This window comes from Peromyscus californicus, unplaced genomic scaffold (assembly GCF_007827085.1).
Source record: "Peromyscus californicus insignis strain IS unplaced genomic scaffold, ASM782708v3 Scaffold_3__1_contigs__length_106647218, whole genome shotgun sequence".
In the NCBI taxonomy this organism is placed as follows: Eukaryota; Metazoa; Chordata; class Mammalia; order Rodentia; family Cricetidae; genus Peromyscus; species Peromyscus californicus.
Genome location: NW_026294551.1, coordinates 50547372 through 50690327, shown reverse-complemented (window position 1 = coordinate 50690327; position 142956 = coordinate 50547372). Strand labels below are relative to the sequence as shown.

The 142956-nt window shown below is 50.3% G+C and overlaps 3 protein-coding genes and 1 non-coding gene across 7 annotated transcripts; 2 read left to right on the top strand and 2 right to left on the bottom strand.

Moving 5' to 3' along the window:
• Window positions 1-13605: 13605 nt before the first annotated feature.
• Window positions 13606-13730, top strand: LOC128123584 (U6atac minor spliceosomal RNA). The gene has a single exon (XR_008222757.1). It is a non-coding gene; the product is annotated as a U6atac minor spliceosomal RNA (small nuclear RNA).
• An 11649-nt stretch (window positions 13731-25379) lies between these two features.
• On the bottom strand, window positions 25380-35496 carry Aipl1 (aryl hydrocarbon receptor interacting protein like 1). Its single transcript, XM_052759553.1, has 6 exons — window positions 35401-35496; window positions 34621-34800; window positions 27649-27837; window positions 26639-26815; window positions 26424-26565; window positions 25380-25582 (listed from the first exon to the last, which is right to left on the bottom strand). The coding sequence occupies exons 1-6, from the start codon at window positions 35494-35496 to the stop codon at window positions 25380-25382; spliced, it is 987 nt and encodes a 328-aa protein (XP_052615513.1).
• A 4923-nt stretch (window positions 35497-40419) lies between these two features.
• Pimreg (PICALM interacting mitotic regulator) lies at window positions 40420-45171 on the top strand. The gene is made up of 6 exons (XM_052757178.1): window positions 40420-40618; window positions 41096-41413; window positions 42794-43071; window positions 43467-43562; window positions 44136-44189; window positions 44517-45171. The coding sequence occupies exons 2-5, from the start codon at window positions 41129-41131 to the stop codon at window positions 44167-44169; spliced, it is 693 nt and encodes a 230-aa protein (XP_052613138.1). The 5' UTR covers window positions 40420-40618; window positions 41096-41128; the 3' UTR covers window positions 44170-44189; window positions 44517-45171.
• Window positions 45172-45517: 346 nt separating this feature from the next.
• Window positions 45518-138118, bottom strand: Pitpnm3 (PITPNM family member 3). Of its 4 annotated transcripts, XM_052756252.1 has the most exons (21): window positions 138003-138118; window positions 123025-123066; window positions 120477-120572; window positions 110977-111084; window positions 92157-92204; window positions 74034-74110; window positions 73445-73680; window positions 70383-70572; window positions 69859-69981; window positions 69289-69470; window positions 65861-66033; window positions 64163-64333; window positions 62710-62904; window positions 61758-61906; window positions 60127-60243; window positions 57375-57491; window positions 56894-57042; window positions 56521-56670; window positions 54597-54780; window positions 50088-50216; window positions 45518-49537 (listed from the first exon to the last, which is right to left on the bottom strand). In XM_052756252.1, the coding sequence occupies exons 1-21, from the start codon at window positions 138022-138024 to the stop codon at window positions 49232-49234; spliced, it is 2964 nt and encodes a 987-aa protein (XP_052612212.1). In that variant the 5' UTR covers window positions 138025-138118; the 3' UTR covers window positions 45518-49231. The 4 variants fall into 4 exon arrangements, with proteins under 4 accessions (XP_052612212.1, XP_052612215.1, XP_052612214.1 ...); XM_052756255.1 differs by lacking the exon at window positions 92157-92204; XM_052756254.1 differs by lacking the exon at window positions 123025-123066.
• Window positions 138119-142956: the final 4838 nt, after the last annotated feature.

The following is a 142956-nucleotide window of genomic DNA, read 5'->3' as shown; positions in this document are numbered from 1 at the left end:
TTGGAAAGAGAGGGCTGGAGCCAGGAGTCCCTACCCCATCAGGGATGGCAGCTTTAAGATAGCTTCCTTCTAGAACTCTCAAAGCATCCCATTCCACCCCACCCAAGGTTACCTGAATTGTCAGAATGAGGGGCAGTCCTCAAATCATACTGTCAGGGCCTTCATTTCCTACCTCTGGCTGCTGAAGTGTCTCCTCTACCTCAGTCCATCTTGCCATGTGCCTGTCCACCTCAGGAAGATGTGAGGCACACATGCACCCCACCATGAGCATGTGTGGCTGACTAACACCCTCACACACAGCAGCAGCATCTCAGGCTTTCCAGAATCTTGTGCAGAAGTCCTCACACGCAGTTGCTGAAAACACAAATACTCTTTACACTCTCCTGGAAGAGCCAACGCTGAGACACTGGTGGTTATATCAGTGTCCAGTGTCAAATCCACTATGCACCTATCCAGGCATTGATTTGCCAATGTTCTACAGAATCCTTAGAATCTTGGGGCATTGAGATGGGACTGACAAAGGGAGAGGGTAGACAGAGCACCTACCTAGACCACACACACACACACACACACACACACACACACACACACACACACACACTTGGTTCTATCTGTTTGAAAATCTCAAGAGATTGTGGGAAAGGTCCTAGTGGGATGAGGATGTGACTTGATGATTGAGCACTTCGCTAGCACAAAGGGGGTGTGGTTTATGATAGAGTACTTAGCTAGCCTGGAGGGGTGTGGCTTATGATAGAGTACTTAGCTGGCATGTGGGACACCCTAAGTTTGACCCTCCAGGACTACTAAAAGAAAATTCAAGATCCTTAGAAACATAGCCCAGGAGAAAAGTTCTGGTGCCTGGGTTTTGCCACCAGATGCTCAGATGGTCAGGAAAACAGAGAAGCCGGAGAGGACAGGGGAAAGGCTTAGCGGAGGAGTAGCAGTAGCTCCAGCCTCAGCCTGGCCCTTGACGAGCTAAGCTCTGCAGTGTAGATGATACCCAGAGTCAGTCCCACCGAGATACAAGACAGGGGCTTCTTAGATCCCCGCTGTAGTCCTGGGTGTCCTGTGTGTAGTCCCCGCTGTGTGTGGACAGCACAACAGCAAGCTAAGGTGGCTGTCATTTAGCAAGGGAGGACACTCGGGCCAGGCTTTTCCTGTAAGCGGCCAGACCTTTCCAGGTTGTGCTGTGTTGAATCACACAGCCTCTGTTGCAGTGATTTTACTCCACTCTTGTTCCACAAATTCAGTTACAGACAAGGCAGAGGTGAGTGACAGTGGCCATGTCCTAGCGATACTTTCTTTAACAGAGTGCTGTTTGTGTAACACAGTGGTCCTCTCTTGTGGGCCCAGCATTCAGGAGGGTGATCTGGTACAATAGCCTGAACACAGGAATTAGAGACTAGCCTGGGCAGCAGGGTAATACCCTATTTAAAAAAAAAAAAAAAGCAAGTTGAGTGTGGTAGTGCACACCTTACACTTTTAATCCCAGCATGCCAGAGCCAGACACAAGAGGGCCTCTATGAGTTCAAGGTCAGCCTGGTGTACATAGTGAGTTCCAGGTTGGTTGTAGATACATAGTAAGACTTAGTTGAAAAAGGAGGAGGAGGAGGGGAAGAGTGAGTGAGAGTAGGGAGGAAGAAGAAGAAGGGGGAGGGGGAGGGGGGAGAAGGGAGGAAGGAAAAGAAAAGAAAAGAAAAATCAAACAAACAAAAAGCCAGGTTGCTCTGAAGGAGGAAAGTACAAAACACAGAGAGGGCAGAGCTTGCGGCCATCAATGGAAGCTATTGACTCTGCCAGGGAGGGCTGTGAGGCAAGGAAGCATGAACAGGTTTGTATCATCACCCTGGGTTTTGGAAGGGACATCACCCTGGGTTTTGCTGGGATCTGACTCGGTCTGTGTAATATCCAAACATCAAGAGAGGACTTAAACTTTGATCCATCAGGTAGACTCCAGATCTGCCTAGGGAATTCTAGTCCCCTTGAGAGTTGGGAGACCTAATTCTAAGAACCTGTGACAACAGCCACAGGGTAACTGCACGTGATTCTTCATTGCTCTTCAAGTGTGTCTGTGGTCATAAACTCAGGGCAGAGCTCATCAAACCTCGTGGATGATGCAAAGTAAACCAAGCAAGTCCTCTGTGTTCGTTGCTTTCCTGTTGCTGGAACTACGATGCCTGACAGAAACGACTTCAGGTTCACAGTTTCAAAGGAGCCCAAGTTCATCCTTGTGGGGAAAGCATGGTGAAATGAGTGGCGGTGGGAGTGTAGGACTACCGGGCTGGCTCTGTGTCAGCTTGACGCAAGCTAGAGATGTCTGGGAAGAAGGAACTTCCACTTGAGAAAACACCCCCACTAAGTTGGCCTGTGGACAAGTCCATGGTGCATTTTCTTGATTGATGATTGACGTGGGAGTGTCCAGCTCACTGTCAGTTGCCACCCCTGGGTGATGGTCATGGATGCCATAAGAAAGAAGGCTGGTCAAGTTGGTAAACTGTTCCTCCATGGCCTCTGCATCAGTTTCTACCTCCAGGTTCCTTCCTTGAGTTCTTGCCTTGACTTTACTGGATGATGGACTATAAGCTGAGAGATGAAATAAACCCTTTCCTCCCCAAGTTACTTTTGACCATGTTTATTATTATTATTACTATTATCGTTGTTGTTGTTATTACAGAGTAGACATCCTAACTAAGCTGGAGACAGAGACTCATCACGTTGTACAAACCAGGAAGCGGAGAATGCAGAGGTGCACCAGAGGTGAATGTAATCTCCAAAGACCCACCCCTAGAGGTTTACTTCCACCAGGTAGTACCCACATCCCAAAGATTCCACAACCTCCCGCAACAGCGCCACCATCAGGGGAATTAGTGCCCACACACATGAACCTGTGAGGACCCTTCACATTCAAACCAAGGCACCCACTCTCTTCATGTTACAGAACAAGACTGAAGGCCTGAGAAGTGAAGTGACCCCTCAAGATCACACAACTAAAATCTACTCAAACCAGACCTAGAGATCGGGGCTAATTTAGAAACCAGCAAGAGTTCAACTTTCTCCCAGCCTGTGGTTCTAACTTGAGAACATTGCAGCCATTCAGTACGCATTTCTAGAATTTAATGCACATCGGACCAGCTTGTACCTTCTCTAAAGAAACATGATATGAGGCGCGTATGTATTTCAAATAAAAAGTAGCTTCAATTTTTCAAGGTTTATGAAATGAAGCAGCCCGAGGCATGTCTTGCAATGAGGTCGGATTTACACAAAACAAGCTGCTGAGGCCGGGAGACGTTCTCTCATCCCCTGACCTCTGGCAAGTCCCTTCCTCACCCAACAGTTTATTCTCAGCTGCTACACACCGGAGTGGGATCAATGCTCACTGGAGTCTCTCTCTACTCGAAGAAAAATGCTTTAATCAATTAGGTCTGGGCATTAGGCCAACATTTTCACATTCTCACCATAAACTATTCTGTAGGCTGAAAGAGAAGGCAGAGGTATTTGGGGTTCACTGAAAGGAGGCTGAGGTGATCTCCCTCTAGGCCATGGAGCCTCTGGATCTCAAGGCCAGCAGGAGCCAGAAGATGGGCAGGCCACTGCTGTAACTTTGCAGGTGGCCAGCAGTCCCCACACATACAAAAACACGCAGATGTGCACACCCACAAATGCACAAAGTAAATGAATAAATAAAGGCAAAAATGAAAAACTATGAGCTAGAGGAGCTAGAGGAACCCCTTGCATATCCGTCACTCCTTGAGGGAAGCTCAGGAGCCAGTTCCTCACCAGCACTGGGTCCCCAGCTCGCCCGGCATCCATCCTGCCTGGTGATGCTCTGTGTACATGGTAGAGCCACCTGGCTGAAGTGGGGGAAAGAAAGCAGGTCAGAAATGGGGCTAGTGGGAATTTCAGAGCATGTGTGGGGAAGGAAGCATTTGATGGAACTTCCTGGTTCGTTCTGAATAGTAATGAGTGGCGTGCAGAAGTCAAGATTTTTATTTCTTGTTTTTCAAAAGCTACATTGATGGGAGCAGGCTCACAATACAAACAGTGGTGATTGCAATCACTTGCTGTTCCCATGGCAACAGACAAGATTAAAAGGGCAAACAACGGAGCTGGAACTCTCTTCAGATTAAACTCTCCCAATTTTAATTGCCAGGCAGCACGCTGACACATGAAATCCCAGACTCTGTTTAACAAAATCAAAACCTCCCCTCCGCTACTGATGGGACTAATTCAGGCTGACCAGCCTAGTCCTCACTCTCCCCATTCAGGACTTGAAGCACCACAAAAAGTCAAGCCTGAAATACCTCCAGCACTGGAGTGTTCATTACCTGTTGCAGAGAATGTGCTATGTGGCATCCATTGCTAGTCTCCATTTCGGACGCCCCGCTCTCACAGCCACCAGCACCAAGCAGTCTTGTGCTTCCTGCTTTGCAGGGGTGGGGGCTGCAACTTGGAGAGATTAGAGTTAAAGTTATGTGCTAGAAAGGGCAGAACCAAAAAACGGCATTTAGTACCATCCCGTCTGTTCCCAGAATCCAGGTACTTTGCCACCGCTCTGCCCCTGGAGGAAGGAACTGGAGACAGCTGAACAGTCGACACCTGGTCCTGCCCAAACTGTTCCCTGCTAGCCCGCGTCCCACCCCGGAGAACTGCGGTTCTGAGTGAGGGCTCAGCTCTACCTCAGTGCCCCTCAGCAGGGTGGCCTTGTTGCTGTAGTATTCTTGGGTTTTCTTCAGCCCGGTGCCTGCTTTCCCTGGCTCCAGCTTCTTTCTCCCCTGAGTGGTGAGTTTCTGCCTCACACAGCTGCTCCGAGTTTGATCAGCCTGGTTCAAAGCCACCTCCGCAAGCCCAGGGAGGCGCAGCCCTTCAGAAAAACAACACTGAAATAAAACAACAAAGAATTCGCTGGGAAATGATGATGGAACAAGCCACACGGGGCATCTTCTCTCCAGCCCCAGAAAAAAAACAAAGTCTTTCTCGAAGCCATATAGCCAGACATTAGTTGTGGCTCAACTTCTTATTGGGCAAGTCCTGTACTCAAAAGAAAACTGCCCCATCATTCTGCACCAGGCATGCAGCAGGTGCTGCCATCAGTAACCACAGAGCAAGATACAAAGTAGCACATGATGCTGGACCACTGATGCTGAGACAAGATCCTGGAATGCTTAGGAAAGAAGCCTTTCCACCACTCAGAGCAGCGACTTACTAAGTGCCCACAGACACTGCAAGTGTGAGTAGAAGACTGTTTCCTACAGCCTGGAAGCCAGTCTCATGGGGGAAACAGTAAAGAGATACCCCTCATCACCCCAGATTCCTTGGAGGGGCAAGAAGAAGGGAAATAAAACACAGAAACTGATCTTGGGAATAATGCCTTGGAGGAAGGAGTTAGAAAGAGAGAGGGTTATTAAGGTGAGGGGGTCTCCCTTGAAAACAAATGACCCAAGCCAGGCAAGACAACCAGCTGGAGTAGGCTAAAATGATGACCCGTATGAAAGCTCTGATTCCTTACTCCCGTGTGCTACATGGCCTGTGCAGCCCTGCTCACAGCATTGGTTAGTAGGCCGGAACCCTGGAAGAAGGGGAACTTGAACCTGGCAAAGGGTACATTATTGGAGACAGGATGGTGTGTGTATCAATCACTCAGCTACAGCAACACTTGGCATGCTATTCAGCTAAATGCACGTAGAGATGATGCTTGTTCCATGGTCTGAAATCTCCACTGTGCCCACAATGAAGCAATTAAATTGGAATTAATGTTTGAGTATCTGTTTATAGAGCTGCTTCAGGCTTAAACACACTCTTTCTTTTATTACACGCTAATTGCCAGGTAGGATGTTTTAGAAAGAAATATAGTATTTTTTTCTGCAAATCTGCACTTTTTTAAGAACTAAGACTTCTTTTGCCTCTCTGTCTCTGTCTCTGTCTCTCTCTCTGTCTCTGTCTCTGTCTCTGTCTCTCTCTCTCTCTCTCTCTCTCTCTCGTGTGTGTGTGTGTGTGTGTGTGTGTGTGTGTGTGTGTGTGTGTGTGTGTGGTGGGTGTGTGGGTGTGTACGTCAACCATGGGTGTTTTCCTCTATTGATTCCCATCTTATTTTTTGAAGCAGGGTCTCTCACTGAACCTGGAACTTAACAATTCAACTAGATTGGCTTGCCCAAACCCCCAGCAATCCTCCTGTCTCTACCTCCCTGACACCAGGGTTACAGACACATGCTGCCACACATGGCTTTTAAGTGGGTTCCGAAGCTTGAACTCGGGTTCTCACACTTACACAGCAAGTACCTTACATGCTGAGCCGTCTCTCCAGCCCCCAAAGCTACAAGCAATTTTAACAAACAAATTTTATAATTACCTCATACAAAAATGCTGTTCCAACTCAGACCCTCATTCAGACAAGGGGCCCTGTGTGGCTTCAGGTCCCACCATCCTAAAGCATGCATTGCAGGAGACTCAGAACTATGCTCTGCCGAGCTGTAATGAACATCAGGTAACCAGGTTCCTTCCCTCTGTTCCCAGGCTCACATCTCTCTAAATGGTTTGTGCTACACTTAGTCATTTTAGTTTTTCTTCACACAAAACACAAATGCACATTCCTTCCCCAGTGGATTTTTAACACAGCTGCAGCAGACTGAGAGAGAGAGAAAAAAACCCACTGGTGACGGATGCTCCCTTATAGTGAGATTCAAGCTAAAATTGAAAATCAAGGGCTGATCTTTGTGTACTTTTCAAATGGATGTGTTTTTAAATTGGCAATTTGAAAAATAAAATCAGCTTGAACAATACAGTGCAAAGGGGGAACAGGCTGGGGGTGTCATTATAATCCTAATTAGACACTTCCTCCCCCTCTATTCAGACTGACTTATAGAACAATCTTGGTTTTAATGGGAAGATCTCCTTCCTTCTCTAGATTCTCTTCCTGCTGAGCCATCTCTCAGCCTCCAAAGCTACAAACAGTTTCAATAAACAAACTTTAGAACTGCCTAATGCAAAAGTGGCTCCAACCTTCAAACAAGGGGCTGTGCCGGGCGGTGGTGGCGCACGCCTTTAATCCCAGCACTCAGGAGGCAGAGCCAGGTGGATCTCTGTGAATTCGAGGCCAGCCTGGGCTACCAAGCGAGTCCCAGGAAAGGCACCAAAACTACACAGAGAAACCCTGTCTCAGGGGGAAAAAAAAAAAAAAAACAAGGGCCTATGATTACTGCTGTGGAGTTTTGCTTACCTTGGGGTAGGCTGCAAGGTCCTGGAGAACATGAACTCAGAGGGGCTAAGACAGGGTCACTGTCTCTTGCTACTAAGCAGAACTGCTGCCCAAATACAGTAGAATCCCCAGAGAAACACAATGGCTGTTCTTCTGTTTCTTTATTTCAAATGCCCTGAGTGCTCCAAAGACAAATGGGAATTAAGGTTTTACACTATTGGGGGTACCTGGAAGAACATGCGGGGGGAGGGGGTGGGTACAGCAGCCTTCCTGTCACCATGGTACAGGCACATCCCCACCCCGACTGAATGCGTTGCTGTGTCTGGCACTTAAGTGGCTTTGTGGATCTGAATTTTTGGCAGCGTGAGCAGAAATGTAAGGGCTCCCCAGAAAATGTCAGGCTTGGATAGTTTGAGAGTCGGGAAACTCACATTGGGACTGGAAAAGACAGCTGTGAACTGGAAAGACAAGAAGGGAAATACAAAGCTTGGTGTGAGAATGCATGTCTGTCACCCCAACACATGAGAGGCTGAGACAGGGGGATAGGGAGTTTGAGGCCAGCCTGAGCTACACAGTGAGAAGGTGGCTTGAACTCAACCTTGTCTCAAAAGGAAGAAAAGGAAAGGGGAGGGGAGGGAAGGGGAGGAAAGGGAAGGTGGAGGGAAGGAGAGGGAAGGGAAGGGAAGAGAAGGGAAGGGAAGGGGAGGGAAGGAAAGGGGAGGGGAGGGGAGGGGAGGGGAGGGAAGGGAGGGGAGGGAAGGAAGGGGAATGGGAGGGGAGAAGAGGAAAGGGGAAGGGGAGAGAAGGGAAGGGGAAAGGAGGGGAGAACAGGGGAGGGGAGGGGAGGGGAGGGGAGGGGAGGGGAGGGGAGGGTAAAGCAATAAAGGTACAAGGAGAACAAGAAGAAAAGCAGACATGTCAAGTAAATGGAAATATCCTGTTTCAGTGGTCCATGAAGGAAGAGAATCTAGAAAAGCGTCCACCGTGGAGGGAAACTTAGGCCAAACTTTTGCCTTGGCTTGGCTCTGGATGCTACTGTTGCTAAATGCCAGCAAAACTTTGAACCAACATCCTGGAAACTCAGCAATGGACCTCCCTCTCTGAGGTCCATGCTGATTTCTCTCTAGACCGTAACTGCATACACCGCTGAGCCTTGCTGGCTTTCTCTGGCTGGTGTAACAACTGTCCATAACCAATGGCTTAACACAAAACACATTTGTTATCTTACAGTTCTAGGGGTCAGAAGTCCAAGATGGGACCCACTGGGCTGGAGTGAGAGAGCTGAGCTCCTGCTGGAGTGAGTGAACTCTTTCCTTAGCTGCCTAGCATCTGGAGCCTGGCTACACCCTTCTCCAGCTTCAAAGCCAAGTCCTTCCCATGACACCCCGTGGCTATCTCTCCCTTCCCTCTTCCATTTTAGAGACTCTCTGTGCATGGTGGGTACAGACAGAAGATTCAGAGTAATATTCCCTTTCTTAAGTCAGCTCATTAGCAACCCAATACCCTTTTTCCTATGAATATACATATTCATAGGTACTGGGGATTAGGATGTGGACAATGGTTGGGCTCACCTTAGAGCGTGTCTAAGTTAGGGTTTCTATTGCTGTGAAGAGACACCATGACCACAGCAACTCTTATAAAGGAAAACATCTAACTGGGACTGGCTTGCAGTTCAGAGGTTTAGTCCATTGTCATCACGGTGGGAAGCACGGTGGCACACAGGCAGACGAGGTGCTGGAGGAGAAGCCAAGATATTCTACATCTGGATGAGCAGGCAGCAGGAAGAGAGAGTGACACTGGCCTGGCTTGAACATTTGAAACCTCAAAGCCTTCCCCCCAGTGACACACTTCCTCCAGCAAGGCCACAGCTACTCTAACAAGGCCACACCTCCTAATAGTGTCACCCCCCAAGAGCCTATGGGGGCCATTTTCATTCAAACCACCATGGTACCTTTCACTGCTCCTCAATAGTGGGGTCTGGGCCCCCAAAGAAGTGGCTGAGACAGATGCCGAGAAGAGAGGAGAGGGTTTCCAGCAGCAGATACTAGAGGTCCTTCCAGCATGAAAGGCCTGACGAAGGGATTCGCCACTGCACGAGGAAAGTGGAGTCTCAGAAAGTCAGCCAGGGCAGGCCCAGCAGCCCAGTGGGTTAAAGCACTTGCCCCCCCACGCCTGGCAATTCAGAACCCACAGAAACAGCCAGCATGGGAGCACACATCGTAACCTCCCTGCTCATGTGGTGAGATGGGAGTGGAAACAGGAGACTCACCCGGAAGCTCACGAGTGAGCAGCTGCTTCGTGGCCAGTAGGTCCCTTTCATCAATGACGAGTGATCAGATCACTTGGATGTGCTCTTCCCCACCCTCTAGTTCTTCCCTGTTCCCCTGCCCCCCTTTCCTCCCCTCAAAGTAGCTTGTTTCCCTAAGAGCTCCCCTTCCCTGTGGACAGATACCCACAAACCCACAACCTCCACTTCCCCCACTCTCTCCCATGCTTATCGGCATGTGTACTCCATCTCCTGGACTCTCTATCATTCTGACGTTGCTACGGATCGCTCACAGGACCTGTCCAGAGGACCCTGATGGCTCTCACACTCCCTGGCTTTTTGTGTGAGTTCAGTTTGGGTTTTGCTATGTCCCCCAGGTTAACCTCAAGCTTCCAATTGTCATAGCCTTGTCCTCTAATGGCTGAGATACCTGGCTGTCTCACTAACTCTTTCATGTGTTTGACTTCATATAAAGCCACCTTCCCCTCCAAATGAGAACCTGATGGACTGTTTACCCGGACCAGTTCCCCACTGGATCCCACAATCCCACTGAGACCAAGAGACAGCCCCACTCCTTCTCACCTGATACACCCAAAGGCCTCAGCACCTAGACCATAGTAGGTTCTAAATATTACCTTATATAAGGGCTGCATACGTAATTCGGTGGGTAGAGAGCTTACCTAACATGCAAAAAGGTTCAATCCTGCACTACCTTTAGCTACATAACAACAACAACAACAAAAACTAACGATGCATTTATTCATAAATTCATCCCTCCCCAGGGCTCTAGTGACCCACTGCAATCCTTTGGGAGGATAAGTTGTACCACACTCTGGGGAGGAGGGCCAGTCCATCAAGTCCTCTTGACTCAAGTTTCTCCTGTGAGTGCCTCACAAGGTTGAAGGAAGTTGTTAAGTCTCAAATGCAGGGACAAATGACTGAGATCCCTATTTAACATATCAAAGCAGACCTGGCTGCCAGGTTCTCCCAGCATCCCTCAGTCCCTACCTATTACAGGGTATGGCTGGCATACCCCATCCTCTACCCCCCAACTCTCCAACCCAGGGGCTGGGCTGCCCTTCCCCCACAGGCTCTTCTCTATATAATGCAGACATTTTTGGTTACCCACCCTCCTGGCTGCTGCACCTGGTTTCCCTGTCTCCCCTCTCCCTCACCCTCCCCCTCTCCTCACATGGCCCAGCTCAGTCAGGGTCATGTCCACTCTGTACTCTCCCAAATGGCCCTGTCTCTGCCTATACTCTCCCTTTTATCTACAACAAACTTTCTCCTCTACCTTACCTAGGAGTAGTCATCTCCTTTCCTTCTTATTTCTTTTTTTCATTCAGAGGTCACTGTGAAAAGGGGGCTTAAAACATTAGGACACGCTCTTGGCCCCCAAAGAGGTGTCGCACAGACCTGGGAAGGGCCCATCCCCATAGGGACTCCACTTGCCTCTGCAGTTTTCCTAACCGTGGGTATGAATTTGTCACGAGAAACCTCATCTCATCACAGAGCCTGATGCCCTGATGAAGGGATCCAGGAGAGTGTCCTGAGCCCCCATACTGGAGGAGTACCGGGTTTCCAACTTCATCCGTCATGTTCCCTTCTGAGGAATAATAAAGAGAAGGCCTCCCAGCCTTGGGTTCCCACAAGTGAATTTGGATGTTATAAACTGTGTTGAGAGGGTGGCATTCCGGCCTCTGACTCAGCCCCTCCATCAGTTAAATCTGCATCTAATTTTAACCCAAGTTACTCAAGAGCGTCACATCCTTCCATGACTGGGACTCCCGCTCCCCGGAGCTGTCGTGATGTGCATTCTCATGAGGAAGCACAGCTGACGGGTGTGGAGCCTCCAGGACTCTGATTCCAACTGCACAGCGTTGCGAAGTGTTTGTCTGACTCTGGGGGGCCTGTTGTACCTGTGAAAACTCACTGTCCCTGGAGTGGTTGAATGCTCCAGGCATTGACACTGAATAGCAGTATCCCAACACTAAGAGGTGGGACCTTCCACAAGTAAGAGGCTCATGACAGTGGGACTCTCCAGGCTGGGATCAGATGTCCCTACAGAAGAGCTTAACAGGCAATCATCCCTTTTGCCCTTCATCTTCCCCCACATAAGGACAGTGTTCCCTCTGGAGGACACAATGCTCAAGCCACCATTTTGAAAGAGGAGACAGGATCCTCACCAGACAGCCAACACCTTGACTTCAGACCTTCCAGCCTCCAGAATTGAGAAAGAAAAAATTTCACCTCTTCATTAAGTTACCCAGTCTATGATATTTTTTATAGCAGCATACACAGATGTGCTGGCTAGTTTTGTGTCAACTTGACACAGGCTGGGGTCATCTGAGAGGAGGGAACCTGGATTGAGAAAATGCCTCCATAGGATCCGGCTGTAGGCAAGACTGTAGGGCATTTTCTTAATTAGTGATTGATGGAGAAGGTCCAGTTGATTGTGAGTGTTGCCATTCCTGGGCTGGCGGTCCTGGATAAGAAAGCAGGCTGAGCAAGCTATGAGGAGCAAGTCAGTAAGGAGTACCTCTACATGGTCTCTGCATCAGCCCCTGCCTCCAGGTTCCTGCCCTGTGTGAGTTCCTGCCCTCACTGCTTTTGATGATGAACTGTTATATGGAACTATGGGTGAAATAAACCCTTACCTCCCCACATTGCTTTTGGTTGTGGTGTTTCACCAAGGCAATAGAAACTCTTACTAAGAGAACAACAGGAGGTCCTCAAATAAAAGACTTGGAGGAGGTCTGGAACCGCTGGGAAGATGGCAGAGGATTGTCCGGGACAAAGGTATCACTGGTTTGCACCTATTCATGTGACAGTTGCATGAATCACCTTTCAATCCAGGTTCCCTATGTACCTAGGCTCTACCACCTCCACAGGAGCCTTTCAGACACTGCCTCCTCTTCTGGGAGCAGAGAGAAAGGAACAGCATAAGGGTTCTCTGGGCCAAGGCTGGAAGTCATCTGCATGCCTCTGCCCTGTTCCATCAGCTGGGAGGAAGGCAATGGGAGGCAGAAGCACAGGATGGCTGCCAGGGGTCAGGGGAACAGCTTTAAGGCCATCCACTCAGCCTGCCACAGGTTTCTCTCCCCCGGAGTTCTAGGTTCTCAATTTGCTTTGAACTCTCCCAGAATAACCAAGTTCATTTACTCATCCTTGATAATGGAGACCCTCACCAAGGAAAGAAAATGTCTTTGTAACATAGACTAAGGATTCCCTACCTTCCTGTACCATCTACCTACCCCACAGTCAGACTCGGGTTCCCATTAAGGGCAAGGCTGGATGGGATGGGAGAAGCAATTGCAGGGACAGCTGCAGCTTCGGTGGATATGAGGAAACCCCCTGCTGCTACCACCACCCTCCACCAAGCCTCCTTCGCCTGCAGGGCCGAAGGATGTCTTTCATGATCTTCCCTCTGAACTTCGGGCCATTTGCACATCCCAGGACAGCAGCCTAGGAGCTCGTGTGCAGCCAGGAGGGGTCAGCCAGAGCTACGACTTCCCAGAAGCTCTGCTGAAACAGCAGCATTTCTAAGAGACAGATGTGAGGTTACTAACGGAATGAATACCAAGCTGGGGGTCCCTGTCACTTGTCTTGCTTTGAATTCCCCAAAGCGGGTCCTTAAAAGAAGCTGTGAAAGGACTGAAGACTCTGTGCTGGCCACTTGGAATATTCATCCCAGAAAAGGGGCAAGAGTGAAGGGTTGCCCACTGACAGAGTAGGCAGCCATTTGTTTCCCAGGCCATGACGCTGGATAGCCCTCTCTCTGGAGTTGGCAGAGCAGGGAAGCTGCAATATTCACTCTCACCTCAAGCTAGGGAATGTGGAACACAGAAGCCACCTGAGAAAATAGAGGGAGAGGGATGCTAGGGGTGGCAGGGTGAGCTCTCAGGTGAATCCAGGGTGCTGCGCATAAAAGTCACTGTAACAGAAGCAGATGCTGGGTACCACAATGGTCAGCCTATCAAGGTACCTCAGTGAGATAGGAAAAATTGTGGGCTCCAGTGTACAAAGGAAGAAACAGTAGCTCAGAGACATTAAGCAAATTGTATAAAATCGCACAGTTGATTGTAATGTAAACTTGTATAACCATTATGGAAGTCAATATGGAAGTTTGGGGTGGGACTAAAAATATGTGTTGTATGAAAGGAGAGAAGGTCAGCACACCCCTTGACAAGGATGAAAGAGGCCCTTGGCCTAATAATCTGCATATGGTTAAGGCATTGCTAACTGCTTTGTGGCATGTAACCACTGCCTTTTGGAAGGAGAGAAGCAATTCCTGCAAGTTGTCCTGACTGCCACGTGGGCTGTGGCAAATCCCCTGTCCCACTTTAAATAAATACATGTTTTTAAAAAAGCAAAAAAAAAAAAAATAGAACTATCATATGACCCAGCTATGACACTGGGTAAACACATACCACAGCACACAACAGTGATACCTGCTCATTCATATTCAGGGCTGCTCTATTCAATAAACGGGACCAGCCTAGATGTGCATCAACAGATGACTGGATAAAGATAATGTGGCCCATACGCATGGTGGAATTTTATTCAGATGTTAAGAAAGATGAAATCATGACATTTGTAAGAAAATGGATGGAACTAGAGGTCATTGTGTTAAGCAAAATAAGCCAGACTTGGAAAGACAAACATCACCTGTCATATTTTTTCATCTGCAGAATCTAGATTTAATTTGTGTGTGTGTGTGTGTGTGTGTGTGTGTGTGTGTGTGTGTGTGTGAACAGTCATGCAGCTAGTAAATGTTCATACCAGGTAAGGAACCCAGGTTTGTTTGACTATTCCTTGGTCTTAGTCTCCATTCTATCCTGGCCCCAGATGTGGAGACAGAAGGACAGTCTCTGAGACTGTCTCTGAGGGGACCCCTGGCTGGTCAATGTATCACAGACTGGCAACAGTGACCCTATATCAGAGGAAGGGGACATCTGGGGGAACCAAAGAGGAACAGTTCCATGTAGTTTTTTAAAATCACCATGCAGAGGGGAAATGTTTGGGAGGGGAAGGCTGCAGGTCAAGCTGTAAGAGGTGGACACACCCAGAATGGCAGCTGTCTGGAGCCAGAGAGTCGATCTGCTGTAAACCCTGGCTCTGGACATGTTACCCTCAAATTCTCTAACCATAAAGTGGAAGATAAACTATAAAAATTGCTGAAAAGATTAAATCAACTGAGCCTTGACAGGCCAGGATTCTTAGAGGTCCAAAACTCCAACATGCAACAGTGCCCTCTGCAGGCAACTTGAGGAATGTCGTGGGGGGGGCACCCGACAAAAGGTCAATCTACAGAAACACAATCATCCCATCAACAAACAAGCTGATGACAAGAACACATCTTCTCCAACAAGGAGACCTGAATGGCCCATAACTACTAAAAATGTGCTTATCATCCTCAGCCATTAGGAAAACCATGGTTAAAACTGCCTTGAGAATTCTTCTTGCCCCAGTCAGGATGACTGTCATCAAAAAAACAGTGACATCAAATGCTGGAAAGGGTGTGGAGAAAGGGGAGCCCTAACTCACTGTCGTGAGAGTTTAAACCTGTGCCCACACCTCAGAAATCAGTATGAAGGTTTGTTTAAAAGGATCTAGAAAGAAACTTCCACAAGACTCAACCGTGCCATTCCTGGGCACATTCCCAAAGGACTCTAAGTCAACACACCACAGAGATACTTGCCCATCCACAGTGATTGCTGCACTGTTCGTAATAACTCAAAAATGGAGTCAGCCTATTATGTCCTTCGACAGATGAATAAAGACCGTCGTGTATGAGACAGACAGACAGGCACAGACATGATGATTGGTAGATAGATGACATAGGTAGATAAATAAGTAGACAGACAGACAGACAGACGAGATAAAGAAATTGTATTAAATCATAAAGAAAATTAAATCTTGACATTTTCAGGAAAGTGGATGAATCCAGAAATCGTTACATTAAGCCAAATAAGCCTGATTAGAAAGACAAAACAGCACACATTTTCCCTCACACGCAGAACTTGGATTTAAATGTGCATGATTGACATGAAAGTAGAAAGGGAACCATGCGAGGGAAGGAAGAGATCATAAGAGAAGGTACGAGAACACATGGAGCATGAAAGAATGGGACACCATCTAGAGGAAGGAAGAAGATGGAGGGTGCCATGGGACATGTGTGAATGTGGCATAAGGAAACTCATCACTTTGTATGCTAACTCAAAACAAATTAATTAAGAACTAAAAATCAGAAAGAAGATATGCTGGAGTGGGGAGGGCCAGATGTGAGAAGTCACAGAAAACAAGTGAGCACCCTGAGGCTAACAACAGCCAGGGGCCGTTGACACCCCAGGAAGGAGGGGAGAGATGTCTCCCAGACAACAAGTGTGCATTACAGTATGTGACAAAGAGACATGCTGATGTCACCAAGTTAAGAATCTTAAAATGGAGGATTTGACCCTGGATTCTCCAGATAGACCACAGTCATGCTAATGGTCCCTACAAGAGGGAGACATGGAGAGGAGAGAAAGAGGGATAATAACGAAAACAAAGGCTGGAAGTGACCTGGAGCCAAGAAATTTGGGCGGCTTATAGAAGCCAAGAAGTTTCCCTATGAGCCTCAGAGGGAACAAGGTCCTGCCCAGACTTTGACTGCAGCCCACAAAGCCCCTTGCAGACTTCTGAACTCAAGACAGCTCATTTGTAAAGCCAACAGATTGTTGGTACCTTGTTACAGCAGCAGTAAGAAGCCAGCCCAGCACTAGCTGCATGCAAAGGGCCTTGCAGGCGCAGGCAAGGGACTGTCCACCCCTGCCCAGAAAGCAAGCTGACCTTGGCTTCTCCACTGGGGCACCCATTGAAGAAGAAACCAGCTGGAAGCCAGGGAGAAGCATGAAGTGTGCACATAGCAGAGCCGTTCGGAAAGAGCGGAGGGTTGACTAAGAGGCAGGCAAGGGACAGTCAGCACGTGGGTAGCTGGGCCAGACTCTGCAGGTTCCGGCGTTCCATGAGAGTACAAGACTAGGAGTGGTGATGAACACCTGGAGCCTCAGAAGTTCAAGGCCAGCCTCTGCTACATAACAGGAGAGAGAGAGAGAGAGAGAGAGAGAGAGAGAGAGAGAGAGAGAGAGAGAGAGAGAGAGAGAACAATCCTGAGTCCTCAGAGGAGCAGGAAGCTTGCGTTCCGGCTGAGAGGTGAGACTCAGCTTTGCCTTCAAGACAGAACCCAGGAAGCCTTGACAGCCTTCTTCTGTCTAAAATGCCAAGAATGAAAATCCCTCCAAACCGTTAGAGTAACCGCCCCTCATTCTACCTTAACCAGAGACCCCTAGCCCCAGGCTAGGTTGGCTGGAGAGAAAAATTCAGAGTTCCAGCATGAGCTGGCTGTCATGTCTAGTTTGGGAGCTGCCCCCCCGGTACTGTCTAGAGTCAGAGCTGGATGTCTTCAAGCCCTACCCTTCACCCTTCAAAACTAAAATCCATGGGCCAAATGAGCTGTCACACAGATTCTGACCTAGCCAGTGTGGGAACTATGCAAATTAGACAGCCGCTCCTTCTTCAATCTCTCTCCTGCCATCTGCTGGGAACATAAGCACTGCACATGTCTAAGGTAGATGCAGTGAGGTTACGGGTAGGTAGGGAGGTTGGAATTCCGCAGTATGTACAACCACAATCGCCCTTTCCAAGCCTCTCTACCAGGTTAGCTGCACCCACAGCACCAATGTCTTCCAGGAGGCCCCTCCTCTCCTCCAACGCTGTTTCTTCCAACACTGTTTCTTGCCGAAACCACTGCAGGACTCTCCAAGCTGGCCTCCTCGTTTCCATACAACCTCAAGCTTGCCACAAAAAGATCTTTCTAGAAAGCTAGTTTGATCATGTCCCCTTCCTGTGGGTGCTTCTTAGAGACTCCTCACTGGATATGGCCCTGTCTGACCTCCTTCACCCTCCCCTGGCTTTTTCCCTAAGATATCCTGGTATATATAGGTTTCCCCAGTCCTCACCTAGACAGCCCGTAGACCAGCCCCATGTCCAATCTAATCTGTCCTGTCACATACCAGACAGAATAAAAAGCAACTGCCTGGTCTGGTGACGATAATACCCTCCCTAGTGAGGGCCTTGAGAATGCCATAAGAAGGAAGTATGGAGACAGAGCTGTCTCTACAACCCAAGGCAACTTCAGAGTGTAAGCAAACATTGGTCATCTGGAGACAGGCCCAAGACAAGCTTCTCCCTCCAAGCCTCAGAAGGAACCACCCACTGACGCCTTGATATGTAGCATCTGGCCTCCAGAAATGACAGGGGACATTCTTGTATCAACTTAAGTGGGCCCTCGGGTGCCCAGAAGTTTGGTGGACATTACCCCTGGCATGCACATGAGGGCATTTGGGATGGGTTGGAATTTGAATCAGCCAACTGAAAACAGCAGGTTGTCTTTCTCCTGTGGGTGGGTCACACCCAATCAGCGGAAGGTCTGACTAGACCAAGAAAGCCAACCTTCACTCTTGCAGGAGGTCTTCCTGCCTGGATGCCTCAGGTGTGGAGCTTAAAACTTACATATCAGCCGTCCTGGCTCCCAGACCTTCAAACTTGGAACAGACCTATACACCTGGCTCTCCTGAGTCCCAAGCTTGCCCATTTCATCATGAGGAGGGCCCTTGAACATTGCCAAGACAACTCTCTCTTCTTGGGTAACAAAAAAAAAAAAGGCTGGGGAGAGGGTACACTAAACATAGATGCTTAGAAAAGAAGCATGGCCACATCTCAACCTCTGCCTCAAACTGTCGGCATGCTGCTGGCCTATGAGAAACTGGAGTGAAGGACATCTCCAACTCTGTAGCTCAGAACCCAGCTTTAACACAGATCAAGGCAGAGCAAGCAAAGCTCCTGACTGTCTGCTCCTACGTCCTCCCGAGGACGGTGGGGAGACGTTTAAGTCCACATCATTTTTTTTTTCCATAACAAACATGAACACATCTGTGAAGAGCAACAGCTCACAGACAGGCTGAGCAGCTGCAGAAACTGTATTTGCAATCATCTGCCGCAAGAGGGTGCTAGCAGGCTCCTCCACCACCAAATTTTGTGTATCTCACTTACCCAAACCTCCCTCTTCCCTTCCAAAGGCTAGATAGAGTTTGCATGCCCCTTCAGCTATATGAGAAGGAGCTGGCAGGCCTGGAGTCACAACCCCAGCCAGGTAGAAGCTGTGTCTCCTTTTCCCTTCCCAAGGGAGGCTGGGAACCGGGGAGCTGACTGCCAAGCAACCTGTCCTGGGAGGCTACAAGCCAGAGGCTCATAAGAAATGAGAGGGAGGGGCTGGAGAAATGGCTCAGTAGTTAAGAGCACTGGCTGCTCTTGTAGAGGACCTGGGTTCAGTTCCAGCTGACAACCGTCTGTAAACTCCAGTTCCAGGTGACCCAATGCCCTCTTCTGGTCTCTGTTAGTACCAGGCATAAATATGGTACACAAACATATATATATATATATATATATATATATATATATGCACAAAGATAAATCATGGGTGGGTTAACAGAAATGACAGCGCCAAACCGGAATCCGGCAAATACCCCAGGCTGTCCTAGCAGACTTTCTGCTTCCCTTAGCCTGGACTCCTGTTGCTAGCCTTCAGTCTCCCTCTCTGCACAGCAGGGTGTTGGACTAGTATGTTTCTGAGAGTCTTTGCACCAGGCAGTAGCATGGGCCTGAGTTTTTCAAGGGGTGCCCATGGTTCTCACCAGGAGGAGACATTTCAATCACACAGACACACACACACACACACACACACACACACACACACACACACACAGCACCTCTGCCCCGAGGAAGCGCTGACGGTGGGGCCACCAGCCCTGACACAAGCACTCAGGCTCGTCCTCAGAAGGTATTTTTATTGGTGGCGAGAGGGAAAGTGAGACTCCTTGCTCATCACAGTCTCTCACTGATGAGAACGGCAGACTGAACGGAGCAGTCGAAATTAGGCCAGGAGCCTCGCAGACTCGGGCCATGGGAAACGAGCGTGAGGGCTTGCCTTCAAGGAAGAGGTGGGAGAAAGCAGAACCCCGAATGGCCTCCCTGCCAAGCAGTATGATGCCACCACTCACAGGCCAGTGGATCAAGGTGAAGTTCAACATGGCGCCTCCAGCTACAAAACCTGGCAAGTCCAGGGACAGGGAGTCCAGATGCTGGCTGTCAGAGGAAGTAATATCGGACACCAGGCCCCTGAAGACGGTCGTGAGCTGGGGTGATGCCAGGGTTCCCTAACTGTGCACTGGAAGGTTCTAGTGCTCAGAGGAAAGCCCAAGCATGCCACATGAATGCTCCAGGTCTGTGCCCCTGTGAGTGTGTGTGTGTGGGTGTGGGTGTGGGTGTGGGTGTGTGTGGGTGTGTGTGGTGGCTTCCCCCAGGTTGGATGGGACCAGAGCATCCTGGGCGAAAAGGAGCGCACAAGCTTCCTGAAATCATGGGCCCCTCCCTTCCCTGAGGTAAGCAGTTGGATGGGGCGAAACTCTTCAGTGGCATAACTGCCCAGGAGTTGCCCAGGGAACTTCCCCACAGAGTAGCTGCCCTTTGAGTGCCCTGTAAGTAACCCCAGCATGCTCCTCAGTCTACCAAGTTGGAATTGAACAGAATCATCTCTTGGTCCACCAGTGCTCTCTCTATTGGGGGGTAAATAGACATTTCTTTCTAGCACCCCAAGAAATCATGTGGCTATAGTTACTATAGGTAAGACACACCTGGCCCCTGACTCTCAAGCTCCTCCCATCCTAAACGATTGCCAAGAAGGAAATTAAAGAAATGTCAGCCAGGCACGATGGTGCACACACCTGCAATCCCAGCACTTGGTAGAGGCAGAAGGATCCACAGTTCAAGGATAACTTTGGCCACATGAGACTATGTCTCAAGAAAGAAAAAAAAAAAGAGCCAAGCTCTATTCACCGCACAGCCATTTGATGACCATCAGACACAGAGGTGAAAGCACTCTAAGGCTTGGCTCTAAGCACTGTATATCACTTCTGGCCTCTGCCGCTTACAGCTGTGTGATCAACCCAGGTGGGCCGGCTGCCTCCCAGAATGGCTGTTCTTCTGTCAAGTGGAGCTATGAGGCCCACCTTGAGATGGGGAGAAGTTGGGGAGAGGGGCTGTGGTTGCTACATTCCACTGCTAAACAAACACCCTGCAGAGCACAGAGCTGTTCGGCTATTATGTCCATTCAACATGACTGAGGCTGCCCAGCCATTTCCCACAGACAGGTGCCTTGGCCTTGTGACAAGTAAGCACTGGCCATGAACTTGTCCAGCTGCCAAGTCCCACCTGCAATGACTGGACCCTAGGACTGTGTTCCTGGCAAATAGTTCTTCACTTGATGCCATCAGATGATGTCACCTGAGAGAAGTAAGTCCCTGTAAGGGGTGAGGATAGGATAAGCTAGGAAAATGTCACCTCTGGTCCCCTTTGTGATGTCTGGGGCTGAACTCCAATCCCGGCTCTGCCCTACCTATGTCCCCTGAGCATATTGCTGGCTCACTCTCAGCCCTGCCACTGCCCTCCAGCCTGAAGGACACTTGACAGAAGATCGGGGGCCATTTGGAGAATCTGTGAGTGCCCAATGGAGGGAGGAAGAAAACTTGGAAGAAACACAGAATGGTGGACAGCAGGAACCCAGAGAGAAGGATCCATGGCCACAGGCACACCTGAAGGGCCCATTACTGCTACTCTAGGGACATCAAGAGCTGAGGCCAGGCATCCAGCCCTTGGGACCACACACAGGTCAAATGTTACAACAGCTGCCTAGCTATGTCCAGAAGGAGGAACTTGAAGAAACAGGTGTCCACAGATCTTTCTTCCACCTGGGGTTCCTGGAACCACCTGTTGGCCAAATCAAGAATGCAGGTGAAGGAGCCACAGTGTATGTGCACAGCCTTCAGGACACAGAGCATGGTAGATGGTGACCATAGAGACTATCTGACTGTGGAGAGATGAGTGAAGTCCCCCAGTGATGCCCATGTCCCCATCTCCAGAGCCTGCATATGGCTTGTGTGGTACCACGAAGACTGGGCAGGTATGGTCAAGGCAAGAGTCCCAAGGTGGAGACAGTCTTCTGAGCTATCCAAGGGAGGCCTAGCATCATCCCAAGGGTCCCATAAGAGGGAGACAGAAAGGTCAGAGACACAGAGATGGTGACTGACCAGGGGACACAGAGACTGGAAGATGGTCCCCAACTGGCTTGGAAGGGGAAAAGGGGCCAGGAGCTGAGGAACACAGGGGGTCTCTAGAAACTAGAAAAGGCAAGATGGATTCTCCTACGAGAGTCTAGAGAGGAAACCACAGGCTAGCCCATTCCAGAACTTCTACCCTCAGACCCAGGAGGGGTGCTATGTCATTTTCAGCCACTGTTTGTAATACCTTGCTATAGGAGCTATAGGGCCTAACGTGCCTGCAAAGGATGGGAGAAATCCTCATGATTCCCACAATTTTTACCCTCTGGTCTCTGGATCTTTGTTCACTTCAGTTAGGACACAGTTCAGACAGCGGCTCATGCCTGGCCCAAATGCCCCGACTCACCTATACTGACTCTAAGAGGGAGCGAGCATGGCTGAGGAACCCTCAAGGGCCCTGTCTTGGCCTCTCTGTTCCTACACAAAGGCCACTGGTAGGCAGGCTTGCTTCGTTATGTGAGTCTAACATTTTTCTCCTTCCCTTTTGTAATGCATCATTCCCAGCATGGATCAGCTGCCGAGCAGCCCAGAGTAGCACAAAAAGTTCCAGCCAGAAGTCTGAAACCTGAGTGCTCATCTAGGAGCTGCCTTCGGTATGATTCTGGCCACTCTCTGAGCCTCCGTTTCCCAGACTGTACAAAGCTGGTGGGAACTAGGTTGTCCCTGAGTCCTTCATCTTCCAGTGATCTCGTTCTAAGATTCCAAGTGTCCCTTGACCGTGACCACTCTGCAGGCATCAAGGGCGGTCACAGGAGGTAGAGAACAGCATCAGACCCCCAGGGACTTCAGGCTGCTTGTTGTCTGCTGCCCCCTGCTGGCCAGATTCTGGGTAAGGCACCTTCTGAAGGCTACCTGTGAGACCAGCCCACCTCCCAAATTCCTCAGCCAGGACCTCACAGGAGACTACTTCCAGAACACAGAAGGAGGCCCAGGCAAGCACCAGAGCCCTGGATGGATAGCTGACTGCGTCCCTGTAACTGCCACATCAAACCCTCTGCCCCAGTGAGTTAGGTGTAAGATGCAGTGGCTTCTGAACAGGACTTCTACTGTCCCTTCAGCATCTTTGGGTGCCACTAACAATGGGACTCTCTCTCTTCAGTGTGCCTCCCACTGTCATCCACAGGTGTCCTGGGCCACAGCTCTCTTGATTTTTGGACTTGTAAATGTCCTGGGGCATCAGAAAGGAAGATCCCCACGTAGGAGGGCCAGACAGGACCCATCAGGGCCCTGAGATGCCTTGGGGCATTGCTCACGCTGGGGAACTGGGAGCGGTACACTGACAAGTAAGGTGGGTTCTCTCTGTCTGCAGAAGGAAAGGCAATGGAGCCAGGTGGTAGTGGCGTACGCCTTTAATCGCAGCACTCGGGAGGCAGAGCAGGCGGATCTCTGTGAGTTTGAGGCCAGCCTGGGCAACCAAGTGAGTTCCAGGAAAGGCACAAAGCTACACAAGAAACCCTGTCTCGGAAAAAAAAAAAAAAAAAAAAAAAAGGCAATGGAGGGACATGGTGCACAAAAAGGATAGCATGCGGGGCAATCACACACACACACACACACACACACACACACACACACACACACACACACAATCCCAGCACTTGGAAAGCAGAAGCAGAAGGATTGCAAAGTTCCAGGCCAGCCTGAGCTACACAGTGAGACCTTGTCTCAAAACAACACCAGGAAGTGGAGAGAGAGGATAGAAGAAAGGGGGAGGGAAGAGAGGAGAGAAAGGGGGAGAGATGTGAGGTGAGGAGAGGAAAGGGGAAGTCTGGAGCCATCATCCCTGGCCCTTCAATAATGCCTCTTGCCAGGCTCCTCATCTGCTCGGAACCTCGCAGGTGCTTTGGCAGTGTGCACCCTCCAGGGGTCTCCTGGGGCAGCACCGCTGGAGCAGGTGGTGAAGGTCCTTCTGCCCTCCCTCCCTGCTGCACAGCTCAGGACTCTGTGACCTCAGGACGCTCCTTCCTGTGCTTCAGCAGGTCACGCTGTCCCTTCCTCTGTCCTCTCCCGCCTCCTGCTCCGTCCTCACCACAGACACAGGTGGTCTAGTAGACTCAGACCCGAGTCCATTCAAAACGAGCCACCTTTTCTCCTAGGCTAGGAGGGCTGACACTGGAACCCCTAGATGCCAGGAGCGTCCTCTTTCTGGTGGCCTAGGGACCAGAGAATTGGGAGAGCTGCGGTGGAAGCCCGGCAGGGAACGCACTGGCACAGCCACGGTCATGTCAATCTTGTTTATTGACTTTCAGATTTTCAGGCAACCTGAGCACCAAGCACAGACCTCATTTGTTTGCTGAGCTCAAGGTGGATGTTAACCACAGGCATGAGGGAAAAGAAAGCACACCCCACCCTTGTGGAGAAAGGAGCCGAGTGGATGCTGGCCCTATCCCTCTTCCAGGAGTCCCCAGAGCCACCAAAGCCAATGACAGTCTGAGGGGTTCTGTGTCTAGTGACGATAACGGGCAAAAAAAGAACCAAAAGAATAATAAGAAATCACAAAATGCAGCTACCCAAACTCGGGAAAAGTTAGGGGGAGCCCTTTGTAATCAGCATTGATACATGATACAGCAAGAGGCTGCAGTGGGCACTAATATGGGGACAGAGGGGGAAAAAACTACCAGAAAAATAAAGCTGGGCATAACGGAAAGGGTGACGGGAGAATCGACAAAAACTAATTTTGCTTGAAAACTAATACTGCGAGTGCTAACTGAGAATATTTTTTAACTTGGGACTGGAGAGAAGGCTCAGCAGTTAAGAGCGCTTGCTGCTCTTCCAGAGGTCCTGAGTTTGGTTCCCAGCACTCAGGCAGGGCAGCTCACACCCACCTGTAACTTTCACTTTACAGGATCACAAGCCCTCTTCTGGCCCCCTTGGGTACCCGTACACATGTGGCACACACACACACACACACACACACACACACACACACACACACACACGTACACACACACACACGGACACACACACACACATATACACACAAATTAAAATTAATAAATCTTTTTTAAAATATTTTAATTTAAAGTAAGGTTGATTACTACACCCGAGCTAAGGAATGGAGGCTAGCCTGTGCCATTTGTTAACTTGGAGTGGGGGGTGGGGGAGGTGCTTTTGATTTTCATGGGCATCTATGACTTTGATCCCACAAAATACATGTATTTGTGTGTGTGTGTCTATTTACTTATCACTGGAGATCAAACCCAGGGCTCCAGGGTTGCTAAACAAGCTCTCTGCCACTGAGCTATATCCCCAGCCTTCAGAAATTAGTCTTAATATGATTTAATCTGAGTATGTGCTAAAAACTGGCATCATAGTCCTGGTTAATTGAACCGGGGATACTCAGGTCATATATGCTTGTGGCACATAGCCCACAGGCTGTGGGGCCACAGAGGAGTCACTGGGAGCCTCATGGCAGCCAACGACACCGCACCCTGGGGCACCCTGCAGCAAGTGGAGCAATATGAGTGCAGTGCCCAGTCCCAAGCCCCAGTGCTCAGCCCAGAGCTTCAGCCTGTAGCTCCTACCCAGCCTAACGCAGCTCAGCCCAGCCCAGCCCAGCCCAGCCCAGCCCAGCCCAGCCCAGGCCAGGACAGCCCAGCCCAGGCCAGTACAGCCCAGCCCAGGCCAGTACAGCCCAGCCCAGCCCAGGACAGCCCAGCCTAGCCCAGGCCAGGACAGCCCAGCCCAGGCCAGGACAGCCCAGCCCAACCTAGGCCAGCATGCTCCGGCAACGCTGCCGCTCCTCCTCCTGCTTGTCTGCCAGGCGGCTCTCCAGCTGCTGCAGTTCCCTGAGCACCGCCTTGCGCATGGAAGGATCCAGCTCCAGCACTTTCTCGAGGTCCGCCTTGGCCTCCTCAGCGTTCCACACCTCTGCATGAGCGCGTGCACGCACATAGTAGGCCTTCACGATCCCTGCGGGGATGAGCAAGCTGCACCCACCCAGCCAGCCCCAGAAAGCCCTGGTGTCAGACTTCCTGACCTCGCTTTCTTCCAAGTCCTCTAACCAATTTCACTTTCAGAATTCTTGTGTTATTCCCTCTGAGGACCCAAGCTTTGTCCCATCAGACTCTGTCCTCATAACTGACAATCTGGGTGTCTGTGAGGCTCAGTGAAATAATAAGGGTGGAGTACTTAACACCTGGAGCAGGTGTGTGCTGTTATGCTTAGAGTTAGTCAATCGCCTTCTCAAATACTGCCAGAGACAATTTCATATTTTTCTTTCAGTGTCGATTTCATATTTTTCTCTAGACTGCTGGCCTCCTTTCAAAGCCTGGCTACTACTCCCAAATTCATGGACTACACAGCCACATGCACATTTGAAAAGCATAAAAATAAATAAGATTTAAAAACCACCTCCCTAAAGTCAATGGTGGTGCACACCTGTAAAGCCCAGAGCTCTGAAGGCAGAGGCCGGAGGATCACAAGTTCCAAGTGAACCTTGACTAGGTAGCCAGTCCTCACTCTGAAACAAACACCTCCCACAATAAATATCACCCACCCAGATGCACCTATAACGCAGTGTCAGGCTTAGGGGAGTCAACTGGGTGAAGACAAACGTCCAAGCCTCACAGGGTGGGAAAGGTCTTCTGAGGCTGTGGCAAGTGGCTGTGGCCTGGCTCCCTGTGTCTCCCCCACCCCCACCCCACCTCCACCCCCATCTCCACCACCCCTACTCCTCCACCCTCACCCCCACTCCCCCATCCCCACTCCCCCACCCCCAGCTCCCACTCCCTCACCCCTGCCAGGGCCGCACCTGGGTGGTGTCGTAGGATGTCACTGGTATGCTCCAACACCTCATAATACTCCTCCTTCTTCAGCAGGCACTGGCAGTAGTTGAGGATCAGAGTGTTGGTCATCTTCTCCAACTTCAGCCACTCAACCTCCCAGGGCTTCTCCTGCGGGCCAGAAGCTCAGCCACCAGCTGGTTAAGGCTCATCCCAGCCCACCCAGCCAGAGATAGCTCCCAACCTTGGTCTGAAGGTTCCTCAGGCACACGATGGCCTCCTGGTACTTGGTGGCAGCCTGATCATAGCGGCCCAGCTTGAAGAGCCTGTTGCCTTCCCCATGGAGGAGAGGCACGGCCTGCATCTTCTCCTCATTATTCAGATTCCACGTCTCCCTCTGGTACTCACTCGGAGCCTCCACCTAGCCCAGGAGCTACAGGTTAGCCAGGTGAGGAGGACCCAGCAAGATGGCCCCAGCATCCTTCTGAAGTGGTTTGCCATGTGCTCCAGTGAGGCACCACACCAGAGTCAGGCATGCTGGTCAAGACCTTGAGAACAGAGCAAGGAAGCAACAAGGCGCAGCCCTGCCCTAAGCAAGCCGGTGCCTTTGGGTGAACTATAAAAAGGCTCCTTTCTTTAGGAAAGCTTGCTTCCAATAGTTGGAAAATTGTCATGAGTACTCACTGTGTCAGAACGAGACACTTTTATTGCCATCTGGTGGGAATTTGTCATTATAATAACACAAGTATGTAGTATCTACAAAGAGCGTCTTTGCAGGGATGCTCTTGCACAGCGCACAGACCACACAACTGTTCTTTTCAGTTTTACTTCCCCGTCCAGTCCTCAGGGTTAGCCTCAACCTCAGCCTTGTTCATAAGCTGAATCCCGACCTGGCCTCCACCTGGAGCCTGGCTCTTCCAGCTCCACACAGGCTCTTTAACTGCGCTAGACCCAAGTCCAAACCCACAAGTGACAGAAACCAAGGAAGAGGCTGCAACTCTAAATCTTGCAGAACTGGAAGCAGGTGACCAATTAAATAAAAGTGCTTCAAAAATGAAATTAAATCCTAGTTTTCAAACATTTGGTTTTCAATGAGCCTTTTCCTTAGGGGAGGGTGGGAGTTGCAACTTCAGTTCTGCTGGGGTCCCTGGCCAGCCTCTTGTTTTCTAGAGAAGCAAGTGAAGTGGGCATGGGGTCAGGGGTCTACAGGATCCCTCCTGGCCTGGGCCAGCCCCTCCCACACCTGGCTCCCACCTGCAGTAGCTCAATCAGGAAGATGAGAGGCTGGGGCTCTTTCTGTAGCTCATCCAGGTCCTCGTAGCCCAGAGTATGGTACGCGAACATGTTGGCCAACCCGCACGTGTGCACATGCCAGCCGGTGGGGTCCTTGCCCTCAGCCACCTGCCGCAGACTGCGGGACAGCATAGGGTAGACCCCTGTGTGCTGTAGGAGAGATGAAGGGGTGGTGTCTTTGTAGCCTGAATCTTAAAAGGTCTTATTAATGAAAACAAACCTGAAGCCAGGTATTGGGGGCGAATGCTGGAAGATCAGAGAAGCAGAACAAGCCACAGACACCTCACCTTGCCAGTTCCTCAGCTGATCCTGTTTCCTCGGACTGGAAGCCTCTGAGTCCTCATCCAGAATGAATCTCAGCTGAACTGTTGCTCAAAAGCCTAAAAGCTTTACCCGCTCTATTTCCTGGTTTTCACGCCTTATAGACCTTTCTGCTTTCTGCCATCACTTCCTGGGATTAAAGGCGTGAGTCACCATGCCTGGCTGTTTCCAGTGTGACTTTGAACTCACAGAGATCTGGATGGATCTCTGCCTCCCAAGTGATAGGATTAAAGGCGTGTGTGCCACCATTTCCTGGCCTCTATGTCTATCTAGTGGCTGTTCTGTCCTCTGACCCCAGATTAGTTTATTAGGATGCTGTGGGATGGTCTGTATGTCAAGTGTGTTGCTAATTGGTCAATAAATACATCACTGATTGGCCAGTGGCCAGGCAGGAAGTATAGGCAGGACAAGGAGGAGAATAAGGCTGGGAAGTGGAAGACTGAGTCAGAGAGACACTGCCAGCCACCACGATGAGAAACAGCATGTGAAGATGCTGGTAAGACACGAGCCATGTGGCAAGGTATAGATTAATGGAAATGGATTAATTTAAGCTGTAAGAACAGTTAGCAAGAAGCCTGCCACGGTCATACAGTTTGTAACCAATATAAGTCTCTGTGTTTACTTGGTCAGGTCTGAGCGGCTGTGGGACTGGTGGGTGACAGAGATTTGTCCTGACTATGGGCCAGGCAGGAAATCTCTAGCTACATTAGGATGCACAATATATTGGGGGACACGATATATCACCACATGTCTTAGCTGTCTGTTCAGAGCATGCCAGGCTACACCCGGCCCACACTGCACCCTTCTCAACAGTACTGCCATCCCAGGACACCCAAGAACAACTGTAGCTCACAGGGTGCCACCAACTGCTCTAGACCTATTGGCACCTCTAGTCCTTATGACCACCCAGCAAAAGAGCCACCGTGAATATCCCTGTGCTACAGATGAAGAAATAGGAGCCCAGAGAGGTTAAGCAACTTGCTCAAGGCTACACAGCCAGACATGACACAGACAGGATTTGAACCTGCCTCCCCAAGCTGTGCTTTTAGCCACGTGTTGCCCTTTATAGCCCTTGAGTCCCACAAGCCCAGGGCTCCCAGAATGCAACAGTGGAGGGAGCAGGGCCCCAGATCTGAGAGAGCCATCAAATGCCACAGTGCAAACGCATGTCTGGTCTGATCCAGCGGCATCCAGCATGGAGTTGGCCCTTGGGATCCAGCGAGGCCTGCTCCACACGAGGCCTCAGCTTTCTAGCAGAGCCGCAGAGCCTGTCTCCACGGAAGTGAAGATGCCCAGTTCAGACCCCTACAAAGCCATTCCAGTCTCTCCACTGGTGGAAAGGACAGATGCTGAAGACCGAAGGTCACTCTCCCCACCCCCACCGGCCTGGATTAGCCCAAGATGTCCTGGGCTGACTTCTGAGAGGCACAGCCAGATGGCAGGTGTCTGAAGGATTAAGGCTAGAATAAGGGAGGGAGCACACACCTCCCACCAACTTGCTTTGGGGAGGAACCCACTGAGGCCAGTTAAGCAGGACCTCAGACAAAGGCTGTATTCTGCTAGATCCTGCCAACCTGGCCGGCCTGGTGTTCCAGCCTATGTCCAGGGTTATGGGATAACATCAGGAGTAGGATAGAACCTAAAAGAAGGAACCAAGGTTGGGGACAAGACAGTTCTTCACTCTCCTAGCACCAACTTTGAGAAAGGGAAGGATCCTGGAGCCCTCCTACCAGGTTACAGCCTGCAGGAACAGCCATTGGCACTCATGGGCTCTAGACATCTGAGGACTCAAGCAATCAGGGGAGCCCATCACCATGGTTCCCTCTTGGCTCTGGAGCCAGAGCCTGGTGCAGGCCAAAGCCCTGTCTGGACTGAAGGCTGCCACCTGCAGTGAATGTCACAGACCACATCCACTGACTCCCAGCCTGAGTCCACCCATCCTTCACAACATGTTGGACTTGGGGTGGGGGTCCGGCCTGGTTTTTAAACGTAATGCCAGTGTTTAAATCCAGAGTATTAACAGGCTAATGAAGAGCTGTGCTGGAATCCAGAGCCCAAGTGTGCTGCCACTGCTAGCCCATCTCCTCCTGTGGACTTGGAACAGCTGCCTCTGCCCCCTGGGCAGCTGGGGACCCAGCTCCTGTGGAATCAGAGTTTGTTTCTCTGGCCTCACAGGACTGAGCACCAACAACAGTTCCTCGGTGGAGACAAGCCCTTGGAGGTAGATAAAGGGCCAGAAGCTCTGGTCCACCCTGTGCCTTTGTATTGGGAGAGAGAGGGCGGCAGCCCTTGTTCCTGCAAAGATCTAACTTCAAGGTGACCGAGCAAGGACAGTCCAGGCAGATTATAGGACAGGGAGCAACACACAACAACTGCTTACTCAGCCCTTCCTTGGGCCTGGGATTGCCCTGCTGGTGGCTGAGTCTGTCTAGAACTCTGGTTCTTGAGTAGAGCCGGCCCACAGAGAAGGGGCTAACTAAATGTACTTACACATACACTTTCCAGGTCAGGTGTTTTAGTTAGCTTTCTATTGCTGTGATAAAACACCATAACCAAAAGCAACTTGAGGCAGAAAGGATTTATTTCAGCTTATAGGTCCACATCACAGTCCATCATCAAAGTAATCAGGGCAGGAACCTGGAGGCGGGCGCTGGTGCAGAAGCCACGGGAGGGGTCTGCTTACTGGCTTGATCCTCATGGCTTCCCCAACCTGCTTTCTTATAACACCCAGGATCACCGGTCACAATGGTCTGGGTCCTCCTGAAACAATCATCAGTCATGAAAATGCCCCCACAGGCTTGCTCACTGGACAATCTAGTGGGAGCGTTTTCACAATTGAGACTCCCTCTTCTAAAATGACTCCAGCTTGTGTCAAGTTGGCACTCCATGTGAACTGTTACTCGTCCTTCAAGACCCAACTCATTGTCGCCTTGAAGAAGTCCCCCCAAGACTCTGAAGAAGTTAGCTTTCCCCCTTTTGTGACCCCAGAGTGCTCTGCCTTTGTTCTCTATACCAAGCCCTGGTTGTCTAACACCCTGCAAAGGGCTGAGTGTCTCCTCCAGAATTCAGTTCCTCCAGGGCTAGAGACCACCTGTATCATTCCTAACACAGAAAAATAGGTGCCCAGCAAAGGCATGATGATGTGAAGAAGAGAGAGGATGAAGAAAGCATAGGTATATAAGAGTAAATAAGGTGAGACATACCATATACATATATATGTATATGGTATAGATGTAGTGGTGAAAAACTGGATTATGGGTATTGGGGAAAGTGCTTGCCACATAAGTGTGAGGACCTAAGTTCAGATCTCTGGAACTCACATAAAGCAGGTGTGGTAGGTGGTGCATCTATAGTCCCAGTAGTCCTACAGGCAGATGAGAAGCAGAGACAGAAGGATCCCTGTAAGTTCACAGGCCAGTTAACCTAATATACTCAGCAGTGAGCAGCAAAAGACTCTGTCTCAAACAAATAGGAAGGTGAGGATGACCATCCAAGACTGATCATGACCGCTGACCTCTACACATGAACAGACACACAGACAAAAACAAAACAAAAAGCCTTGATTGTGAATGAACAGTGATTGAATTGAAACTTGAGTAGGAGAACTGGTGGATGGATGGATGGATGGATGGATGGATGGATGGATGGATGATTGAGTAGATGGATAAATTCATGGAGATGTGGGAGGTTTAATAACAAAAGACTAAATTGTGACTGAACCCTGGTTGAAGAGAAGTATGAATAAACTGATGCCTGGGTAGGTGGGTGGGTGGATGGATATATAGATGGATAAAGTATGGCTGTATAGGTGGACAAGTGACTCATATGCACATCCATGAAAGCCATGAGCCTTGGGAAAACCAACAGTCCCTATGTTCTAAAACTTACCCACCTATGAGACGGACATCATATGACTGCTGAGGTGGCCAGAAGACCACAGAGTCACAAGGCACAGCTCCTGGAAGGAGCAGCAGCAACTTGTGGTTTTGCACAACAAATCAATCCATGAATCAAGTTTGTATTGACAGCCTTCAGTACATGCAGCCTACCATGTTAACAAATATGCACCCTGAGGAGGTGGGAGGGGGCGGGTCTTACTGGTGACAAAGCCTTGTAGACATAAAGCAGGTACACAGTGTTCTCGAAAGCTCAGGGATGCCTCCCTGAGAGCAAAGGCAAAAGGGGTGGTTCTAAACTAACATATCACAGAAGAATAAGCCAACTGGATGAAGTCCTTCACTGACAGAAACACATTATTTATTTAGAAGTGTTCTGCCTGCATGTATACCTGCAGGCCAGAAGAGGGCGCCAGATCTCATCACAGACGGTTGTGAGCCACCACGCGGTTGCCAGGAATTGAACGCAGGACCTCTGGAAGAGCAGTCAGTGCTCTTAACTACTGAGCCATCCCTCCAGCCTCCAGAAACACATTTTTTTTTTAGTTAAATGACATTAATATTAAAATAATAACAACGGGACTGTTGCAAAGAAAAGATACGCTAGGCTCCAGTATGCTGAGGAACACAGGGGAGTAATAATGTGTTGCGTGGCATCGCCTAATGGTAGACAGTGGCGCAGCAGTCTGGCTCTATTAAAAGGTGCATGTACCCAACAGGAAGGCTAAGGATCCCAGTTGGAACCTACCCCTCAACTGGTTGGACCAAAGCAGATTACTTCCTCTCTCAGAGTCTTACTCAGGGGGTCTATGACTCCTCAGTAAAATGAAGGGGTTAATCGTCAACATCCTTCAAAATAGTAGCTTCTACCTTTTAATCGCCTTATGCACACTATGACTTCTACTCATTTTTATCATATCCTACGACTCCCAAAATAGCCCTGAACCTGGCCATTTGTTCATTTACAGATGAGGAGACAGAGTGGCAAGAGAAGAAAGACTCTCCCCAGGTCACTCCACACTAATAGAATACATCTCAAATGCAATCTCTCTCTCTAGCAAACTGCTCTTTCCAAAAGGTCATTAGCTCCCCATGAAATAAAGAGTATCTATCCACCATCCGCTGTGAAGATCCATGGGGAGCTTTGTGATGGACAGCTCAGCTTGTCAACACTTGAACCCACCCATCAATCTCAGTCTTGCATGAGACAGGCAGACACAGTCCGGCCCTCAGTGGGAAGTTCATAGAGCTGTCCCTGACTTCCAAACAAAGGCCAGGGGTGGCAGAGTACTTGCTGGCCATGCACAAATGCCCGAGTACTACATAAACCAGACTTGGTGGTACACACCTGTAATCCTCACACCTGGGTGGCAGAGGCAGGAGGATGAGAAGTTCAAGGTCATCCTCAGCTACAGGGAGTTTGAGGCCAGTCCGGGCTACATGAAAGCCTGCACAAAAATAAATCAGTGAGGAGAGGAGAAAGAATTAGAGCTTTTCAGGCTTTTAGGCAAAAAAGCTCATTTGTCAAAAATACAAGAAATAAAGGAACATACTAGACGATTACATTCAGAAGCAACCCACTGAATCCAAATGTGCATCTCTCTAGGACCACTAACTCAGTTCCCTCCATGACCCAAAAGGGGCAGGAGACCCCGAGGAGAAAGAAGACACAGAGCCACGCCAGTTCAGCCTAACACATCGGCTTTGTTTGGATCCTGCATGGACACACAAATGAAGAATAAACGAGAGAGCTGGAGGGGCGAGTCAACAGTTATGAGCACTCGCTGTTCTTTCAGAGGTTGTGGAACTCAGTTCCCAGGACCCATGACAGGCAGCTCACAACCATCTGCAACTCCAGCTCCAGGAGATCCAACACCCTCTTCTGTACTCTATGGGCCCCTGCACTCATGTGAAGGGATCCACATAGATACGCATGCATCAGCACACTTAAAAGTAAAACATGAACTTTTTAAAAGAGAATAAATGAGATGGCCAGAGAATCCTAACTGTGAAAGGCAGTTAGAGAACATGAGGGGAGTGTTTGGGTTTTCTGAAGATTTAATAATGGTTGTGCTGTGGTTGTGCTTTTCAACTACTTTGTCCAGTAGTTTTAGAGTCACAAAATCTGGTGTTCCCGGATGAATTGCCACGCTGTCTGGAATCTGCCCACACACAGTGTGGGTTGAGGAAAGGAAGTGTCCTGGGGGGACAAGGATCCAGGTGTGGTGGGCTGACAATGGCAGCTTAGGGGGCAGGAACGTGATGATTTTTTTTCTTGACTTTTGCATGTTTGCAAGTTTCTCTAAGAAACACTTGTCTCTCCAAATCACAGACCAAGAAGTCATAAAGATGGCTTATGAGTGACGGAAATGTGAGCTGAGTCATAGCGTTGGTAGGAATCGGGGGAGGGCGAAAGGAGCCCAGTGGCCACAAGCCTCCAGGATCTACGATGCGGAGCAAAAAGGGAAGGACAGGGGAGGCCCTCTCCTACCCTGCAAGGCCACATGCTCCCCCAGCCCCCCAGCCAACCATACACTCCATGCCACTTCAAGGCCTGCTCTGTCTGAAGGGCTGGGCACCATGTTTGTGATGGCAGAGAATGGAGGATCAGGCTGCACCTACAGAGGCTTATTTTGCCCCAATACTCCTGAACCTTGACAGTTCCGGGAAGAGTCTGGGGGAACTGAACGGGGAAAGAGCCATGCGGCTTACTCACGATGGTATCGCACCGGAACTCAGCCACTTCACCGAGCCGCATGGACGTCAGCAGCGTCTCCCACACCTCCAGCTTGAACATGTTGCCGATGATGATGCTCATGGGTTGGCCCACCTGCCTGCTGTCATCAATCACTGTGTGCTCCTCATCACACTTCATGGTTCGGAAATGGAAGGTCACCTAGTCCCCAGAACAGAGGCCCCTGGTGTCGATATACCTCCCGATTTCCAGCGGCGGCCACCCAACCACCACAGGCTCCTAAAGCTGTCCTCACTGTCAGCTCACCCACACCTGATAAACTAAGGTACCTCAGACACACACCCCCATACCTGCAAGTCTGCACAAGGAACCCATTCCTTTCCAGCATACCCCGTGCCCATTTCTCACAGCCAAGCGTCAAGAATTCCTTCCCCAACAAGCTCAAATGTCCAGGGATGTGTCCATCCACCCCAGGAGACCCATCAAACACAAGGGGGATAGACATCGTCACTCCTGAGAGTCTTTCCTATTCACTTGACATTTGGAGCTCTGGAAAATTCCCCCAAACCTCTCCTCTTAGCCTACACTGAAGTTACCTTGAAAACTACTTTAAAAAAAAAAAAAAAAAGCCTATTTATAAACTCCAAAGCAGGGCAGCCTAGGTGTGTAGGGTGGACAATTCCAGAAAAAGTTCTGCCTGGCTGGATTAGGGCAAAGCCAAAAAGCTATTTTCAATGCCCAGGGCACAGCTGGAACTCAGAAAGGGACCACGGGGACCCTATCTGGGGGAAGGATACTCACTCGGGAGCCAGTGATGAAGTTAGGGAGTTCTCCCGTTCCCCCATGCAGAATGGTCTTTTTGACGCCCTCCACATTGAGGAGTAGAGAGACGTCCATGCTGCAGGTATGGAAGAGGGCTGCGCAGACCTAGATAATCCTACCAAAGCAGGGAACAGTCATGTGGCTGATTACCCAGTTAGAGGCCCGTGCCGGCCTGGATAATCCCACCAGAGGGGAGGACAGTTTAGCAGCTGACACCCAGAGGATTTCCCGGCAGGGAGGGGAGACAGAAGGAGGGTGGGGCGTCTGACCACTACAGACTCCCCTCGACTTCCACTTTACTCAGGATCAGTGGACGCAACACCCCTGTCGGACACCCACAGTGACTACATCAGGCTTTGCTCTTGTTCCTCCTCAACAAAAGAGGTCGGCGGATGTTTCTGCGAGGAGGGAGTGGAGACGGAAGGCAGCAGGAGAGACCTGGGGCCATCCGAGGGGAGGAGTGGAGACCCCACGCCACCATTGCCCCTCCTGTGCCTGCAGTGCTGGCCTTGCCCAGTCTCTGTCTCTTAGCACTTCCGTTTCTCTCCGGGGAGTTGGGAGAAGCGGCCAGAGGGCAGTAGCGGGGTTCTGGCCTTGGGGTAACTAAAAAGATTGGAACAGTTCTGGGGGACATTGAGGCATTTCTAGTATTGAGCTTCTTCCTCCGCTCTAAAGTCTGGCTGGGTCTCAATACTGAGTCCAGTGAGACAGAGTTTATTATACGAGCCTCAGGGACCCCCGTGGGGGACTAGAAGAAAGAACTGTAATGTGAAGACTAGGTGTTTGGCGCCACCTTGTGGCCAGCTCAAATTCTCATGCCTCTCTCCAGTGTCTTAAGGCGTTGACTTGTGGCCAAGAGAGAGAACACTGGCCTTGCCACAGGGAGGCATTATAACCAGGCTAAAAGACAACCAGAACTTCCTGCATCAAAGTTAATGGCCTCATGGCCTTGGGTGCCTCTAATCTACTTTTCCTCAATTCCCTTCTCCAGGAAGGCCAGGGTCCTGGGGCTCCCTATATCCAGCAACCTCAAAAGCCTTGATTTCTATGAGGAGCCTTTGCCCTAAAGGACCACAAACCTAGGCCAACTGGTCAGATACAGAGGATGAAACCTGGGATTCGAGAAAGCCCTCCCCGAGCGCCAGCTCCCCAACTCATCAGTACTTGCTTCCATCCCGGTGTTGGAGAGGAGGTAAGACTCTTCTCTCCCATCTTTCTCCAGCCACATGGCAGCCTAGAGGAGCATGTGTGCTGAGGAGGTAGAATGGATAGTCCAAGTGACTGTCATGACCATGTCGTGGGGGAAGTCTCTAGGCCAGGGCCAGGCGCTGACTCTGGGTTCCCTGTGGTATTCTCCCCTGGCAAGGAGGAGGGTCTTGTCAGTTGCCTTATAATGACTCTTTATAATACAGTTTCTCCTTGGAACATTTCTCTCTCCTGCTCAGGTACACAGTGGGAGGAAAGGACCCAGCTGTGCTCCTTTTCACAATGCCTGACACTTTGCTACTGTTCCCACATTGTCCTTTGCAGAGAGTCAAAAGGCACAGAGCAAAGGGAAGGGGCAGAGGGATCCTGGGGCACAGGCTTCACGGCTGAGGGGGGTGGTCCATTGCCTGTTCAGGCCACAGCCTCCAATCTTTCCAAAGCCTTTACTGAACTACAGTCCCGGTCACCTGCTCCTCTCTTCAAAGCCAGCTGACTTCCCACCCCAGATCTATTCTAAGTTCCTGCCCTAACCTGGGCCTCTGCTCCTGCCCCCACCCCACCCGGCCATGCCCTCCGCTTCTCTCAGCCTTAGTCCAGTCAGTCCTGGAATGTGCCAAGGTTCCTGACATCACTCTCCACCCAGTGCCTCAGCTAGAATGTCACATATTTGGGAAAGCCACCCAATCTCCAACCCCAGTAAAGTCCCTGTGTTCTTTTCACTTCCCACGGCCCCTGGCTCTTCATGTCCATGGCATTCTGCACATAGTAACTGTTGGGTGTCAGTTTTTTCTCTGAGATGTGATCACCCCAGGGGTAGGGATAACTAGTGAAAGCTTTGTGGCTGGAGAGGAAGCTGGGAGGGAGGGGGCTGCTGGAGCATCCTTCCTCTACCTCCCTCCTCAGCAGAGGAAAGGGTGGAGCTGAGCCCCACTTGTGACACCGGCTACATTGTCCTTCTCCGGTGGAGCAGGAGACCCTGCACCCACCACCCATCAAAGAGCTATGCCTGTGTGGAGCCCCCCTCCAGCCACTCTCCACGCAAGGCTGAAGGGAGCAGCTTCCCATTCAGAAGAAAATACTTCTTCTGCCTTCTTTCGTTGCCATGGAGACTTCCCTTCATTAACCTGATCTGCCAGTTGTGTCTCTGAGTGGCGAAAGAGGAGAGAGGTGCAAGCATTGAGAATACTCTCTACACACATGCACACACACACACACACACACACACACACACACACACACACACACAAACACACACACACACCAGATGCTTAGCACGGATGTGTGACCCAAAGAGAGGAACACAGAGCTCAGAGTCAGAGACCCAGGGTCTCGCCTGTCTGAATCTCCAGTTTCGTCATCAGTAATGAGAATAAAAACAGATCCGACTTCCTAGAGCCGCAGGGAGAACTGAAGAGGAAACATGTCGATGCACTTAGCTGAGTGTCTGACACGTGGTAAAGGCTCAGAAAATATAAGCTATTATTGTGAATGCCGTGACACACCAGGCCCTGTGGCAGGTGCCGAGGAGATGAATGTGGCGAAACACTGTTTGAGAGCTCCATTTCCCAGGGTTTCATCTTCATTGAGACATTCCCTCACTTTGAACTCCTTCTTCGTAGAAACCGCTCTCTCTTCCTCCGTCTGACTCATTACATGTATTTCCTGATTATGGTCACAAATCAAGTGGCATAAGCAGATTGAGAGCCCTGTAAACAGTCCCATGGAGGAGAGGCTGGAGGACAAAGTCGACAAGCACATGAGAGCCGTGGCTTGCAAACCGCAGCCTACACCCACGGCTCGCCAGAGTGCAATAAAGCCTCTCAGAGCACACCACACAGTCACAAGCCGTTCTCTGAAGACTTACTTGGGATTGCATATGCATGTGTGTCAGGTTTCTTACAGAGAGTGCCCTTGAACATGATATGCCCTGTGCAAAAACCACAGACACACACTCACAAAGACACGTGCCTACAAACACATAAATGCAAGCTCTGCCTGGCCGGCTCATTCCCTGGGTCTCAGGTTTAGATAGCATGTGGTTCTCTGCCTGATGATTGGAGATTTGATCTGGAAGTACTCATCTCACCAGGCACGCTGAACTTGAGTCCCATGGAAGTAAGAAATGGACGTTTTCAGTCTATTTTTAGCCGAGTTTAATAAATCACAAGTTCCCACTTGTAAGATTAGGGAGACCTTTGGTGGATGTCGGGAAATCCAGGGTGGCTCCAACTTGGGGTTTGTTGGCTTTAAGTAGCCAGCAGGAGGTGATAGGACCCAGGAGACTACTGGCTTCAGGAGTCAGAGGAGAGATCCAGGCTGGGGAAGCCTCAGCAGTGAGGGAGTCAACCCTGGTCCACATAGACCCTGCTCCTGCAGAGACGGCATTTGGATCCTTCACCCTGCTGTACATTCACACTGAGGGAAATGTGCCAGCTTAAACTCGCTACACCTCAGCTACCTCATAGAGCTCTGTGGCATTGGGGGTAAAATGGGTTCATGGATACACAAGGGGTGCTTGAAAGTGCTATATACAAATCGATCATCATCACAGGGGGTTTGAGAGGTGAACACAGAGGCTCGGGGAGAAGGTCAGACAATCCGGACACCAGGAAGAGGCCTGAAGAGTCTCTAGGAGTCCTACCCCAGGCTTAGGCAAGGGATGAGAAGGGAGAGGCGTGATGATGCTTCCTGGAGAAGCAGGTAAGAGGGCTCCATTGTGCTGGCACACCTGGGCCCCTTGATTTCAGTACTGGGGAGGCTGAGCCAGGGATGTGGCCAGTAAGAGCCCATCAGGAAAAAAAAAGAGAGAAGAGGGAGAGAGAGAGAGAGAGAAAGAGAGAGAGAGGGAGGGAGGGAGGGAGGGAGGGAGGGAGGGAGCTAGCAAGCTAGCGAGCAACAGAGACAGAGAGGCAGAGAGAAAGAGAGAAAGCAAGGAATAGCTCAGCCCTTAAACGCGCTACTGCTCTTGCAGAAGGACCTGAGTTTGGTTGTAAGCATCCACACGAGGTTCCTCATAACCACCTCTAACTCCAGCTCCAGAGGATCGGACTTCCTCTTCTGCCTCACACCCCCACCCCGACCCTGCAAGCATTCACATGCACAAATCCACACAGAGACACATAATTAAGAACAAAAATAAAATCTTAAAAATTAAAAAAAAAAGTCAAAATAACAAAAATAAAAGCACAGGAGAAAGCAAGCCAGGCTGTTGTTGTTGTTGTTGTTGTTGTTGTTGTTGTTGTTGTTGTTTTAAGCTTGCTGGGAGATTAAGGGAAAGAAAGATGGAAAGATGTCGAGACCAGGCAGAGGAACTGACCTAACGGGTGGAGAGGGTGGTCTACGGCTGTCCCTTCCTCTGAGATGTGCTTTCTTGGGCGCCAGCGGGGTGGTGAGTTTGAGGAACTGACAGGGGCCGGGCCATCTCTCAGGAAGGAAGAGGATCAGGCGGGGAATTTGAAACAAAACTTCCCAAGGAACGCAGAGCTCGGCGGTCCCAGGCTAACGCTCTGACAAAACTACTGGATGCCAGAGAAAAGTTGGGTGGGGTGAAGGGCTGGAAGGAGTGCCCTAGGTGGCGGTGGCCCGCGCCCCCGCAGCATCCCGCAGAGCAGCCTGACCGCAGGCTCTGGGGACGGCCTGGGCGTGCGACGGACGAGGCGCGGCCACCCCAAACCGAGCAGCCGGGAGGTGGCAAGGGGACTGGGCGGTGACAGCGGTCAGAGGGCGCCCGCCCGAGCCTGGGGGACCCTTTGCGCGTTCCAGGCGGGGGTCCCTGAGCGATGTATGGGCGTGGCCCCGCCAATCCCAAAGCACGATTTATGGTCGCGAGAGAAACAGACCAATCGGAATCCAGGGGCGGTGGCGGCGGAGGGCTGATAGGACCAATGGGCTGCGAGCACCGGGCCGGGGCGGGGCCGCGCGGAGTTTCAAATCTGCTGTGGTGGGCGAAGAGCGGGTGTCGATCTTCAGGTCTCGGGTATCAGGCAGGAAGGTGAGCGCGTGGGGACATCAGGGGCTTGGGGACGGGGTCTCATGGGCAGCTCCGAGAGGGGAGTGGGCCAGGGACTCTGGATAGGACCCGCAACGCAAAGGGAGTGTCTGGAGATTTAAAGCATCCCCATCGGATCCGAGGCCTTGGAGGGGTGGCCAGGGTCTGCTCCGGAGTGGAGCGCGAATTTGTGAAAGAGCCGCTTGCTAATGTTGCCCTGCATAAGCGCCGAGGCTCGGTGACCTCTCTGCCTCTCCGCTGAGCCTCCGTGAAGGAGGCTGGAATAGAAAGACAGACAGTTTGCCGCCTTGCAATCGAGGCAGCTGCTGACCATGACGCCATGGTCATCTTTCTGGCATCCAAAATTGTGCATCAGGTCTACCCCAAGAGGTTCCACTTCACCTCTCCCCCAGTTCCCAGAGTCTCTGGCGCCTGGGAATAGAGCCAGGGAGTACTCTCATGACCTTTTGACCTCCCCAGGATCTAGCGGGCAGAGGAGACTGGACCAAGCACATGGCATCTCAGTGGCAGGGCATGACGGCCTCCATGCGCAGACGATCACTCCTAAAGGAGGAACATCTAGAGAAGGTGGTGACCCGGTCTGCTGAGGTCCATCTGGAGACGGGTCCCCTGGGCTCCCTGTGCAGACAGTTCCAAAGGAGGCTGCCACTGAGAGCCGTCAGCCTCAACCTTGGGACTGGCCCCTCCTGGAAACGCCTGGAAACTCCAGAGCCAGAGCAGCAGCATCTTAAGGCTTCAGCTCGCTCAGCCAAAAGCGCCTTGGGTGCTATGTCCCAGGTAACAATGACACCACTAGCTGTCTGTTTACAAAAGTGTCCTATCCTCAGGGAGGCTCCAAGAATATAGAGTCGGTGGGGTCTTAGAATTTGATTAGGTTCTTGCAGTCCCCGTCCCCTCCCCCACCCCCTGCAGCACCCCCCAGTAATTCTGGCACATAATAGTTTCCCAACAAATCAGTGAGAGTGAGTGAGTGGAGTGAGTGAGTGAGTGAGTGAGTGAGTAAGGTCATAGAAGAAGTTGATGTTCTCCATGCAAGGTAACCTGCTGCACCCTATGATAGGAAATTTCAAGAAATGGCTAACTATAAAGAGATATCAGTCTCAAGCTTAGTGGATAAAGAATAGAAAATTCCCTAGAATAGGTCACTCTTCCAAGGATAACTGAGGAAGGGGAAGGTATATGGAGGCACAGGACCAGTAGGATGGTGTGAGTCCAGCCTGGATGCTGAAGGGGCCTCAGTGTGAGGACTAAGTCACAGTGAGGGAGGAGATCCTGTAGACTCCCATCTCAATTCTCCCAGTCATACTATTTATTCCATCTTGGCTGTCAGCTACTTGGTAGGAAAAGGCAGAGGAGCTGGGCTTGCAGAAGGGTGCAACTTCTCGAGCAGTTCAGAAGGCAGATTTGAGGGGTGGTGTGTGGGTGCAGTGTGCCCAGGAGCCTTCCAGGCAGATATCTTTTTTTTTAATATTGATTTAAATGTTTATGTTTATTTATGGGAGGAGCGTGCATATGGTGGTATTCATCTGGAGGTCAGAGGACCATGTGCAGGAATAGGTTCTCCACTTCCACCATGTGGATTCTGGAGATCAGACTTGTCAGGTTTGGTGGCAGGAACCTCGACCTGCTGAGCTATCTCACTGACCGCACGTAGGTCTTTAAACCCGGAGCGGCAGATGTAGGCAGGTGTCCCCTGGAAAAGACAGAAGCTGTGAAAATCAACAGACCTCCAAGGAGAGAGGGGGGTGGGCATCTTGCTGGGCGTGCTGATGGTGTGAGGGGAGAGCAGAGGCTCCTGGCAACTCTACAGAGAGGCCTCCTAAGCCAAAGTCTAGCTCTGACTTGGAAGAGTCCTAAAATTGCTTTCAACAACTATAGCTCGGAACAATGAAATGTGACATCTTGTCTAAGGCCACCTAACTCATCAGACTTACCTTGGGCCTTGCTCCAACTTCTGGGCTCCGGTTTGCCAAGACAAAGGCAGTCTCAGCAGAGCTGTTGGATGCAGCCACATGTAAAAAGATCCAAGGGTTGGAACTCAGCCCTGTCGACTAGGGCTGTGTTTGTGGGACAGATCCGAGGCTGGAGGGATGGCCGAAGGCTGGCTGCCCACCTTGCTCCTACCTGGGCTAACCTCCCTACGTGAACCCATCACAGAGAATCCAGGAGTCCTGCCAAAGTGGCACCAGGTGGCTGATGGGAACACAGGTGAAAGTGAGGAAAAAACGAGGAGTCCAGAAGGACAGAGGGTCCTCACCACCCAGTCTGAGCCAGAAGAACACTCGGCTGTACAGGGCCAACCGGGATGCCAGAGTCGGGGCACATCCGCGCCTCTCTGGCCAGATGAGTCTACATGCCCATCGACGTCAGCGGCTAAGGAGGGAGGCTGCCCTCCGGAGCCCCTGTTCCTCCACAGAACCTCTCTGCTCTCCCAGGCAAGTAGTCTCTCAGCCCACCATAATTTCCTTTCTGTCCCACAAGTCTCAGTACTACCTGGGGCAGGAAACCCTTGTTCTGGCCCAAGTCTGCCCCAGAGCTAATGAGGACCTGAAGGGAAAAAAATAAATCTCTCCAGGCCTGTTTCCCTACCTGTAAAGGGGATAGGAGATGAGTCCCACTCCATTCTAGATGGGAGACATCTAGAAGACTAGGGCACAGGTACAAGGCAGCCCTCATCTGACTGCAGAATAATTTCCCATGGCTCAGCCTCACAGGCTTGCATGTCACATGCCACAGTGAGGCTCTAGTGAGGCTTTCCCAGTCATTCAGGGTTGCCTGGGCTCTGCTCGGGGCTCTGCTAACCCCTGCTTTGGCGTTTCCTTGTGTTCAGTGAGTCTGACAGTGACCTAGAGCCCGTGGGGGCTGGAATCCAGCATCTCCAGAAGCTGCCACAAAAACTGGGCAAAGCCATCAAGGCCGAAGAGAGGTGAGCTGCATCCTGGGGTCAAGGGGAAATGGCCATGGGCCCCTCGAGCCATACTGTATTTCTAGAGAGGGTGCTGCTGATTCCAGCACCAATCTGCCACATGACCAAGACAAGTCCCTGTCCCTCTGTGCTTCAAGTGTCCTGGGATGATGGTGAAGGTTGCACTATGAGTCCTCCAGGCCTTGGACTCTCACCTTTGCCCATCACCTTGAACCTCACATGTGACTGGGTACCTGCTTCCTGAGAGACCTTCCCTTCCTCCAGTCCCTTTCAAGGCTCCTCTGTACCCTGTCTACCCATGGACTTTGGCAAAAGCAACATGGTTGCTATGGAGTCCCTGGTCCATCTGCTCAGGATTCCAACCTGGAGGCAGAGTCTTTGCTCTGGATCTGCCCTGACTTGGAAACTGTTTTCCCATTTGTAGAATGGCCGCAAAGTGTTCTGAGGCCATATGTCCCCTGTGGCCATGTTGCCACCATGCCTCCAGGTTCTAGTCTTGTCTAGTCTGGGCTGGGATGCCTTCAGAACATGAAGCATCCCAGGTCATCAGTCCCTCCCCTTCTCTATCCCTAGTGGTGACATGACTGTCTCCCTTATTCGTGAATGAGGACAGCAGGCATCCTACAGGTAATGCCCCCTCCCTCTGTCTCTCCTCCTCCTCTTCCACCTCCTCCTTCTCTACATATAAATATGCAGGCACTCTTGCAGGAGGGCTAAAGAAGTGAATGGACCGAGAAAAGCCACAGGGTGGGTAAAAAGCAGAGTAGGAAGCGTCTGGGTCGTCAACCTCCCTCAGCCAAAGCTGCTGTCCTTACTGATCCCATCAGAACCCTGTGATTTCAAAGGACTGGAAGCCACCTTCCAGCCTTTGGATTTGGAGAGGAGGGGCTACAGCTTCCTACATCCCTTGTCTTGAGAATAGGGAGAAGCACAGCGGAAGTTCTGTCTTTACAGGAAACAGGCCCTGTCCAGCCACCAAGCCATCAGGATGTCAGTGCCACCCACCCCATGAACTTCCAGAGGAGGCACTGGGCTCATCAGCATCCCCAGGCCACTGCTAACAAGGACTTGACTAACAGGGGATCCAGAAGCCTTCTATTTCAGCCATATCTGGGCCCATTGATAACCACTGGCCATAGCCCAAGAGTGATTTAGGAAGACCTCGAAGAGGTGATGGGAACTGCCCATGCTCTCCAGGAGGACTCATACAGCACCCTGTTCTCCAGCCTCACAGAGGCCCACACATATTAGGAATGTACCTGAAGATGCTAGACAGTTCTGAACCTTGTAACTAGGACCAAGGCCCCGCAGGAGTCATCCCATGAAACCACCCCCTTTATTCCAGGTGCAGAGATTCTTGGGGAACCACTTTTACCCCTGATCCCACAGGGCCCCATAGGAAGAGAGGAGATACTTGTAGACTGCAAGCCTGGGCTCTTGGGGCCTACTTATCAGCTCAGTGTGGGGAACTGGGGTGTACAGGGAGGGGAACACTGTTCAAGACCAGTTTCTGCTCTTTGTAAATTATTTAGGAAATCTACTATGTCATTTTGTTAGAAAGATACCAGTGTGTCAGTTTCTAGATCACATTGCTTTTTCATAACTTAAAACTCGCTTTCAACACTTGGCTTGTTTTGTTTTGTTTTTAAGTGCACATACTCTGACACCACATTGAGTGACCCAGTCATGGGTCTGGAGCTCAGCTTTGTGTCCCCCATCCCCTCTGCTCCTGTTCTTCTCTCGGAGAGAATCAGAGTGAAAGAAAATGGCTCAGTGATTAAGAGCACTGGCTGCTCTTCCAGAGAACCCGGGTTCAATTCCCAGCACACACGTGGCAGCTCCCAACTGTCTGTAACTCCAGTTCCAGGAGACCCAACACCCATGACAAAACACCAATGCACATAAAATAAAAATAAAAGCTTTTTCAATGTCGTAGCCCAAAACAAAGCACATCCTAAAGGCAAATAAGGTTTTTATTTAAGTGACAACGTTTCAGAGTTAAAAACAGCTCACATCAAAATCAAGACCAATTGTAAAAATCTTTTAATTCCATAATGCTGTTTTTGTCTGGTTAGAAATTGGATATTTTACATGTTCTTTTCTAACGGATTTTGTACAAGGCAGCCATGAGGACTATAATAAGCCTTTTCTATCAAGAACCAGCCATCACAGAGAGTACTGGAAGTTACACACAGGGACAGGCAGACCGCAGACAGGGTCAGACTGGCTGCCACCACTGAGTAAACAGAGAAGAGGACAGTGGGTCTGGGTCTGAGGGGGGCATGTCCCACGCTGGCCACTGTGTCTACCGCTCCTTGTTGTCCCCCACCTCGTCTGAGCCACCGCAGGGTAGAGTCAAATTCTGACTTCCTTCCAACGTCCATTAGTTTCCAGCAAGATCAGACCTCAGCCAGGCTTTGCTACTTGTACTAAACACTTAACTTGGGTGTATAAGAAATTCCTCCCTAGCCCAGAAGGGAAAGAAAAAGGGATTTTTTTTTTTTAATTTCCAGAGCACTTGGAATGGAACCCCAGGGATTCCGCTGGAAAGTTGTTGTTTAAGGCGGGGTCAACTGCAAGGCTCCTACAGTCAGGGTGCCCTCCCTGGTGGGGCTTCACCTGAGCTGGGTGCAGAGTATGCCTGCAAAAGTGGCACTTCTTCCAGACCCGGGTGCACCGGTCTGGCGGGGCCCACTCTTCAATTAAAGATAGGTGCCATGTTTCGTCTGCAGGATACTTCTGGGGCGCAGCTCTGGGCTGCAAAGTGCCCAAAGTACAGTTTAAAAACCATTAGATACAGCCTTCCCTCCTTCAGAGAACCACCCCAATCTCAGGAATACTGGGGTTCAGATACATTTGTTGTAGCCCAGCACCCAGGCAGGAAGGCTGTTTGTCTGAATGCATGAAAATAATTTATTTTTTAAAAAATATCTTGTGGTGCTTCCGAGAAGGGTCAGTCTTTGGGGGTGAGGGGCATGAGGCTGAAAGAGCAGACTCCAGCAACCCACAACAGGACAGGGGATAAAGGAAGGTGTCCGGCATCCCTCAGCCAGGTCAGGACAGCCACCACACAGGAAGAACAAACATGCCACTCAGATACGAGAACTTTGGTCAAGCAGGAACATGTTTCCAGCAGCTGGAGAGCAGGCACACCAGGAGCTAGAGGTCGCTAGAAAACAGCTAGATGGGGTGTCACACAGAACTACTAGAGGGGGCGACCACACTCCCCTCCGAAGAGCACTAGGAATCGGCTCCTTTTGTCTCTGACCTAACTCAACAGAGCACGAGCAGAAAGCACGCAGGCGGAGTACGGTTGCCAGGAAGCAATACCGAGCTGTTCACTCAACAGAGCGGCGAGTGCATACTTCACACACACCACGGGCCACAGCTCCTAGGGTGGTGTGCGCAACACCTGTACACCAGCGGCACCTCACAAAAGGGGTCACCCAAGCCCCAATGTGGGGCTCTAGCAAAAGGGGGATGGGGCCTCTGGCTGGCTCTGAGCCACAGAGCCCTGTCACTGGCTCCAATCTCCCTGGGGGTTCCCCCACTTGCACATTGACTCGGACTGGGGTTCTCATTTGAAAGTTAGACTTGGTGGCTCCCGCTGAGAGGAGATGAAGGGCTGGGAAAGAATCAGAATCGGGTCTAGCCAAGCTCCAACCACAGTGTTTAGGGGGAAGGACTGCAATTAAGGTGGCTATGCCATATGAGCTGGTGCCAAAAGATAGGCAAGAATGAGGCGGGGAGGTATGAACCTCTAAGAGGAATGGTGGGAAGCAGGGCAGGTATGAACTTCTAGGAGGGGGGACAGAAAGAGGAAGCTGAAGCTGGTCCCATACCTCCTTGCCCTCTCGGCAACCGCCTTGGCAGTGATGGGTTTGGTTTGCCAGATACAGTGCTGATGGTGCAGTGGAAGAGCTGGCAGATAGGATGGGATGGGATGGGCAGAGGGAACGGGAGCTGGCTGGCAGGCTGAGGTGGGCAGAGGGGACAGGAGCTGGCTGGCAGGCTGGGGTGGGCAGAGGGAACGGGAGCTGGCTGGCAGGCTGGAGAAGACATTTAAGTGGAAAAAGCAGGGTGGGTCCTGGGAGCCCACACCCCCTCTAGCCCAAGTGAGTTGCTGGGCAACTCACAACACGGTGCCAGCCACCCCCATCAGCAGCCACCACAGGCTGCATGGGAGCTGCAAGAGGTAGACATTGAACAGAAGCGACACTGAGCTGACAAGTGCCTGCTGTGTACACAGATGTTTGGCTCTGGCCTCAGGGGCCCCTAAGACACCCAGGAGGCCATACAACAGGTATCAGCCCGGGCCAGGGAGCAAGGGGAGACTGTGCCAAGGCCAAGGACTTGGCAGCAAAGAAACACCCCCTGTCACCACCCAAGGGGTCTGACTACCATAGAGGAGGTTCTAGGCTCAAACCAAACGTAGTGGCCAGAGAGGGGAAGAGAATACAACGGCTTGAGCCAATATTCCATGAACCTCCAAGAGCCCAAGCTCTCAGCCCCATGCATTCCAGAAACCCAAAGAAAAAAGTCAGTCTGAGCAGAGCTACGGGAGGGGCAGCCATGTGGTCCCCTTTGTTGGTGGAAGGAAGTGGGTTTTTGTTTGTTTGTTTTTCCCCTCAGTGTACACAAACCAGTTTGTTCTCCATGAAATAGTAGCTTCCTTCCTCTGAGGTACTAGGCTCCCTTTCAGCCCCACCCTAGAATCCCTCTCCCAGGGTGGGGAGGGATGGGAGGAGGAGGAGGAGGCCCACTGGGCATTCTGCAAAGCCCCCAGAGAGCAGAAATGCTGGACAGCCTAGGAGTCAAACCCAGTACCCATCTCAGCCAGGAGGCCCCTTCTAGTTACAGAAAACGGCAGGGCCCAAAGAGGATATGCTATAGGACTCAGGGCACACAGCCGGACCAACTCAGGCCAGAGTCGGTGGCCTGCTGCCTCTCAGGGAAGTGCACAAGGAAGAGGAACATCTGTCTTCAAGGGCCACAGGAGAATAAAGATACAGAGAACAAGAAGGGGAACGAAGTACAGCTGCAAGACAGTCAGCACCAGACCCGGTCCCCAGGGCTGTGGACAGACTCCACATACATAGATTGGACCCAGGGAATATCCGCTCCCACAAAGTGATCTCACTGTGTCGTAAGACAGCCAGTCCCCAAGTGGTGCCCCGGATGTCACAAGGAAGGCAGGCACAAACGCCACTCACTCTTCTACATACAGTCTAGTTGCTGTGCCTGCAAGCGGCCTGCCGGAGGCAAACACCTGTCTGGCCGTCTACCCAGCGCTGGGGGCTTCCCTAGTGTGAGCCTGCCTAGCGCGGCTACAGAAACCTCAGGACTCGAAAAGATGGTCGTCGACTTTACCCAAACACTGGGCACAGGCAGGCTTGGCCCAAGGGTCACATTCACACATCACCCCTGACTCTGGCTTGTGGGCACAGGCATGTCACAGGCGGCTGCACTGAGACACCCTGGATTTCACCCCATTGCAGCCCAGAGAGCTCCCCAATGTCAGGGCAAGGTCCCTCCCTGCTCTGGTCGGACACTGCTGGACAGACACGGGAGGGAAAAAGCAGGAAAACGCCTGTGTCAGGGAGAAGGCAACCCTTCCCTTCCCTGCAGGCCGCCTAGCTGCCCCTACTGTTCTGAGCACCGCCCACCCCTCAGGGCACCGACTCGAACTTGGGGGGCCCACGCGCCCAGCTGAGCACAGGTAGCGGCCGCTCGTGGTCCTTGTCGGACTCGGGCTGGCTCTGTGCCCGCTCGGGCTTGGGGTTGGGGGCAGGTGGGTCCGGCTGCTGCACAGACATGGTCCTGCGCAGGTGGTTGCGCTTGCGCAGAAACTCCGGCTGCGCGTGCAATCCAAAGCTGCCCTTGCGCAGGATCATGCGCGAGTTGTTCTTCTTGGGGCGCGAGCGGTGGCTGGCCTCCAGTGTCGCCAGGTGTGCGGCATAGCCTTCACTCAGGAACTGTGGAGGGGACAAGCATCAGGCTAGCATCTGACCCTGTCCCCCAACATCGCCACTTCCCTGGGGCATCCTCCAAGAGAGTCTGCAGCTTCTCCGAGCCCCAAAAGCAGTAACAGGGAGGCTTACTACAGTTCTAGGGTTCCCGTGGGCCACTGAGCACCTCTGTCTGTACCCTGCATTCTGGCACAACCCCAGAACGGCACAACAGCTCTTTCTGACTGCCCTTGGTCGTCCGCCCCCCACCCCCACCCCCTTCCTGGAGGCCAGCTTTGTCCTGGAGTCTAGGTTTGCAGCTCATCTCCAGGGCCCCATCATTCTGTCATTCAGAATGGCACTTGCTTTGCTATAAACAGTCATTGCCATTTCCCCTTCCCCCAGATGCCATTACACTCGGATTCGCCCCTGCGTTCAGCAGGGGGCCTGGCCCAAGGCATTGCTCAATAGAGATAAATGAATGAGCAAAAGAAGGAATGAGCGGAGTAATTGAATGATTAGGAAGTAACTGAATGATTAGGAGCTGCCCCCGACTCCTTCCCTGGCCCTCACACACCTGGCACTGGGTTTGGTACTTCTTGGTGGGCCGGCCCACAATGAAGATCTGGGATGCAGGGAGGCCCAGCACACTGTAGACGGAGATGTCTTTCGTGGAGCCGTAGGCCGCAGTGATTTTGATGAAGCACTGAAACCCAAAACAAGCAGGTGAAGAGGGAGGAAGACCTAGGGAGACCCTGCTGGGGGAACCCTTCATCTGCACTCAGACACCAAGCCATCAGTCCCCCTTTGCTAAGAGTCACCCCCGCAGATGACTGCCCCTTCCTGCCCCAGTACCTCACATTAGATCTCAGGTGGAGCTCTGTGGCTCTACCAGGTTATGACTACATTACTTGCTGACACCATTACCCAGTCGCAACCCCCCTACCCCCACACATCTACCTGCCCACCCCACACACCTCCCACGGTGGGGCCAAGTGTCCCTTTGTGGATAAGGAAGTTAAGTTCCAGGTTTATTCATTATGGACCCCAAACTGGAGACAAGCTCTGGGCTAGCCATGTGCCCCTGCCTCCAGAGAGGTGGTCTGTTGAGCTCCCCAAAAGTCCAGACCCAATTTAGAGATTTGCCCTCCTTGTCCTAGGGGTGCTTTCTTTCAGCTAATTGCCTTAATCTCCCACCTACCCACAGGTGGTGTTCACTACCCACCTGCTCTCACTGTGTGTCCCCTATCAATGTCACCCTTTGTCCCACCAAGTTCACTGGGGGTGTGCTGGCTAGTTTTATGTCAACTTGACACAAGCGAGAGTTATTTGAAAGGACGGAACCTCCATTGAGAAGGTGTCCCCATAAGATCCAGCTGTAGCACATTTTCTTAATTAGTGATTGATGGGGGAGGGCCCAGCCCATGGTGGGTGGTGCCATCCCTAGGCTGGTAGGTTCTATAAGAAAAGAGGCTGAGCAAGACATGAGGGGCAAGCCAGTAAGCAGCATGCCCCGATGGCCTTTGCATCAACTCCTGCCTCCAGGTTCCTGCCCTGTTTGAATTTGTCCTGACTTCCATCAGTGATGAACTGTGATGTGGAAGTGTAAGCTGAATAAACCCTTTCCTCCCCAAGTTGCTTCTGGTCATGGTGTTTCATCACAGCACTAGTTACCTTAACTAGGACAGGGGACTTAAGTCTGAGCTGCAGTTTCCCTCCTTTCAAATGCACGGTCATCATTAGGACGGCACTATCAGCTACGATTCGAATAGGAAGTGTACCCTATAGGCACATGTGCGGTAAGCCTGGCCCCCAGTTGGTGATGCCATGGAGAGGTGACTAGTTAATGCGTGCTAACTTCATCGATGGGGCTGATCCACTGATGAGTTCGTAGTGGGATGGACTTAGGTAAAGTTTAGTCCGAGGAAGCTTGGCCCTGGCTTGCTCTGTTTCCCGGCCACCACTGGGCAAGCAGCTTTCTTCTGCTACCCACTCCCACCACTGTATTTTACCTCCACCTCAGGCCAACAGCAATAGAGCTGGCGACCACAGACTGACACTTCTGAAACCATGAGCCAAAAAGCCTTTCCTCCCTCAGGTCGATTTCTCAGGTTTCTGTCACAGGACAGAAAGAAAGGTGATGAACGTATTGTACCCATGGAGAGCCTGCTGCCTCCCACCCTTACAACCTGTTCCAGGTTGAGACCCACCTTCACGCTCTATCCTATCTCTCTATCCCCTTGGCCTTCAGAGGTGTCCTTTTCACCCCAAGGTTATCCACTGGCCAGGCTTCAGCTAGAAGACAGCTGTCACTTTCACAAGAAAGGGCCTGCTGCTTGAAACTCTCCTGTCCTGGCCCTCTTCCTCTCCGCCTGTCCTCCCTGTTTTCAGTCGGCCTTTCACCCTGCTCTCAGAAGCACGGCATGGCTTCACCTGGCTCCAACCACTCCTGGGTGGTGCCTGCCTCCCCACACAGCTCCACTGATTCATCTCCAGGCCTACAGTCCAGGCTACTGCCCTGATCCATGTGCTGGGACTCACATGACTCATGATCCATGGACCCATCAGCCACCTCATGTCCACATCTGACCTCATCTTCTCCCTGTCTGATCCTCCTCCTGTATCCCTTCTCATTTCATCCCTTTATTCATTTACATACTCATGCTACTAGCACTTATTGAGCACCTACTGTGTGTCATCATTACCCCAGACCCTGGAGAGACATCTTGAACAACACAAATAAACCCAATGGCACCCTGATCTCTCTTGGTCATGCAACAGGACAACTGAGAGCTCCTTGACCATAATCAACCATTCCCAAGTCCTGACAATGCTACCTGCTGAGTCTCCTGACTGTGAATGCCTTTCTCTCCATCTATTGTTACTGTCTGGATCCTAGTCTTCTGTTCTTGCTGCAGTAACAGCCTCCTGACTACCCTTCCTCCTTCACTTTGCCAGTGTGTTCTCCAGTGAGCTGCCAGAGGGATCTTTCTAAAACCCAAATTAGATGCTGCCACTGCCTATTCCAAACCTCCCCATTGCTCCACACTGCCCTCAGCAGAGAGCCCAAGATCTTGATCTAGTTTCCAGGGTTTCTAAAACCTACCAAGCTTGGGTCCCTCATGATCTCTATGGTCTCAGCTCCCACCTGTCCTTGATCTGACCCTGCCTACACATACCCCCATCCTGTATTCCTTCAGCTCTGAGAACATCCCAGGCTATTTCTCACCCCTGCACCTTAGCATCTGGTGAAAGTTGTGAAAATCATAATGGAATTACTCAGGTCAACCCCATGAAAAACACCAAGCCAAGAGATTATGAAGGAGGTATTCACATTCATGATGGCCTGATAATCTCTCTCTCTCTCTCTCTCTCTCTCTCTCTCTCTCTCTCTCTCTCTCTCTCACACACACACACACACACACACACACACACACACACACACTGACATACACACACACAATCTGTCAGGAACACAACCCTACACAAAAGCCTGCAGTGGCCAGGCATGGTGGCACACGTCCCTAATCCCAGCACGTGGGAAGTAGAAGCAGATGAATCTCTGTGAGTTTGAGGCCAGCCTGGTTTACATTGGGAGTCCCAGGCAAGCCAGGGTTACACAGTGAAGTCTGGTCTAAAATATAAAAATTAAGTTTTAAGAAGTCGACAGCAATCTCCCACAAGCAGTACTTCTCCAAGAATATTCGCTCAGCAACTGTCCGTTCACCCTCAGACTGAGGTCGTCGTATTTATTACTTGTTACAGCCAAACGGTATTGCCTTAGGATATATTTTGTCATCCTCCTCCATTATTGCCTTTAAAAATCCCCCTCGCCTCAACCTCTTTGATTGGTCCCATAAACCACCATGGCACATGCATCCTCCCATAGAGCTATTCCCAAATAAAGCTTGATTTCACGTCCATCTTAACCTCTTTGTATTTCCCTGGGTCCAGCACATTGTCTACCTGACAGCGCGTACTCATATGTCAAGACTAAGCCCAGAAGTTATTACCTACTAGAATCCGCTCAGGCTTTCCCAGGCGAACCTAAGTCCTTTCTCCTCTGTTTGCCAATATTGCCCTTTTTCTGCCACACACCAGTAATTGTCAATTTACATGCCTTTCTTTCTCTAGATCAGCGATTGGCAGACTTTTTCTTTGAAAAGCCAAATAGTAAATATTTTAGGCTTTGAGCTCTGCCACAGCAACTTGACTCGGCTCTTTCACTGCATCATAAAGGCAGCCACAGACAATACATAAACAGATGAGCTTGGCTGTGTGCCAATAAAACTTTATTTATGGACACTGAAATTTGAACTCGTATAATTTTCATTTGTCTATTCCTGCTTTCCATCTGTGAGTCAGCCTCTCTCTCTCTCTCTCTCTCTCTCTCTCTCTCTCTCTCTCTCTCTCTCTCTCTCTCTCTCTCTCCCTCCCTCTGTCTCTCTCTCTCCCTCTGTCTCTGTCTCTCTGTCTCTGTCTCTCTCTCCCCCTCTGTCTCTCTCTCCCCCTCTGTCTCTCTCTCTCTCTCTGTCTCTCTCTCCCCCCATTCACTGCCCCCCACTCCCAACCCCACAGGGTAGGACTTCATGGAGGGCTTTGCACAAAGATGCCCCAGCCTCCTCCCAGGGTTTCTGCTGTCTGGCTAAGCCTAGGAATCTGACTTTTTAACTGATTCCTAGGTGCGGCTGGAGAATCACAGCTCTAGGCGACAGATTCAGGAAGGCAGGCTAGAAATGCCAGCACGAGGCAGGGAGGAACACAACAAAGCCTGAAATGTCTCAATAGGCACTGGGATATCTATTGAAGGAATAACCAGATATAGAGACAAGAATTTAAGTCTTGGAGTCAGGAGAAGATAAAGCATGAATATTTGTCAATGAAGATTAACACCTGCCTCCTAGGTCTGTTAAGACGGCCTAGTGAGAGCTACGCACTCTGCCAACAAAATGTGCTTCCCTACACTAGCAGAGGATCCTGATGCCCAGCCCCCTGGGATTGGAAAGAGGGTGGAGAGGGTCAGAGCTAACTCCTCCCTGGGCTTCTAGTGGGTGTGGCTGCAGTCCCGCCCCAGTCCCACACTCACCTCCTGCATGAGGTTGCGAAGGAAGATGGCCTTCTGCCTCAGCGGGTCGTGCACGAGTCCATCCGAGAAGAAGATCATGCCCTGTGGGAAGTTGTGCTGGGACAGCCACGACACTACCCGCTGCTTCTGCATGTCCGGCCGCCCCGTGATGTAAAGGATCATGTAGCCCAGGTCCTGCCAGTGCCTGGCGAGATGGCATTCCTGGGTCCAGCTCGGCCCCCTGCAGGCCGCCCGCTGCCCCTGTCCTGACTGCTGCTGCCCTCTGGAGAATCCAGCAGTAATGGTAAGGGGGCTCTCAAGTCCTTGCTCCCGGTGGGTGAGTGGTGTACATTTCCTCAAGATGGCCCGTGAGAACTGACCCGACTTGGTTCCTCACTGTTACCTCCCCTGCTTCTGCCTTCTCCACTAACAAGAAAACTTCCAATACGCCCAGGCCAGAGGCTTTGAGCCCACCTTCAGTGCCTGGTACTTAGTTCTGTCCCGTCTTTCCCATGGACTACAAAAGTTGTTGGTGGCCACTTTCCCTCTGGAAACCTTGAACTAATCTCTCTCTGTGTCTCTGTCTCTGTCTGTCTCTGTCTCTCTCTCTCTCTCTCTCTCTCTCTCTCTCTCTCTCTCTCTCTCTCTCTCTCTCTCACGCGCTTAGTTTCCCCATCTATAGGATGGGTTATTCCAAGGATAAAGGCATTAGTCCTAAACCCAGAGTTGGCTTCATTATCATCCTTGACAGTTTCATGGCAATTTCTACAAACCACAAATCCAACCAACCCTGCTGCTCCTTTTCCTGAAACCATGCCTGGCTCCCTAGTGCTGAAGTAATATTTCAAGGCTTCCCTCTACCCTTGGGCTCTGCCCTGATGAGTAGAATCTCCCTATCCACATAGGGCTGCTCTGCCACCCCTGTGCTCCTGGCTCTGGACCCTCCGCTGCCTGTCTATATCTTCATCCTTCAGGATCCCCCTTCCAGGAGGAAATTCTCCTCATTTCCCAGGTACAATCAGTTCTTTACTCTGTTTTCCATGGATGGCCCAAGATACAGATGAACCCAGACCTGGGGGGCACTAGCTAGCCCCCAACTGGCTGCCACAGATTGGGCTTTCTAAAGACCATCTGGGAAGATGCGAAGATGCGCAATGCAGGTGTTACAGAGATGTTGGAAGTTCCCAGGGGGACCCCCAGGCAGATGGGATCTGTGCAGGCAGGCAGGCAGGCGGGCCCTCTGTGAGACTAATAGAAAGCAGCTTCTGGCAACTAACTAGGTGAGGCAGCACTGTGTGGAAGGAAGGAGGAGTCACAGAGGGAGAGAGCACAGCTCCCATCTCCGCTGTGGGATATACCAGCCAACCCTCCCAGTGGGCTGTGCAGGATCTCTCCTCCAGAGCCATAAAGCAGCTGAAGACAACTGTCTCTCCAGAACCCCAAAGTCTGCCCAGCTTCTCTCCCTGAGCAAGGCAGGGTAGTCCCTACTACCCCAGTTGCCACAAACTCCCAGTGCCCGCCCCCCAATTTCTGTCCATTCTTGGGCTCTAAGCCTCTAATGCCACTAATGACTATTTCTCATCCCTGGTTTATTCTCCTCCGCTGGTCTCAGATTCTCCCACCAGCAGCAACCTTTACAGCAGACCCCAAGCCAGCGCCTGGTCTGGAGCTGACCCCAGAGAAAAGGTGAAAGGATGCCCAGGAGAAGAGAAGAAGAGGAGGTAGGAACAAATGAATGAGCTCAAGTCTACAAATGGGATTGATCTCCCCGAGATTCCCAGTGAATGACTCCTAGAGATAAAGCCAGAACTTTGCAGTGCCTAGGCCCAGAGATCTACAGACGTCCTAAAGAAAGCTGTGGGGGGAGGGGAGACTAATGCACTTCCCCCAAAGCTGCAGGCTCCTGCCCTGGGGAGACACCTTCCTTAAGAGAGGTAACACTCACCGAACAACATCCACTGCCCCTGGCCGGACCTTGGGGTCACTTCCCATGATAGACACACTGGCCGCAAAGGAGCCGTCAATGCTGAACACAACACACTCCATGCCTCGGGGCAGCACCGTGAGGTAGCTCATCGCACAGGTCTGGTCACCCCTGAAAAGCATCAGCCTGAGGTCAGCCTGCCGCTGAAATCAGTCAGTCTTGGTTGGGCCCAGGTTCTGGGTAGTGTCTCCTGATACTATGGCTGGTGGTCTCTTCCCTTTTCCTCTCTCCATGTAAACAGAAAAAAAAACTCTGTCTTCCAGCCTGGATGGGAGAGGCCCCCTCAAAAGCCCACCATGAGAACCTCACACACACACACACACCCTGGTCCTACCTTACCACCATCTTTACAGGGTAGACACCAACCCCCAGGCGCCGGGGCCGGGGCACATTGTATGTGATCCTGCCACTGTTGTTGGTGATCTCTGTGTCCAGGTGGACCCAGCGGCCTGACGATGGCTCTGTCATCACCAAGATGTCCACCTGCAGCCAGTGAAGGAAGTGAGGGACCTGCTGAAGGCTGAAGGACCACATGCTTGACAGCCCAAACAACAGACATAGCTTCCTGTCTGCTATATCCTAGAGTTTCCTACAACCCTCCCTTCCAAGTGGTGGCCACACAGGCTTCCCCACCTCTTTTGGGGATGCCAAGTTCCCCTTACCCCTCGTTGATCTGCTGGGCAGGGAAAGGGCTGCCTGCTTTGTGCTCCAGCACTGTTCCTACTATTATCCTTTCTGCCCTGGGGTGCTATGAGTCGGGGGGGGGGGGAAGGGGGCGGCACAGGTGAGCCAAGGAGATGCTCAACCCTGGGTACCTTCTCTCCAGTTAGAGCCACCATGTCAAGAGGGCCATACATGAAGCGCCCCACCAGGACCTGGGGGCCATCTTCAGCAGCAATTACATCATTGGCACGGTGGTTTGCAGTAACATTCTGCAAGGACAGAAAGAAACAACCCGGCTCAGCCTTTGCAGACAAGGCTCACTCTTGCTTGATCCTTAGAGCCTTGTAAGGACGGCTTCTGGACTATGGACCCACTGAGTCAGGTGTCCCATGAGCTGCCTGCATGACGATTCCAGAAACAGCCCATGAGTTACCAAAACCGTGTCTTAGGCTGCCCACCGAGGTGCGCCCCATGCTCTTGAGTCTGCACACCTCCTGAAGTGACAACTGGCCTTTACAGCTGTCATTTGTTTTTAGATTCCCGGGCTGGAAACTACCCAGTCACCTTTGGGTCTTTCTTCTGCATAAACAGCCATTTACCATGTGTCCTTTTTTAGTGGAAATTTTCAAATACACAAGAACAGAAAGAGTAACACAGGCAAGCTTGTGAGCCTGACCAGAGCATACGCACTGATCGGCTGACTGCCACCCAGGTCTCCTTTCCCTGAAGCCTGAGCCCCACACAGGATAGTCAGGATAGTCAGGGCAATGTCCTGGATGGTGAGTCATTTCCTCCTTTGCTGCCTCGGTATCCTTGTCTTTCAGTTCTGCCCCACTCATTCTGCAGCTCCAAGTCCTGTGTCAGCTCCCAACTATCCACCACCCCCAGGCTAACCTTGGGGACCCTAGCCCCTCAATCTGGTGACCTTTTCACTTCATACCGGTCAAGTCTCTGTGTGTGCCACACCCACAACTGTTGCATTTGGACTCTGAGAGAAGATTCCTAATGGATCTCTGTATTTCAGAGCTGCCTCCTGATAGATCTTCTGCCTTTACAAGGCACAGATCTGATCCTACCTAGGCAGCATCCCACACCTTCCACTGAAGTCCAAACCCTGAGTGCAGCACACCGAGCCAAGCCTGGCAGAAGCGCCTCTGCTTTCTGTTTTCCTGGGGCTCTTCCTCCACCCTCTTGTCCTGACATTCCCCTTGTTTCTAAACTTCAGCCCATCCCCTAGCAGCAGACTCACCTCCATCCTACTATATCTATTGGCTCCCCAAAGACGTGATTTCCACCTCCTCTCAGCTTGCAAAGCCATGTGATTCAGCACACACACACACACACACACACACACACACACACACACACACACACAAAAAAAAAACTCAGCAGAACTCATTGACACGAATCCTTGAGAGAAACCCATCACAGGACCTGCTCTAGCATGGGATTGGAGGTTCCTTTATGGGGGTCACTGAAGAGGATAGATGGGTTCTTGGAAATAAGCATGTGCAATGGGCAATCAGCCACAGTGGGGATCCTCACCCACGAAGATACCCAGAGTCAAAGACACAGACAACAGTGGACGCTGTGCTGAGGATGTGCCAGAATCAGAACCCTCAGACACTGCTGGTGGGAATAAAATGGGGCATCCACTGTGGAAAGCAGTAGGGTAGTTCCTCAAGAGATTAAGGATAGAATCGCCACTCCCCATCTGTACCCAAAGAAAATGAAAATATATGCCCACACAAACTGCGTGGACGAATACGTAAAGCAATATTATTCAAAACAGCCAACAGGTAGAAATAACCCAAATGCCTTTCAACTGACAACTGGATGAACAGAACATATGGATACAGTTGAATAGCATCCAGTCAGGAAAAGGAGACGAGTTGCTATACATGGACACAACATGGGTGAACCTTGGAAACATGCTAAGTGAAAGAAGGAAGACAGAAACACATATGTGACTTCATTTACATGAAATGTCGAGAATAGCTGAGTCTCGACACCAGAGACCACCATGAGATGACTGGTTGGCCACTCAGGGAAGAGCCAGGGACAGTGGAGAAGGGAACAGAGTTGCGGGGAAAGGGGTTTCCTTTATGTGATGATGAAAATGTTCTAAAACTGACTGTGGGGGGAGGTGGAGCTGGTCGCATACAACTGTGGATACGCTAAAATCCACGAATTTGACACTGTAAATGGCTGGATTATGGGATAGGTGAATCATATCACAACGAGTGTGCTCATGCACAAAACCGTTGATTCATGAAGCATTAGTCACTCTGCCTTTTAGGACTGTTTTTAGGATCCATGCTCGATGTTTTCTCACCAGAGTGGAACTGCTCACCAGAGCACCGCTGTGCTGATATACTCTCAGCCTGCACATCATCCCCACAGGCAGACTGAAGCAGAGTAGGCAGCGATGGCAGTTGGCTGAGAGAATAAGCGAATGAATGCCTCCAGACTCCCCTTTGTCCCCCAAGACCATACAGGGGAGCCCCGTCTTTAGAGAAGCCTCGTGTGATCTGCCCTGGCAATCCTTGCCATCTTCATCCTGACGTGTATATCCTGTTGTGGCAAGGATCACCCCCATCCCTACTCAATGGCTCAGGGACCTGGGGCGCAGGAAAGATTATCTATGTCAAGTCCACGTCTTCAGAAGCCTGGCATGGAGCAATCATTCCACAACTGACCTGCTTTTACCATCCCCAGAGCCCTGGACCTCCAGGTGGAGCCAGACCCTGGGAGACCAACTCACACCTGCTCCCTGATAGAAGCACTCAGCCCAGCTGGAGTAGAGAAGAGCCCTACCAGGAAACCAAAGTTCCTGTCTGGTACATGGCTGCCCAGACTCCCAAGGTCACCTCTCCAACAGACACAACTGTAGCAAGATCTTACCCGCAACTTGACCTGGGTCCGCTTGCGCAGCCACTTCTCACGGGGGTTAGTGGGGCTCAGAGCCGTGGGGTCCAGGCCAGTGCTCTCCTTCACACTTGCGCTCTCATAACGCATCACCTAGCCAAAAGCGAGGAGGGGCTTGGTAGCATGTTCTCGACCCTCGGCCTCCCAGGACAGTAGTCAGCCAAGCCCTGCTTCTGGCCTCCCTACAACATCACCTGGACCCTGCTGGGGCCCTGGGAGCTGTCTCCCTTCCTACCTGTCTGGACAGCTGGAGCCAGAGAACTGTCCACTTGGTGGCTCTGCTCTGGGGGCAGCCTCTGACCTTCATGCCTGAATCTTGCGGCTACCTAACTAGCATTTGTTTGCTCTCTGCCTTCCCTCCTATATTGCAGGTGACCTTTACCTAAGGTCAGCTGGAGCCCTGACTCAGCCCTATCACCTTCTCAAGGCCATTGCTTCAGCAGCCCTCCCTTCTCTGGTCTAGACCTTTTCTGCTGGGTCATTCTCTTTAACATCCCCAAACGCCTACCACAGCTCATCTCATATAAAAATGCCCTCTCATTGGAGACCCTCATGCCTTTTCCATGGCACCAAGTTCTCCATGAGACTTCTGCACTCCATCTCTACTTCCCCACCTACCTCCTCTCCTCTGTCCACCCCAACAGTTCTGTGCCCAGCACGCCACTGAAGCCACTTCGCTATGTCCCTGGAACTTCCATCACACCTGTCTACTTGTTCAAGATTCTCTTCCAACCTATGGGGATGACCTCTTCCACCCCTTCAGATGGGTCTTCCCTGGGTCTCTGGGGAGCTCCAGACTTGTCTCTGAACTGCTTTCTCTGGTGACCATGTAAGCATCCTTATGAGTTTTCAAGACCAACCAAGGTCTGATGACAGCTACTTGTTCATCTCCAGTCCTGATCATTTCTCCAAGCTCCAAACTCACTACCCCCAGCACCTACCATGTGTCTCACTCCTCAGAAGCACAGCCTTGACTGCCCCAGCCCAGCTCCACTCTGCCAAAGTCCTAGGAAATGGCTCTCATGGTTACTCAGTGGGAAGACATGGCTACTTAGCTGGTCGTTTCCCTCAGCTCAGACCTCAGTAAGTACTGCCACTAGAACCCACATGTCACCACCCCTTGGCACCAGGTGGGGCTCTTATACTATGTCTGCTTCCCGGGGACTCCGAAGCTCCTCTCTTGGACCCCCTAACAATAGCCCCAAAGCTTCCTTCTCAGAGCATGGGTCAGTTGATAGATAGCTCCTCCTTACTCACATCCCTGTCATACCCAGGTGATACCACACCAGACCTTCAGGACTGCTCCCAACTCTATGTCTTCCTACCTCCAGGTTCTGGCTTTCCTGCCATTCCTTTTTAAAGACAAAGTCACTGAGACTCCGAGATACCAGGCATGCCTTTCTCCAGCCTCCATGTTGACACATAGGCATGGCTCCCTCTGTGGGTTTCAATTAATTATCTAGAGAGTTGGTGTTCTTGAAGCATCAGTGGCCCCAGTGCTTTCTCAGCATGTCAAATAGAGGCCAACTGCTCCATGTGACCCCAGGAGAATGCTGGGATTCCCTAGAGAGGCCAATAGGCTGGGCCCAATAAGGGAGAAACAGTACCTGTCTCAAGATGAAGGCGACCACATCGGTAGACTCCCAGTAGCTGGCGTGGAAGAGGTGGGGAAGGGCCACAGTGGGGAAGGCGGTGAGGACATCAGGACAGTACAGGGCGTAGTCAATCCTCTTGGCTCCCCACCACTTGGCTGTGACTGTGGGGCCAAGAAGGAGGTGAGGACAGAATGGCCAAAAGCCAGCTGGCACAGACTCAGCGGAGATGCACCAACAAACTTGGGGCCATAGCACCAGCCCTGAATGTACTGGTTGGGGAGGGGACTCCTGCCCTTTCACCAGCCCTTCTAATCACCCTCCACTAAGACACGGGGCTCCCAGCTAGTCTCAAGAAGGAGCACCAGGCCCTCAGAGACAGAGTGGTACCCCACGGTGCAGCTCCACAGTAATTTCCCAGGAGCTCTCTCCAAGGCTAGGAATCAGTCTGCGCCTGCAGGGGTCAGGGCTTAGCGCATGATCAAAAGATCAGAGGCCTGTATAGGGTCAAAGGTCAAGACTACGAGGTCAAAATTCAATGGGCCGTGGTCAGAGGTCAAAGTTCCGTTCAAAATCAGAACTCAGACTCAAAGGCTGGAAATGAGGCTTCGCTGTTAGTGTTGGCCTAGCGTGTGGCTTAGGCTTAATACCTAGTACTGAGTTTGGGGATGTGGAGGGGTGGGGGAGGAGAGCATAGCTCTAGCTATGGTATATTTGGGGCTCTATCCTGGGTCAGAGCTTAGTCTAGGAAATCAGTGAGGACTCAGTGGGAAACCCAATCAGCCCTCCCTCCAGCCCCTCATACCCCCATCACCACCCCTTTTCCCAAAGACAGGAATGTCACCACGACTTCTTCCACAGATCCTCCCAACCCAAGAGCCTGCCCACAGTAGCCCTGCTGTGAACCCATCACCACCCAGGGAAGGTCCCTCAAATGCAGGCCGGGCCCCAAAAGGACCTCACTCACTGCGGGAGGCTCCCATAGGTGCCAGGCTGTCCGAGGACTCTGAGCTGTCGCTATGGGAGCTGTCTTCGCTTAGCCTCCGTCCTGAGTGCTGGAATCTTGGGGCCTGAAGGGGTGAGGCAGGGGCATCCAGAAGCGGGGGACTTCCCCAGGAGCTGCTCTCCAGGAATAGGGGGCTGTGGGTGTGCAGGGCATCAGCTGGAGGGGGAATTGCAAGGTCAGGGCAAGCATTGAGTCTCCAACAGAGTGGCTTACTTAGTGCCAGCCCTAAGCTGGGCAAGAGACTGGAAATGCAGAGAAGCCAGCCTAGGTTTAGCAGGTCACCAGAACCCACTACCACCACCACCACCACCACACACACACACCAGCATAGTACATTGTTAAGTTTCACCTCTTATTAAACTGTGAGTAATATAGATGTGAGTAGGGATCTCAGCATCACCCTATCACCCAAAAGCTACAGAGAATTCTGGAAGTTGGGCCTTAAGGCCTAGCTGAAGTCATGATGTGATGCCTAACAATACCCTCTCTCACCAAATTCCTCCCATGACCCACAGAGGCATAGGTGAAAATAGATGGAAATCACTCCAGCCTGCAAGCTGGAGGATGGGGGTAGGGGAAGAAACCTCTAAGTTGGGGGATCCCCTTTTTGGAGGGAGCATTCAAGGTAACAGAACGGAGCTTTGGCGCCTTACTTCCTCATGGAAGTCCTAGACAAATATATCCCTTTGAGATGAAGGACAAGGAAGGGTAAGTTTTAACCCTGAAATGAATCACGGGTATAGTATCGTCTCATCTCCAGCCCAAACCTCTGAAAAGGATTAGGCTGGATTTCCTCAATGGCGATATGGAGCTATGGAGCCGAGACTCTGATTGCCAAGTGCCTGGCTGTCCATTCCAGACCTGCCTTTGGCCATATCCCCAGTCACATACATACTCCTTTTGAACCTAGAAGCCACTGTCTTTCTCTAAACTCACCTGACCTGCTCTTATTGTCCCTACAATGCCTCTCTACCTATCCAAACACACCCCTCCTCCAGGCCCTTGGCCAAAGGCCACCCCTTCCATGAATCCTACCAGGATGACACACTCTCTGATGTGTCCTTGCAGGATATGAGATGGGTACTGGGAAACAGCACTAGGAATGTACCTTTCACTTGCCCTTCAGGGTCAACAACCCCACTGTTATTCCAGCCTTAGCCATAGAAGCTCAAATGGGAGCCTGCTGGGGTATGAGGTGAGCAAAGCCCTGGCACCAAGATGCCTGGCACAGAGCCGGTCCCTGGCATAAGCAGCTACTCCAGAGCCAGCTGGCTTCCTGCCCAGTCCTCTAACAGCATAGCCCTGTCCCCATGATCCACTTCATAGCTGACAGCTTGAGAGGCTGAGCCAGAAAGAACATTCCCAGAACCTACCATCCTCCAACTCAGCACACTCTCACAGCCCCAGGACCTACCGAGCAGGAGAGACTGTCCATCGCCGAGGGGGAACCTCTGGTAGCGAGGCACACTGACAGGAGGCACCAGGTGGAACTTGGGCTCCAGCAGTGGCTCAAGCCGTGAGGCTGAGGGATCCGCACAGTGGAAGAAGCTGTAGACCTGGCTACAGGCAGGACGCATCTGGAAACCTGGGTGAGCAGGAAGAAGACACATGTAGAAGCCCCCTTCTAATGGCTCTAAAGGGCTCCCTGGAATGCAGCCTTGAGTAGCCTTCTCTCCTGCTCAAGAACCTCCCCTGGGTCTTTGCTACCAATCTTAGCTAGGGTTTCTATTGCTTTGATAAAACACCATGACCAAAAGCAACTTGGGGAGGAAAGGGTTTATTTCATCTTACTCTCAGGTCACACTCCATCACTGGGGGGAGTCAGGGCAGGAACTCAAGGCAAGAACCTGGAGACAGGAACTGAAGCAGAAGCCATGGAGGAATGCTGCTTACTGACTTACTCAGCTTGCTTTCTTATACACCCAGGACCACCTTGCCCAGGGACAGGACCACCCCCAATGAGCTGGGCCCTTCCACATCAATCATCGGTTATAAAAATGCTCCACAGTCTTGCCTACAGGCCAATCTTATGGAGTCACTCTCTCAATTGTGGTTCCCTCCTCTCAGATGAATCTAGCTTGTGTCAATTTGACAGAAAACTAGCCATCACAGTACCCAGAAACAAAATGCCCAGTTTGGCATTGAAGGCCTCACCAATCTGCCCCACCTAGGGGCACCATTGTAGACACCCAGCACTGCCACCCTGGTGAACATCTGTAAGCTTGCTGCTTTCCTTCCTCTGTGTTCAAAGAGTCCTTTCTTCAGAATACCAGGCCTTCCTTTTACTATTTGAATATTTCCTTTTAATAGTCACAATATTACTCCTTTTAATATTTACAGTCTTCACACTGGGAGACTTCTTTCAGTTCCTCTAACCACACTCAGTCACGAGCGGATCTATGAAGCCAATCCAAGCCCCTTCAGACAGGTCAGTGGCCCCCTGATTCGGTGCTCTCAATGTTAGTTAGTCAGAGCAGGTGGAACACTTCCTTCACTGGCCAGCAGGCGTCTCCTTGCCAGCCAACTGTCCGGGGTCAAGGGCTTGAGTCTGCTGCACTTAAGGAAGCCCCGCAGCTCCTCTGCAACACTGAGAGTGGCCATAAGTTCTGCCTTGCCTCAGTACAACTCCTCACTTCAGAGCCTCAGCAGCGAGCAATGAATGACAGCCTGAACTCCCGGCCTCAGACTGTCTGTCTGTACGGCCCAGGCTGGTCAGACGGCATCATGATCTGCTTTGTAGGAGCTGAAAAGAGCTTTAGGCTTCAGACGCTACATGGGCAAAGGCACCAGTGCCAGTTTGGATAGAGAGGTTCTGAGACCTATCTGGCTGCAGGAGGTCTGCTGGGGACAGGGAGGGAGGGTTTGCTGGGATAGGGTAAATGTGTGTGGCCTATGTTCTCATGGGACATGACAGAGGAGCAAGTAACCTCAGGGCACATGGAAGGGAGAGTGAAGTTTGTCAAGCCGCCTCACCGCCGCCCCACCTAGGGAAGCTGCCTGTCCTCTCGCCCAGCTGCAATCATTTCTCTGCATCTACCCCGCCTCCATCACTCTGTCCATCCTCCCACTCCACCAGTTTGATCCCCCGAGCCATTGGCCTGACCATACCCACCATCTATCCCAGGCAGCACTGTCCTCCGCATGGCCAGGACCAGGCCCAGGGGTGAGCCAAAGAGGAAGAAGTCAGACACATCAAAGTCAAAGCGACCCAGGCTGACCTCAGAGAGCTGGGGCGTGCCAGCTGCAGGAACCTCGGCCTCATCCTTCAGCACACTGGAGTGGATGCTGACAGAGAGAGGAATGGCAGATCAGAGGTAAGGCCAGAACCATGGGAGTGTCTGTCTACTCTGCAGCACCGCTACATTCTGAGAGCAAGGTTCCCAGCCCTCTATCACTGGAATGGGACTCAGAACCAGAAATCATGTTGACATCATCCACACAGGCTGGAGACGCTCAAGCATTAGCCACCCAGGCCTGGCCAACATTTGCCTGGAGCAGAGTTCAGCAAACATTTTCTGCACAGGGCCAGGTGGTGAGTCTGAAAGACTTTGTGGGCCACCTGCATCCACCGCTTGGACTTGTTCTGCTCTGTCAGACAGCCACACATCATGTGTAAGCGATCTTACACACCAATCTATGTAGCTGGGGTCTGCCACAACTTTTCTTCTGAACCCTGGCTGACCACCTGAGAGCACCTGAGTGTCCTGCACAGACAGGCCTGGCTCTTCATGCTGTTTGTTAACAGCCACCCTGAAAGCCCCTGTACTTTCCACAGGAAGAACCTATCCTGGCCAGCACAGGGATCAGCTGTCTGCTGCTGGGCATGGTCAGCACCAGTTTTTATCATAACTCATGTTCCAGGCAACAGGCAGACACGGGTGCAAACAGCCTGGCCTCCCCACTCCCCTAGACAGATGCCTGAGAGCAGGATCCCACATTCTCATCCCAAGAGCCCAGCAGACCCTGAAGAATCTAGGTTGTGTTTAGCCACAGATGCAGAGTTGGGCACTGAAGGTTAACGGAAGCCAAAGCTGCCTCTCTGGCCTTCCAACAAGCACCAGGAAACAGCACAGAGGTTAAACCACGGCAGGGGAATGACATGATGTATCAGCCAACTTCTGAAAGCAAATCCATCTAAAACACTCAACCTTTCAAAGTAACAGTCAAAAGGCTACAGGCGAGGGGTCCACCCTCAGGAGTGAGCCAGCATGCAGACAGGGCACCCAGGCTTCACGCTGCTTTCTGCTCTCTCAGTCAACGATGACAACGTTTAACCATGTATATTTCATGTACAGCATGGTCCCTAAACCTGTGCCAACTATTTAGTTACCAGAGAAACAGCCATCTGTTCCTGCATCACAACCCAACAACCTGGCTGTGTTGGGCTCGCTACTGAAAGTGGCAGATGTTTGGCACTCTTTGGATTTGGGCTTTCCTAAAGGATGTTTGAAGGATGAACCAGAAATGTTAAGGTTTTTCACCTCACAACCCTCCCTCCAGAGGATGATCTGATAGAGGAGCCTTAACATTCAAAGCTTAACCCACGGAAACCTTAGGCTTCCTATCCCGCCTCCTGGAATCCAGGAAGTACAGAGGTCCCCACTCATCCACAGGAACGTATCACAAGACTTCATTGGAAAGTACCAAACTCTTTGCATATGGTGCTTTTTCCTATACTTAAAGTACCTGGGATAAAGTTTAATTTATATGTTAGGCAATTAAGAGAATGGTTAATAATAAAATGTAACAATTATAACAATATATTGTAATAAAACTTATATAGGTGTCTCTTGCAAAATGTTGTGCTTTCACATCTTCCCTTAGAGAGGACATCCACAGCTTCTCTTTGTCACATCTGAATCGCCAGCATCATTATCTACTCTTAAACCTTGGAACCATTACAAAATAAAGCAAGGGTCATGTGAACACAAGCACTGTGGTACCATGACAGTGATACCTGAGATGGCAGCCAAGTGATCAACAGGGAAGCAGCACACACAGAGTGGACACGCTGAACAAAGAATTAATTCGTGCCCAGAGTAGGAGGACAGCATGAGACTTTATCATGCTACTCTGTAGAGCATACAACTTAACAATTTGAACTGGTTTACTTCTGGAACTTTCTAGGTAACGTTTTCAGACCATGGTTGGTCCTAAGTGAGTGCAACAGTATTATGCAAAGCCATGGTCAAGGCAAGACTACTTTAAGTCTAGCACATACATTAATGTTTATCCCCAAAGATCTCCAGCCTAAAGGCTGGAGAGACGGTTCAGTGGTCAAAAGCATTGTGCTCTTGCAGACAACTAGACCCCGGCATCCACCATCAGGTAGCTCACAATCGCCTCTAACTCCAGCTCCAGGGGATCCAAAGCTCTCTTCTGGCCTCTGCAGGTACTTGCACATACATACACAGACACACATATACATGAGTAAAACTAAACGTAATCCTTTTTTTAAAGATGTCCAGTGCAGTGCTTTTTACAACTGCAAAGAACTGGAAAAAAAAAACACAACATATCCCATTAGTGAGATTAAGGAAGTAGTTATTCACCCAAATTTAGTGCATTAAGAATCTTTACCAGCCAGGCAGTGGTGGGCACATGTCTTTAATCCCAGCACTCAGGAGGCAGAGGCAAGCAGATCTCTGTGAGTTCGAGGCCAGCCTGATCTACAGAGTGAGTTCCAGGACAGCCAAAGCTGTTACACAGAGACACCCTGTCCCGAAAAAAAACACAGACAAACAAACAAAAGGAATCTTTATCAAGTATTTTTAATTATATGAGGGAGAGGTCACAGTATGAGGCTTTGGGTTCTTTGTTTTTAAGTAAAACTATATATAAATTACGTTTTTTAAAAAACACTCTTCTGATGACCCATGATATTTATAACTTAGGGAGCAAGTGAGGGAAGGTGGAGAGGAGAGGAAAGGGGAGAAATGGAGAGGAAAAGTGCCAGTTTGGGTTCATATTCAATGCTCATTTCCCTCAATCGGAATCAATGTGCAGGCGGTTCATTTAGCTGCTCATCAACCATTTCCTCTAGAAAGTGAAAGGACAGTGTATGGAGTTTGTCATGTCCAAGACACCAATGTGAGGACAGGGAAAGCAGGGTGCTGGCCCCAGATCTTTGGGACCCAGTGATGTGACACTCCCTCCTCCGAGAAACAACAAATGTGAACCCCTGGGGTAATCCACCAAGTACACTATCTGTGACCTCTCTAGGTTCTCTAAGCTATGCCAAGAAGCGGCTGGACAGCCCTATCCTTTCACAGAAGAGGAAACCAAAGCCCAGAGAGGTGGAACAGATCATGCCCAGTGTCTGCAGGGTCGAACAGAGCAGAGACAAACAGGAAATTCTCTGGTGTGGATACAGAGCCAAGGACAAGTGGCCCTGGTTCCAGAATTTCCACTATCTATGGGCCCCTGTGGAAGGGTCTGGGATGACTGCCTGGTCACAGGCTCTCTTGGTGACTCTGAGCCAAGGTCCTTACTCTCATGGATACTGTTACACTGTGAAGGCAGCAGCTGGAGAAGGGTTACCTTGAGAGGAAGGCGTGATGCTGGGTGATCGCCTCGCAGTCATAGGTGGAGGAGTCACTCTGTTTCCGTGGCAATGGCCTCTTGGGCTCCTCATCCTCCACTCCACTGGATACATCGATGTTACTCTTGCTGAGACGCTTGCTGCTGGCCAGATCGCAGTCCTCCTCCACCACAGAGGTGTCCTTGAGCAGAAAGCAAAGCGATCATATGTGCCCTGGGGCCCTGCCTCCTCCCCTGGGCCTAAGTGAACCCCTTCCCCTAAACATGTGGAAACTATGCTTCCAAAAGGCTCATGGCGGTAGCGGGGAGGGTAGCTTAGGCACAGGGCATTTCCTATGGCCACAGGGATAGACCACTTAGGGAGACAAACTCTACTAGGCCTCCTCCCGGCCTGTTTCTTGGTCTGTGCTAACATGCTCTTGCTATTTCCATATAACCCTTTGTACCATAGACATCATAATGACAACATGAAAGCCCAGCACTACCTTCCCTGGGGGAGCCACCTGCTTCTCTGTTCTTATGAGAGACACCCAGAGACACATCCTCTCCCATCCCCCAGCCTGACCACACCTGGGTACTGCTGATGCTCCCCTTCCGGCTGCTGCTGCCAGGGCTGTCCCCTGAGGGTCCCGCACTGTAGCAGATGGCATCGAAAGCCAGGAGGCCGCCCACACAGTCCCCGATGAGACACACCTGCAGAGGTACAGCTGGGCTGCAGGCTTGCCTGCCACAACCCTCTCACCCCAAGTCCAGTCGGAGCAGGGGCGTGTTCCCATGAGAGAATAAGGAATTTACCCTAATGAGTTGCTTAGAGCCCAAATGGAGGGTGTAGGCTCATCCTGACAAGAGATTTCCTCTGGGGCCAGTCTGAGTTCAGTGGTCAGGCCATGCTTAGGAGCCAAACCAGCTAAGGGTCAGCATGGACTCCAAATCAGGGCAGTTTTTCTGTCTGTAAAATGGGGATCTTCCCCGCATCAAAAGCCTCCTTCAAACTCAGATGCTACAATTCTAACCTGCCTTCATCCCTGCAGCAGACCCCAGCCCGTCTTTCAGGTGGTGGCTGACACAGGGTGGGAGAAAGCAGGCTGTCCTACCTGCCCACTGAAGCCAATCCCATCAGAGGACTTGAGAAACTCTCCATAGATGTGGTTGGCTCGCTCGATGACAGTGGCAACAGCATTCTGGTACTGTGGAGAGGAGATGGCCAGCAGGGGCAGGGCAGCCAGGGGAATGTGGTCCTGGCTGGTGCTGAGGCAGCCCTCGTCGTGGCTATAGGGGTTCAGGCTGCAGACATGGGGACCCAAAGTCAGCCTAGCCAGGACCAAGAAGTGGGTGGTGTGGGGCTGTGGGCTCTTTGGAAGAACACCCATGCTGCCGGGGCACCAGGCCCAGCTCCGGAAAGATGTCAAGGCCCCAGGATAGGTCCCACGAGGCAAAGCACAAGCATGGGGCAGGGGGGGAAAAGGATGAGGACTCGAGGCTGCGCTGACTCCATCTATGCCAGTCCACGCCAGCCTGTGGTGTGGAACAGCCATGCTGTCTGGCAGGAGCCTAGAAACACCCCAATTCTGAAAGAACCTAGAGAATCAGCTAACATAGAACAGTATGGGAAAGTGGCATCGTGGCAGACCTCCTGGAGGAGGAAGGGGCTGAATTAGACTCCCAAGAGAGACTTTGGGGAAGCTGAGAATGGAGCAGTGAGGGCACATCAATCGTGGAGCTAGGACAATGGCTCCAGTGTGAAGGTGGCACCTAGCCGCCTGTATGATGGTATGTTCCATGTGCAGGGGACTGATCCTCTGCTTCAGTGGTTTTGCAGAGAGGGCTGGGAGCCTGCCCTACAGAACTCCACTCCCAGAGGACACTTCATCCCTGTATCTCCCTACTAGGAAGTCCCGCCCCCTCTGGACAGCTCAGACCCACCTGTCTTCCCAACCCTACCTGGATTGCCTCTGTCCTCTGGCACACCCACCCCTGATGCCTTGTTGGGCTTGGCTTTTTAGAACAGACACAAAGGAGTCTGAGAACGTCCTACCCAGGCCAACAGCCTGTCCTTACCCTACATGCCTAGCTCCAGAGTGCCTAAAGCCTAGAGCAGATGGGGCTAAGGACCAGCAGAATCTAGGGTAGGTGATAGGACTCAGGCACCCTCAGCAGGTGGCAGAGTCCTAGCAGTGTGCGAGGCAGGCCCCACCAACCATTTCTCATCTCCAAAGAACACAAATTAGAGGAAACAGGCCTCAATTGCAGCCGGAGAGATTTTAATTAGCCGAGAAGGAGCTCCCTCCCAGCAGTGATTACGGGTGATTAATGGCCCTGGCAAGAGCTGCCTGGGGGAGAGGTAAGCTCCCTCCTGCTGTCCCCTCAAATGGCCTGGACATCCGTCTTCCTGGAGATAGGGATGACCCAGCTCTGGAGGTCAGCCATCCTGGGGGTGGGTCTTGACATGGATTGTGGACCAGCAAGATTAACTCTGGGACTGCTGTGAGTGTGAGGGACCAGAGCCTGGCCACCTGCTCAGCTGCTCCTAAATCCTACAACAGAAGAGCAGCAGCGAGCCCTTGTCTAGGAAGCAGATTCCAGGGCTCCACTCGCTCAGCTGATCCATAGGCGCCTGCACATCTTGTGTTTGGCATGGGTCACACCAGATCCTGAGACAATTGGCTAAGCTAGAAAGCCATAGGCCTAACCTGCTTCCTGATCTGTATCTCTAATGGAGAGCCACCTGAGGGTAACCTGGGAACCCAGGAAAACCAGCCTCTGAGCACCATTCAGGGAGTGAGCAGGAAGGGGAATGATCCAGCCCTTCCTAGATCCTGAGCCACTGGAAGTGAAAAGCAGAGCTCTTAGGCCCATCCCACACTGGAGCCCCTGGGCTCAGAGCTCCATCTGGCTGAAGCTAAGCACACAGCTCCCCTTCTCATGGGACTTTGAGTATGCTCCACACAAAGAAGAAAGCCTGGAGGAGGGGCTTGAAGGAGGGGCTTTCTAAGGTCACAGGGCAGGTGATATGGTGTGAGGCAGGGATGCCAACAGCTCCCCTTTCACTCCACCTGCAGGAAAGTCTGGCCTCCCTGCTTCAGTCTCAAGAACTTACTCGGTGTCTGGGCCATGTGGGCTCTACAGGTGCACAAAGACTATTTTGCAGACAACTGGAAAGAAAGCAGGTGTCCAGCTGGCTCCAGGGACCCAGTACCTTCAGCTACTTCAACAGTGACACCTAGGGCACTGGAAGCCTCAGGTCCCAGCATGGTGGGTGGAATTTCCCCCACAGAACCCAGTTTCCATAGAGCCACTGGTCTCTCAGTCTGCCCCTCACTGGTACCTGGGTCCACAATGCGAGGGATGTACTGGCACTTGCAGGAAGTGGCCTTGTGTTCAGCCTGTGCTTCTGTCATACCGTCCTTGCCCTCCCTGCTCCTACGAGCTGAGTCTCTACTGTGAGCTAGGACAGGACCATATCAGTATCATCTCACTCTCCACCAACAGGAAACAGGCTGAGTGTGTCCCCTGGCCCCAGGAGGATGGATGCTAGTATGGCAGCCAGTGGCAGCCCAGCCCTGTGTGGGTAGACACCTCCCATGTGCTGCGATGGGTTTAGACCCACGTGCATTCCAACACTAGCATCACCTCCATCTTACAGATGGGGGACTCAAGGTAGGAAGAGGTGACACAATTCCCCAAGGTCACACAGCCAAGATTCAAGTCCAGGCTGACCAAAGAGAACAGACACTTAGCCCACACTATGACATTCAAATCAACTCTCCTCCAGGAAGTTTTCCCTGACTGAGTACTAGCCATATCTTGGGCTACCTCCATTAGAGTACCTATCCCTACAGGGCTGCTCTCGGGAGTGAGGCTGCCTTGGTGTGACTCCCGACTCCATTCTCTGGATAGCTGGGGGGAAATGGATAAATCTCCCAAGGTCTGTTTCTTCTTTCATTCAAACTGAAGCACAGGAAGTGAATCTGGGCTAGTATGGGGACCCTGGCACTCCCAGGTCCCTGACAGAGGACTCTTAATGACCATATCCCACTAAGGATGCTCTCAGCAATTCTGACTTGACACCAGACAGGCCTCCCAAGGCACGGGTATCCCCTCCACTTACACCTCCCACACCAAACCCAGACTATACAAACAAGCCGAAATGACTCACTTCGAGACGAGCGAGAAAGCCTCCGAGCAGATGGCAGGACAAGGGACAAATTTGATGAGGATGTGGCCCAGGGCAGCAGGGAAGTGGGCGCGCGTGACCTTCTCCAGCACAGAACTGAAGGTGTGAATGTCGGCCGCCTTGCAGGAAGGGTCACTAGAGCCGGAGTCTAGGACGTTGCCCCCATGCAGCACCAGCAGGAGAACGTGTGTCTTACAGGAACGCTGTGAGCAGCCTTCCTGAGAGGGACATGGCAGAGATAGAGACAGGCAGGCAGCAGGACCCCAGGATGCACAAGGACAGAGACATGGGGACTATGGCCGACACTCCACGACCCCTGTGGGACTCTGGGGCATCCAGAAGGCTCCCAGGAGGGCGAGACCCTCAATGGACAGGACAGCAAAATGAGTCTACAGTGACTCTTCTTGTGCCTACAGGAGCCTGAAGCCCAGAGAAGAACAGGGAGCTACCCAAGGGTCATCCAGCGAGGAAGAACTGGATGGAGGCTAAGCCGCCTGTCTACCCTCCTAGGGCTCTTCCTAAGAGGCTGGCTACATACAGATGGACCGGATGCCTCTGAAACCCAGCACACCTCGCCATCTTCATGGATCTCGATGCTTCCTTGAGCTGGGAATCTCTGTCTTCTAAGGGACACCCGATACAGTTCTCCTGCAGAGGGGACAGAAAGAATGCAGAAGGCTCTCAACTGCCCTAGCGCTCCCTAGGTGTGGCTGGCCACATAGGGGAGGCCCTGATTTATTGGAAAGCTGGAGTGATAGTCCGGAGCTAGGGAGGGGCACCCAGTCCGGGACCCTGTCTCTGGAGTATATACCACACAAAATGGCTTTGCCCTTCTAAAGAAAAGAAGCCCAGCTGAGGCCAGTCATCACAGACAAGACAGGATGTCCTAAGAAAGAGCTGCCCTGCTTACTTCTTCAGGGCAGAATGGCGGCTGTGCTAGAGTCCTATGACATCCAGGAACTTGACACGAAAGACCCTTGAGAACAGCTGGAGAGCCACTGTGTCATCTAAGTGTTACCAGGCTAAGAGACGCCCTGTGCCTCCCAGGTGTGCCTGTGGGGGGCTTCCAGGAGGGTTAGCTCTAACCACAGAGGCTGAGTTGAGAAGATCCAGCCCCTGGGGTGGGCAGGCACCATCCCTTCTGCTAAGGTCTGAACAAAACAAAAGGGTTAGGATAATCACAGTGTCAGCCTTGGGATATCGTGTTTCTGGGTCTCCACCATCTGGCTGGAGTTGGGGACTTATATCCCTGGCTCCCCTGGAGCTCAGGCCTTTGGCCTTAGACAGAAATGATGCCACTATATTTCATGGGCATTGGACAGAGGGCGGATTACAGGACTTCTCAGTCTTTACTGTTGTACCAGGACAGCACTCATTAGAAAATTTTCATTTTTATTTTTGTTTTCCTTCTTTTTTTGGGGGGGGGGGGTTGTTGTTTATTTTTCTTTTGTTACATTGTTTATTTATTTTGTTTGTCTGTACATGCAGAGCATGCAGAGGACAACCCACAGAGTCAATTCTCTCCTTTGATCATGTGGGTCCTAGGGACCGAGCTCAGGTTATCAGGTTTAGCGGCAAGCGCCTTTATCTGCCGAACCATTTTACCAGCCTGTTTTTGTTGTTGTTGTTGTTGTTGTTGTTGTTGTTGTTGTTGTTGTTGTTTTGGTGTTCTTTAAGTCTATGAATGTTTTGCCTTAAGGTATATCTGTGTCACACATGTGTCCTGTTGTCCACAAAGGTGAGAAGAGCCCGGAACATCAGATCCCCTGGGACTAGAGTTACAAAAGGTTGTGCACCACCATGTGGAGGCTAATAATTGAACCCATTTGTCCTGCTCTTAATCACTGGGTCAACTCGCCTGTCTCAGCCTGCTTAAAAAAAAAAAAAACAAAACAGTATTTTTAAAAAATATCTGCTTGGGACTGGGAGTGTACCTCTGAGGTAGAGCACACTTGCCTACATCCTGGGTTCCATTTCCACCACAAATAATAATAATAATAATAATAATAATAATAATAAAACCTGGTTGAAGCTCTTAGTGAAACAGCAAGACTTTGAACTATAGGACCACGGTCCTGGGGAAGGTGACCACTCAGAAAGGGAAGGCCACCACCTGGTATGACACGTGGCATCAAGCAGGCACTTTGGCGTCACTCAGAAGTACTCTTCCCACTCCTGCTAGCTGCCTAAGCCAACACCCCCCCCCCAGGAAGGGCTTCTCGGGGGACCCCTGAGCTCCCACTGTTCTAACACAGGGTCTACAGCCAAGGATAGACTCTGCCACCTGTTTTTGTAAATGAAGTTTTCTTGGCACACAGACAGTCCATCCCTTTATGTGTCGTCTATGGCTGCTTTCACACCACAGGCCTGACTTCAGGAGTGGCAACAGACTCATAGCCCTCAAACCGTAAGATGTTTATCTGGACTTCTCCAGAGTGATGTGCCAGTGCTTGACCTAAGACCCATGCTCTGCACGACATCATATGGAAAGAGATCTCAGATATCCCACAGCTACCCTTTACATCAACAATGTCTGCCACCCCAAGAGTCCTTGCTTCATCCAGCCCACCATGCCCCCTCTCCCACTACTGCCTGTGTGTGGCTGAAACTTACAACTCTCTATGAAGCACTTGTTTGCCTCTGTTGATGGGGAACTCCATTCTAGATAAGGATAATCCTCCCCAACGCCCCTTTCACCCCGGAAGGGTTAATGGAGGTCCTTCCCACGACTGTAGCCAACCTAGATCTAGATCAACATTCCCCAGCCTGATCCAGAGAGAACAACCTGCAAAGAATTCTAGACAAGTTGTTCTCAACTGGGAAGAGCAGTTCTGAACTGTCCAGTCCTTAAGACACAACCCTGGGCTAGAGGAGACTGCTCTGTGAGCTCTGAACTGCTGCTGTATGGATGGAAATTGTTTCCTGGGTAATGGGGCAGTTTGGGTCTTATGAGGAGGAGGCCAAGACAAGCGTTCCCGAGGCTTGGCTCCGCCTGCCACTTTTTCTAATTCTCCTGTCTGTTTTTGTCAGTTTATATAGAGAGTGTGTGTGTGTGTGTGTGTGTGTGTGTGTGTGTGTGTGTGTGTGTGTGAGAGAGAGAGAGAGAGAGAGAGAGAGAGAGAGAGAGAGAGAGAGAGAGAGGTGTATACATATACACAAGAGCCACAGCCTACATGTGGCAGTCAGAAGACAGGCATTGGTCCTCACCTTTCACCTTCTTTGATACAGGGTCGCTTGCAAGCCTCTGAGAATTCTGTCTCAATTCCCATCTTGCAGTAAGAACACTGAAGCTACAAACACGTGGTCTATTTATGTCCAGCTTTATGTGAGTTCTGGGGATTCCAATTCCAGCACTCACACTTGCATGGCGAGTGCTTTAATCACCCCTGCTTCTGGTTTTTGTTTTGTGTTTCTTATCGAGACAAGGTCTCTCTTCCTAAGTAGCCTAGGCTGACATGGAATTCACCCTCCTCCTTGCCCCTGCCTCCTGGGTGCTGAGATTGAAGGGCAGCACAGTGCCTCCCTTCCCCCAGCCCTCTGTCTTTTTCTAACTACAAAAGACCTGGCCCTGAGCCTGAATGGGGGAAGCCTAAATTCTGCACTCAGGACAGGGTGACCATAAAAGCCAATAGCAACGGGCCCACTTCAATGAGCCCTCATTAAGGGTTGGCTTATGTCATCTCACCTATCTCCCCATATGTCTTCTCAGTTTAGATGGCTCTTGTCCTTAGCCCCATTCTACAGATGAGTAAACTCTAAAATGTGTGGTTTACACATCCCAGGTCCTTTGGGCCAGCCATATAACAAATAAGGCCACGGAATCCCCGCTAGAGGGCCCCACCTCCATAGAAGAGGGCACTCAGCCAGGCGGTGCCCCGCCCTTCCAAGCTGCAAGCTGCAGGCTGTCCCTCTCTGCAGAAGCAAAATGCAGAGAGCATCTGATGAATTGAGTCCGGGTCTTCTGCCCAAGTCCTCTTTCTACAACCATTTGTCACTGGGGAAAGCATGTCTGGGAAAGAAGCCAACGCCAACACAAAGTAAAAAGTAGTCTTGTGGTGGTGTATGTGGTCTCTGGAGCACGTATGCGTCTCCGGAGCAGGTGCATGGAGGAAACCAGAGTGTCCGCAGGGCCAAGGCTAATAGTAGAGGTGGGGTAGAGGTAGATGGGGCATCTCTACCTCTGAGACTATAGTCTCCAAAACCCTGGGCTTTGAAACCGAAAGGCCTGAGTTCAAGACATGGCTCTTATCAGCTGTGTGACCTAAGCCTGTTTCCTCGCCTGGAGTCAGGAATGACACAGTGATAATATAACTGCCTTATGGAGTGGCAATGGAAATAAGGGAGTTCCTATGGGCGAGGAGCTTTAGAACAAGGCATAGAATATGACACCTGTGAAATGTGTTAGCTGCTATTGTTATTCGTATTATCCAGGGTGCAGGGGGTGGGGCATGGCTGACAAGATGGGGTGGAAGCTGATAAGGACATCACCGCCTCCACACTCCCTGTCCTGCCGCCAAGTCCCTCCCCGAACCCTGGCAGGCTCACCGACCTCACTGGGCTGGGTGCCTGCTTGCAGTGTGATTACAGGATTAAATGCTGTGATTGCCACAAATTACCATTGCGAGGCTATAAATAACTTGCAGGGAAGACATGAGGGTCCTGCTGTCTTCCGGGCACCATGCCCTCTGCTAGGTGGGGGCTGAAGCCTGCATCTTCACTGGTGACACAGACCTAGGAGCTCCCACAGCCTCCATCTGCCTGGTGTCAGCTCCCTGGGGCCCACACAATACTCATGGCACTGGTGGATGCACAGGGCATCTTGGCCATAGATGACGCTGAAACAGTTCCCCAACCAGTAGGGATGAGAGCTGAGGGCTAGAGACTGGGTAGAGGTAACTGCAGCGTGGCCTCTCCCTGCCTCACCCCCCAGCAGAAAGGAAGCATCTCATTCCCTCTGCAGTCTGGGGACAGAACCTTGCTTCCTTGGATGCACAGAGGCATAGATGTTGTGCTCTCCGTCAGTGAGGCCAGGAAACCTTGCCTGGTAGATGCAGACTCTGGTCCCTTGAGCACTTCCTGCCAAGACCAGAGTCACCCACAGAATAGTAGAGGTCTCTGTGAACAAGCAAGAGAGTAGCCTTACGTTGCCCTGTCTGTCTGTCTGTCTGTCTGTCCCCTTCCCATAAGGCTTTGTATTGTTGCTACTGTTGCTGCTGTTGCTGCCACTGCTGTTTCAAAACTAGATCTTACTATGTATCCCAGGCTGGCTTCCAATCCTTGGCAATCCTCCTGCCTCAGCCTTCTGCATACTAGGGTTGTAGGCAGCTACCCCCACACCCAGCAAAGCCTAGTTCTTTTAAGAACCTCGCACAATGATCAAGATCACTGGGTTTGATTCTCCCAAAAGACAGAACTCTTCCGCGCCTCGTCACCTTTGCTTACACAAGCTTTGTGCCTATGAGCCTTTCTTCCCTCTGCAAACTAGAAAACCCGTGTGTGTTCCACAAAACCCTACTCAGTAGCTACTCCTTCTGGAAAGTCTGCTCGGATCTACCAAGACCAGGATGTTACCTCACATGCTGAATGGGGCGTGGCCTGTAACTACACAGTTGCTTTATTTTCCTTAAAACTAGAAGCCTCGTCAAAACAGAACTTATCAGCTTTCGGGGTCTGGCATTTTTGTAAAAACTGTTTAGAAGCGATGATTTCAGGTGTTCACAGTTACACAGCCTCTCCAAGCCCCCAGAGACTCCAGGTTCAGGGAACAACCCCTCTTCCTCGGTGAGGCAGAATTCCCTGAGCAAATTCTGGGAAGAGCTAGAACCTAAGGTACTCTGGGAATGCTAGCGCCTCCTGACCTGCGCATTGTTCCACATCTGGAGGATTCCCCAGGTTTCCTGGTGCTGAGAGGCTAGCAAAGGATCCTGGGTAGTGGAAAGCCACCTGCAAGGGGCCCCGAGACCTGGTCATTAAGCCACCTGCTTCTCTCCACTAGCTGTTCGTTTCTGTTTGCATGGCCCTGTTCAGGCTGGGTCCCTATTGGGCTCATACTTAGGGTAGGTAAACCAGTTTTGTGACAGTATTTTATGAGGGGCTTTGAGGCAGGCCAGCTACCACAGTGCCTGCTCCCAGCACCCTGCCAGCCCCAGCTCTGGATTGGTGACCCACCCAGCTCACCATGGTTCTTTCTGCCGGCTGAAGAATAGAGGCTATTTTTGCTTAATCACAGCCTTGGGAAAGCACAAATCCTGATCATCCCTTCTAATTACCATGCACACCATACTGCTACAGAGACAAAAGCCAAGGTCAGCACCCATGTGTTTGGTTCTCTAAGCAAAACATCACCCTAGCCTAGTAGGGGAACCCAACTGTCACCAGTCACTTGCCACCCATTGCCAGGACCCAGCAGGAGCAAACGCTCACTTTTCAGTTTCATTCTCCATTCTACCAGTCCCCTGGAAGTGGCTGTCATCTCCACCAGCTACCCAGGGGCTGAACTGAGTGGAGCTGGCCCAGCCTAGAACCATGTAGCTTGTCCTGAAACGGACCTAAATGTCTGAAAGACAGAATCACGAATATAGGCAGAAGCATCGTGTTTGTTTGTTTGTTTGTTTGTTTGTTTGTTGTTTTCAGCAACCTGGTGACTCTGCTCTCTTGCTCCGAACTAGATCGTCAATGTCCCACCAGTGCCCATGTGTTGAAGGCTTGGTCCCCAAGCTGCAGTTCTACTGGAAAATGGGGCCTGGTGTGAGGAAGGGGTGTGGACTTGAAGTGTCTCTAGGGCCCCCAGACCCTTCCTGTCTCTCCTCTTGCTTCCTGGCCAGCAGGAGGTGAACAGCTTCCTCCAAGACATGTTCTCAACATGGTACACTGTGCCAGCCAGACACAAAACAACCATCGACTGACACCTCTGAGACTCCGAGCCAAAATAATAGGTGGGGATTGATCTCCGATAGCGGGATGAAGACAGGACAGCAGGAAACAGGAAAAACAACAGGCCTTTTCCAGAAGGTTCCTGGGCTCTCATCAAATCGAGAAATTTCCTAATCCAATGAACCTTTCCCTGGGGCTACTTGAAAAACTGAAAATGAACCAGCTGAATTCCATTGAGTGCTCGACCTCTTTTTCTTTGCAGTTAATTCTATCAAGTGTTTGAGTTTTGTTTTTTGTTTTTTGAAACAGAAAGTTGACTAACATGGGCCTCCTTCCTTACTCTGGCCCAGTCTTGCTGCTAGGCAGTCCCCGAAGGCTCCTCAGAGCTGGACTTGAAAGCCCCTGGCTTCAATTACCAGTCAGACACCAGGTCACCCTCCCCTGAAGGTGCCCAGCATTCAGCCTTGGGAAAACAGCATTCTAGGTAAGTGGAAGGAATTGGACAGGGGTCTTGAACCTTGTAGTCAAAGGAAATCATCTAAATGTTGTAAATTTTTCTTCACACTGGGACAGTAGTTGATTTTCCCCCATTCTCCACTTTTCTTTATGTTCTACTATTTCTTTAGTTAGTCCATATTTGTTTCAGTCTCAAAGTATTTATGAATATGGACACTGAATAGACATTATAAGCGTGTGTTGTCACATTTACACCAAGAACATTTATAAACTGGTCACAAACTTACGTCTTATATCTGTTTTTAACACATAACTCAGTATCTCTTTCTGATTTCTGCTCTGCTGGTTATCTATCACCCAACTTGGGGCAGAGCTGAAAACACTCAAAAATCCAACACCAGGCTACAAGGATCTCAAGCTTGGAGGATCATGTGAACAAAGCAGTCATATGACCAAGTCCATGTCACATGCCTAAAACTTATCTAGGTCATATTACCAAATCTACTCATATGATCCGGGGCTGCAAAATGAGATCACCCAAACCAGAATTACAGTTCAAAATGAGGACTTTAGGCCACATTGAGGACGTATAATTGAGCCTGATAATTTGGCAGGAACACTGTACAAAGTCTAGGGCCAACCTGGAGAAGAGTCAACCAAGTAGATCTGCAGATCCACACTGCATCCCCAGGCTGCAGATCCATGCTGCAGATCCACACTGCATCCCCAGGCTGCAGAATCCACACTACAGATCCATTCTGAAGATCCATGCTGAAGAATCCATGCTGATTCCCACAGCAGATTTACAACACTAATTAATGCTGCAGATGCACACAGCAGATCCATGCCATGGATTCCCTACCATAGACCTACTTACTCTGGGGATACACACTGAAGATCCACACCATAGATCTAAACCACAGACTCATTCCACAGACCCATACTACAGATTACTTAGTAAATATACACTGTAGTTATACAGTGAAGATCCACACCACAGATCTACACTGCAGATCCAGTTATAGATGCATGCTGAGTCATGCCTGAGCCAAGTAAAGGGCAGGACAACAACATGTCATGGTGGGGTGAGTATCTCCTGGTTGAGCACGCTTTGGAAGTGTTCACAGCTGTCCACAGTGGCCTGTGTCGGCCTGCAGGCAGGGAGTTCTCTTTTATTGAGGTTATGCAAGCAAGTTATGCAATATCCACTTGGTAGGGATGCTGGGATGGAATTTTCACTCAGGATCTGGAAACTGAGATCCCTCATGTGCCTCCTTAACCCTCTCAAGGTCAAAATCCAATCATATCCACCTGGCTTTGCCTAGCTAAAAGGCAGAGGTGCTGTGTGTAGGCCTTCAGTAAGCCAGAGGCTTTAAAGAGATACTAGCCAGATGAAAACTTGCCCCTTGCCCCTTGCCCCTTGCCCCTTGCCCACTGCTAGGGTCTGGGTCCTGGACCCTACCTCTTAAGAACATACTGTTGGGTACCCTAAATGTGCGTGGGAATAGCTTGGAGAAATAACTCAGCTAAAGAAACCCATTTTAGGGCTAGAAAGCCACCATCTTGAATTAGGCCTGGTGAGATGGCCAGAAGGGTGTGGCATCCCCAACCCTGGTGTCCCCACTGAGCCCTCTGTACTGAACACAGGTCCCTTCATCTGTGTCTCCAGTGTGCAGTCCTCACCCCATGTCTCAGGCAGCCTTCACGTTCTCCTGAGATGCCAGGATATCCTAACCATCTCACAGAGAAAACTAAGACTCAGAGGGGTCAAGGGACTTCTCTCTGGATAGAAGTGGAAGGCTCGAGTGTAGAATGTCCCCATGGGCTTAAGTTTCTGAACAACCAGTCCTCAGCTGGTGGTATTGGTTTGGGGATGTTGTGGACATGGTGTCCAAGCAGCAGACATTGACCTCTAAGAGCAAGGCTTTGAAAGTTACAGTCACCCCTGCTTCCTGATCCTCCAAGGTATGAATGAGCCACTCCACAGGCTCTCATGGACAGGCCTTCCCCACATGATGAACTTAAGCTGTGAGTCAAAAAACAACAAAACAAAACAAAAACCACCTTTTCTCCTTTAAATTGCTAACAGATATTTTGTCGCAGTCCGGGAAAAGCTAACACACACACACACACACACACACACACACACACACACACACACACACACGAGAGGATTTGAACTCAGGTCACGGGTCAGGCTTCTTACTTCCTAAAGTTAGAGAGTGAGTAAGAAAGGGTGATCTCCTCAGTCTTCACAGCCCTGTCCCCTCACAAAGAGCCAGGGCTGTCAGGGAGAGCAGGCAGCCCCTGTCACTGGGCCTGACTGGTAAGACTCCCTGTCTCGGACTTGTCTGCCTGGAAGTCCACGCTCTCACAGTGGAATGTAGCAGCGTCATCCAGCCCAAACCCCTTTTAGTCATCCCTTCCAAACTCAGTGGCTCCCAGCCAAGGAACAGGAAATGGCTTTTACACACAAAAAGGTGCTGAGAACCCTGAAGTTTACCGTAAGCACCCATAATTCCTCACCTTTGTTTCTCAGATCAGTCACTGTCAACACTCTGTGAGAAAACAGGTTTTCTTCATTCCTTGCTGGTGAGAGTAAAAAACAATACAACTTCTCTAGAGGGCCATCTGGCAACGTCATTTGAAAAACAAAACACCTATGACCCAGCAACACAAAGTCCATGTGAGAAACATGTTACATGTACCCCGTTAACCACTGCTACGTTGTTTACAATACTGAATGATGAGAGGCAACCTATAGGGAACACGCTAAATAAAATAAGCCACAGACATCTAGCACACACTCAAGGCCAAGATCAGTGAACCCGAGCATTGTAGATGTTCTGAGACAGAAAGAGAATCGTGGTATATTATCCACAGAAGGCAAGGAGGGAAACAGAGCACACAGAGTGCTCCCATCTGTGTGGGGTATATATAAAAATATATATGGAAGTGAATATTTATGGATATGTTCATGTTTGCAGAGTCTGGAGTGGGACATGAAATACTTCTCATCGTCTTCACTTCTGGGAAGAAGGGCTGGGTGAGCTGAGCTGGGCACAGAGAAGGAGAGAGGGAGGTACGTGCGTCATCCTTCATGGCTTTTGAGTTTTTTACTTTGTTCACGCACGGCCTACTCAAAAAAACAGATCAAAACTAAGAATATTTTCAAAGTGCATGTAACAAGGTGATTTTTTTTTCCCTTTCTGAGATTTGACTTTATATTTTCTGCCGGCTCCAACTCCTTTGCCTGGAGGTTTGTGGCAAAGTTCCTCAGCTCGTTTTCCCTTTGTTACCAGGAAAAGTGGATGTGAAGACACAAGAGATTCCTCCAAATTAAAAATAAAAGGTTCTCACCTCACCCACCCCAGCTGAGGGAAGGACAAGACCTGGCCTGGGCCCTTCACAATCCCATGAAGGAGGGAACTCAAAGTCCTGGCCATCTTGAGACCCAGGAATCCCAGGAGCTACAGATAGAGACAAGTAGGAGACTGGTTAAAGGGTACGGGGACTGGGTTAAAGGTCCCTGGACCTTCCAGTGTGGGCACAGGGATCCTGCCCATGTGTGCATGGCACAGGGCTGCAGACACCAAGTAATGCTGGGGAAGAGTCTCAGGGATACTGACAGGAAAATTAGGGAAGGAGATGCCTGTGACCTCACCAGAGGGATCCTTCATCTGCTCAACCAGATGGGACCCAAGGCCAAGGCCACACTGGCTTTCAGAGAAACAGAGGACAGTGTGGTTCTTCCACATCAAGTCAGTGGCCTACACTGAGTGGCCTCCAATGCCCCCACCACCACCACCACCACCGGCCTCACATCCTAAGCCCTGCCCCTGAAGTGGAGACGCCGTAGCTGCTGGTAAGGTTGAGCCATGGGAGGTACTGTAGGAGAACTGGGAAGAAGCACATTCCCTCTGTGTCGGGCACTCTCCAGAAAGCTGCCCCCATGAATGCGAACTGGGTCATCTGTGAATTGGGTCCCTCTGCAAGGCTGTCTTCCTGCCATGTGGTTTATAAGCCTCCGCTCTGCTGGACCTCTGCCAGAGACCCAGGTGACATTCTACAGCTCTGTGGATCACCAAATCCTCTAGTCCCACCTTGCCTCTTGCTTCACACTTCTTTGCCAACCGTAGTCTTCCCACAGGCCCCACTCTGCCTACCTCTGTTCCTCCAAACTCAGCCATTCCTGCCTTTCAGACAGTTGGCAAACATCCCCTTTTCCCTCTCACCACAGGGCCCTTGAAACCTCTGTTTCTAATGCCTGGACTTTTGAATACTGCTCATGTGCCCAAATTTCTTACAGAAACATCCATGTTCCTTCCTCCTTGAGAGAGGGTGTTCCTCCCACTCCCAAAGCATCATGGATCTCTTTCCTGGGACAAATATTTACAGTTGTCTTTAATCTTTTTTAATTTTTATTTTATGTGTGTAGGTATTCCGCCTGCATGTGTGTCTGTGTACCACTGCATGCCTGGAGCCCATGGAGGCCAGAAGAGGATGTTGGATCCCCTGGAACTGGAGTTAGAGATGGTTGTTAGCTTCCATGTGGGTGCTGGGAATTGAACCTGGGTCCTCTGGAAGAACAGCCAGTCCTCTTAACTGCTGAGCCAACTCTCTAGCCCAGAAATCCTTACAATTGTGTGTGTGTGTGTGTGTGTGTGTGTGTGTGTGTGTGTGTGTGTGTGTATGCACATGCACAAGCAGGCAAATATCACCACTCATGTGCCATGGCACACACGTGGAGAACAGAAGACAACTGGTGGGAACTGATTCTCTCCTAGCATGCTGGTTCCAGGGACAAAATTTAGGTTGCCAGCCTTGGCAGCAAGCGCCATTATCTGCTGAGCCATCTCTTCAGCCCACAATTATAATTTTATCGTTATTTGAGGACTCTTTCCTCCAGCTCCCAGACTATAAAACCCTTAAAAGATAGGCTGTGTTCATTTGGCTCTGCTCTGTTTTATCCCCAGAGACTGTCACGGCCCCGGCTAATAAAGGTGTCCATTAAATATTTTTTCAACAAACAAGCGAATGGACTAATCATTTGTTCCCTTCCTGCACCAAAAGCATCAGAACTGTGTACAAGCCCAACACGAGAGATGCTGTGCAGAGAGGCTTGCATCTGTGCACACAGCACACGCCAGCCCCAGGTAAATGAACACACCAGGGCATTGCCACGTATTAGTGGACAACCCCAGGTGTAGGGGCACGCATTCGTGCACGCGCACAAAGGAAGGAAGCATGCCAGGCCCAAACGTACGCACACATGCAAGAAAAAGTGCTCCCAAGGCGGACGTCTGCCACCCTGAGCTCATTAAAGCTGGCTAAATATAGCCTGTCTGCAGCTGTGCTCAGCAAGCTGCCCACACAGGCCAGGAAAAGATACCAGTTACCAGGCGGAGGAGGGGAGGCCAGCTGTGGGCAAGGGGCTTTGTACACCGTGCCTGGGGGTCATCCCAGGTGGACTATGATTGGTAGGGAAGGAAACTGTCCTCTGGTTTTGGAGCCTAGGCAATGGGATACCACATCAGCCTTGTCCGGTGGGGAGGAGGGTGATGCTGAGCCCTCGTCGTCTCCATCTGAGTTGAGGATCCAAGCTCAGACTAGAGCCAGGGGCTGGAGTCCGGACTCAGCCCCTGGATACATCTGGCTCTTATAGAGGCTCGGGTAAGGATGAAGATGCAGAGTCAGTCTGGGGCCAGAAAACTGAAGCTGAGTATTGGTCACTGCCAGGTTCTGGTCTGGGAACTGGGAGGAGTGAGACTTCCAGTGAGCACCCCCACTCTGATCTACAAACGTGGCTGTGGTTAGCCGTCCCATACCTGGGACAGATGTAGCTGATGCCCTTGGGAAGATGTAGCACTGGCCCTTGGGAAAGCCAGTTGACAGCCAGCATGTGTCCAGTTCTTGTTGTATGCCATGTGGGCCAGGTCCAGCCCTGAGGGCCCCAGTAGGCAAACTTTTTCCATGCAGAGGAAGCTTCAGGTGTCTTTACATGTCCCTGTCCTATGTACAGTCTGGATCCAAAGAGATTGGGGTTGTGGGGGGGCGTTTGATGAGTAGTAATGAAGCTGGTCCTTCAGAAAGTGCCTGTGTGATAGAATGGACAGAGTACCTCCCCAGGTACCTGGGGCAACTGGGAATAAAAAAATTAATTAATTAATTAAAAAAAAAAACCTGCCGGGTGGTGGTGGTGCACGCCTTTAATCCCAGCACTCGGGAGGCAGAGGCAGCAGATCTTTGTGAGTTCAAGGCCAGCCTGGTCTACAGAGCGAGATCCAGGAAAGATGCAAAGCTACACAGAGAAACCGTGTCTCGAAAAACCAAAAACAAACAAACAAACAAAAAACCTGCAGGAAAGGAGGGAACTTAGATCTAAATTGGCCAGGCCTGGTCAAGCTCTGAGGTTGGTGATGTGGGGAGAGAAGAATGACTGCCTTCCTTAGAAGTCATCTGCTCCTGACCATCTTTGTTTTCACATCATGACCCTGAAATCACAGTTTCAGCCCTTCCAAGCTCCAGGGTTCATGGGTATCAGAGGGGAAAGCCTGGGCAGTCCCCAGCACACCAAGCTCCTACTGAGCCAGTGTGGCAGGGACAGTCTTTGGGGAGTAAGTCTCATATCCTCCCATGACACCTGTGTGGGATGTGAGGAGAGGCCGTGGACTTCCATCCCATAGACAATGCAGAAAGCTCACAGCGGGGACAGGACAGCTCTCTCCACATAGCATGCCATCCAGCGTCTGCAGCCAGGAAGCGGGAAGTGAGGGGGTCCCCTGGGACCTGCTTCTTTCCTGCCATCTGACAGGCAGGAGGATGTCTCTGTCCCTCCCCTGGGATGCTGGAGTGGGGTGGGTTGGCTCTCAGGCTTCCCCACTATCCTATGAGAAGTGTGTACCCCAGATCGTTCTCTAGAAAGGACAGGGGATTGCACAGACACACACAATTAACATCCTAACTACAACAAAAGAGAAACACCGAAGGAAGGAGGTGGGTAGATGGGATAGGGAGCACTGGGCATAGGGAGCACTAGGCATGGGAAGCACTAGGCATAGGGAGCACTGGACATGGAGAGCACTAGGCATAGGGAGCACTGGGCATGGGGAGCACTACACATAGGGACTACTGAGATTAGGAAGCACTAGGCAGTGAGTGAGTGAGGTAAGCAGGGCTAGAAGACCTAGATTTCCTACAAAGACCTCGCCGCCACTCTTAAAGACAAGAATGGGAGACACTGGAGGCATAGAGGCCAGTGTAGGAAGTCAGGGCAGTTGGCAAGAGAAGGCTAGGCTTCCTATAAATGAGAGATGGTGGCCAAGGGAAGGAGGGGAGCCTGAGTTCTGCTGGAGGCAGTGTGCTGTCCTGGGGTCCAGTTTGGCAAGGTGGTGGTGAAGATGGTGGGGGTGTTGTCTAGAAGGAGCCCAGGTTTGAAATTTGGATTTGCGGAGAATGGTGCTTTTCTCTCTAAAGGGAAGAACAGAACTGTGAGCTTCGGTCCCTCGGGACCCACATCCAAGGGAAATCTCACTCGGGCACAAGGGAAGGATCTGAAAATGTCCCTGTGATCAGTAGGCAGTGACAGGCAGAAACACAAAGAGATATGGACAAAGGAAAGCAGGAGACAAAGAGGCAGCAGCCAAGACACCTAGAATAACAGACCCAGAGGGACTCCATGTGCCGACAGAACAGAGGACTGGGCCCCAGTCCTGGCCATGATGGCAAGGCAAGCTGGAAGGAATGGCCCAGGCCCCCTGCTCCCCAGGCCAAGCCCCCATGCTGTCCCCAAACCCAAGCACTCCCCGGTTTCTTCCCACCTGGTTCTAAATAACACAAGCGGTCGTGGGTTTCCAGGTCATCTGTCCAATAGCAGACGAATATAGGACTGTGAGGAAGCCACCAAGGAGCAGGGAGTCCAAGGAACACACATGTCCCAGAGCTGCTAAACATAGGGCCAGGCAACCTCCCACCAGTTAGCTTTTTACCATTGTGACCAAATGCCACAGGGAAACAATGCAAAGGTGTAAGTGTTTATTGGGGCTCAGGTATGTCTGTGATGTGCCAAGACAGAACATCACGGCAGAAAAATGTGAAGTTGCACAATTCTCCGCCAGGAAGCACAGAGAGAGGTGGGGCAAGGAGCTAGGGACAAGATATGGTTTCAGTAATTTCTGTCATCTCCCAGTAACAATATCAAATTATGAATCCATCACTTCTCAGTGATTGTACTCTCCAGCTGGACACCAATGGTCAGGGGGGTGGTACTTCATCTCTGAACCACAACGAAGGAGAAACGCTATTTACATGACATTACAAAGCCAGGTACCCATAGGATGAGCTCCACAAGATACACCTTCACATATGGCCCAGGGGTTCCAGCTGTGAAGGCTTATGCAAATACAAGGTATAATTGAGGATGGTAAGACCCTTCCTGAGCATCTGTTCCACAGCCTCTGATACCCTCCGTTGACCTAGGAAGCAGAGAGTTCAGCCATCTTTCCACATATAATGAGACTCAGAGATGCTAAGTCACTTTGCCAAAGAGTCACAGTAACTAAATAGAAACACCAAGCTTCAAGTCATAGACCTTCTTCCCTTTAAACACCAGACATCACAGCAACAGTCCCAGGTGATGGGGAATCTGATTCCTCACCCAGAGTAACATCTTATTTTCAGAGAGTGTTCAAATACCCAGTGGAAAAAGTCAACGAGGTAAAATGTACACATGTGTGCTATCAGTGGGAAAACACATTCTAAACATAAGCCGTGGATACAGCCCTTTCAAATTCAGGTCACAAACTTTTATTTTGCCTATTTCAGATTTGAAATAAACAAACACATTACCATCAATTACCACCATCACCTCATAAAAGGAAAATTATTTTAATGTCTGAAATTGTAGGCAGGACACAATCGTAGAGTTATGTGAAAAGCTTTGCTCTCAGCTAAAGACTTTTGCCGTCACAGGAAAGCATGTTACAGCATATGTTTCCTCCCTGCCAAACATACTTGTTTTAGGCTTGAGTCGCATCAGCCAGGAAAGCCTCCAAGACAAAGATTTGATGGTTCTAAAATTCTTCGGCACATCAACTGCCATTCTTTCCTTCATAAAAATATCCTCAAGAAGCAGGATACAATGACAGCTTTCAGCAATATAATTTTGACCAAACTCTATAATCATGAAATAAAAAAGACTTCACTGCTGCTAAGATGCAATTCCCCCCCAGGGAGTCACAGGAGATAAGACACATCCTGTCAGTTCAATTGTGTATGTGGGAACATGTGGAAGGGAGCTGTGACCAGCCTCCTGGTAACAAAGCCTTAGGTGGCTAGATCTCACCTCCAAGCTACTGCTTAAAGGCCCGGAAGCAGCAAGTCATAACGGTACATGACTGTGCTCTCAGCACTTGGGAGGCTGAGGCAGGAGGATTGCCAAAAGTTTGAGGCCAGCTTGGGCTATACAGGTAGACTCTTGGCTCTAAAATAAATATAAACAAACAAGAAGGAAGTCCCGCATAGATGATCTGGACTCTTCCTGCCTTGTGTATTTGTATTGGTTGGTTGGTTGGTTGGTTGGTTTTCTACTTCTTGATGGTTCAACATGTTGGGGATTTCCTGACCAGTGAGACACTGGCAATCCTACACTGGCTAATTCAGACAGAAGCCAAACTTGCCCATGAATGTGCCTTTCAAAGCCAGCCAACCACACCCCAATCCGCACCCAGCCTATTGTACCTAACACTCACCCACCACACCTGTCTTCCTCTGCCCTGAGGCAATCAGGGCCAGGTGCCAGGTAACTAGGGACTAGCAGAGTGAAAACCCTCAGTCATTATTCAAACCAGTCCCAAGCTGTTTCCCCCGCCCTCCCCCTTTCAAGTGTGTCCACTCACCCACCCAACACACACACACACACACACACACACACACACAAGCTGCAGCCAGGGCCAGGGCCTCGCTCACTCCCTGCCTCCTACTGTAATGGCTCAGCTCATACAAATTCTGTAACCATTCCTTTCTATTAATGGCTTTAGTCTCCATGTCACCACTGTCACCTCCATGATATAAGACCCTGCAGGCACAATTTTAACTGCCCGTCTTTCCTGGCACCCTGTCCTTTCTCTGTGCCATTATGCTGCTCCTGACGGAGGCACTCATGACCACCAGCCCTTTGTCTGTGGCTCTGTGCATTGTGTAGCTGCTTGGGCCGGACCTCGCATTATGGATGCTGATGTTGACGCACCCTCCACAGAAGATCACCCGAGGAGGGGAGAGCTTGAAGGAAGGCCTCAGGTTGGGGCCTGGGGAGCTAGGAAGCAAAATGCATTGGACCTCCCCAAAGCTCTAGCCACAAGCAGAATAGCAGGCAGGAAAGTGAGGGGAGTTCTGAGCCCTTGCCCCAAACCCAGCCTCATATGGAAGTCAATATTACCCGTGGGGAAGACAAGATTTGCCACGGGTGCTGCCCACCAAGTCCACCTGGTGTGTCCATGGGACATGTGACCAGTGTGTTGGCATGACCTTAGCACACCCAATCCCATAGTCGTCTTCCTAAGAAGACTGGCAGAAGGAATCAGGAAAGCCTGTTGTCACACACACACACACACACACACACACACACACACACACACACACACACACCCCAAGAGCAGGAAACCCCAGAACTCAGTCCCAGGACTCCTGACTGAAGAGGTAGCCATTCTTTCTGTGCAGGGGTTTTAAGGAGCAGCTGTCCAGGGCCAGCGAGATAACTCAGTGACAGAAGCACTTGCTGTATAAGCCTGAACCTGAGTTTGATCCCCAGAACCCATGATGGAAGGACAAAACCAACTCCAGAAAGACGTCCTCTGGCCTCACACATGCTCACACTCACACACACAAGGACAATATCTGGAAAGTAAAACGTGTTTAAAAGGGACCATGCTCTGGAGCTCAGCCTTGAACGACCTCATGCACTCTTGGTCACCACAGGACCAACTATGACTGCTGGAAGGTGGCATCCAAATGTTGATGGTCACAAAGGCTCAAAAAGGCTGCCTCTCCAGTCCCTCCCAGTCTCCATCCCTTGGTGAAGAGGACAGTCACCAGACTTTCAGTGATCCCCTATCAGGGCCATCAGCCTCGGGCCCTAGCTCTATCTCTGACACCAGAACAGCCCAGCATGGACGGCTTAGAAACCCCAGGGTCTCAGGAGAGCTGCCTAAACCCAGGCTGAGTGGCCCGAGGCTCTCTACTCTTGCCCAGGACCTAGATGGGAGAGATCCTTCCAACCATGGAGCTTTAAGTCTGAGAGGGTACCAGGCCCAGGGGATACCCCACTTCTAATGGAAGGAAAGGCTCTGTGGGGCCAGGTGTAACTCACGCTGCTTCTCCTGCAAGATGCTGGACGTGCACGCTGTGGCCCCTTCTCCTGTGAAAACAAGAAGGACATGAGCAGCTGGGTCCCTGCTCTGATGCTCCGATGCTGTACTCTACAGAAGAGCTGCTAACAGTTGCCACTACCGCTCCAGAGCCAGGGGCGGCAGAGGCATCACCCAAGTTTCCCACCCACCTCAGAGTCATCCCTTGGCCTTTGTGTGTGACCCAGCCCTGAGCCCCCACATGACACCATTGCTGAGTGTGGTTGGCTCCCTGGTGATGCCCTGACCTTAGCCTTCCTAGGATTATCTTTGCTGGCTCCTCCCTTCTCCTACTTTATGAAGCAGCTGCTGATAGGTGCCCTCTCTCCCCTTCACCCTGTCCTATGAGGGTCTGAGCTGGGCACTGTGTTGAAGCAACAGTAATTAAACCTCTCCTTAGCCCAGACCTCCGTCCTCAGTTTTGATCTGTGCATCCTGCTGCCTCTGGCTTCTGTGGACACTTCCCAGACACCTCACATTCTCCGTGACTAGGACTTCCTGAGTAACTCTGAGTTGCTTCCCCCCCAAAAAAAAATGTGTCTGAAAAAAAAAAAAACCTCAGTTCTCTAAGGAAGGGCTCAGGGCACTTAGGGACATCACATCTAGGATCTCCTAGACCTTGTGAGGCTGCCCTGCCCCCCACCCCAACAGGACTCCAGGGCAGTGTCATCCAGGAAATGCCTCTGTCTTCCCAGCCAGTCCTCCAGGGCCTGCTGTGATTCTTTCTCCAAATGTGTCTGACTCTGCATTTGTGATCCAAGACACCATCCTCAGAGCCCCTGCTTCCACAGCCCTCTGCCTGCCCAAACTGCCTTCATGGCTCATGTCACCTGGATCCATGTCTCTCTGGTTCTCTCCTGCTCAGAATCGAGGTCTGTGAGTGGAGAGAGCATACAGCCGGGGTTTGAAGGCTAGAATTCGGTTCACACCAACCCACCGCATGACCTGATGCACCTTCCTCTTCCTCTCCGGGATTCATTGCTACAAAACACTGAGGACCCAATGCTCTCTAGAGATCCTCTGGGTACTAAAAGCCTAATGGTTAGACATCTGCTGTCCTTCACTTACTGTGTCTATTGGGGCCAGTTACATAGCCTCTATGCCAGTCTTCTGGAATTGAGGGTCCCACTGGTACCTTACTCAGAGGGTCCTTGTGTAGTGAGTTATCAGAGCTCTTAGAACACAGGCAGGAAGCTAACAACTGCTTCATGAGGAGTGCCCGTTTTTGTTGTTGTTGTTGTTTATTTTTGAGACAAGGTCTCATTGTGTAGCCCTGTCTGGCCTGGAACTCAGCCCCAGGCTGGCCTTGAACTCAGAGATCTGCCTGCTCTTATCCTCCCTCGTGCTGAGATCAAAGGTGTGCACCTCCATGCCCAGTTTGCCCTTACTGTTTTATTTACCGATTTACATGTGACAACTGGCTCATGACTTTGTCTTTTGTCCTCATCATGACACAAGGTGGAGCCAGATGGACATAGCCAATGGCTAATGTGGGCATGGCTCAGAGTGCTCCCCAGGCCCAGTGGCAGGATAGAGCCTGCAGCAAGAAGGATCCAACTGGAGAAGAGAAGCCTGGGCCTTCATGGAGTGGTCCCCACCCAGCATGATGAGGTGGCCACAGACTGGGTCCCAGGAATGAGAGTAACCCAGATGCAGACAGAAACCAGGGAAGACCCAGCACGAGAGAGCAATAGCAGGTATCCCTCTTGGGTACCATCTGAGGCCACAGAGCATGGGTGCATCTGGGCAAAGTCACTTCCCCTAACACAGAAACGAGGTCACAATTCGAAGCACACATTCTGTTTCCCTGCTCACGGTGCCAAGTGCTGTGGGTGATACAGAGATGAAGAGCAAAATGTGTACAAGGCAGGAAGAAAATCTCTGCGTGGAGCGCGGTGCTGAATGCGGTCAGCCATGATGGATGGGGGAAGAAGGGGGCGGGGGGTTGCGGGGGGTGGGGGGGCACTTCTCCTACTGAAGCCCCCAGCAGAGCCATGATTTGAGCTTCCAAGAAGAGAGAAAAGGGCAGGGTGTTGCAAGCGGTCAACAAGCACCATACTCAAGGCATTGCCAAGTCCAGGGGAGGCAGGATGCGGGGGCTGGTGACCCTGGGCAGGAAGCCCAGTTACATGAATATAATAGGCAAGACAGCCAAGCTTTGGTGCAGAAACAACTGACAATATCTCCCACACCCCAAGCTCCTGCTGCTGTCTATGGCACCCAGAAGCAGCTGCATAATTAGCTGGGTTCGAGGCAAAAGGAGCAGCAGTGGCTCTGCCCAGAAAGCCAGAAGAACAGCAAAGGTGCCGACTTTGTTCTGAAGATTCTCCACCCGGCTCTGCCGAATGCCAGCGTGTGCTCCCTCATGCTCAGGGTTCCTTGCAAGCAGAGCAGTGATGCTCGGTGGCCTGGGACCCCCACTCCCTGGCTTAGAAAACACACGCTGGGAGCCCACCATCTCCCAAGTCCTCCCCTGCTCTGCCTCTGCCAGTTACTATGCATAATGGCCAGCTGGCGAGTGGAAGGATACGCCTGCCCTCCCGTGCACCTGCTGTCCCCAGCTAGGACTGACAAGAGTCCTCACCCTCTAGGAAGGGAGCACTTGCTTCCTGGATAGGATGGGCAATAGTTTGCTCCCTCTGAGTTACGTTCGGGATACACTGTGATGCTGCCAGCCTAGGGAGACACAGCAGATGGAAGCACCGGTCCCCTACCCTGCCTGTGCCCAGGCTCCTGTTGGAGGGAGGGGAGAGGTGGGACAGGACAGCCAGATAGGACTGAGAAAGGCCAAGCACCCATCTCGGGAGGCCTCAAGGTGCTGCAGCACAGGACCACATCCAACAAAGCCTCAGCCTGGGGCACGTGACCTGCAGACTTCACTCACAAACCGCAACATTGGAAACAAAATAATTCAGAACCGGGAACAGTAAAGCCCAAACAAAGGGCTCTTTGGAGCATTGGCACAGCCCTGACCATAATAAAAAAAAAATGCCTTGGCATTTCTTACACACCCACCAGATAAGGGAGACCATTCTGGTTCACCACCTCTGGGTTCTCCCACTAGATGACAGAAGTTCCACACCTAGACTTTATGAGCTGCTCTTCCCATTTGGTGCTTTCGTGGCCACAAAGCAAGTACAGTTTGAGCTGGGGCAGGATTTTCACCAACAAGATTATCTGATGAAGAAGTGGCTCAAGGCCCTGAGAGTCTCGCTGCTGGGGAAGCTGGAGTGTAGAGAGTGGGAGAAGCCAGGAGGCCCATGACCTTGAGATACTGGATGCTAATAGATTTGGAGAAGGGAGTGTTAGGGAAGGAGATCAGAGACAAGCTCAGAGATCTCACAGTCAGCCAGGAACATGGCTACTGCTATGTAAACTCAGCAGGCTATCCCTGGCAGCACAGGGAGTATATGTCCTGCCCTGTGCTTTCCAGACCTAAATAACGGTGCCTTCCACCTATGTAAAAGAGGCCCCCTTCATAGATAAGGAGATGGAGACCCAGGGGAGCTCCATCACTTGGCCATGATGAGGACTTCTCCTTCCCATTACCCTGCCTCTCCCTCTTGTAATCTCTAGGCTGTAGCTTCTTCTTTATTTTTTTTTATTTATTTATTTTTTTAATTTTTGCCTGCATGTATGTCTATGCAACACTTGTATGCCTGGTACCCATAGTGGCCAGAAGAGGGTGTCGGATCCACTTGGACTGAAGTTCCAGACAGTTGTGAGCCACCATGTAAGTACTGGGAATTGAACCCAGGTCCTCTGGAAGAGCAGCGAACATTCTTAACCTCTGAGCCATCTCCTCAGGCCTGGCTGTAGCTTCTTGAGAGGGCTCAGGTGGTGGGGGGGGGGGGGGGGGGGGGTGGGGAGCATGTCTTTGAGGCAGAGAGGCTGAGAGTGGGTAGAAAGAGAGCAGAAAGGGGACTCTCAGCAAAGGGTGTTGAGGCCGGCCAGTGTTTCCTGGAGACAATGATGCTGGATTCAGGTACCCAGTAAGACTAATGAGGACACTGGGGAAGGAGGCCAGAACGAGTCTGCTTTTTGTTGTTGACATTTTGTTTTCTCTTTATCAATTTTGTTCTTTGATATTTTACAGACATATACAATGCGTTCTGATTATCCTCGCCACCTACCCTACCTTGTCTCCCTCCGACCCCTTGTTTTTTGATAGAGGGGCTCACTATGTTGCCCAGGCTGGCTCAGAATTCAAATCCTCCTGTCTCAGCCACACCATCCCCATCACCACCCAGTGTACTAGGATTACAGAACTGTCACCACAGTGGGCCTACCATCCACACTATAAATGATGTATATGGGGGGGGGGCAGGGGAGGGCTGCAACAGCGGCAGGCTGGCCTTTTGCCTGCTCATCCCAGACTGGCTTTATCTCTCCTCAGAGCCGCCACCGGTGGCAGAGGAATCATCTAAGCTGCGGAAACCTGGTTTCCTGATTAGCAGGCTCCCAGGACGTGGGCCATTAACCAAATGTGCAGCTGGCTCAGTGTTGCCTAAATGAGACCCCACTTGGCCTGGAACTTTCCAGGGCCCCTGGGCCCAACCACTTTGTCTCAGCTTAAGCTTGCTCCTGTCACAGGAGCTGCAGGAAACATTCACAAGCCGAATAGTTTATGCAGAGAGGGCTTGGGGCTGGGGTTGGAGGTTGAGGGCTCAGGGCAGGGATTGGAGGCTAAGGACTGAGACAGGAGCTGGAGTCCCATAAATCTTGCCTTTCTCAAGTTCACACAGTCTGGGGAGTTTGGCCACAGCATCTCCCCAGAGGAGACACTTCCAACCCTTGCTAATGACTTCCCAAGTGATCTCTTTCCTCTTCCCACCCGTCTTCCAGAAAACCACCAGCTCCCTCCAAGAGACAAAATGTGTAACTGTGAACCGATCTCTTTCAACAAACACACATAACAAGAGAAACCATCCCCTGCACTCAAAGGGAGGTTGTGTGGCTGCTGGGGAGGATTTCAGACCCTAGAGAAGGATCTGGGAATTTTCGATCTGTTCTTCCAGGGCACGGGATGCTAAAACTCCTATTTACCCTATACCCTCCTGTTCCTGGGCCTTCGAAGCCCTAACAGGCTCCGGCCAGCTGTTAGTTCAGTTCACCAAGGAGGCTGGTGAGAAAAGACCGACCTGCCCCTCCTAAACAAGCTATTCCCCAAATGCTGAGCACTGCTCAGCTGCAGGTCGTAGTTCATTACCCCCAATCCCTAGCTCCCAGTGACTAGGTCCTGGGGTGTGCCTTTGGTCCTCCACATTGCTTTTCAGAATTAGCTCATCACTACCCTGCTTAAAACATTTCACAGAACCAGGGACATTCTCAAGGAAGCCCCTATTCCTCAGCCTACCTACAGGACCTTCGGCTTCAGCTTTCTTTCCCTGCCTCCTCCCCAAGACTCTCCCATTCCTTTTTATTCCCCATCTAATGTCTAACACCTCAACTTCAGTGAGAATGAACTTTGTAGGCCAGGCATGGTGGTACACCACTGTAATCTCAGCAAGCAAGACACCCAGGCAGAAGTGTCTCCAGCTCACAACTAGGCTGCACTACCTAGGGAGACCCTATCACCCCTCCAAAAAAAAAAAGTAGGAAAGAAAAATAAGATGAACTCCACATACTTCCCAAACCCCTCTGCATCTCAGACCTTTCTCCTCGCTTTACACTTGTTCCCTTTGCCTGTTCTGCCCTCCTTGGTCTATCCTGGCCCCAGAACAGCTCCTTAGCCCCTGGACTCTCAGCTCCGTGTCCTTTTAGCTCTCTCTTTATTTCACCCCATCTTATTAGAGCAACTGGTTCTCTAATAAGTGACCTGTAACAGCTCCAAGTGGGCTGGCAGATGGGAAATCAATCAAACCTGAGGCCCTTCCCAAATGATCTACACTGATCAGCACAGAGTCTGCCGTACAGTAACGTGTGACTGAGTGAGGGCATGTGTGGCTGTGTGAGGACACATGGCTTACTCTGCTTTGGGGTCAAGAGGGACTTCTAAGTCAGACTGTGGAAGGAAAGTGTAAACCCAGAGAGACACAAATGTGCTTAGATGGGCAAGGGAAGGGCAGGTAAGCTGTACTGGGCAGGGCAGACAGGGCAAGGCTGGGATCTCAGGGCAGCTTCCTGGAGGAAAAGCCCAGGACAGTACGAACTAGAGATGAAGTGGGGAAGGATGACGGTGGAGGTGCTCCAAGGGGATCTGAGCTTCAACAAGCTTACGCCAACCTTCTCCACTGAACTAGAAACACAGAGTGATTGGAGGAGGAAGGGAGGAATGCCTAGACCATCAGAGGTGATCCTGATATCTCAGGCCTTAGCAACAGTTTGATGCCCCTCTTTTAATGTCTTTTACAATAGCTGCTCAAGGATGCTTAATTCCTGTAGTAACAGAGAACTCACTAGCCCTGGGAGATGACAATTGTGGGGAACAGGGATGGTCATGCATGCCAGGATGGGGGCTTTCTGTTTCATTCTGCAGGTAGCAATGACTCAGTTCCCACTACCACCTCAGCACAATGGTCCTGCTCTCCTATTTTAGGAACATCACAGAGGTCGAGAGTGAAGACAGTAAGTTGATTGCACGACCCAGACTTTTTCCTCTGCCCAAACCTCTACAAAGAACACAAATTATTTCCATCTGACTCTCCAGCAGCAAAGGAAAATAAGAAGGAATGTCTTCTTAAAACCAAAAATGTGCATAAGCACCCCCAAATAAATAAATAAATAAATAAATAAATAAAGAAGGCAGAGAGTACTGAAGGACAGATCTTGGAATGGCTACAGAATTGGCAGGACCCAGGGCAAAATGGAAGCTTAAATCCCCTTATTCAAAACCATTAAGGACAGGAGAGCATAACATGGACTGTGGACCCTTCTCAGTATGGAGCCAAATGCCCAGAAAGCCAGCTCAGCAGAGAGACAGGCCTAAGCTCAGCTCTGCAGGGGAAGGTCTGGGGCATGTGGAGGAAGCTCAGAGAACACAGCAAGCTCAGGAGGAAGCGCCAGAGCCCCTAAATTCTGCAAGAAGTTGGGCATCCACAGTGGATGAGGCAGTGCAACGAGCCTGCCCTGAGCCCTGCGTGTGCCAAGCAAAGACACCTGTCCCTCTATGTGAGAAAAGGTGGACATGTGAGGGAGAGGACACCTGAGAAGATGGAAATACGCAGGAGGGATAAATCGGGAGCCGTTCTACTCACCCCGTAGAGATTCCTAGCCCTCCCTAATAATCACACGGCAGCAGGTTGTGCTAAACAGACAGTTCCCATCACTCAGAGCTCTGCTAACAGGCAGCTACAAACAAAGTGGAACACAAAGCCAAATGTTGCTAAACATGAAAGGAAAGCCAAAGCTGTGCAAAAAAGATAGCAAACTCAACAACTGGAACACGGCGAGTAGAGGGAAACGGGACTGTGCAGCCCCAGAACCAGCTCAGCATCATAATCCTTAATCACTCTTAAGTTTGAATATGCAGCAGAGTCCCTTAGAGGACTAGTTAAATCAGCGCCTAAACGCTTCTAGAATTGGACTGGCTCTGTACTGTCGGGTGGGACTCCCTCCCTCACATTTCTGACAAGTCCCCGAGTGATGGTAATGCCATTGGCCCAGAGACAACTCTTTGGAAACCATGTGTCTAGATGCAGGGACATAAACCAAAGTTGTGAGTGAACAGCTGGGGAGCAGTGCTCTTTGCAGAGATGGGGGCAGGGAAATTTATCAGGGATACCTAAACACTGACTGCTTCTTTCCCAGCAGTGATGATGTGATTGTTTAGAAATGAAAAGAACCCTGATCATAGATGGCTCTTAAGGGATAGCTCATGGACTATTAGTGTAAATGATTCTGGAAGATATGAACCCTGAGCATAAAAGGATAGCAATATGGCAGAACCGGTCAAGAGCCTCAAAAGGTTACTCAATGTATAAAAATCAAATATACCAAAGAGACAGAACAAAGGACAAAAAACACATAAGCATCTCAACAGATGAGCATAAACAAGCATTTGGCAAGACTCGATACCTTCAAATACTAATAATCCCCAACAAGCTAGGAATGTGAGGGAACTTTCTCAGCCAGATGAGGAGGGGCACATTCAAAAACCCCAAAGAGATGGCTCATCAGTTAAGAGCACATGTTGCTCTTGCAGAGGACCTGGGTTCAATGCCCAGAACCCACACAAAGATTCAAAATGATTCATAACTCCAGTTCCAGGTGATCTAGCCCCCTCTTCTGACCTCTGCAGGCACCAGACATGAATGTGGTACAAAGACATACATGCCACAAAACACCCATTCACATAAAAATCAATCAATCAATCGCTGCAATGAATATATGTCATGGTAAGAGATTGTAAACACCCCCAAGTGGTCAGGAATAAGACAAGACTCTGTTCTTCCCACTTCTATCCAACATTATTCTCTAGAGAATAATAATTATTCTCATTATTCTCTTGACTACCTCTATTTGTAGGTGACATGATCTCATATATAGGAAATCCTAAGGACTCCTTCAGCTCTTACACACACACACACACACACACACACACACACACACACACACACACACACATAAAAGAATCTATCAGGTTTCAGGATACAGGATCAACATACAGGGTCAGTTGCATTGCCACATATTTGCAATGAACGGTCTGAAAATGAAATTGAGGAACAATTCCAGTTACAATAAAAGAAAATATTGAGGAGTGAATTTAATAAAGCCAAGTGCTCAGACTTGCTCATTGAAAACTATAAAACATTGCTGAAAGAAATTAAAGAGGTGGAGCTGGAGAGATGGCTCAGGAGGTAAGAGCCTTTGCTGTGCAAGTGCAAGGATCAGATTTTGAATCCTAGCGCACGTGTGAAAAGCAGAGTGTGGCCATGTGTGCTGCAGGAGGCAAAGATAAAAGGAATGCTGGGTTTGCAGGCAACCAGCTTAGCTCCAGGTTTAGAGAGAGACTCTGTCTCAAGGGAATAGGACCCCTGACATCCTCTGCTAGCCTCTGTGCATATACATGGGCATATACCACACTCTCACAGACACACATGCACATGCACACATTAGTTTTAAAGAAATAAATAAGTTGAAGAAGACCTAGGTAAATGTAAAGACATTCCATACTGATGTGTTAGGACTGATAATGCCATGAAGGTAAGACCTCCAGCGCCAGCACAGTCCCAGCTGGTCCCTTTGCAGAAATGAGCAATCTGACCCTAAATTTCATATAGGAATACAGAGTAGCCAGAGATAACTTGCAACAGAAAAACAAGGTTGTTGGTGTTCCACATCTGATTTCAAACTTACTGTAAAGATACAGGACTCCCTGGCACACACCTATAAGCACAGTAAGATGGAACACCTAGAAATAAATCCATATGCCTATGACCAGCTGACATTGACAAAGATGCCCATGCAAGTCAATAAGGACAAAAATCTTTTCAGCACATGGTGCTGGGACAACTGGTTACCTATGTGCAAAAAGAATATAGCTGAGGGGCTGGAGAGATGGCTCAGTGGTTAAGAGAGCTTGCTGCTCTTGCAGAGGACCTGAGTTTGGGTGCCAACACCCGTCCCAGACAGCTCACAAGCACCTGCAATTTCACCTCCAGGGGATCTGACGCCTTAGGCTCCTTCACCCAGAGCCATGCACAGATACACATAAAACTTTAAAAATGAAAAACAGTTAAGAATAAAGTTGAATCCCTACCCCATATCATACACAAAACAAACTCCAAGTACATTAATTTTTTAAAACCCTAAATATAAGAGCTAAAACTATAAAATCCTTAAAACATATAAATCTTTGGGCTCTTGGGTTAGGTAATAGTTTCTTGGGTATGGTACCAAAAGCACAGACAATGAAAGAGGGTTATTTGGGCTTCAAGAACATTGTAAGTCTTTGTGCTTCCAAAGACACTGTGGAGGAAATGAAACAACAACTAGCAAGACAGGGAAAGTATTTGTAACTCTTGTATCAGGCAACATGCCAGTGTTGGGGGTACATCAGAAGCGCTTACAGCTCAACAGAATAAAGGCAAAGGGTTTGAGAAGAAAGTTAAAAAAAAAAAAAAAAAGCAAATGACCATTAACCACATGAAAAATGCTAACATAAGTAGTCATGAGGGAAATGAAAATTCAAAGCACTCACTAGGAGGCAATAACCTAAAAAGCAGAGGATATGAGCATGGAGCATCAATGACGATCTGGAGACCCAGGGCCCTTTCATGTCACCAGAGGGAATGTGAAATGGGCGGCCACTTCGGAAGACTCTGGCAGTTCTTCAAAAAGTTAAACAAAATTGCCATGTTGTACAAAAAGTCTAACTCTTCGGTATGTATCAGGAGAGTTGATTGCACGTGGACACACACACACACACACACACACACACACACACACACACAAAGACAGAGACAGAGAGACTGTGATTCACAATAGCCAAAAAGTGAAAAAAATGCCTATCAACTGATAAATGGATAAGCAGAATGTGGCATGCCTGCACCACGGAGTAACATGGAACCATAAGATGCAATGGAGTACTGATATGTGCTACAATATAGGAGAGGCTCAGAAAGTGATGACGAAGGACAGAAGTCAGACACAAAGAGCCGCATCTGCTCGATTCCACTGACAAGGATAGGTGTGATTGCTGAGCGGAATGGGGTTTCTTTGGGGGGAACAATGAATGTTCTGGAACTAGGTAACAGTGATGGCTATGCACAGACATACAAAAACCACCATGGTGAACACTTTGAAAGAGTGAATTCTATGGCATATGAATTATACCCTGGCTTAAAAATAGAATTTGGCAAGAGGTATTTCACTTGGACAGTGTTCACAGCAGCTGCATGGTCCTGAGATAATGGAATCAGATAGCCACTACCCTGTGCAGTAATCTCACTTTTAATCCGTGGCTAATTAATCATGCCTCAAGTGTGTGGTTTGTTCTCACCCATCCCCAATCAACAGAAAAATCTGAAATTTAATAGAGCAGGCAAAGGGAACTTCAGAAAACATAGAATGAGCCTGTGGTCTCGATGACTCAATGCCAGGTTGTTAGGCAAAAACCAAAAACGGATGAGAACATAAGAAAGTGGAAAGATGATTGCTGGGAGCAAAACCAGCTCCACAGATGCCGACAGAAAGCGCTGAGGAGGAGAAAATGGACAAGCTGCTGTTGAGAGCTGAGGAAAACCATCCAGAACTCAAACAGAACCAAGAAATGAGAATACAGACAAGTTAGCCAGATGTAGTGGCATATCCATTTAATCCCAGCACTTGGGAGGCACAGGCAGGCATATCTGTGATTTTGAGACCAGCCTGGTCTACAGAGTGAGTTACAGGACAGTCAGAGCTACATAGTGAGACTCCGTCAAAAAAAAAAAAAAAAAAAAAAAAAAAAAAAAAAAAAAAATTGTCATGGTGCAGGGGATAAGGACAAGTTGAAGCGCAACTACAAAAATTCCTGCATCGGTCTAGCATAAGCATTGGAAGGACAAAGAGGAAAAAATGTACTTGAATTGAAGGAACAATGAAAAGGAAACTTCCCAGCAATGATCCACGTGCCATCGCACAAACAATGCCAGTGAAATCTCTCTCAGAAAGTACAAGCAGAATGCAAAGAGGGAAACCCTGGAGCGTTGACAGCTTCAGGGACAGAAACGCCAGGTTATCCACACAGGGATGAGGATTACATTTACCTCCAACTGCTCACCAGAGATACTACATGCAAGAAAGCCACTGACAAAGATCGCCTGGATGTAAGTGACATTGCATTCAAAGGCAAAACAAAGGCATGTTTAGAAACACCAGGATTGTGGGACAGGCCAGTTGGCTCAGTGGGTAAAGCTGCTTGCTACCAAGCCTGACCTGTGTTTGATCCCCAGAACCGATATGGTAGAAGAAAAGACCAGACTCTCAGAAACTGTCTCCTGGTCTGCACACATGCACACATACAAACAAATGTTTAAAAATGTAAGTTTTTAGAAATACAGAAAAAGGATGTGTAAGAAATTTGGTTATGCCAATCAAAGGCATTTAAAACGTTAAAGGGAGAAAGCTTTACTGGTTAATATGTTTAACCTAATAGGTGGAGAGAAAATACAACCTACAAGCAGAGGAATTTACTTTTAAAAACATGGATGGAAGCCTTGCATGGTGAACACATCTTTAATCCCAGCACTAGGGAAGCAGAGGCAGATGGGTCTCTGTGAGATCAGCATGGTCTACAGAGCAAGTTCCAGAACAGCTAGAGCTACACAGAGAAACTCTGCCTCAAAAAACAAAAACAACACAAAAATTGTATGGAATATTCAGAAAGGGGGGGAAACATGTATTAAACGAGACAGGACTTCAAAGGAATAATACTTAAAAAAACAAACATTTTAATCACAAGGTACTGAAAATTGCAAATTAACAATAAAAAATAATCTATACACCAAGATTTTGGATACTCATTGGATCAAAAAAAAATGGAGGTTTTGAACTCCTTGGGCATGACTGAGTGGGAAGATTCCTTATTCAGATCCTGTGAGATGGATCAGTGGGCAGGATATATGTTTTGTGGTGATTGAAACTTGAACAATTGGGGAGTCCCCTTTAAGGAAAAAAAATCATCAAAAGTTTGGTGTTTGCAAAATTAATCTCCCACTGGAAAAGTAATCTCCCCAATGCCTCAGAAAGGACTAGTGAGTGTCTTCTGTTCTCTCTAAATTGCATCACATGGAGAATAGGAGGGGAAGTCATGAAATAAAAGCAATATCAACTTATATAAATTAAATAGAAAAAAACAGAATTGGCAGTAGAGCTGATTAAAAATAAAACTAAGAAAATACTTTTGTTTTTAATCAAAATTGTTAAGTCTTTGACAAAAGAGAATTAAGAATGATGCAGAGGGCTAGAGAGATAGCTCAGAGGTTAAGAGCACTAGAAGCTCTTCCAGAGGTCCTGAGTTCAATTCCCAGCACCCACATGGAGGCTCACAACCATCTATAATGAGATCTGATGCCCTCTTCTAGCATGCAGGAATATATGCAGACAGAACTCTATTCTGTATTTGTAATAAATAAATAAATCTTTTAAAAATGATGAGGAAGAGTAGATACCTAACAGGAGAAACTGGAAAAGACAAATTTTTTAGCAAGTTTTTTTTTTTCAACCTGATAGTGGGCATTTCTGAAACAATAAGGTAAAGGCTATGGTTACTTGTAAAATGGGTAACATCACTGCAATCAGAATCAGAAAAAAAACCTGCCATCATTTTTTCTGCTAGGTACTGGCCTAGGGATGCCAAACACTTCAGGCACCTATTGTACATATATACGATATTTTTATTGTGAATTGTGGTTTTGGCATTAAAAGTGGAACACTGGGGCTGGAGAGATGGCTCAGTGATTAAGAGCACTTGCTGCTCTTCCAAAGGACCCGAGTTCAGTTCCCAGCAACCACATATCAGTTTACAGCAACCTGTAACTTCAGTTCTAGATAATCAGATGCCCTCTTCTGACCTCCATAGGCACCTGCATGCACATGGTGCACATAAATTCATGTATATAGGCACTTATACACATAAATAAAAATAAACAAATTGCTTTTTAAAGTGGATTACCCTGTTACAGAGATGGGAGTAAATATGGAGGCAAAATTCTAAGATAGCTATACGATGCAATTTAAAAAGAAAAATAAGTAGTATAAATATTGGCAAGAATATAACTGCTAAGATTTTTAAATGATATGGCACATTGAAAAACCCAAAAGAATCAGCTGACAAACTGTTAGTGCTGGTACAAGATTGCGAAGAAGCAAAATTTCAAATACACAGCTGTGATGGCTCATTTTGATTGTCAATTTTAGTGCACTACAAAAAGTCTAGGACATTAATGATGCACAATTTTGGATCTGTAAGGGTCTCTATGAAGACTTCCAGAGAGGATTAACTGGAGGAGGAAGACCCACGCCGAATGTGGGCAACACTATCCCACGGGCTGGGGCTGAATGAACAGGAACAAAGGGGAGGCTGGGGTGATGGCTCAAAGCACTCATTAGCTACACAAGTGTGAGCACCTGAGTTCAGATCCTCAGCACTCACATAAATGTGGGTGGGTGTGGCAGCCTGCCTGTGATATCAGCCCCTAGCAAGCTAGCTAGCCAGACTAACCAGATGAGTAAACAAACTCCAAGAAACCCTGCCTCAATATATAAGGTAGAAAACAATTGAGAAAGGAACCTAATGTCCAACTCTGGGCACACACACACACACACACACACACACACACATATAAACATGCAGACACACAGGCACACATACCACACACATAGACACCTGTTTAACAAAAAGAAAAAAGGAAAGGAGAGGGAAAAGCCAGCTGAGTTCAGGCATGTTCCTTTCTCTTGTTTCTTGATCCAGGAAGACCGGGTCCCTTCTCAGACATGATAGATTGTATCCCTTGAGACAAAATAACTCTTTCCTCCTTGAAGTTCTTCCTGTCAGGCCTTGAGTCACAGTCACGAGAAAAGTAACTAATTCAATAATAGAAAATAAGTTACATCCAGAATATGTAAAGACTTCCTTATAAATATAAGCAAAAGACAAATATTCCAATAGAAGATGGACAAAAAATGTGTTTAAGAAAACCAGGTACTCTGGAGGCAGAGGCAGGCCAATCTATGTGAATTCAAGGCCAACCTAGTCTATATAATGAGTTCCAGGATAACCAGGCGCTGTTTTAACATTAATAATAATAATAATAATAATAATAATAATAATAATAATAAAGAGGGGCTCGTGAGAGAGCTCAGCAGCTGAGAGTGCACACTGCTCTTGCAGGGGACCTAAGGTTGGTTCCCAGCACCCATGTCAGGCAGCTCACAACCACCTGTAGCTCCAGGAGACCTGATGCCCTCTTCTGGTCTCTGTGGGCACTTACACTCATGTGCCTCTAACCACACACAGACATACACAAGTATACATAATTTTAAAAAATAAAAGAAATTTTTAAGTATTCTTTTAATAACAAAAAAAATGTCTGTCACTGCAGAATGTTTATGTAAATGATGGTGCCTCTGTTGTGCAAGAGTGCAGGTAAAAAGAATGGGATGAATCTGTTTCCCATATAAAAAGCTCTTCAAGGCCACTGCTAAGTTTTTTTAAAAGGTGATTTGCAACACAAAAGACTAATTTGAGCCACTGAACTATGCACGCTGGAAAGATGTACAAGGAGGTCTGCGGTGGAAGGGACCAGGAAGGAAGACTGGTTTGTTTTTAATGTTTGATTTTCTTCCAACCAGAATATATTCAAAAAGAAGGTGGATATTTGTACACTAATGTTCACAGCTGCATTAGTCACAATAGGTAAAAATGGAAACAACCTGAATACCATCAACAGATGAATGGATAAACACAATGGGTATATACAACAGCAAATTGTTCGGCCACAAAATGGAATAAAGTCCTGACTCATGCTACAACATGCATGAAGCTCAAAAACATTATGCTAATGAAAAAAAGCCAGACACAAAAGGACAAACACTGTATGATCTTACTTCTGAGTGACCTGCAGAAGAGATGGAAAGCAGCCTGCTATTAGGGGCTGAGGGGTAAGGATTGGTGCTCAATACAATGTGTCAGTCTGGAATGATAACAGAGTTCTAAAGATGCATGATGACAGCCTGACAGCAATGTGCCTTAAGCTATATTTTATGTTATGTGGATTTTACTACAATAAAAAATGCTAAGTAGGGCTGGAGAGATGGCTCAGAGGTTAAGAACACTGGCTGTTCTTCCAGAGGTCCTGAGTTCAATTCCCAGCAACCCCATGATGGTTCACAGCCATCTATAATGAGATCTGGTGCCCTCTCCTGGCGTGCAGGCATACATGGAGGCAGAATGTTGTATACATAATAAATAAATAAATCTCTTAGAAAAAAAATGCTAAGTAAAAGTAGGACAAACAATGGTCAGATAATAATAACTAAAGTAAGTGCGCAGGGCTAGCACTGAAGGGTCTCCTTTTAGGGAAATGCACATCCCCTAAAGCGTGACTATGCAGCCAGGCCCACAACAAAGAGTGATGACAGCAGAGGACAGAAGCAAAAGCAGAAGTGCGCTAGAGAGGAAGACACAGCTGCTCAGAGAAGACCCGGGATCCTGGAATCCCATGCATGGAGGCTACCGGGCTCACGGCTGAGGACAAACTGCCAACTCCAGAACTGACCCCAGTCTGTGGATGATGAGGAGCTAAAGTGGATCCTTTAAGGGATATGACATCCATAAAGGAACGCTCACACATATCCACGCACACCCACATACACACACATACATACAAACACACACACATATACACATACAAACACATATATACATAAATGCACATATACACACAAATACTTAAACACACATATACATATATATATACAATACACACATACAAATATATGTACAAACACTTAAACATACACATATGCAAATGTACACAACATAAGCATACACATAAACACAAACATGTACGCATAAAACATACATATACACAAACTCACATACACATACACACATGCTCAGACACCATTCCTTTGGGGCAGCAGCAAAAAAACCATTCACAGACAGTGAGAAAGAAAAAGTCACACATGAGTAATTAACACCCTATGCCTGTGCCACTTATGGGTGTGGGGTCTAAATTTATATCACCCATGGGGAATAGAAACCATGAACTGTAAATTTAGCATAAAAATATTCAAGGTGAGTGAAACCCTCCAGTTCAGAGAAAGAAAAACAAGACCAGCTAGATATGGTGGCACACGCCTTTAATCCCAGCACTCAGGAGGCAGAGGCAGGCAGATATCTGTGAGTTTGAGACAACCTGGTCTACAGAATGAGTCCCAGGAGAGCAAGGACCACATAGAGAAACCCTGTCTTAAAAAAAAAAAGAAAAAGAGAGAAAGCATGAAAAACCAGTCTCTCTGGGGACATGTGCATGATCTAGGACATAAAGAAATCCACAGAACAGACAACCGGCTGACCAAGACGTATTTAAAAAAACAAAAAAGAAGAAGTGTAACCCAGGAGCACAGGTACACTCTCCCCAGAGTCAGCACCCTCAAAGTCTGGACATTAGGACGGCCAAGAAGTGCCTGCATGGCATGATAGAAATGGTGATGGACAGAAGAGATGGAATGCAAAAGATCATTCAAGGGGCGGAGGAAGGTCAGCGGCATTCAGAAGTTGCAGAGCATGAGGGGTCTTTTAGTCATGCAGACAGGATGCTACCAACAAGCAGGAGTCTGGAGCTCCTAGGAGGTCTTGATGGAGGTAGGGTGATCAGCCAGGCTCTACCATGTAAGGGGTCCCTGGGATGACATGTGAGTGGAAGGATAGAAAGCTTGGAGCAGGCAGCAAGATACTGGTGAAGTACAAGATTGCTCACTCCATCATCATGACCTGCGTGCATTTTTGCAAGTATTATCTCATAATTCTCACACCCTTATTACTCATTCCCCCCACACTGCAGCTGAAGAAACCCGGACTGGGAGAGGTACTGGGATGTGGCAGGCCTGAGGCTCCTGTGAAGACCTTACACTTCAGAGGCTCTGCCTGACCCATGAACCTCCCTTCTGCTTCCTTCTCCCATCCACTTCTCCCTCCACCACCCTCCCACCCTCACAGTTCACACTGCCTCTCCCTCACCCCCTGCTGAGCTCACACTGGGTCTGAGTCACACAAGCCTTAGCAGACAGGTGGGGGTGGAAGTGGGGAGGGAAGGCCAACTGAGTGATGAGCACAAACCTGGGTTTGTCTCTTTTGTGGCTACCACGCAGGGCTGGAGAGGGGGATCCAGAATAGGTGACCCATTCTGGATTCCTTCTGAGCTCCTGGGGCAAAGCAAAGAGCAGACTGAGGACCCATCTGAAAATACATGGCTGGAGCACTGTCTCCCACACCAGTAGGAGCAAGTCCCTAGACTACTTTCACATTCAAGGAAGGATCCAGTCTTCATCTGGCCCCTAAGGCCAATTTAGAGACGGTGTCCCAGCCTAGAAGGACCTTAAATAAGGCAGGGACCGAGCTTCTCATAGCTTCTTCATTCATTCATGAAAACAGTAGCTTGAGCCTGCTCATCTTTCAGGATAGGTACTTCTACATGGAAAAAGCTCTGACCCAAAGTAGAAGAGATGTGGGATAAGAAAAGGAGTGAGTACTGGGGCAAGATGGCCATTTTCTTGGGCTGGGCCAACACCACCTTCTCTGGACAGCTCCTGATAGGATGGCTATGGCTACTTAGCAACTCTGGCTTGCCCAGTCTAAAACTGTCTAGTGTCAAGGCCAAGAAAGGATTGGGAAAATGATATGAATGTTAGCGATTGGATGTGTCTGTTCCCAAAGGTTCATATGATGGGAGCATAGTCCCAAGTGTAATAGCATGGAGACAGTGGAGCCTCTTAAAGATGGAGTCTGGTAGGAAGTGATTGAGCTGTGACCACCTTGGGAAGGGATTCATGAAGATCTTGTGAGTGGGTTAGTTCTTGGGAGCCTATCTTATCTAAAAGATCTCAACCTCATAGACCTAAAACTCTAACAGTTTGACCTAGTTTGCCCTTAATCACCCATGGCCCCTGAGTGCCACTCTATGAAAAAAAAAAGAAGTATCCTGTTGAAATGCCCTGGAGTTGTTTTGTCCCAGGCAGCCCCACAGATGGCCCCTCAGAGAGTCCTATAGTTCCCAGGCACAATGGGCAGCCGCCACCCCCACCCTGTAACACACACACATGCACAGCCAGGCTTTGGGAGAGGCAGAGGCTCACCTTGATGTTCATCCAGCTTCCCCATGGTCTCAATCTGCTCCACCAGGTCGTTGGAGCTCCACTGGCTCATTCCAATAAGGATGGCATTCTTCCCTTCAGCCACCTCCTCTGAGGGAAGGGGAGAGATGGATGTTAGCAGACAGGGTTGGGTATAGGAGGTCCTCATCAGAACTGGTGTCTGGGGGAGTTCTCATTTCACCCATAAGTTGAAATGGACTTGAACATTTTTTTTTTTGCAGTGCTAGAGATGGAACCCAGGGCCTTGCACATGCCAGACAAGTGTTCTACCATTGAGCTTCATCCTCCACCCAAGACTTCAGCTACTGAAAGTATCTTCTCTAGCAGGACTAAACTATTGAAGAATTTGTCACTGCGACCATGCCTGACGCTGTGACTCACCAGGGTCCTATGTGCTATAGCCAATGAAAGTGACAATGAGGCAGTCATCCACTCCTAGCACTGAGACTGGCATTTCTTGGAAAGAAAGGACCAAAAAACTCATTATTTGTCCGTAGTTTTTCTTCAGGAATGTGACTGGACTTCTACGAACCTCCATTTTCCCATGAGTAAAATGAGACAGGCAATGTCCAACTCACAGAGTTCTGGGGAGGACCAGATGAGGTGAAGGGTTTCAGAGCCTTGGCGCACAGAGGGGGCCCAGAGATAAGAGCCATTATGCTCATTTCTTCTCCTGACAAGTCATTCATCAGCAGGGCTTAGGCTGGTTGGAGGTGGAGGGGTGCTGGAGCGGCTCTGAGGTAAGAGTATGGAAAGTCTCCTGGTTCTAAGCCGCATGAGCTGTATGGAGACCTTGGCTCCCATCTCAACTGCAGGAACCTTTTAATGTTTCCATTCCCCTGCTCAACTCTCCCTAGTCCTGCCTCTGTCCTTAATGATTATTCTGGGAAGAATCAGTGGTGCCATATACCCTGTCCACACCATACACAAGCTTCTGGGCCCCCCATCTCCAACACTACACATGTGACACAGTCCCTCATGAGAAGGAATGCTTCTATAAGAGCACACCTGTGGGAACACACACACACTTCTCACTGCCACCACCCACCCCAAGAGCCCTCGTGGTGAAGGGCTCTGTGGCTTCCTTCACATCACAGACAGCAAGGGTGTTGAGGAGAAGCCCCGGGTTCAGGATAATGAAGACTAAAAGCTGATATCTGTGTTTCTGGCAGAGGGTTTCTCCAGCAACCAATATGGTGAACTGAAAGGTTTGGGAGCTGTCCAGCGTTCTGACTCGCGCTAGCACTCAGTGATCCAGCTCTCATCTCTGAAAAACGCCTCCTGCCTTATTGTGTTATTTATTTGATTGACTTAACAGTCCTTATGAAACTTTTACTAGTGATATTGGTATCCATGATTTACAAATATTAATACATAAGCTAGAATGTGGTGGTGCATGTCTGCAATCCTAGCATTCAGAAGTTCAAGGCAGCTTTGGTTACATAGTGAATTCAAGACCAGCCTGGACTCCATAAGACCCTATCTCAAACCACGTAAAGCAAAAGCAAAAAGACAACTAATTCAATTCTCATAAAAATGGGACTAATAATGGGGCTAGGAATGGCTCTGTCAGTAAAGTCCTGCTACACAAGCATGCAGACTTGAGTTCAGATTACCATAACCTACAGGAAGGAGGAGGAGGAGGAGGAGGAGGAGGAGGAAGAGAGAAGAGAAGAAGAGGAAGAAGAAGAGGAAGAGGAGGAAGATGAAGAAGAAGAGAAGAAGAGGAGGAGGACTTGGGAGGCAGAGGCAGGAGGATCTCTGTGAGTTCAAGGCCAGCCTGGGCTACAGAGTGAGCTCCAGGAAAGGTGCAACACTATACAGAGAAACTCTGTCTCGAAAAACCAAAAAAAAAAAAAAAAAAGAAGAAGAAGAAGAAGAACAGGAAGAGGAAGAAGGAGAGCATCACATGCCTGTAACCCCAGTGCTGGAAGTTACGGGACAGAGACAGTGGGTCCTGAATCTGCTGAACGAGACAGCCTTGCCAAATCGAGTTTCAGGTATAGCGACAGACCCTGTCTCAAAAAGTAAAGATGGGGAGTCATCAAATAAGATACCTAACATCAGCCTCTGGTCTCCACATGCACATACACATGAACAAACCCACAATAACAAGTATATGCACCTCACAAACACAGCACAACATCCACACACACACAACAACAACAACAAGAAACAATGATTACTATCTTTATTTTGTAGACAAGGAAACCGAAGCAAACAGAATTTGAATAATCCTTCCTCAAGAGTTCTGCCTAGCACCTGGATTCAAAACCAGATACACTGGGCATTGGGGTAAACACAGATGTCCCTAAGCCTGCCATTGTGGCATGCATCTGTAATTCCAGCACTTGGGAGGCTGTGGCCGGAGGATCATTAAGTTTGAGGCCAACCTAGGCTACATAGTGAGAACCTGACTCACAAAAAAGGGTAAAGAAAGCCCTGCCCTGACATTCTACCCTCCCAAAACCCTGTCCTGTATATCCTACACTGATTGGCCCCTCACACCTGGACAGCTTCCTCAGTCAGGTGTGCTCCTTCTGGGGACAAGTTCATACCTGTAAGTGGCATCTAATTCTGGGCAGAGCTCTGATACAGCTTCTGGTGCAGATTGTACAAGCTTCTGGTGCAGATTGTTTCTGCACACACACACACACACACACACACACACACACACACACACACACACACACACACACACTGGTGTTTCTGTTTTCTTGTCCCTCAAATGGCAATAAAACCTGTAGCTCTCCAACTCAGGGATAAATAATAAACTTGAAAGAACTACACAAGCTAAAACCCTGTGCAAAAATGTAAGGTGGCATTATCCTTGAGAAGGCCAAACCACAAAGAGGTTAAAGCCAGGCAGAGTGGCACATGCCTTAATTCCGTCTCTTGGCTCAGTTCGTTACCCAAGTAAGCAGGTATTCCTTTGCCCACTGCAACAACCATCCCACAGCAAACAGACTCCTAAGCATACACTGTGTGTGTAGGATGTGACCTCTGTCCCACAGGAAGCCAGTGATGTGAAGGACACCACCATAAAGAACTCCGATGTGGGAAGACCAGAGAGCAGAGTGCCAGGTCCAGTGCCAGGTAGGTGCTCAGTACATGCTAGTTAGTGTTTCCTACGATGCTGGGGGTTCCATCCCAGGGCTGTATGTGAGGCTGTCAGTGCCCTTGGGGTCAGCCAGGGCTCTGGAGCTCCCAACATGCTGACTTCTGTGCAACCGGCTGTTCCTCTCTGTCTCTCTCTCCCTCCTTCCCTGTGTGGCTCAACTCCCTTGGTCTTTGGTCTCTCGTCTGGTTTTCTGTCAGATACCTCTTTCTCTCACAAACTCAGCACGATCCCTCCTGCCTGGTTTGCAGTCCCCAGCCCCTGAAGATGGGCTCTCTGGGGTTCTCTTCCCATGAGCCTGTACCTCCTGTGGTCCGTGAACTTGCCTCTGTCTCTCTCAGACTCCCTGTGCTCTCCCGCCCTGTTCTACTGCACCCTAGTATCTGTCCCCTCCCCTCCCTCTGGGTCTCTCCTTTTCTCTGACAAGGAAAAGCCTCCTTAATCTCTCTCATGTCCTTGGAGTTCCCTTTCTTCTGCAGGATCTTGTCTCCTCCTCCTTAGGGTCTTCACTCCATATTCGAGGCTTTCCTGACCTTTGCCCCCTCCTCTTCCAGATCACTGGCTGTCTTATGTACCTCCAGCACCACCACCACCTCAGCTCTGTGTTCTCTCTCTCTCTCTCTCTCTCCTCTCCTCTTCTCTCTCCTCTCTCTCTCTCTCTCTCTCTCCTCTCTCTCTCTCTCTCTCCTCTCTCTCTCTCTCCCTCCCTCCCTCCCTCCCTCCCTCCCTCCCTCCCTCCCTCCCTCTCTCTCTCTCTCTCTCTCTCTCTCTCTCTCTCTCTCTCTCTCTCTCTCTCTCCTCTCTCCCTCCTGCTTCCTTTCCTGACTCCCCCCTGGGTCGTTCCCCCTCGCTGTCACTCTCCCTCTGCCCTGGCCTCCCTCTCCACTTGCCCATCCTTCCACAATGCTTTGTCTCTTGCCTTTTCCTCCCTCTGGAATTCTGGCCTGTCCCTGCCCTCCACATTCAGCCTTCAGATATTCACTCTGGAAACAACGAGCTTTGTCCCCTACAAGGCCCTGAGAACACGAACACACACACACACACACACACACACACACACACACACACACACACACACACACACACACACGGGGATGAAGTGGGGAGAGAATGCACAGCATGCAAATGGCTCCTTTTGGAGTGTTTCCTAACAGAGGGGCTACAAGGCCCATCTCTAGCCTCCCTCCACATTTCCTCCCCATTGAGCTGCCTCCCCACAACCCCCACAGAGCCCCAGAGAAAACATCCACATGACTGCCATGGGAACTGTGTATTTGTTCCTTTGCGTGCTAATTCCCATACCCAGGTAGCCTCTGGTGCAGACACCGCTGTAGCATCTGCATCATGGAGCTCCGATTCCTCCCCATGCTAAGCTCCATGCTGAGCCCCACTCATCATCAGCACAACTCTAACCTTAACTCCAGCACCACTCTGCCCCTGGCTCTGCCCCTGATGAAGCCTGGGAGTGCCCTGTAAGCCCAGCCTCCAGAGCTATCAGGAAGCCTTTCTTCCTGCCCAGGGCTCAGGGACGGTCCTGAGCCTCCAGCTCATGAAGCAGAGGACTTGTCACCTTCTCTACTTGGTTGTCCAATACCATCCACACCAGACCCACAAAAAGTCTTTCTAAGGACCTGAGTGCTTGTTTCTTGGTCCTCACCTTCACCTTGCACTAACACAGACCTCATCTCCTGAACTTTTCTATACTCTACTCATTCTCCCTCACCTTGATGATGGGCTCCACTCTACCCACCCCCAGAAACTTCAAGGCAGCATCATGGCGCTCCCTCCCTCCCTTTCCCTAATATGGGATGAGGGCAGGGCCTAAGAGACCCCTGTGGTTTGCATCTGTAATAGTTCCTCTGTCTAGCAACCACCACTTTACTCCCGTGGCCTCCTTCCTCTTCATTCATGGGCTAAATGGCTACATTCCTATTGTCTTCTAGAGGAAGACTCCAGCCAGGGGTTTTGAGACATGCCTGAGCTCAGAGAGCAGCCATTCAGTGACACTACCATGATGAAGAGCTGGGCCCTTAGACCCCAGGTTTTCTTCTCCCTCTTGTTCCAACTTGGAGTCTCTGGGAGTCCATGTGCTCACAGCAGAAACCCAACCAAGGAGGGAAGACTTGGCCTAAGCTCCCCATCAGCTATGAGACCTGACCTTGCCTTAGAGTCTTCTGTAAAATGGGTTTATTAACCCCAGCACCACCTTCTCCTAGTTGCTATGGGAGGCAGGGGGCTACAACCATGAATGGACTATGCTGCCCAGCATCCAGGTCTACAGGCTCCAGCCTTAAATGAAGCAGAGACAGAGGTATTAGCCTAACCCTGAGTATCAAGAAGAAGAGAACAGAGAAAAAAAATAAAGGACAGAAGTTTGGCATCCTGTGAGGGGGAGGGTGTCTCTTTGCCTTGTTCTTGGTTAGACTTCCCAGCGCCAGGGTGCCTAAATATAATCAGGCTCCAGATCCCTCATTTCCCAGCCACTGGCCCTGTAAAGGCCAAGCCCAGCTTGTTCATGCATATTCATCGAAGGAGGGGTGGGTACTTAGATGCCAGAGAGGAGGCCCAAAAGGAACAGACACTTCTCAACTCAGTGAAGGAGTGTGCCCGGACATCATGGACCACAAGAATAGCAATCCCAAAACAGTTTTCATTTTGATCTCGATGCCCTTTCAACTTTCATTCTTTTTTATTGTGTAAATTTAAACCTACTAACAAAATTTTGGGAGAAATGAATTAATGAATGAATTAATTAAATGAAACAGATAACGTGCTGTTTGGACAACTGTAGATACTGCAAGGCAGTAATTGCGAACTCATCACACTCGGTTTTCTCCTGTTATTTTCCTCCCCTCCTTCCCACTCTGGGGAGCCGTTCATCTGCTCCTGTCCCTAGAGGTGCCTTGGCATTTTCTAGAGTTTTTTTTTGCCGGGGAGTCACACAGTGTGCTCTGCTTCAGTCGGACTTGTTTTCTGTCAGGGTGACTTATTCTGATGTCGTCCGCACAGTTGCATGCTTCAGTTCATTCCTTTCTTCTAGCTCAGACTCTGTTTATCCATTCGCTCACTGGTTTTCACTTGGGATATCTTCAGATTGGGACTAGAAGAAATTAAGCTGGCATAACATCCCCCTTAATTTAAGTAAACACCTAGAAGTAGAAGGGTTGTAGGACAGGATGAAGCCCGGGCCCTTGGGCATGCTGGGAGACTTCACATTGGGCTACATCTCCCATCCCCCTTTGTAGCTGCCATCAATTTTCTAAAATTGTTCATTTCCTCCCAGAATAGTTTGAAATGACCAGTTCTTCCACATTTCAGCCAGTTATTTTAATAAACTATTCTAATAGGTACATAGTGGTATCATTGCCGTTACAATCCACTATATTTATATTTGTTTATTTTGTGTGCATATGGAGAGGGACTCGTTCCACAGAACACATGTGGAGGTCAGAGGGCATCTCTCAGGAGATGGTTCTCTGCTTCCACCATCTTGGTTCCTAGGATCAAACTCAGGCCATCAAGCTTGACAACAAGCAACTTTGCCTCCTGAGCCATCCCACCAACCCGTCTTTACAGGTTTGGGGTTTTTGTTTTTGTTTTTTAATGTGTGCGTGTACACATGCATGCATGTACACATGTATGTGGAGAGCAGAGGACAACTTTAGTATCATCCTCAGGAACACAATCCGCTTCCTTGAGACAGAGCCCCTCACTGGCCCAGAGCTCATCAATTAGACTAGACTGGCTGGACAGCGAGCCCCAAGGACTCATTTGTTGGTCTCCACAGTGCCGGGACTACAACAATGCCCGGTGTCTCCAGGTAAGTGGATTGCTGGGGACTGAACTCAGGTCCCTGCACTTGCAAGGCAAACACATTATCAGCTGAGCCACCCTTCCAGTCCTCTCTCCAGTTTTGATTTGCCTTTCCTTGATGAGTGACGGTATTGAGCAACTTTTCATGTGTGTGTTTGCCACTCGAACGTCCTCTGCGATGAAGCGCCTATGGCTTTGTGTTGTTTTCATAGCAATTCCTGATGAATTTTATTAGCTTGTGCATTTTCTTCTCCCGTTCCACTGTTATCTAAGGCAAAGCTCCATGGGGACTGGAATGTGGCCTGTCTTCAATCTCTACACTGAGGGTGGGGATCAACACTGATTGAACATATACTCAATAAATACCTGAGAAAGAAGGGGTGCATGAGGTAGAATTCTACCCCCCTGCTCTGCTACAGTCTGAAGCCCTAAATAAATCACCTGTCTCAGTTTCTCACCTTGTAAAATGGGATCAGACTGTGAAGACGGCTTAGCTAGTAACATGCTTGCTGTGTGAGCGACTTGGTTTGATCCCCAACACCCATGTAAAAGGCTGGGTAATCTGTAATCCCAGAGCCGGGGAGATGGAGACAAGTGGGTCTCTGGGACTCTTTGACTAGCCTGGCTAGTCTAATTGGTGTTCCTCAAGCCAATGAAAGACCCTGTCTCCAAAATCAAGGTAGACCGCACCTGAAGAACGATCCTCGAGGTTGACTTCTATTGTCTATGCACAAACACATTTACACATAAACATATCACATGTGCGACATGTTGCACACAAATACACATATCAAAGATCTTGAGGGGCATCCCAGCTCTTATCTGATCTGGGTTTGAGGCCACGCCCTGAGGGAGAGAAAAGAAGGAGCTGACAAAACAAAGGGAGGAAGGAACAAAGATGTGCCGCGGAGACAGGGGAGTGCATGGGAAGGCCAAGTTCACGGAGATTGCAGAGGGGAGAGCAGACACAGCTGAGGGCAGCTGAGAGACAGAGGTCCCAGGGATGGGGGCAGGAAGGATCTCCAGCTGTTCACAGGGGAGATGGGTCAGGAGGCCCAAGACACATATGACCCGGTGCCACCCACAGATGCTTGCCTCTGCAGCATGCCATCACAGCAGCTAGGGACACACAGCCCTGATGAACTGCAGCAATATTGAAATGAAACTCTTCTGCGTATCAAAATATTGAAGCTGTGTTGTCACACTGTGGGCTAGTTGCTATGGAGAAACGCAGCCCTGGCAGCCACTCCAATCAGACACCAAGGGAAGATGGGAAATGAGCCCCCAACGGGCTGGTTTAGGGACAGCATTGGGGAGAGGTTTCCCTGCCCAGAGCCAAGGATGGGGAAGCCTTGAGTGGGGATAGCCACTGGCATCCAGCCAGTTTCCCCCAAAAATCCCCTGAACCCCAATATTTGGGAAATATTCTCCAACTGGGGATATACAGAACTGATAGGGGAAACCGAGCCCCCAAGAAGGGGAAAGGCATACCTGAAGCCAAAGTCAGGGTCATGTTCAGGCCAGTCCCCGCTGACCTGTTCTGGGTCTAGATGCTGTCTAGCACCATCTGTCTGTCTTCAAGATCATGTTTAACAGGCATTTTAAACTAGCCCCATTCCACATTAGTCAACACCTTAGCCTTGGTGATGTCCCAGGGTGGGACCAACAAGGCTAGAAGGCACCTTCTTCAGCCAGGGTCTTCTTCAGCCAGGGTCAGGCTAGCAGGGTTTTTTACCACTCACACCCAGCCTGGCTCAGCACAACTAATCTCTCTTCTCTCCTAATTCCAGACTGACTCGCCTCCCACCCCTGCATCTGCCTGGTACAATCACACCTTGGCTCCTGTGCTCCCTCTACCTGAAATGCCACTCTTGGGGTCCCTCTGGGTGTCGTTTGGATGCCCACTATCTGTCACGGCTCCCCTGAGCATCACTGGTGGCTCTCTTCCTATCTGTGAGGCCTGTCTTAGAAGCCACATAGATACTGTAGGCACCCAGACCAGTCTCATCCATCCCTCCTTTCCCCTTAGCGCACCACTCCAACTACCACCACCACATGGGCCTCCCTTCAGAGCCAAAATATTCCTCAGTCTTTCCTAATTCAGAGCCACCATACCTGCCATCACATCTGTCTGGAAGGCTCTTTCTTCTCCTCACCTGACAAGCTCCTCCTTCCCACCTCTGCAGAAAGGATACCCTGCCCACATCAAGGCCGGTGCCCTGGCTGCATTCTCCCTCATGTCAGATGGTACATTTTTCTTGATGACATCACTCCCATCAGTGACCTTTGTAGCGTCTCATGACGTTTGCCTCTCTCACTAGACTATATGGTGATGAGGGCAGCAATCAAAATCACCGTACTCCACGGTCTCCCAACCACCTTGCACACCTTAGGAGCTTTAAACAACATTCCAAATCCCACCCACTGTCTAAGTATGGGGTGTGAAACTGCAAGTGTGGGTGAAGAAGGTACCAGTCCTCAGCAGGCATCCACTTTTTAGGACTTCTCCAAGGGTCACCCAACTGGTGGTGTGGAGAGGGAGCTCACTCACCTCTAGCATCAAAGAATTCGTCATCTGAACTCTCCACCGAATCACTGAGGACATTCCGAAGGTGCCAGGGGGCACTGCCACCCGGGGAAGGGCCACCTACCAAAGAGAGTGTATGTGTTAGTCAACACTAAGAGAATGACCCACTACGGTGGGGTCAGTCCCAGGCCCCTCAGATAAAAGTCAGCTACATCCTCCAGGTCTGAGTTCTCCCCCTCTGTAGCCTCAGACCACACTAATCCTTCTCACCACAGGGTTTTCAGTTAAGTCCAAAAACTCTCTCTGAGGAAGCTCCACAGGGAAAGAGTTGAGGGGAAGATGAGAGACCTAGCCAAGGAGACAGTGTATTGGTCAGCAGACACTGAGCCATGGTAATAAATTATCTCAGCTCTTTATAGCAGCACTGATTCACTTCCACTTCCACGGGTCAGATAAGACTCTTATCATTCTCGCTCCAAGGGGCCACCACCTTATGATGTCACCATCTCCAAATGAGATGTCAAGGTCCAGTGAAGCAAGGAAACGCAGAACATCATGCCCAGTTTTAAACTCTTCTGCCCAGAAATGGCATGCTCTGTTCACATTTCACTGGCCAAAGTCACATGGGAAGACCAGGCATCCTGTTGACCACCAAAGATGTCAGCCACACACAGCACATGCAGGCCATGACAGGACTCAGCACTACCCACATCCGAGTGAGGAGGGACATGACTGAGGATGTGTCCTGCCTCTGCCATTAGCAATCTGAAAAGCCATTCCCTGTCCATCCCAGCCTCAGTTTCCCCATTGCAGACAATCAATCTCCAACTGAATGGATAAGAAAGTCTATACTCAGTGCTCGAGTTTCAAGAGGCTCGGAAATGGCAGCAGCTACTGGCAGTTTCCTCGGAGAGCAGCATGCAGGGCTAAGGGCCCCCCAGAGCAGAGAGGAAACATGGACACTGAGAGTGGCCCCTTACACCAAACTCTGCCCCATCTTACTTCCTGCCCTGGGGCCAAGGGGAAGTAGGGCAAGGACACAGCTGGCACCTACTCCCCCTGCCCCCGCCCCGCCCCGCTCTCTAGTTCTCTCTGTTCAGCACTTTGGGGCTCCCATGGGACCAGCATGCACATGAAGTCCTCTGCATACACACTCCAAGGCCTGTGAGATGCAAGAGAGTGCAGGTAGATTGCAATCTGGCTTGAGAATGAAAACCATGGAAGTGGTAGAAGAAAATCAACCTGGTAATTTTCCTGCAGAAGTTCCCAAAGACAGAGGCATAACTTGTTCATCATAGTATTTCAAGTGATACCAATACTGCAAGAGAAACCCCAGTGCTCATGTTCAGGAGATGAGCTTTACACATCCATACACAGACATATGAGATTCCCAGCAACTGTTGAAAGAATGAAGTAGTGCTTTAGGTGCTGACATGGAAAGATACCCATGAAGTATGGTTAGGAGAAATACACAAGAAAGTTCCAGAACATTCTTTTGACCTCATTTTTAAAAATTACATACACCTGCATACTGAGGGATATGTGCGGCATGTCGGTTAAGGGCTCGGGCCTGGGTTCAAGCTCAGGCCTTGTCTCTTAGAAGCTGTGTGATCTCAAGTGAGTTGCCTCTCCTCTCTGTGTCTCGGTTTCTTCATCTATACTGTGGGGCTAGTCTATGCCAGCCTTATGAGCTTATTGCAAAGATTAAACAAAATGCATTGAAAAGCTTAGCATCATGTCTTGCAAAGATCAAGTGTTTGGAACAGTAATTATTACATAAATACACTTCCAGAGGTGTTAAAATGTTTGGGAGGACACATGCCAAGATGCCGTTTATAAACATTTATCTCTATGGAGTGGAATTTGATAAGAGACAGAGGAAACTCAGCTTCAACACTGCGTGTGTAATCTTATATGATTACCAAGATTTTTGTCTCCTTTTACCAGTTCTACAAGGCACCTTCCTCACATTAACATCTTTGGAACTGGGTGGTGACTTAGGGGGATGGTACATCATGAGCAAAATAGCATCATTCATTCCTTCTCCTCACTGATATGTAAAATAAGGCTGCATCCTGTAGTCTGTGCATGTTCAGTAAAAAACAAAAAACAACAACAAAAAAAACAGTAAAATCAACATGCAGTGGGGTACATCTTCCCTGGGGCAGAGGCTTTGGCCATCAGACTCTCACATCCTGTCGCCACAGAGGGCTGGGGGCTAATACCAACAATGCTCCTGCCTCAGCTTCCCCATCTGTATGATAAGAAACATGATTAAGGATCCCCCATGGGGAAAAAAATGTACCTCTGAATCTAGAGGAGTCCATCTGGAACACAGTTGGTACCAAGAACCATGAAAGGTGGGCTCCTCCCCAGCCTCAAGCAAGGAGCACCTTACAATGTACTCTGTGGGAACCTGCTATAGCCCCAGCTCACCCCATCCCACCAACCTGCAGGATGCTGGCACTGCTCCCCACCCTGTGCATGATGAGTTTTTGGAGAGGCCAGCCCTCCTGCCCTGCCCTGCCCTGCCCTGCCCTGCCCTGCCCAGCACAAACTCCCAGACACATACCCAGGTTATGCTCTATGGTTTGCAGCCAAGAGAGAGAACATTCTGAAACACAAAAGGGCAGAGGTCACAGGAAGCACGGACATGGAATCCTCTCTAGATGCAAAGTCATTTCTGCCCCCCACACTTTCTATGAAGCCCCTCGAAACTTCAGCAGGACAGGGTCACTCAGTTTCCCACCCTTAAGCCCTGGGTTTACTGAAAGGAGGTCTGATTGTGACTTTCTGCCATGGATATGAAACTATTTTCCAAATGTATGTGGAAGTTTTGGGCTAGTGCAATAAGACAAGAAAAAAATGGAAAATATAGATTGAAAAACAAGAAACAAACCCGAGTCTATTCTGAGATCACATGATCATCTACACAGAAGGCAAAAACTCCACAGAAAGAGAAACTACTAGAACTAGTGCTTGAGTATAGCATGACAGCAGGAACCAAGATTAATATGCAAGAATTCACTGCATTCCTACACACTAATAACTAAACAGCTGGAATTTGATTTATACCTAAATATTTTATGATATGCTAAATACAATTGTCTTCTCATTTTCAAATATATGTAGAGATTTTTGTGACTCCAAAACACAACCAGTGGGGCTAGAGAGATGCATCAGAAGTTAAAAACACACACAGCTCTTGCAAAGGGCCCAACTTCCATTCCTGCATCAGGAGGCTCTGGACTGCCTGTACTCCAGCTCAGGGGGATCTGACTCCTTTGTCCTGCAAAGGCCCTGCACTCCTGAGCACTGACTCACACCCAGACACACACACACACACACATACACACACACACACACACACACACACACAAATAAATAAATAAATAAATAAAAATAAATCTGAAAAAAAAAAAAAGAATTTAAAAATAGTGGCCAGGCAGTGGTGACGCACACCTTTAATCCCACCACTTGGGAAGCAGAGGCAGGCAGATTTCTGAGTTCGAGGTCAGCCTGGTCTACAGAGCTAGTTCCAGGACAGCCAGGGCTACACAGAGAAACCCTGTCTCAAACAACAACAACAACAACAAATCATTTAAAATTTGTCCCAGACTTACACTAACTTCATTAATACAGTTTTCTCAAGACACAGGTGTCAGTTATTAAAATTATCATATAGCCTATATGAATACATACTGTATATCGATATACAAACATCCCTTACTCTCCGAGTCTATTTCATTCCTAAGAAGTAAGAGCTTGCTTGCAGGGTAAGAAAAGTGTTGTCATCCTTGTCTATTCAACTGCTGCACTTGGGACAGTGAACAGTGAGCACTTATGTAGTGATGGAGCCATTTGGAGAGTTGCTAGGGTCTCTCTGGTTCCTGAGTTTGAATAACCAGAGTTGAGTGACAGGCCTCTGCACATGAAGATGCTCACACACATACCATATGCACAAGTGCAAAGACATAGGCATTCCTGCCAACCTCCTGCTTCTGGCATGTGCCACAGCCTGAGCAAAAAGAGAAAAGGGCTCATCATCCTCACAGCGGCCCCCAGTACCGGCCATATCATCTGAGGTCACTGCAACATTCCGAGGGTCCCCAGAGGGCACTGGGGCAGGAATAGGGAGACCCTGTCAGGGGGAGCACGTTCTCCCAGCTGGGATAGAGCAATGAAGAGGCTGGTGGGCGTCAAAGGAAGCTGCCATCCATCCCACAGGCACTGCCAGGAGTGCTGGGGACACTGTGGTGAATAAAAGGGACAGGGTGGGATTTCTGCCACGCTCACATCCTAAGAGGCTGCCGAGAGGCCCCCTGGATCACCTAAAGAACAAAAATCACCCCGTGGGAGAAGGTGCTACAAACTTAGACCTGCCCCTTTCCACCTCTTCCTTCCGCAAGTGTTTCTAACAGCGCCATCACTGCCTGGAAAAGACAGGCACATGCATGGGTCTGTTACCCAGCCTGGCTCATGGGAAGCACTTGCTGACACATGCCAGTCTTGCATGTGAGCCGACCTGGCAGCTCCCTTCTTCTGCAGCTCACAGCAGCTCTCCTCTCTGACAATAACTTCACCTTCCACTGTGTTCAAATTGTATCTTGGAGTTGATTTTCAATTGTGCATTTTGACTTATTCACAATTACCCTCCTTGTTTTCTTCCTTCCTTCCTTTCTTTTTTCTGTTTTGTTTTGTTTTTTGTTTTTCGAGACAGGGTTTCTCTGTGTAGCCTTGGCTGTCCTGGAACTAGATCTGTAGAGCAGGCTGGCCTCGAACTCACAGATCCGCCTGCTTCTGCCTCCCAAGTGCTGTGATTAAAGGCGTGTGCTACCACTGCCCGGCACCCTCCTTGCTTTCAAACTACATGCCTGCATTCTTTTTCATGTGTACTGTAGGTCTGTTTAAAGAAGACACCAGGCCTTCTCTCCCATTGGGTAGAGTCTACACAAAACCACTTCTGTAAAGGCAACCGGGGACCCCAGCTATATATAATGTGCTGGCTGGTTTCGTGTGTCAATTTGACACAAGCTGGAGTCATCAGAGAGGAAGGAGCCTCAGTTGAGGAAATGCCTCCATGAGATCCAGCTCTGAGGCATTTTCTCAATTAGTGACTAATGGGGGAAGGTCTAGCCCATGGTGGGTGGTGCCATCCCTGGGCTCATAGTCCTGGGTTCTATAAGAAAGCAGGCTGAAGAAGCGAGGGGAAACAAGCCAGTAAGCAGCAACCCTCCATGGCCTCTGCATCAGCTCCTGTTCCAGGTTCCTACCCTGTTCCTATCTTGACTTCCTTTGACTTACATGGAAGTGTAAGCTGAATTAACCCTTCCCTCCCCAACTTGCTTTTGGGTCATGGTGTTTCATCACAATAGGAATCCTAATGAAGGTATATGCCTAATATAAAAAAGAACGTGGAGCCAGGTGTGATGGCAAAACTTTAATCCCAGTACCCAGTAGGCAGAGGCAGACAGATCTCTGTCAGTTCTGGGCCAGCTGGGTGTACATAGTGAGTTCCAGGCCAGTTAGAGCTACATAGTGAGATCTTATCTTAAAAAAAAATTAAAAATAAAATAAAAAATAAAAATAAACCTACAAGAATGGTCATGTTAAGAAGTAGCTGTCGCCGGGCGGTGGTGGCGCACGCCTTTAATCCCAGCACTCGGGAGGCAGAGCCAGGCGGATCTCTGTGAGTTCGAGGCCAGCCTGGGCTACCAAGTGAGTCCCAGGAAAGGCGCAAAGCTACACAGAGAAACCCTGTCTCAAAAAACCAAAAAAAAAAAAAAAAAAAAAAAGAAGTAGCTGTCAAGGTCAGCAAGGTGGCTCAGCAGGTAAGGGTGATTGCCATCCAAGCCTGCAGACCTGCATTTGATCCTGGACCCCACACAGTAGAAGAGAATCAACTCCCGGAAAGTTGTGGCAAATGTATGCCTACACACATACATGTGCATGTGTACACACACACACACACACACACACACACACACACACACACACACACACACAATAAATAAATGTAAAAAATATATATTCAGAAGAAGCAACTGGCTCCTGGATGGGAGAGGACAGTCTGTGGACAGGCCCTCTGATACGTTGGCAGACCCTCTCTACGCTGATTTTAGCCAATGGCAAAGGTCATATTTCAAAGGAGGAAAAGAGCGCAGGAGACTGTCTGAGGGGAAGACTGCTTGGAAAAGATATCAGGCAAGCTGGGAACTGAATGATGAGAAAGACCGGACACACAAAGCAAGTGTGTGTGTGTGTGTGTGTGTGTGTGTGTGTGTGTGTTCCTTAAGGGGTGTGCGCTCTCAACCCTCCACTCTGCCTTCCTAGGACTGTTCCTACATTACAGGCAATCAGTTGCCAGGCATGGGTAAAAGTTCTGCACAGAGCTTGGAGCGTGGGCTTTTGAGTGACACGACCTTGCCTTCACTCACTTCTCTATAATTCAAAGCAAACTAACCTTCTCGGAGCCTCAGTTTTTCTCATCTCTCAAACGGGCATCATGAGCCTTCCTTCATTGTTACAAGATTTTGATTTGAGATCAGCCACCAGAGTTTCCAGCCCACTGCCTGGAGGAAGACTTTGTCATCCATAGACCCGAGACTCAAGGCAGGGAACGAATACCCAAGGAACTTCTAGCTGCTGCCAGGCGACTCCTTCAGGCTTATGTCTTCCAAGGCTCAGCATGTCTCTACCTGAGGACAATTACCTAAAACCTGAAATCAGCATCAAGGAGAAGAGACAACTAAGCCCTGCCTACAGAGAAACTACTGCTACTCCACAGTCCCAAGCTGGGCCTGCAGGAGGGGGCTGTTAGAGCCATCCTCAATCTGCCTCCAGACCCACCAGCCCCCCTACCTCCGGCCCAGTGTGGACTCTAAGAACTTGTGACAGGCCTGAGTTTCTCCCACATGAGTCAAGCCAGACCACCAGCTCAGATCACTGGCTCCATCTCAGGCCCCACATCTATAACAGACAGAAAGGCAGGCACAGCCAGACAGGAACCTTCTGCTCTGTCCTAAAGGACCTCAGGTCAGTCTTGCCTGAAGGCAGAGTGCCCTCTTTAAGGAGACACTGCCCTGTGCGTAGGAGCCCTGGCTAGAGGAGAAGCCACCCCACAGGAAGGAGACAGGAGTATAGGCCAATGCTTCCTGGGCCAAACCTTAGACCAGATGGTGCCTGGAGGGAGGAGGGGCACGGAGAGGAACTGGAACCATCCTGGCCCTTTGGAGTGCTGGCTCAAGGCACAGCCCTACTCTGCCTTGCATAGAGCAGAGGGCAAGGAGCTTGATCCTTGAGCCAGATTCCATACAAGTGCTCTCGGTCCAGGCAGGGTCACACAGGGTGGACCACACCCCAAGAAGATACCTAGTGCCCTTTCTTGGGGAGGAGACCCAAGCTGAGCCTCAAAGAAAGAAATGAGCAGGGCAGACAGAGGCAGAATAGGGCCCGGGAAAGGCATGACCACAGTGGCAGCCATTTCCAGGCAAAGAGGACATAGAACTCCCCACCTCCCAGTTAGTAACTCAGTATGTCAGAATCAGGGAAGGACCACGGACATTTGCTAGGAGCCATGACTCTGGGATATCCAAATAACATACATGACTCCTAGATCCCAAGATGAAGCAAGTGCCTCTGAGCATAGCCTGGGTTGCACAGCCCAGGGCCTGTCTATACTTATACCCGCCTGCCTGGCAGTGACTGTTGCCGCACGGCATCTGAAACTGTCCTAGTGGCACAGATACACTGAAACACCGGTGTGTCAGCAGAGAAGGTGACAGGGAGGCGAGGTTACAACCCTTAGTAGACATCCCTACCCACCATCATGCTCACACAGACAAGTGGGCTCTATAAGCCGGTGCTGCAGTCAAAGTCCTGGCCATTAGTGTGGCTGAAATGTGTTCTGGTCTGGGAACACACACACACACACACACACACACACACACACACACACACAAACACATCACTGATCCTCATGACAGTGGGACCTCAAAGTCAGGAGGCAGCCTGTGGAGTTTGGTACTTTATGGATGGAGCCTGAGGGAGGATCTACAGACAGACAGGTGACTGACCCCCTCTTTCCCACTGCTTCTGCGGCCATCTCCTCATCATCATCATCATCATCCTCCTCATCCTTCTTCTCCTCCTCCTCTTCTTTCTCCGATACCTTCCTCCTCCCTTCAAGGAGCCTGCCCACTTCCATTGACCTTGTTCCCAGCTTAGATATTTACCAATTACTTTGTGCCTCAGTTTCTCCTCTGTAAAACAGGGATAATGGTCATACTTACATCACAAGTAATGAAGAGGTTAAATGAGTGAATATTTGAGAAAGGCTCAGCATAGTACCCAGTCTCCATTGCTGCCATAACAGGGCGTGTTAAGGGGCTGCCAAGATGACTCCGTGGGTAAAGGCACTTACTGTGAAAGCCTGATGACCCTTGTTTGATCCCCAGAACCTACATAGTAGAATGAGAGAATCAGTTCCTGCAAATCGACCTCTGATCTCCACACATGTCTGTCACACACACACACACACACACACACACACACACACACACACACACACACGCTAAATAAAGTGGAAAAAAATCAGTAAAGGAACGTGTGAAATGGAATAAGAAGCCACGAATATCCAAGGGCTTTTCTTTGCTTATTTCTTAAGCGGAAATTTCTAAGAGCAGGCCGCTCTCCTGGGGCCCCTGGAATGGGAGCTGCCCCTCTCCTCCCCTCCCACCATCTGGCCCTAGCCACACTAGCCATCGGGAACTTTCCATGCTTCTCCCTCTTCCTCCAAGCCTTTAGTGGGGCCTCCATTCTCCACCCCATTCCTGCTAGGAGAAGGGGAGGCACTTCCCTGCTCCCAGGCTGGACTGGTGCCTGATTCCTCACCAGTGTCCCATCACAGACAGTCACTGTCTGCTTCTCTGCCATCCTGCCCCTCTGGACCATGGGCTTCCCCAGAGGAGACACCTGGCAGGAACCATAGTCTCTCCCTGCACAGGGCTGTGTGATAAAAGTTCTCTTGGAGCTCAGCATGGAACAGCACAGGAAGGACCTCAGGAAGGTTGCTCTCTGGAGAGCATACCCCAAGCTGTGCCCTCAGGCCCCCTTTGTAGGTCAGGGTGAGAATGGGGACCAGATAGTCCAGGGACAACCAACTCATGCTTGGCCTTCAAGGGGCTGTGCGGCCACCCAGGGAGGGATGAGAGGCCAGGAGAAGCTGCTTCCAGAAAAAGGCATTATTGAAGGAAACCAGCGCTGGTCGGGGGTTGGTTGCTATAGAAACAGTCCTAACTATCTCCTAAAATGCTAGATGTGCCACTGATGAGCTGTGTACTGATCTCTTTCAGGGGACTGTCAGGAACCCCAAAGGGGCTGTCTGCTATGGTACCCAGCTTCAGGAGCCAGCATCCTGAAGGATCCTGAAGGAGAGATCAGCTTTCAGGACAACCAAGTAGATCCAGTCCATGGGAGCACACCCAAGAGCTGGGGATGAGCCTTCAAGATGCAGAATCATCCCAACAACAACTGGAGTCCTTAAACCAACAATAGCCTAAACCTCGACCTCAACCATATCCTAAACCTTAGATTCAGCCATTAACACAGACTAGAAACTAGAACCTGAGTCTGACCACATGACAAGTGACAAGACCAGGCACAGGAGGAACCCAGCCATGGCCGTACATGGCACCCAGTCTAGATCCAGGGCCACATCAAATAATTTGCAGGCATATCCAACCTGTAGCCTAAAGCCCACATGTGACTAGGGAGCACTATGATTGTGGTCTAACACAAAACTGTAAATTTATTTAACATATTAGGAGATTTTTATTTTGTAACTCCATTGCATAGATCTCAAGAATTAACTTTGTAGGTGACAACATCACACCACAATATCATAAGGTTGTTTATGCCTTAAGAATGTTTTTGCAGGCCAGGCATGGTGGCACAGGCCTTTAATCCCAGCACGTAGGGGGCAGAGGCAAGCAGATCTCTATTTGTTCAAGGCCAGCCTGGTCTACAAAGCGAGTTCCAGGCTAGCCAGGGCCACACAGAGAAATCCTGTCTCGAAAAACCAAGAAAAGAAAAGAATGTTTTTGCAGCACACTGTAGCCACTATACTGCATTTTATACACTGCAGGAGTTTCTATGACCTGCTGCCTTCCCAAATGCAGGGATGTCCCTGCAAGGAGGAGTTCAGGGGAAGAGGGAGGATGGGTACAGTGCAGGGACTAGAACCTCGGTCTCCATGCCTGGCCCAGTTGGCCAAACCAGTTGCTTTGGGAAAGATGTGCTTTTGAAGACCTGCTGGTATCTTATAAATATGCCATTTAAATACCCCTTAATTACCTTATTTAGGAGATAATGAGTGATTAATAGCTTTGGCTATCTATTGTACTTTCATTTGCTCTGCCAATTCGACTTCCAACAGTTCTGAATTCTCTGGAACAGTTTCCCCAAGGCCCAGATGTCCCCCCTATGTCCCTCCAGGCTCTTGTTTCATAAGGCAGAAGTTGTCTCCTCTAACACATAGGAAACTCTCCATAGCACCTGCCACTGTGTCACATGTGGGAGAACGTGGGGCAGCCTGGGGTGTTGGGACAGAGGATGGCATTCTCCTTAACCACCCCAGGACCCCTCTGTAGGGACCAGAGAATAAGGATTTAACATCTGTGTATCCAGCCAGTGGATAAAGAGACTCCTCGGGGAATGCTGTACGTTCTTGCAGGAACCACCACCTCAGGGAGATGGCCAGCTTTGGGTAAGGGCATCAAAGGCTGCCATCAGCAGGAAGCAAACCGCAAGAAAGAACAGCTCCCTGCCACACCCCAACAACGGCCAGTGTGACCCCATATGGACACCCCATTCCACCTGCAACTCCCAGACTGTAAGGATGGGCTTCAAGGTGATCTCTGCCCTCAGGCCCCTCCATTTGGTGCCAAATCACAGTGCCAGCAATTGCCAGTGAGCCAGCGAAGCCCCGGAGGCAGGCCGGATAATTCTGTCTTCACTGCCCCAGATTATACTACGCAAGAAGGAAACAAAACACAGCCAAGGATAAACACATTCCCCACACCAGGCCCTAATAGGAGGCTCAAAATAGCTATGCTGCCAGGGGTGACTCCAGAATTGCTGAGCTCAGACCAGGCTCATAAAGGGAAGCCACAGCAGAGCTGAAGGGAGTTCTGATCCAGAAGGATGGCACTTGGGACCAATCTGGACCAATCCAGAAAAGGTCAAATGTGTTGACCAAGGTATGCATGAAGACAGGCTCCCAGGACATGCTCAGAGCCTTCCAGCTGCCAGCCCACCTTGAGCTCCTGGTCACAAAGTCTGTAGACCTAAGTCTGTCCCTGAGGAGGGCAGGAGGGCAGTGACGTGCTCTGCAAATACCCAAAGCCGAACAAACACAGCGTCAGCAACAGCCGGCTCAGAAGAGGCCTCTCCATCCACCAGAACTCGGCGCCCCTCCCAGACGGAGCCCAGTGTGTTTCTATTTCTGCTTTCAACCCTTGTTTGGCATCCCTAGCCAACAGACGGGCCACTTCTCCTGCCTCCAGAATAATGGGTCATGGAGAAGTGGCACACCTCCTCACTGGCCTCGCCTGCCCAACACACCTAGCGACAGCCTGACACGGGGAGACCCCCCCCCATCAGCCATCTACACCCAGATGCATGGGCCAACTTCTCACCCCCAGGCGCCTCCAGTGCACCCCATACTGTGACCCACTCCAGCCACAGACAGCCTCACCATGCCACCAAACACGTCTCGTCAGCCTCAAACTGAAAACTGATTGTTCCACTGGCTCAAAGCCTGGCCCCATCTGGGGTATGCTGGAGGAAGCAGGTCAGCTGACTAGGTCCCCCTGCAGGGACCCAGCTCTTACCTAGAGCCAAGACAAGCAGGAAGACCCTGTCACCCTACCCACATGCGTACCCCAGTTGGGGGCTGTGGCCACACAGCTGTGCAGGCCTCCGCAGGCACACGTGGGACCTTGGAGGTGGCATTTACCTCCGGAGTGACTCACTAAGGCTCCCATTCCTTGGGAAAGGGGGTGCAATTTAGCATTTTCTTTCTCTTTAGAAAACAAGAATTTTAAAAGAGAGCGAGTAGAGAGATTTGAGGGAGTGGGTGGGGAGCTCGGATCTCATTTGAGTTCCAAACTTATTTGCTATGCATTCTCTCCTACCCCTCCCATTCCCAAACCTCTCCCTAGGGGGGCTCTGGCCACCCTCTTCCATGAGACTCGGTGACAAGCTGAAGTCAGAGACCCCCACCCCAGAAGGCTTAGGCTGTGAATATCCTTGACTCCCCAGGGATGCTCAACCCTCAACTCCCCCAGATCCCATCCACAAGAGGTGAGGCCCTTTCCTAGAGCAGTGAAGACAGATAGACCCTAGGGAGAGGGTGGGTAGAAAAGAAAGCACAGATAGAGCTGCATAGAACTTCCAGCCCCTCCCGAACCCACGCTCTTCTTCCTCATTCCTTTCTACAGATGCAAAAGCTGAGTCTCAGAGAGGGCTGTTCAAGGTCAACCCATGCCAGGTTAGACAATATAATGTTGGATGCAAGAATGGAAGAGTCCTGCCTGCTAGTCTCAGTCTGCCTCCAAGTCCATGGGTGAGTCTAGAACCAGATGCTCAACCTTCCTGAGGTTCACTTTCCCCATCTACAAAATCGGAACAACATTATGATTGTATGTGTGCCCATTCCCTCATTCGTACCCCTCCTAACCCCCTGCCCCATCGCTGCAAAGAGGTGCTATCTGGCCATCAGAAGGGAAATAATGTGGTGGGCTTCCATAAAAAGGAGCCAGATGCAAACTCCTGGTTCTTTCTTCCTTTCTGCAAGCCAGGCATCTCAGAGTATCCCTGGGAAGTGGCTGGTTCTTTCTTAGAAACCTCCAGTTCCCAGAGCCTTGGTTCCTGGAGTTCATATCCCCACCCTTAGTTCAGAGAAGGACCCTTTGCCTCTCACTCTGCCTCCCATCATAAATTTTTAAATCAGATTTATTCATCTTATTTTATGTGTGAGTGTTTGGTGTGTGTGTGTGTGTGTGTGTGTGTGTGTGTGTGTGTGTGTGTGTGTGTGTGTGTGTGTGTACCATGTGTGTGCTTGGTGCCTACAGAGGAGGTCAGAAGAGGGCATCAGATCCCCTGGAACTGGAGTTATAGATGGTGGTGAATCCTCATATGGATGCTGGGAATTGAACTTGGGCCCTTTTCAAGAGCAACAAGTGCTCTTAACCACTGAGCCATCTCTTTACACACACACACACACACACACACACACACACACACCCCTGATGAATTTTTAACAGGCAGACTAAAAGTCTCCAAACTTCTTCTGGCTAGGAACTACCACAGTTTACTGTGATGTACCCTACCCACCAGCTGCAGACACAGCCCCAGAGAGCAAGAGAGAGAGCATCTAGCTGTCTTTAGTATGTTATATGCTATACCCAATGCTATACCCCAACACAGACCAAGGCACAGGGGCCTCCAATGGGAGTGAGGAGCTCCAGACCCAGGGTCACATGCTAAAAGCAGAGCTTCACTTTGGGCTGTACCATTTTTGCTCATATAATAACACCACACCATGATTAAGGGGTTGTGAAGGGTCTCAAACTACGGCCTGTGTGTCAACCGTGGTGACGAGTGATTTTACCGAGATGACAATTTCACACAAGAACCTAAGCGCTAACCTGACTGCAACCAGCCCAGGAAGGCTTCCTGGAGGCAGAGTTTGAGAAAGTCCTGGAGTCTGACATTGCAAAGGGGGACTGTAGTCCCCTTGCAGAAGTGATGGCCTTGCCAAGATACACAGGTGCCCTGTGTATCCTGGTGCCCTAGGCCTGGGAGTTTCCCACACGTGCCTCAGTTCTCCTGCCCTCTTCCCAGAGTGCAAGACCAGCCCTGGTCCCTTCCAGAGGTGAGAATACATATCCACCTCCTAGAGCACTCATGTCTGCTATTACCTTTTCTTGTGGCCTTGAACACACATGTAGGCCTCGGTGTCCCCTTAATCAGGGCTTTGAACCTGAGTATATGCAAGCATCACCCGACCCCCATGTATCAGATTGGTATTTTAGTGCCATTGCTTGTTGCCCCCCCTTAGCCAGCTCCTTCTCCTAAGGCCAACACCTGGAAGTGGCATAAACTGGTTCATCCAGCCTAGAATGCCTGCCCAGCCCTGTGGCATGGGCTCTGGGCTCTCCAAACATTGCTGCCCTTCTCCTAGAGCTTCACAAACTCCATTGGCCACCTGCTGTGTTTCTGTCGAGCCTAGGGACCCAGGTCTCCCATTTGCACTAGCCTGGGGACGGACTCACCCTGCTGGCCCACTAGGATAAAGAGAGGTGGGGATAGCAAGGTTCACAGGAAGGGAGGGGCAGGACTGCTGCCAGAAGGCAGAGCAAGCCCTTCCCAACAGAGGCAGCTCCCGTGCTGGCAGCCCTCCAGCCTCCAGAGCCCTCACAGTGTGCCAGAGGGATTTGTCCAAACACACAAGGTTTACCACCTCGCTGCTGGCCCCCGTGCTCTCTGGAGTTCCTTCCTACCTCTGCAGCAAGTCTCTAGGAACCCAGCACCCCAGCCAGCTGGGTTTCTCTATAGCAGCTCCTGTACACTTGTTCTTTCCCCCTTTATCCAGCCTCCCAATCTTTGCTCAAGCTTCTGCAGAACCAGAAAGCCTGGCCCTTGCCACCATCCTGTCCAAACTCTGCTAGCCTCGAGGAGCCAGCTAGAGAATCCAGCCTTCGCTGCTCCAACCTGCTGCCTCCTCTGACCCACGGGTGGCTCTGTACGGAGAACTGTCATTTCCTTTACAGACTCCCAGTCCTCTCCTCCTCCCTATCACTGATGTTCATCCTGTTTTCTTTTGTTCATGGAGCAAGACCAAGGAGTGTTCTTCCTTCCCAAGTATTGGGGATGGCCAACTATGATGATTCCTAGGTGGCTGAGGTTGCCCCAGAGGTTGGAAACTGGTAATAATCAAGTTGGATCCACTCTCTGCAAATTAATCTCATCCTTTCTGGGATCTGCTTACATTTTCTCTTGTACCTGGGTTCTCCTAGCTACACGAAAGTCCTTGAAATGCTTTCCTTCCACTCCTGGCACAGCTGGCACAGCTGGCACAGCCATGGCTGGCAGCTCAGGCTGTATACAGTACAACTCTAGCACTGCCTGCCAATTACCGTGATGTGATGACCTGGAGTTAGGTACCACAGCAGCCCCAGGACCTAAATCCCATCTCTTCCCTCAGCAACTGGGCTATTGGCCAGTTTTCCGAGGAAACCCCACACAAACCAGGAAGCAGACCCTTTCCTCATGGGCAAGATTCCCACACCCTCTACACAAGACCTACAAGCCTCCCTTTATTCTAGTCTCACCTCTCAGATCCTTCTGCCTTTTGGTCTGTGGGTGGTCATAAGCTGCCACCCGTCTTGGGCATCCCTTCCTTGGATCTCAGTTTCCTCAGCTCTGAACGGAAGGACTGGGCGTCCTCTACTCTAAAGCTTACCTACTATAGTTCAACATAAATGTGGTTGGTGAGAGAGACCAGACTTCCCTCTATACCGTGCCTTTTTAAGTCACTGGGTTTAGGCAGCAAAAGAAGAGAAGGGATGCTAGCAAGCTGCCAAAGCTGCCTGGAAGAGCTGAGAAGGGACAAGTAGTCAGATCTTGCCAGAGGTCATCTGCAGAGCTCCTTGGGGTGGCAGTTGAGTAAGGGATAGAGTCACAGAGGAGGGGAGTCTGGCTTGCCCTGAGGGAAAGGACTGGGTGTGAAATCACGAAGTTGGAGAGCAGCTCCAGGCAGCAGTGCTGGGAGGTCTGGCAACTTCTTCACCTTTCACCGGGTACTCATCCCCATGGACCTCAGCCAAGTACCAAAGGACCCACAAGCCACTCTAAGGGCCTGGGGCTGCCCCTCCCCCAGAATGGGGGGTGTGGGGGTGGAAATATTCCTTAGCCTTCAAACAACTTGGTCTTGCATCCATGCTTTGCCCAGACCCTCTCAGCCACCTCGAGTGAGCTATTTGCCTCTGAAGGTTTTAAAAAGGGGAGTGCCTCCCTACCTCTCAGGATCATGGGGCAGTAAAGGGCTTTAGCATACTACTTGGTGCACAGTCCAAGAAGGGATTGCTTTAACTGCCGTTGCTACTGTGGTGCCCTGACAAAAGACCTGGACCCAGGCGTCCAGACCTGTGCACACACATGAGCACATGCAAAGGGGCCAGCAGACAGGAGCACATGCCCTCCCTTTGTGAAGAGCAAGGGTAGGGAGGGACCAAGGCAGGAGAGAGAAGGGAGCAGAGAGCCTTTTCCAGCCTCCTGGTGTCATCTCACTGTGCCTCCCTCAGGAGGGCAGGGGAGGGAAGTGGGAAAGGGGGTGTTTAGATGCATTTGGTTCTTGCTGTCTCACACAACCAGCCTCTCACTGATAAGATTCCTCTGTAATAACAGGGAGTATAGTCTCAGGTACCTGATTCACAAGGCCAGCGCAAGTCCAAGGATTGGGACCTGTCCCCGGGTCACAGACAGCTCAGTGGCACTCACGTCTAGAGTGTAGACAGATGGCCATGTTCATTCCATCTTTACCATGCCTTATGGGTGGAGAAGTGGCGTTCACACCAGCCCCACCGGGATGGCATGGCACCTGCCAACGTCACAGGCTGGGTGTGAGTTCATGGCAGATTCTCACACGCCAGCTCCCAAGCTAAGGACTGCTGAAACCAGACTTGCCTGTGTGGCCAGCCCTGTGAACACAGGTTTTCCTCAACTTGGCCTCCCAGAGTGCGGTGGGGGTCCAGGGTGCAGATTGGGAAATAGGGGGCTGAATCCGGTCCCCTCCAGGTCCCAGCCAACTCAGGGCCTGGCACCAGAGCAGATGCTGGTGAATGAACGCCTGACTGGATGAATGAAAGAATGACTAACACCCACTCCCTGAGATCCTTGGGCTATAGCACTGAGCTTGCGGAAGAGCAGAGCCCGTGGGACCCCAGCAGAGGCCCCGCCTGCCTAACCAGGCACCTAGGCTCTGCCTCCAGGTCGGGTGGGGGGCGGGGCGGCTCCCCAGCCGTGGAGTATTCCTCCTGTGGCCGGACCAGGAATCCAGGTCTCCGGACCCAGCTGGCAACAGGGAAGGGGGGCTGTCGCATTCAGAATACAGAGTGACAGGACAAGGGGGCGCGTCCTGGTTTGCGTGGCGGGGCGTGGGATGGATCGGCGGCCACGGGACATCCCCTTTAGGTCCCGGTGCTGGGGTCTACTCCCGGGCCTCCCGGAGGGCAGCAACAGCTCCCAACTGCTGGACTGGATAGGACAGCCGCAGACCTGATCCTCTGCTGCTGGGTGAGCAGGATGCCGTGTCCCGCGAGGTGACCCGGGGCGCGGGAAGGACGCGGGGAGCGCGGAACCCCAAATGCAAGCCCGGGGGTCCGGCCCGGTCGCCGCGGTCCCTATGCCTCCGTCCACCTGGAGAGGGGCTCACCTGGGCCGCAGGATCCCTCCCGCCACCCGCCAAGCGCCCCGCTCCGCGCTCACCTGCGCCGCCCGCCTTGGCCATGTCCCGGGCGGCAGGCTCCGCTGCGCTGCCGGCGCTGCTCGCTCCCGGCCGGGCCCCGGCACCTCGGGCCGGAGCGGACTCTCCGCGCGCGCCGCGCCCCCGCGCCCCCGCCCCGCTTGCTCGGCCGCCGCCACCGCAGCCGCCGCCGCCTCGCCGCTCCCTCCCGCTCCCTTAAAGGCGCCGAGCGGCGGCCGCGCCGCCCCCCCTCCGCGCCGCCGGGGAGGGACTGACGACGGAAGGCGCCCGACACCGCCCCCGCGGGCCCGCACCCCCTCCCAAGCCGCGCGGCCACCGCAGCGCGGGGGAGGCGCAGCCCACGATCCGGGGCCACTGAGACCCTGACCCGAGACGAGCCGCCAGTGTAGACAGACTCGGGTTCACAGCTCCAAGACTCTGAAAGCTGGGCAGAGATGGAAACATGGTCTGCGAGCCTGGGGCGCAGTGACCCTGAGACACTGAACCAGAAAGAGACACTCCTACGGCAGAAACACCCTTGGGAGAGAGAGAAATTCAAGGAAATCGGAGCTGGCTAGAGCCAGTGAGAGGGACAGGGCGAGAGCAACAAAGACCAAGACCCAAGAGACCGAAAAACCTAGAACGAAGTCTTGCAGAGATGAGAGACAGTGGGGACTTCTCCATCAGCTCCCGACTCCAGGGGTGCAGGGTGCTTGGACCTTCTCTAGCCTCGGGAGAAAGGGCTTTTGTTCTTTAACACTAAAGGGCCCGTTAAACCTGCGAACCCCACCTGCCGTCCAGGCTGAGCAGGGTTTATGGGGGGCCTGGCAGTCAGCAGTATTCCTTAACACTTTCCTCATGGAAGTGCAGACATTCTAGTTAACAGGCCTCCTGAGACATTTAAATTGTGGTTTCTGCCCAATGCAGTCAGAGGATCCACAGGAGATGGCCAGTCATTTCAGACGGTGTCTAGAAGTAGGGTCCAGGAGAAAATAGTCCTCTCTCTAGCTCAGTTCTAGGCCACCTCTGTGAGCCCAGAGGATGTCGCCTGGCTCCCTGCTGCTGGATAGGGTGAGGGATAGGCTCTGCAGAGGACTCTTGGACCTCTCCTGAACCCTGCTTTTCACCCACAGTCTGCAGCCAAGCACCCACTCTATGCACCAGATAGTTCCACCTGTGAGCCAGCCAGGCCTTTACTCTAGTGTCATATCTGCCCCATGGAAACAGAGCACACGAGGGGCCTCCGTGGACCTTTTAGCCCATCATGCACACACCCACTCCTGTTAATCAGTCCTACTCCTCTTGATTCTATCCAAAGGCAGCAGGCTCAGAGCCTCAGGCAAGAGCCCTTCTAAAACTTTTTTGCACAGACGTAGCAGCAAAAATGTTCTTCACCTGAACAGAAGTCTGAATCCTGCACCGCCTACTCATGGGTCTCCCTCTGCCTTCTGATGCCCCACCCACCAAGCCAGAGTTTCCTAGGATCCTCTCTGCCACCATGCTTTGACAAAGATAGTCCTAGTTTTATGAAAGTCTCACCTCTCGAGAAACCCTGTAGTCCCAAGGACTCCAGACTCAGACAGCAACACAGACTCCCATAGACATGGAAGTTCAGAAGCCAAAGCTGTTCACCAGCTCACACCATTGGCTACTGGCAGGGAGGGTGTGGATACCCCCAACCCACCCCTAACCCTGGAGTGCTCCTCCATACTGGAACTGCAGGGGAAGTAACTTAACTTTTGTTAAGTCCTGATGTACCTCTGAGGGGTAGTGTGTCATCCCCTGTTTACGCAGAAGAAACAGGCTAAGAAAACTCACTGCACGTGGTCTTACAGAATTCCATTTCAGGCCCGTACTCTCTCTCTCTGGGTCTCCTTGTCCTCACACTCCCCTGCGGCTGTGGGAGTTTCAGAGGCCTAGCAGCTTGTACAATGTCTCAATTTGGCCACTTGGTCTGTGGACAGATGAGTGGTGACCATGGACACCACTGACTACAGATGATGAAATAAACCAGTCACAAAAGGGACACAGCTGGGCTTAAGCACCACCCCCCGGTCTTGGCGCATTCGCGCACGAGCACATGCCCACATACATGTACATGAGAACATGTGTATATGAATACCTGTGTGCACATTCACAGACGCACAGACCCAGGAAAACACATCTGCTTACAGGTGGTACTCGATAGGAGCCCCTCAGACCCTCTTTTCTCTGAGTCTGGCCATCCCAAACCCTAAACTAATGAACTTGAGGGCAGGGGGCATGGATCATACTGGTGAGGTGCCAAGCAGATGGGCACTTGCAAAGTCACCTCACAGGATACCCTCCCCATTCCCTTGTTCCTCATATGGAATGACAATGAACCAGATTAGCCAGGTGAGAAAGCAGACTTCCCGACCGCCTTTAAGCCTTCCCTGCAACCCCAGACAGCCAGAGGTTTCCCTGAGGGGTGGGTGTGGAGCCCAGCAGGCCCAGTTTGCATAGCCTGGCCTCCTAGGCAGTTTCTACGCACAGACCTGGAGTGGCAGCCAAGGCAGTTTCTCGGCCCTGCCTTCAGACAGAGCAGACACATCGGGACTCAAGGCCATTAGATTAACTGGTGGGAGTTAACTTCCTGCATCAGAAGAATTGTCCTTAATTGAAGAAAAGAATAACTAGCAATTTGCAGCAGCTGACCTCGCTGCCTGGTGGAGGGAGGAGCCTGAGCCAGTCAGTGGTGTCTCCCAGGCCTCCAGCTCCTAGTGGGAGAGTGCCTGGGCCGGGGCTTCCTTCTCTGAGTTCTCATTGTTTCTGCCATCATGGTGGCCAGCCACTCTCCAGCCCAAAAATATTAAAATCTGGAGGACTGGGGAAAGGGAACAGGGCCCAGCCCACATTCAGGCACAGATGTGGTCCAATGGCACAGTTCCAGGCAGGTGGGCAGGGGAAGCTGGTGTCAAGATGATTCCTCAACCAGCCGGATCCCAGGCCTGAAGATCAGTCCTGGAGACACAGCATTCAAGCCTTTGGAATGATAAGCAAGAACTGGGAGCCAGTGTGACTACAAGGAGAGTCAGGCTGGGCCCAGCTCATTTTTCTGTCTGGACCTGGCTGTAAAGGCTGGTAGAGTTGGGCATCACCACACCATCTGGGCTAGGGCACAGCTTCTGCTCCACTCACCGATGGCAACTCCGTGAACAGCACAGTGAGCCACGGGCAAGATGATGACCTGATCACATGGTCTGCCTCTGTCACTCTGGGATGGACTCCAGTGGAGGGTGGCCTTGGGGCCCATCATGCCTGTTAGCAAAAGTGTACCCGACCAAGAGGCAGAGAGCCATCCGGCAGGTGCATGTCGACTCACAGTGGTCTTCGCAGCTGGGGCTATGAGCCACAGCCAAGAGGATGAGCTAATCACAGACAAACAAGCATATCTAGGCTGGTACCCTTTCTCCAAGTCTCCCGTGCTCCCTACTTGTGTTCCCACTTCCAGGTTTCTACGACCCCATTTCTCCGTCCGTCCGTCCGTCCGTCCCCCCCTCCCCCTCCCGCAGTCCCCACCCCACCCCGTGACCTTGCCACTAGCACATCATTATCCTTGGTCCACTGGCAGCCCCCTTCCCTCCAGAGGGGTCTTCGGGTTGGCTTGTGGCCCTTGTCAGCCCCTCCTTACTAGTTTCCACATGCCTGTAGGGACCACCTCCAATCACAGCCCCAGACTGAGCTGGTCCTTGGGACTCCTGGAACAGCTCTGAGAGTAGCTCCCTTTGTTGTCACCCCTCACTTTCTCACTCCAGGCTGCCTAGAGTTCTGCCTAGAGTTCAGGACACAGTGTCCTGCCCTTGTGTCCTTCTTTCTCCTTCCTGGCCGCTAGGACTCATTTACTGTGCGTGTCCGTCCACCTTCATCCCAGGAAGGGCAGAACCATGCCTGTCCCAGTTTCCATCATGAGGGCCGTCTCCCGGGTTATGTGGTCATCCATGGCCTTACCCTCAAGGCAGATGCTATAAGGAAGGCCTGTGGTACCCAGGGGCTCCTGAGGAAACAGGAAGATTCCCTTAATGTCAACCCCGAGATCCCGGGGTGTGAGGATCGCAGACAAGACAGGCCCCTATCGCACACACAGGGCCCAAAGCACTTTCTTTTTTTTTTTTTTTTTTTTTTTTTTTTTTTTTTTTTTTTAAAGAGATTTATTTATTTATTAACGCATACAGTGTTCTGCCTGCATGTGTCCCTTCAAGCCAGAAGAGGGCACCAGATCTCATTACAGATGGTTGTGAGCCACCATGTGGTTGCTGGGAATTGAACTCAGGACCTCTGGAAGAACAGCCAGTGCTCTTAACCGCTGAGCCATCCCTCTAGCACCCCAAAGCACTTTCTTATCAGTGGGTTTCTTCATGCTGCTCTCACTAGAGTGAGCTGTGGACACTAGAAGCCCGTGCAGCTTGTTCCTCAGCGTGTTCAAAGGATGCTGACCACAACCTGCTGAGTCAGTTGAACTGGCCAAATGTGGGGTATCATCCTGAGAGTTGAAGGACAGCTGAAAGGAAGGAAGAAGGGAAGAAGGGAGGAAGAAAGGGAAAAGGAAAGAAGAAAGACCCCATTGAGCTGAACTTCATCAGGTTTGTGTGTGTGTGTGTGTGGGTGTGGGTGTGGGTGTGTGTGTGTACATTTGTTTGTGGGGCTGAAGAAATGGTTCAGCAGTTAAAAGCACTCACTGCTCTTCCAGAGGACCCAGGTTAGGTTCCCAGCACCCATACAGTGGCTCACAAACTATAATTCCAATTCCAGGGAACCTGATGTCCTCTTCTGATCTTTGTGAGCACCACACATACACATGGTACATGGACATACCTGCAGGCAAAACACTTATACACATGGCATCAAATAAATCAGTGTAAAAAACTTAATTTTTTTTCTATTATTCCGGCATATGCCACACACACCACGGTGAGCATGTGGAGGCAGTTTTCGCCTTCTACCTTTATGTGGGGTCCA

Coding starts and splice junctions, on each gene's coding strand:
- Pimreg (XM_052757178.1), top strand. CDS start 41,129: ATGGCATCTCAGTGGCAGGGCATGACGGCCTCCATGCGCAGACGATCA. Junction 41,414..42,793: donor CCTTGGGTGCTATGTCCCAG/GTAACAATGACA, acceptor AACCCATCACAG/AGAATCCAGGAGTCCTGCCA. Junction 43,072..43,466: donor GAACCTCTCTGCTCTCCCAG/GCAAGTAGTCTC, acceptor CCTTGTGTTCAG/TGAGTCTGACAGTGACCTAG.
- Pitpnm3 (XM_052756252.1), bottom strand. CDS start 138,024: ATGGCCAAGGCGGGCGGCGCAG. Junction 111,085..120,476: donor CGAATTCTTTGATGCTAGAG/GTGAGTGAGCTC, acceptor CCCTTCCCTCAG/AGGAGGTGGCTGAAGGGAAG. Junction 69,982..70,382: donor GGATTGGCTTCAGTGGGCAG/GTAGGACAGCCT, acceptor GTACCTCTGCAG/GTGTGTCTCATCGGGGACTG.
- Aipl1 (XM_052759553.1), bottom strand. CDS start 35,496: ATGGACGTCTCTCTACTCCTCAATGTGGAGGGCGTCAAAAAGACCATT. Junction 26,816..27,648: donor TCCTGATTGAGCTACTGCAG/GTGGGAGCCAGG, acceptor CTCCTGGGCTAG/GTGGAGGCTCCGAGTGAGTA. Junction 26,566..26,638: donor TGAGGAACCTTCAGACCAAG/GTTGGGAGCTAT, acceptor TCTGGCCCGCAG/GAGAAGCCCTGGGAGGTTGA.